Source organism: Arachis stenosperma, chromosome 9, assembly GCF_014773155.1.
Source record: "Arachis stenosperma cultivar V10309 chromosome 9, arast.V10309.gnm1.PFL2, whole genome shotgun sequence".
Taxonomy (NCBI): domain Eukaryota; kingdom Viridiplantae; phylum Streptophyta; class Magnoliopsida; order Fabales; family Fabaceae; genus Arachis; species Arachis stenosperma.
Window position 1 is genome coordinate 163,034,567 of NC_080385.1, and position 144,179 is coordinate 163,178,745.

Here is a 144,179-nt window from a genome sequence, read left to right on the forward strand (position 1 = left end):
TTCAAAAAGGTGTTTGTATAAATGTATTGCGAATAGACAATAATAGAAACCCTCTACATTGTTGTGGAGTAATGTCTTTAATTAATTCATTTGATACAATAATAAAGCATATTTAATAAAATTCAATGCGAGAGCCCTACGCAAACGACAATTTCTATGTCGAAAAAGGATTGGATATAGCATGGTTGTTATATCCGTAAACTTTGAATTTATAACATACATTTTTTCTTATTACTATATTTTAATTTCATGCACACAAGCTTAAGGCTCACGTAAAAAATTAAATAATAATGTAAAAAATGGTGGAACCCATTTGATGATTGATATATCATAGACAGTAATTTAATTTATATGCACAATAAGTTAAATAATTAAAACCATAAAAATGTGGTGGAAAAACTAATGGATCGGACCAATGGGATTAAGATTGCGACTTGAGAGTTGAGAGGCATGCATGAATGACGGAAACGATGACCCAATGCACGTTACAAAGTCTCAATATAATTCAATTATTTAGACCCCACACTAAAATGGCTATGGCTCATATTACTCCACCATATATAGATTTTTTTCTATATGAGATGGAATCAGTGGATAACAATATCACTACAAAATCATTAATTGCAAGTGTCGCATGCATCTCGTGTCGCATTTATAAAAAATATCAACTATATAATGATATGTCTTCTTAACTCATAGTAGCTGTGTTACTTTAAAACATTAATTAATTAATTATACGAACTAAATGAACGTGAGTGTTTTAATGAGTTCTTTAAACAAATATTATATTAAAATAAATTTAAAATGTTCATCAAATTGTCGAACGAGTTTAGCCAATATATTTAACTATAATAATCATTGAGAATGGGTTGGGGGAGAAATATTGTTTCCAGTTTCGCCTCATATATACACAAAAGAGCTTATAGTTGTCGTTGTTGATTGGTTCTTATGAGGACTTCAGATATTAAATATTAATGGTTACTAGCATGTGAGATTAGTCCTTATAATTAAGAAATTTTGGGTTGAAATTCTAAAAATATTGAAACAGTGTATGTTTCAGTGTTCTATTGAATTTATGAGTAATTATCGAAACAATTGTAAGTAAAAATATTTTAGTTACAACAAATTTTAATTATTAAATTATTTTTTTAATATTTTTATTTTGTTAGACAAATTATACCTCAGATTCTATTAAAAAATTTAGATAAATCATCACTACACTACATTATTACTTTTATGTAGACTAAAAATTTAATATGGAAATTAATTTGTTTACGAAATAGAAATTTAAGAATTAATTTAATAATTAAAATTTATTGTAGAATAATAGAATGTTAGAAAAAAATCTTTAAAATTGACTCATGATATTAATATGTACATATTTATTTTTAGACAATCAAATATGTTTATTTTTTATTATATTCATATATTGAGTAATGCTAAGCAATCAATATTATAGTTGTTATTAGAATATATTATGATTAATTAGTACTCATTATTCATTAAAATGATTTATTAGATCTGAATATTTATTATAAGATATTATATTTTTATTATTTCGACTCTCTTAGTACTTATAAATATTTTTTTTATATTGTATTATTTTGCACAATTTCAATACATACAAATCTTTTTTTTACTATTCTCTTTTACTATTTCTAACATTATATTAGAGACTTGGTATCTTCTTTGAAAATGATAGGTTATTTTTTCTTCTAGTAAAATTATCATTTTATTTTTACACTTTTTCTCTATGCCATTTTTCCTTGCTTTTGTCACTCTTTTGATGCTTTTTCACCTCATCGATTAGTCTATCATATCTGTCTTGTGTCTTTTCGAGTCTAATGAATCAAACACCACTATCATTCGCTGCTTACTTATTCTCCTGGAAAAATCATATATTTTTGGTCACCTTTTAGCAGTTCATCATCCTCTGCCATTTTACCATCTCATCGTAGTTTACCACTTTTCGGTAGTTTTTCGACAGTTTGCCATCCTTTTGGCAATTTCTTTTGCGCTTTTCTTGTGGCAGTTTCATTTGCGCTTCGTTACGGCAGCTTCATTTGTGTTTTTCTTCCGGCAACTTCGTCTGCGCTTTTCTTGCGACAGTTTCGTCTGCGCTTTTCTTGCAGCAATTCTGTCTGCGTTTTTCTTGCAGCAGTTCTGTCTGCGCTTTTTTACGGCAGTTTCGCCTGCGCTTCCTTGCGGCAGTTTCATCTGCGCTTTCTTGAAGTAGTTCTGTCTATACTTCCTTGCGGTAGTTCCGTCTGCGTTTCCTTGCAACAGTTTCGTCTGTGCTTCTTTCTAACAGTACCGTTAGCACCCATTTTATCAGTTTATGCAATTTTTTCATCTCATTGTTTTAAATAAGTTTCAAACTCAAATGATCACTTGAGTTTAGATGTTAAAATATATTATGATCAATTATCATTCATTAGAATTATTTAGTATATTTGAATATTTCTTATAAGATATTATATCTTTATTATTTCAAATTTTTTAGCATCTCTAAATACTTTTCTATATTATTTTATTCCATACAACTTAAATACGTACAAATATTCTATTTAAAAAAGTCTAGAGGCCAGCAATTTTTGTGTTTTGTGACCAGCACTTAACCATCAAAAGAAAAATGAGTGATCTTCTACCATTGGATGTAATATTACATTATTAAAAATATTATTGATAGCCAATTGATTATTATAAAACACAAAAATTACTGCCCCTAACACTCCTAATTTTATTTGCTGTTCTCTTTTATTTTTCTAACAATAGTAACTAATTTCAGGAAACACTATAGTTATAGAAGATTCCTAAACAAACTCGATATGCAGCACACTAAAAATAAAATTTTATTGAGTTTGATTTTTTAATTTTTTAATTGAATTTTAAATATTTTTATTTTAAGAGAGTCAAATATTTTTTTCTTCATATTCGAAGAGAGTTATTTTTTTTTTTGTTGTTGCAGCGACATCGACTCCTAAAATTTTTTATTATATATTTTATGTTTACGAATACTCATATACTAATTAATAATCAAGCGTGATGAAATAGACTATTATTATTATTATTTCTAAATAGAAGAAATAAGTGTAAATCCAATAATGTGATATTGATAGATTAATAATGATTTGTGATGGGAGTTTTCTATAAAAAGGGAAGCAGCTCTCAAAATATTCATCAACCACATACAATAATTTTCTATCTTCACTCTCACTCTCTCTTTCAACTTTCAAAAATGTTTGGAGCAGCGTCTAAACTCGCTTCTGCCGCTGCCAACACTGTCACCGATGCAGCACAAGCCGTTGGCCACGCCGGATATGAAGTTGGAGCCGATGCTTCAGGCGTCGTCTCCGGCGCAGCAAAAACCGTAGGTCATGCCGGATACGAACTCGGAGCCGATGCTTCCGGCGTCGTGGCCGGAGGTGCAAAAGCTGTGGGCAACGCCGGATACGAAGTCGGAGCAGATGTCTCAGGCGTGGTCGCCGGCGGAGCTAAAACCGTAGGCAACGCAGGATATGAAGCCGGAAAAGTAGTGTCAGGCGTGGTGGCCGGCGGGGCAAAAGCGGTAGGGCACGCTGGATACGAAGTGGGAGCGGATGTTTCGGGCGTGGTGGCCGGCGGAGCCAAAGCTGTAGGGCATGCGGGATATGAAGTTGGAAGAACAGTGACAGACGCGGTTACCGGCGGTGACAAAACCGATTAATTATTTGATTAAGCATGGATATGGATTTCGATAATAATCCTACTATGTTTGGTGGAAAATTTCAGTATTGTGTTAATTATTATTAAGTGTGTGCTTATCTCTGTATTAAGTTTGCTCTATGTTCATCCATAATTAATAAGATCCTATTCAATGGCTTTATTATTATGATGATGATGACGACCACAATGAAACTGTCACGTATGTATGTAATTGCTACGTTGTTCTTCTACATCTTTCTCTCTCTCTTCTTCTTTTCTTCCATTTTAGGCTTTCTATATAAGTTTAAAACTTTGGATAGGTGAGTTTAATTATTTTTTTTCCCTTTTTAACATGTAATAGTATATGAGCCCGTGCTAACCACGGAAAAATTTATAAAAGTAAAAAAAAATTATATGCTTCGATATTTAAAATAAAAATACAAAATAATTATTATTTTAAGAAATTTATAAAATTATTATCAAAATTAAAGTTTAACTTAAAAGTGAGTAATAATTATTTTATATTTTTAAGGTAAAATAATTCTCTATTGATATAGAATTTAAAATAAAATTAAAATATTTATATTAGAATACTATTTTTTCATAGACTTCTCTATAAACAACATTGATGGTTAAATTTGCAGACATTTTTACGTGATTCATAAGTAAAATTTTTAAACCTCTCTTACTCTTAACTCTTAAAAGTGCCACATATAGTTGGCCATGTATAAAAACTGGTTTGGCCAAGTACAATCTAACATGAGATAGAATTTGTCCTTGAGACTTATTAATTGTCATGGAAAACGATACTATTATGGGAAACTGTCTTCGTTGGAATCTAACTATGACGGTTTCATTTGTTGGTACCATATTCATTCTTGGAATCAAAGCAATATGACCAACATCTTTACCCGTTAAGACTTCACATTCTATGACATGATTTCTAAACTTCCTAACTTGTAGCCTTGTACCATTATAAAGACCACTGGATTGGTCAATATTTCTCAGTAACATCACCGGAACACCAACCTTGAGTATAAATTTACGTGGAGGCAAACCAGTGCAATTTATGCTATTTAGTAATTCAGGACCATAGAGATCTAGTTGACTCTCCATATTTCCTTCATCCATACGAATGGAATCTGAACTAAGATATAATTTTTTCCCTCCAGGAATGATAGCCATCAGATGGTTGTTGATCTCTTCAACGATGTCTAGCGTGAGAGCCAGTATAGTTCTTGCTTTGAAAAAATCATTTGAGGACATGTTTTCTAAAATATTTGGATAAGAAAAACGAACCAACTCATCAAATGCTTGGTCCGAAGAAGGAATAACAATATCTCCTGAAAGACATATCTTAGATTCACCATCCATATTGTCACTATTAGACCATCACCAACTTTCAATAACCACTCACCAAATTGCTCTGTCTCATCTTGATCTGAAGCAGTCGTCCCTATAGAGAGTCTCATGTTTTTTGTTAGTTTGAGCACCTGACAAAACTTCCAAAGGTAAGACGAATTCATGGTTGAATGAACGATATCTTGTCTCGATCCTCGTGAAATGACAGGAAGAATTTGTCTAAAGTTTCCACCTAGTACAATCACTTTTCCTCCAAAGGGCAAATCTTTGCTATATGTTGGAGAACACCTCATTATATCACCCAAGCATTTATCAAGTGCTTCATAATAGTACCTACTAACCATTGGAGCCTCATCCCAAATTATAAGTTTGGCTTTCAACAGTAACATTGCTTGAGGGGAACCATGTTTGATGTTACATACAGAATTCTCAGTTATATTCAGCGGTATTTTGAACCTTGAATATGCCGTTCTTCCATTGGGAAGAAGTAAAGATGCAATACTACTCGAAGCAACGTTTAACACTATATCACCCCTTGAGCGAATCTCAACAGACATAAGGTTCAAAAGAAATGTTTTTTCAGTACCTCCATGACCAAAGAAAAAACCCCCTTCCTCACAATACACAGCTGTAACAATTTTATCGAATGCATATCTCTGCTCAGGTGTTGCGTTAGCTAACATGTCTGAGGCATTTTTCTTTAAATCATCCCTGTTAAAGTTTAGCTCTTCCCTAATAACCCTTTCGCTTAACAAAGAACTATCAACTTCAGTTGCTAAAGGCATAGGAGGATAGTCTTTCAAGGTTTTACCATAGGAATGTAAGATCTTGTCTATATCCACTAAGCACAACTGCTTAATCTCATCATCTGACATTGTTAACTCTGTATATTATACGATACTGTAAAAATTCAATCAAACTAAAAATGATCAATAAGAAAACTTTTATCATTGTAATTAATATAAACTCACCCCTCATGTCATCACGACTCTTTATCGATACAAAATATCATCTGAGAGTTCATGCCAACATCTATCACAGACATGTTCTGGTCTTGAGATATTGTTGGATGTTAATAGAATGACAAATAACCTCCTAACATATGATCCTGAGGCCCATGAGCTTGCTTCCTTAATTGCATCAACGAATTCTTTGTCATTTTGCAAGAGTCCAAGGGCAAGGCATGCATCTCTATACGTAGCATAAATTGTTCCTCCTACTGTTCTTATATCGCGAAAACTCATACATCCTCTTTGAGTATTCAAGAGAAGTCGTTGGTAATATTCTTCGATATTTGCTGCAAAAAACTTTTAAGTTGTTAAATGGATTAAGCTACACTATTTTAATTATTATAGCTACACATCTGCATAAGAATAATTTTCTTAAAAAATATAAAAAAATAAAAAATTTTATAATCTACAAATTATAACTGTTGAAAGTTATTTGAACATTTATTTCTAGTGTAGATAAATCGAATAAAATGGACGTGTAGAACAGGCTGTTAAGATTTTAAATTTAAATCATTAAAGATCAAAATTGAATATAAACTCGTCATTACCTGTAGGTACATGAGTCAACATTCCAATTGCGAAGCCTTTCTTTCGAGAAAACCACTTTGAAGAATCGTCCTTCCAAACAAACTTGGTTGGAAACTCAGCATAAGTCAGACTTCGAGTATAAGGATATGACATGTTCACCGCTATCCATCCCAAAAATATGGACTTATGAGATATTGCTCTTTCGACGATATCATTCACATTAGAAGTTTCACCATAAACTATAAGTTGATCATCCTCCAAATGGAATGGAAGTCTAATCACAAATGGTTATTTCTTTTGGATTCGTATCAAAATAGACGCCAGACTGCCTCACATGCCGAAATGTAAAAATGATCAATAAGAAAACTTTTATCATTGTAATTAATATAAACTCACCCCTCATGTCATCACGACTCTTTATCGATACAAAATATCATCTGAGAGTTCATGCCAACATCTATCACAAACATGTTCTGGTCTTGAGATATTGTTGGATGTTAATAGAATGACAAATAACCTCCTAACATATGATCCTGAGGCCCATGAGCTTGCTTCCTTAATTGCATCAACGAATTCTTTGTCATTTTGCAAGAGTCCAAGGGCAAGGCATGCATCTCTATACGTAGCATAAATTGTTCCTCCTACTGTTCTTATATCGCGAAAACTCATACATCCTCTTTGAGTATTCAAGAGAAGTCGTTGGTAATATTCTTCGATATTTGCTGCAAAAAACTTTTAAGTTGTTAAATGGATTAAGCTACACTATTTTAATTATTATAGCTACACATCTGCATAAGAATAATTTTCTTAAAAAATATAGAAAAATAAAAAATTTTATAATCTACAAATTATAACTGTTGAAAGTTATTTGAACATTTATTTCTAGTGTAGATAAATCGAATAAAATGGACGTGTAGAACAGGCTGTTAAGATTTTAAATTTAAATCATTAAAGATCAAAATTGAATATAAACTCGTCATTACCTGTAGGTACATGAGTCAACATTCCAATTGCGAAGCCTTTCTTTCGAGGAAACCACTTTGAAGAATCGTCCTTCCAAACAAACTTGGTTGGAAACTCAGCATAAGTCAGACTTCGAGTATAAGGATATGACATGTTCACCGCTATCCATCCCAAAAATATGGACTTATGAGATATTGCTCTTTCGACGATATCATTCACATTAGAAGTTTCACCATAAACCACAAGTTGATCATCCTCCAAATGGAATGGAAGTCTAATCACAAATGGTTATTTCTTTTGGATTCGTATCAAAATAGACGCCAGACTGCCTCACATGCCGAAATGTACCTACAATCATAGTAATTCCTAATTTCGTCAACAACTTGTGTGGCTTCTGACGGATCACCAGTATTGTATAGAGTAGCTGTTACGCAGTCATTATCCTTGTGTACATACTTAAACAGATACTTAATAGAACTCGTTTGGCATGTGTATTCCATATTTATGTGGCACCCGAACTTGAGCAACAATTCTGGATTATACGAAACAATGAACTTATTGTCTAGTACACATTCCCTTTTCTTCACTATTCGACCATTATCAGTACGTCTATATTTGGAAAATCCGGCCTCATCAATGAGTGTTTGCTGTCTAAACTCTTTAGGATAGAACTTTAAACAAGATTCATTCTTCATGCAAGGTGAATTCTTGTTGTACGGACCACATGGACCATGTACCATGTAATTTTGAAAAGCTCCATGTAGATTTGGCCTTTCATTTTCATAAGGAATCTCAGCTGTTATATGTTTGTATATGTCATCTGGTGTTTGTGGCTTGAACTCGTTACTCATGAATAAAAGGATATGTGCATGCGAAAGCCCTTTCTTTTGAAACTCTACAGTGCAAACTGAAAATTGAAAAAGACAAATGAGTAAAGAATTACAACATAAGATTTTAATAAAGCATTGCATAAATACAAACTTACATCCTAAAATTTTGTCAAAGATTTTTCTCTCTTTTAGGTCATCAATCAAACTATCAAACCTGATCTTGAAAACTCGACATAATATATCAGGATGGTCTTCTGCCTTCAATCCAATGGGAGTCACTTCTCTTTTTATCTCATCCCATTCAGAGTTACAGGTCATGGTGATAAAATAGCTAGGATATTCTGCATATCTGCAAATTGAAAATGCATCTTTACAATTATTCATCATATACCTAGGTCCACTGGTAAAAGTACTGGAAATAATGATTCTTTTGCCAAGCCTTACAGCATCTATATCCCCGTTTATAAGATTTTTATGCAGACATTTGTATTTATCAATCCTCAACTGTGGTTGTTTACACCTAAAAAATTTTAACCTCTCTGATTCCACCATTGTGTAGGCATCTACCAGAAACTGTTGGAATAATCTCTTTGATCTCAGAATTAGCGGAGATTCACCTATCCTTTTCTATAGTCGAAAAGCAAAGAATTGTTGCAAAGTGATTGTTTTGTTTTTCTTTGTAGGCCTAGCAGAGATATAATCTGATATTGCAATACCCAAACGAAATCCATCCTCTCCATACGGAAACAACAATGGATATTGCAAGGTTAAATAAGATGGATGAAAAATATCAATCCGCTGGAGCTTTCTAGATTGACTCTATATAAAAATATCTCTATCTTTGCTAAGTTGTTCGACATCACCAACAATCAACGCAGCCATTTCAGATATAGATGGCAAGTTGTATGTCCTGCCATCTGTAGTCCTTTTACTAATTAACTTAAACTTTATGTTTGTGCAATTTTTCTGTTGGTACGTATCTCTTGCATAGTGAAAACTCTTTTCCAAACTATTATATTTGTCTAGTATGTTTCTTAATATTGCCACAATTTTTCTATCCCGCTCATTTATAGCTTCATTGGAACTACAAAAAAAAATTATGTTATTTTCTCTCACAGATAAGAAATAACTAAAAAGTTTGACTGGTTGCATAAAAATTACCGAAGTGTGCCTATTCAATTATCAATATCATTTTCTGTTTCATAGATATATAGTTGGGCAAATGTTGGTCGCAAACTATCAGGAGGAAGTAAGCTACCAATGCTATGGTAGTTTTGACCTCCAAACTTAAAAATTGGAGGAGCAGTCCCATTGTTCACCCCACGGTCAATTTTTCCGGCCATTGATGTAAAACAAAATATTGAATTAAATGTCCTTAAATTTTTTAGAAAATGAATACTTCTTTGATCTCCTCCAGTATAAAGCTGAATGAGCTCATCAGGAGGCACAGAAAGTAGAGGAAGCTCGATCTTTCCTTCCATACAACATAATAAAAACTTTGGTTGGGGCGACTGTTTGGATTTAGCAAGCCTTTAATTTTTCCATACCACATCCATGCTTTACAGTGTTGACATTGATAAATAGGATTTCCTATATCCCAGACATCTGCCGATTGAACTCTCTTTAGATACCCAGTTGTCATACCGATGCAATTTAGTCCATGATGTACACAAAGATACAAATAAACATACAGATAAAATTTTTACATACCGTCTAAGGTTTCTGAGGATGGTATAAAATTATCTTCCATATTCCATCCAACATTGAATCATCATAACCATTCAAAACTATAATAAATAAAAATTATAAAAAATACAAATATATATGTTGATGTATTATTAATAATTCATATCTCTTGCAAACTACAAACCTAATTTCTTGATATAATGAGAAATTACCTTCATCATCAATAAAAAGGTCAACATTTTGGCCACTTTGTGTGTCACCGCTTGGTGGGTGAGTCTTAACAGTCAATAAATTTACATCTTTATAAAGTTGTTAATAGCCACCGAAGCAATAATAGAGGAAGATTGTCTTTTTTGCACCCCAATTATAGAAGAACTTTTTTACAAAATGTTCAATTTTATTCAATTAAACGTTAGACACTATAAGAAAGAAAAGAATATAATAATGATGATCATCTTTTCTAAATTACTTTTTTGTTAGGCACGATCTGTGGAAACCGTAGTGTGATGGAAGCTGATTTTGCGGAACGACTTCCGTTAGATTATTGGCGAGTCCTTGTACACTGGAGTATGCTAGAATTGTAATAAATCTATGTTATATAAATGATTTCCGATTAAGTATATTTTTTGTTAAATATTGGTGTATGAATCATTTGGCAATCATTAATTATACGTACTATTTGTTAGCGCGGACAGTGGAGTTCTTGTCAATGAGGGATCCGTCCGTAGAGTTAAAGATTTAGATCTTATCTCTGATGTAGAAGGTCTTACATAATTAGGAGGAGTATTTTTCTATCTAATTTCATGCGAGGCACAGTGTACACCATACATAGATAGTTGCGTCCCTATGATTGAGTAATGAGAAATATATAGAAAATTTTCGTCATTAAACTGATATAAATTAAATTTAGATAAATATGAGTCGATTACAGTGAGAAAAATGTCACCTTTATCTTCACTGGATTGTAAACTGAGAATATTAGATTAGGTACCAGTTTCTCGACACACTGTTCTTTGACATGTAGTAATATGATGTACATTTTTATGTACGTCAAAATTTGTATTACTGTTGTTCTTCGACACTGTTAAGTCAAGAAAAATAAATGAAACACAAATAATAATTATTCAATTAACTAATCTTATATTTGATTTTATACAATTTTAGTAGTATACTTTCGTAGTTAAAATTATTTTTGTATTGATTTAGTTTTATTGAATTATTTTTTAAATTATTAAACTAAATCAATGAGTATTTATATCATATTATTTAAAATATACCGAGTCATGACTTAAAAATAAATACAATTTAATTTAAATAATAAATAAAAGTCTAAATTTAAATATAATTTTAAAATTTTAATTTATTTAAATCGAGTTAAATAGATCTACACAAAAACATCAAATTTTATATTTTCCCAATTAGTATAGAGTTTTATGTATTAATTTAGATTAAATAGTATATTATTTTAAATTATGACAAAATATATCTTAAATAATATTAAATAATTAATTAACCTAAATAGTACATAAAAATTTGAAGATTGCACAGTTTTTATGTAATTTATAGCTTATTAAATATGAATTTAAAAAAATATAAAGATGAATAGTTATTTACAATTTTTCAATCACTAAATTAAAATATTTAAAAAATTATGTATAGTACAAACTATTTCGCTAATATTCTCAACAATGATGATAGTTTAAACTGTATTTCATTCTTATAAAAAAAATTAAAAAAGTTTCACAAGAACATTTACCAGAAGCACAAAAAAAAATCATACTCATTATCATTAAATTTTTTTCGTTTTTTTACCAAAATTATCCTTCGACTTAACCTTGCAACCTTGGATTGTGTGACTAAAGTGGGATACATTATCGTTGTTAAGTCACTTATCTACAATGTACTTCTCCCGCAACAATAAGTTATGAATACAAATTTTTAAATTTTAATACTTATTTTAAAATTAAATTTTAAATATCCATTAACTTACAATACTGATTATTTATTGATTAATTTATAAGGTATCATTTTTTACTTAAAAAATAAAAAAACTTAATTTTTAAATATGTAAAAATATATTAATAGTGATTTTTAATTCATAAATTAATAATCTAATTAAAAGGGGTATATATATATATATATATAAAAGCTAAACCAATTTAAATATATCTGTCTTAAGCAAACTAATTTTTATATTATATATTATTAAATAATTAATTAAAAATACACACTCATGCACAATAATTTTTAAATTTTAATTTAGAAGTGATTAATAAATCACATTTTTTAAATCAATGTATAACAAAAAAAATTAGTTAAAGACAAAATATTCAACATATAATAATTTTAGTCATTTAAAATTTAAATATTAAAAATTGGATTACGTATTAAAAATTAAATACAATTTTGTGTATGTTTCAATAATAATAATAATAATAATAATAATAATAATAATAAACTTTTATAAGGTAGTACTGCATATTTTCGTGACATGTAATTTTTAAATTTTATTTTATAAATAATAAAATATTTTTTTTGGATAATTAGATTAAGTGAATAATAAAAATTAGTATCCAAATTAATAAACTTTAATCTATCTGATAAAAAAAAATAAAATTTACATAAAAAAAAATTGTTGGAGATTTAGTTTTTTTTTAAGTCAAAATGATATTGTTTAGAGGAGTTATTAATAAACTGGAAATCCTTTAAAAAAAGGGACCAATTTTAACGGTTCATCGATTAATCACATATTTGATCAATTTTGTAATCAATTTTTTTGTCAGACGGTTTATTCATAACATCTTTTAAGCCATTTTTAAATTTTATAAAATTATTTATAATAATTACAAAATGTGCTCATAAAAAAATTTTAAAATTTTATAAAAATATTTTATTTAAAATTGTTAGTAAAATCTTAGTTATACCCAGTTTCAAAATAAATAATTATAATGATATTAATATTTTATATAACAGTCCATACAAAAAAAATTAAATTTCATACAATTATTTTTCGTTCATTTTTAATAGCTCATAAATACAAAAGAATATTGTACGAAATTTAAATTATTTTTGTATTAATTTTTATATAAAATACCCATATCATTATAATTATTTAAAAGTTGCATATAATTTGAACCTTATGAATTCAATTTACTACGTATTTACCTAAATCGAATTTATTCAATTCAATTTATATCGAAATGCAAATTTGATTTATTTAATTTAATTTATTTTTGTATACGATATGATTTAATTGAAAGAGTAACAATTTATACTGCTTCGTAAATTCTTCTATAATTTTATCTAGCATCAATAAAATTCCACTATCACTGATTTTAAAAAAAATTAAAATCTAAAACGATGGTTAAAAATAAATAAAGAGGATAGATTTAATTTTTCTATAATTGTATGCTTTTTTTTTCTATTTGCATTTTTATCACAGTCCACAAGTTCTATGTTTTATAAATTAACGTTAATTCATATATAATATATAAATAAATTTAATTAGAATAAATAATAATTTATTTATTTTATTTTAGACTTTATAAATAAAAAAAACTAATTCACTAATATAATGAATTATAATTAATGTAGTATAATTAATTAAGTAATATAAATTATAATAAATTATATTAAAATTTAAATATGTAATCAAATTAATTAGTTGATACAATTAAATTAGTGCAATAAAATGTATTGAATGAGTTAAAACAATTAAATTGAAAAACACTTTTCGAAACATGCCACGTCAGTTTCATCATTAAGTATAGACATCCGATTTTTATATAATAAAATAAATTATTTATCAATTATGTCAACCCTATATTAAAATCAGCTATTAAAATAGTTATTAGAATAAAATACATATTAAAATTAAAATATATTATACATTTATTTATACAAAATAAATTATGAGTAATTTTAATAACTAATTTTAAAAGTGTAAAATAATTTTTTTTTATCATTTATATCATATTTATCAAATATAATCCATTCCGACTTAATCGATTAGACCAAAAATTCAATCACCAGCTCATTAGTTTGGGTTGAGTAATCATTTGAATCAGTTAAATAATTAATCTAATTAAACATAATCAAACTCAATAAAATTCAATAAAATTCATTCAAATTGGTTTAAACTAATCTGGTCAAACTTACTCAAACCTAGTTGAGCTAAAAAAAAATAATTTTTATACATATTTTTCATCGATTTTGATCGGTTTATGACAATTTTCAATTTTAAATAGTTTGATATCAAACCAGTTAATTTGATTCGATTTTTATAATTATAATATAATTTATTCTAATTTTTTCATATAAAAAATTTAAAAAATATATACTAATAAAATATAAGTATAAAAATTAATAAAAATAATAAAAAAATTATGTTGTTCATTAATATTTTTATAAAAAAAATATAAAATATATTAATTTAATATTTCTAAATATAATATCTATATTTATATTTCACCTGCTAAACATAATTTTATTTTTGTCTATCTCGATATTCTATATTTATAAACAAACACAATGGTACCATCTTAGATACGTAGTTAATCTTCACCGCACCGATTCTGCTTAAGTCCTCATCATATCTTTGATTGAGCGATTTAAAGATGTGTCTCCATATAGTGGTTCACCAAACAATAAATTTTGTATAAATACTTAAATAGTTTGACTTATTTGAGTATGTCTAAAATGAACATAATAATTTTGTGTATATTAGATATATCATATTTATATAAATGATCAAATTTTATTAAATAAAAATAAAAAATTAATATAAAAGAAAAGTATTGATAGATTTCAAAAAATATATAATATCCTAATATATAAATAAATATCTTTTAATATACAATACTTTAAATAATAATATAATCTTTTGTTTTTAAATAAATAAATGTAAAACACATAAATACAAAAAATATGAATATTTTTTATTTCATTAAGATTAATTATTATGTAATAAAATTTTATAATATTAAAATAATATTTTAAATGGTAACATAAAAATATAAAATAATTAAATTTTATTTTATATTACTTAATAAATAATTAGATTACTATATTTAAAGACAAGATTTTTTTTAAAGATCTTTTTTTAGACGCATCAAACTCACAATATATTCTCACTACTCATAACCAATTTAAAAGAAGTAATATTTTATGAAACTGATTTAATTCATCACTATAACTCTCTTTTTTCATGAAAAATTTCACATTTATTATCGTTCAAATCATTTTAAAAACCATTATACTTTATAAATCTATCTTTATAATTTCCTAATTCTTCAATGGGTACTACAGCCTCATCTTCCTATATCAGTGATCATTATACTCACTCAAATGGTAATATTGTGGAAGTGCAAATTTTTGACAAGATATTTATTAGAGATTTTATTTGCATGTAAATATTCATTTTACATACAAAAGGAATGATTGTTCTTGTTGCAAATTCATTATTATATTTTATTTTACATACAAAAAGGATGGATGTTCATTTTACATATAAAAAGGATAATTATTCTTGTTGCAAATTTAGTGAGAGACTGTTGGGGCAACAATGGTACTAATAGAATTTTCAAGAAAGGCAGCAGTGGATGGTTAAAAATTTGACAAGTGGTATGGAAGTTTGATAAAGAAGACGTTTATACTACTTACTCATTTGTGCAAGTTTTGCAGGAATAGACTATGACGGATAACGTCCTTAGCTACAATTTCACAAATGGTATCTGAAAATGACTAGTACTCCCTAGAGTTGAGTTGTTTAATTGGTTTGTTCTAGTAGGTCGAGTTAATACAAAGGATATCGTTTGAGTAGATTCGGCATCATTGCTCAGAATGATAATGTTTGTGTGATGTGCAACAAGGAAGTTGAATCTGTCCAACACTTGTTTGTTACGTGTGAGTTTGCTTGGCAGGTATGGTGCGCATGAATTGCTCATGTGGGTTGGGTCTGGTGCATCCTAGGATCCATAAGAGAACATTTTGAGAGATGGAGGACGATGCCTATGAGAAAAAATGAGCGTAAAACATGGTTAGTGGGGTTCTTCTCAGTTATATGAAATATCCGAATATGTGAAAATGAATTCATTTTTCAGAATAAGACAATGGTCGTGGTGGAATGCATTGCTAGAACATTTTATAGCTCCGATAAATGGTGTGAAACTAACTTATGTTGTTAATGAGTATGCCGAAAATGACATAGGAGTTGCTTGGTATCTATTATTTGTTTTGTATGTTCTATAGAGTGTGTTAAGCTTGTTTTGACTTTCAAAAAAAAATTGTCAATTAAAAAAAATAAAAAAATAATAAAAGTTTTGATAAAATTATATATAATGACAGAATAATTAAATTTTAAAAAAATTACTTCAAATATAATAACGAGTTATTTTATTTTTATGTAAAACGTAATGTTAAATAATGAATTTTTTTCTAGCTTACATTGACCAATTATTTTAAAATTATATTTTTCTCTTAAATATAGACCCTAAATCATAAATTATTAATTCTGAATCTTAAATTATAAATTTAAATTGATTAATGTTGATTAACTAATAATTAATTCTTTATACTTTTTCTTTTATCAAATATGGTCGAATAATTCTAAAATACTAAAATTTATGTCATTTAATATTGACTTTTACTTAATAATATAATTATTGACTTGATGTACGTGCTAAAAATTATATTTTATTAATCTTTGTTATATTATATTTTAATTTATTTTGTATTTAATTTAATTTTATCTTATAAAATTTTTAATTCCACCACTATTTAGTGCAGTTGTGCAGGACAAAAAAATTTGTTTACTTATAACTTATAAGAGATGGGATTAGTGGGTTACATCCCAAAAACAACAAAAATTAAAGAATAAATAATTATTTTAGCACCTAAAAAATTTTAAATTTTGACTACAAATTTTAACTTTTATTTCGATTTTTCTGTTTGACAAAGCATATCAGCACCTGATGATGGCCATTATTGGCAAGCATATCAACATAGAAATGGTTGATCTTCACCGCCGATTCTGCTCATCATATCTTTGATTGAGCGAATTAAAGAGGCGCCTCCATAGTAGTTCACCAAACATTAAATTTATTTGTATTTTTGTATAAATAGTTTGGGTCTAATCTTACCAAACAAAAAATCTATACTCACTGTATTTGCATCTTTGATAGAGACACCTACTAACCAAATTTTTTATGGTGGCGGTATGCCTCCTAATAAAAGCACTAGCTCGATCACAAAAGCTGGAACACTACTAAGTTTGGGCATTAAATAATCCCCCTTTTATTGAAAAAACTATATATGAAAATAACTCCGCCTATATTACACTTGTGATATTTAACCGGTCTCAAATTCGGATAAAGAAGGAGAATTGTGTTAAGTTTTTGACAACCAACATAAAAACATAGTCGAATACTCATGACATAAATAAAAGACATTATTGCGCTAAAGTTAGGTTGTTGCCCGGAAGTAACACGCTGTATGGCTCGAGTACGGTATCAAATGAGTAAGAGCCGCTGCATCGGTGTCTGGATGTAGTGTTAAATGAGTAAGGGTTCTCGCGTTTTCGTGAACGAACGAGGGTAAATAAGCTAGTTCACAAAGTAAAAGGTAAATGTCGGAGCGACAGAAAGTTGAGATTTGGGACATGAAACATCGGTACTCTAACAGGAAAATCCATGGAGGTGGTGGACACCATGACAAGGAAGAAGATTAACATTAAGTGCCTACAAGAAACAAAATGGATTGGTGCGAAGGCTAAGGAGTTAGATACTTCTGGTTTCAAACTTTGGTATACAGGAAAGGTGAATAATAGGAATGGGGTTGGTATTATTGTGAATAAGCAGTGGAAGAAGGACGTAGTGGATGTCAAGAGAGTGCGAGATCGGATCATCTCTATCAACTTATGATGGAGGGAGGTGCTTTACATGTGATTAGCGCCTATGCACCGCAAGTGGGTTCGGACGAACAATACAAGATAAGGTTTTGGGAGGATCTAGAGAGTTTGGTCCAAGACATACCTTCGAAAGATAAGATTTTCTTAAGAGGATATTTAAATGGCCATGTTGAAAGAGAAGTGACTGGGTATGGAAGTATTCACGGAGGCCATGGTTTCGGGGTGATCAATGCCGAGGGTAAAACTATTTTGGACTTTTCCTCAACCTTTGACATTCTCATCGCAAATATATGTTTTAAAAAGGGAGACGGACATCTTATAACCTATAAGAGTGGCATGACAAGCTTTCAAATTGACTTCTTCTTGTTGAGGAGAGTTGGCCAAAAATTTTGCATTAAATGTAAAATTATCCCGAGAGAGAGTTTGACAACACAACATAGGATGCTCGTCATGAATTTTCGCGTTGAGCAAAAGTTGAAGAAAAGATATCATACGAAGAACCCAAAGACGAGGTGGTGGCGGATGAAAGATGAGGAACAAAGAAGCTTCCTAAGATGGGTAGGAAAAGAGGCAAAGTGGGATGGGAATGGAAGCGCCGAAAAGATGTAGAGGGAGATGACAGAAGTTTTTAGAAGAACAACAAAATAAAATTTTGGTGAATCTAAAGAAATAGGACCAAGAGCCAAGGAGTCCTGGTGGTGGAATGCAAGTGTATAAGAAAAGATAAAGATAAAAGAAAATACTTTAAAGAGTGGTATTTATGCCGCAATGTAGATAATTGAAAAAAATATAAGACGGATAAGAAAGAGACAAAAATGGCTGTAAGTGAAGTAAGAACAAGAGCATATGAGAGTATCTACCAGTCTTTGGGTATGAAATAAAGAGAAAAATGTATATATAGAATCGCAAAGAGCCGTGAAAGAAGAACGAGAAATTTGGATAAGGTTAAGTGCATAAAGGATAAGGATGAAGAAGTGCTGACTCAAGAGGAGAAGATTAATGAAAGGTGGAAGAGCTATTTCTACGAGTTATTTAATGAAGAACATGAGACTCTTCTGAGCCTTGGTCGGTTATGCACTAGGGAAGAAGATCAAAATTTTGACTACTATCAAATGATTCGAGACTTCTAAGTAAAAGAGGCTCTAAAGCAGATGAAAAATGGCAGGGCAATAAGACTTGATAATATCCCGATTGAGGTTTGGAAGGGTCTTGGAGGAAAAAGTATCAACTGGTTAACCAAGCTTTTTAATGAGATTTTAAGGTTAAAGAAGATGCCTGATAAGTGGAGAAAGAGCACTTTGGTACCTATCTACAAGAATATGGGGGATATACAAAGTTGCAGAAACTATAGAGGGATCAAACTCATGAGCCATACTAAGAAGTTATGGAAAATTGTGAAAGATCGAAGGTTGAGAAAAGAGACACAAGTAACAGAAAATAAATTTAGATTTATGCCAGGCAGATCCACCACCGAAGCAATCTATCTGCTAAAAAGGATGATGGAGAGGTATTGTAGTAATAAAAGGGATCTACATATGTTGTTTATTGATTTGGAAAAAGCGTATGATAGGGTGCCAAGGGAGGTCTTATGGAAGGTTTTAGAAAAGAAAAGAGTAAGGATCGTATATATTCGTGCAATTAAAGACATGTATAATGGGGCCACAACTAGTGTGAATACTCAAGGTGGTGTGACAGAGAAATTTCCTATTGGTATATGATTACAGCAGGGATAATCCTTAAGTCCATACCTTTTCACATTAGTTTTGGAAGTACTCACAGAGAACATCCAAGAGCCTGTGCCATGGTGCATGATTTTTGTCGATGATATCGTCCTTATGGGAGAGTCAATGGAAGACCTAAATAAGAAGTTGGACTTATGGAGAGAAGCTCTAGAAGTGTATAGTCTGCGCATAAGTCGTAGCAAGACGGAATATATGGAATGTAAGTTCGGTCTAATAAGGGAAAATCCTAATATAGAGGTGAAGATTGGAGAAAATATCCTACGAAAAGTTAAAAGTTTTAAGTATTTTGGGTGTATCATACAGGATAATTGAGAGATTGAATATGATGTAAATCATAGGATCCAAACAGGTTGGTCAAAATGGCGGAGTGCATCTGGTTTTATATGCGATAAAAAAGTGCTTTTAAAACTTAAAGGTAAATTCTATCGCACTGCTATAAGACCGGCTATGTTATATGGTACGGAGTGTTGGGCGGCCAAAGGGAAACACGAACATAAGTTGAGTGTGACAGAGATGAAGATGTTGAGATGGATGAGTGGTTATACGTGATTAGATAAAATAAGGAACGAAGATATAAAGAAGAGAGTTGGATGAGCACCCATTGTGGAAAAGATGGTAGAATTGTGTCTCAGGTGGTTTGGACATGTGAGAAGAAGACCGACAGAACACGCAATTAGGAGGGTGGATGAGATGGAAGATGGGTAAGGGGTGAAAGGTAGAGGAAGACCTAAGAAGACAATTCATGAGGTGGTCAAATAAGATCTACATATAAACAGTTTTTCTGTAGACATAATATTTAATAGAACTCAATACGTGTTGTTAGATTCATGTAACCGACCCCACCTAATGAGACAAGACTTTGTTGTTGTTGAATTTTGGCATATAAGTTTTTAGGTTTTTATTAAATTTATATTAATTTTCAATTTCATGAATAACTTTGTCGAGATTATTACCAAAAAAAAATTGTAAATTATCAGTTGATAGGGATAAATAAAAAAATTAATGCAAATATTATTTATGTAATTATGGTTTAAATCTAATTTTTTTAATAACAACATAACAAGACACTCTAGAAATCTACTTTGCATTGTTTTGTAAAATTTAATTAATATTATTTTATAAAAATAATAAAAATAATTCTACTTCTATATAAAAAAATTACGACTAATTTTTTTTTTTAAAAGTGAGATAAGTAATATACTTTCAATATTATAATTTTTCATATTTTTTAAAATTGTGAGAAGAATCAAAATTAGACGATATAATTTTTGTATTTTAAACTTTTTAATCTTTGTAAAATAGAAATCAAAATATTCAATTTTTATCTCTTAAAAATTAGAGAGTTTAATTTTGTACCATAAATAATACTACATTTGAAATTAACACTTCAGTAGTCAATAATCTTAAAAAAATTATTGTCAACTCAATATAAAAAATAAAAAATTACTTATATAATTGTCAAGTCTACTTTTTCTAATTCTAATAAAAAACATTCTATAAATATATTCAAATATTTTATATTATTTTATTTTATTTTTGATTTTGATAAATTTTTAAAACATAGTTACTTTCGTTTAAGTGATAATATATAATAATTAGATGCGCATATATAATATTTTTAACAAAAATATTAGAGAATCAATAGAATTTATTATTTTTAACTAACAGTTAATTAATAATATTTAAAAATTTAAATTAAAAATATATTATTAAATTATTAAACTAATAACTAAAAATATCCGCTAAAAACAATAAATCCTACATGCGTTTTTCTCTATTTTTAAATTGATAATCCGTAAAAGCACAAATTAATGGCAAAACAAAGAATAGATAGATAAATCTTTCTCAAAGATAAAAAGAAAAAGGATAGAGAATATCTTTTGAGTTAAATATATAGAACCCAAAAACACACAGCACTTCAGTTTCAGTATTGAGTGAATGAGTGATGAGCTGTGTGTTTGGGTCAAACCACCATCTCCAATTCATCGCTACATAACTCACTCTCAACTCTCAATCCCACTCCCACTCCCACTCCGTTCTTCTTTCTCTTAACCATATCATCATTCAATTCTCACACAGGTTCTCTTCTCATCTTCTTCTCTTTCGTTGTTTCATTGCACTTCCATAACGATATCAATTATGTTTATTCCGTTGACTTTAATTGCCTAATTCGCTCTCTAATAATCGGTCTGATTTGGATTTGGAGATAAATATGTGAATGGGATCAAGTTAGTAGTTTTTTCCCTTCTATTTATCAGTTTATGTTGTCCGGGGTTCAGAATTATTCACTTGTTTTTAGTTTGTTCAATTTTATAGTCCTATTCCTATAGAACGATGTTACATTATCGGTTGTTTAAAAGACTTGTTTTTTCTTGTGGTTTTGCTCAATTTGTGAACCCCAATTGAGAACTATTAATTGATCAATGAATTGCTGGTATTGGTTATATGCCATTATAGTTTTCTATGTTGGTAGATTTTATATTGTAGCATTGCACTGATCATTTTTGTACATGTCTTGCACGAACTTGAGCAGCTAATTGTCACTAGATTCGCTCGAAATGCGGCAGAGGCGCGAAACAGCTTCAGCTGCATCTAAAGGGTCAAGCAGTGGTGAAGCAAGTGAAAAGCCTAGTGATGGTGTTGAAATCCGCACAAATGTTCGGCTCGGGAATCCAAGGAGGTCTTCATATGTGTGGCTGGCTTTGTTATTGATAATCACTTATAGCTGTTCATCCATTTATAATTACCAGTTTCAGAACATGCCTATGCCTCTTACCTCAGAACAGGCTGGCAAAAGAGGTTTCTCAGAGATTGAGGCATTCAAGCATGTCAAGGCCTTGACTGAGTTCGGCCCTCATCCTGTTGGTTCTGATGCTCTACATAGCGCCCTGCAGGTTGGATCCTTGACTTTGTTGGTGTTTCCTTTTTTAGTATTGCTGTTGAAGTCAGTGAAAGAACTTACTGGTACTGTATTGCGAGTAAGAAAATAATTTGCGGGATCATAATGTGAATAGGAAAAGAACAATCTATTTAAATTCAGTGTGGTCTTGATAGTCCAGTCTCTGTTAATTGTGCAATTCATTTAACATGCTTCATCTTGCAGTATGTTTTGACAGCATCTCAAACCATCAAGAAAACAGCTCACTGGGAGGTGGATGTCGAAGTGGATCTTTTTCATGCGAAGTCTGGTGCAAATCGCCTGGTCAGTGGCTTATTTATGGGGAAAACACTTGTTTATTCAGATCTGAGTCATGTCGTAGTAAGAATCTTGCCAAAATATGTATCTGAAGCAAGAGAGCATTCTATTCTGGTCTCTTCTCATATTGATACTGTTTTTTCAACGTATGTTTTCTTCATCTATCTACTCCCATACTTCTTTTTATAACAATGTTTATTTATAAAATTTCCAATATAATGCTAACAGTTTTGGGATGTACTCATGTTTGGAACTGCAATTTACTGACGAATATGTTATGAACCGGGGGAGGGTAATATTGTTGGATCCCCTATATGCAAGGAGAAAGATTTGATGTTATACAAATATGTTTGTGTTTTGCTGAATTGTTAACACATTAATCACTTTAAACAGTGGAAAATGTAGTTCTTTGATCTATAACTGTGAAACATTAATATATCACTTCCTGCTATCATAATGATTTGAAACTAATGTACAGGAGTAGGACAATTAGAAGATTAATGATGAAATACTAGTACTTTTATAGGAAGATCACTTTATTAGAATATTATTCAACTGCCATTCATTGTTTTACTTGGAGCTTTGTTTCTGAAATTCTACAAAAACCTGTGAAGGGTCAGCTTTGAGTATATGACATATGAGATAGTTAATGATTTTTTCCAATCTTATCATTTGCCACTAAATATATAGCATTGATTTTACAGGGAAGGGGCTGGAGATTGTAGTTCATGTGTCGGTGTCATGCTGGAACTTGCTCGTGGAATTTCTCAGTGGGCTCATGGATTGAAGAGAGGTGTTATATTTTTATTCAATACTGGCGAGGAGGAGGGTCTCGATGGTGCTCACAGCTTCATAACCCAGGTTTGGAATTCTACTTTCAACGTATTCTTAAATTGTTACCTGAATTTTTAATTTATTATAAAATAATCCTTGCTGGAAAAGTAAATAAATTTGTTGATGCAGCATCCTTGGAGTAGTACTGTTCGTATGGCAATTGATCTGGAGGCCATGGGCATTGGAGGGAAGTCCAGTATTTTTCAGGTCTGGTTATTGATACTCATAGTGCTATTTCTTTTGGTTCCGCTATTTGCAAGTTGCCTCTCTTCTTTGCTAATTGAAACAGATAGAATGTACACAGTAATGGTGTCATAGTTGTGTCTTTTGAATCATAGTGAAATTAATATTTTCACTCCAAGCCTTTTTTATAACCTACAAATGTTCATGCCTCAAGTTTGAAAACTGAATTTCCCATTAAAAAAAAAGTAGTTAAATCAATTTTCGAAAGTAGCATGGTGATTTAGCTATTTTGACATCCATATCTGATTCTTCCTGGAATTTGTCTGTGAATACTGATAATAAATTTATGGGTCTACATTCTTATTATTGCCTTTGCATTTAGTAGGCTGGTCCCAATCCATGGGCTATTGAGAACTTTGCTTTGGCAGCGAAGTACCCATCTGGCCAGACTATTGCACAGGTTTGTAGATTCCTTTATTTAACCTTTTTCTTTTTTGGTACCGCTTTTTGTCAATGATTTTATTTTTAATGTCTTTAAAATATCCCTTATATTAGCTAACATTAATGCTGCAGGATCTTTTTGCTTCAGGAGCCATAAAATCTGCGACAGATTTCCAAGTATACAAAGAAGTTGCTGGCCTTTCTGGGCTTGATTTTGCATATGTAGATAACACCGCCGTATATCATACCAAGGTCTCCTTCTGTTCTTGCAGTTTTTTCAAAATAATGCGACTGCTTTTTAGTACTTTATTGCCAAACATTGAAATACATAGTGTTGTTGATGTGCTGAAATAAGTCATTGAGAATATATATTAACATTAACTTGTTTTAGTTAAAGAAGAACATAAGAATAAGAATTAACCACTTGATAAGTGAAGGTATAGTTATTACAAAGAACTGATCAGATGAAGAATGTGTGTTCAATATAATTTTGTCACTATGGATATTTTAGGCTTGACTAATGTACTGTACCCTACAATTTATTGATGAGTAGCATTTATGAATAAAAAGCGGTGGTGGCAGAATTGGGAGATGTCCGGGGTAAAAACGGCTTCAAATGTTTGCATGTCTCATGTATCTTTTCCCTGATGCAGAATGACAAATTAGAGCTTCTGAAGAAAGGTTCTCTTCAACATCTGGGGGAAAATATGCTTGCTTTCCTGCTTCATATTGGTGCAGCTGCCGACTTTCCAGTCGGCAATGCAACAGAGTCAGAGGATGATATAAGCAACAACAATGCCATCTATTTTGACATTTTGGTACTATAATGCCATGTTTTATTTATTTTTTTTGTTTTAAAAAATTTTCAGAGTCATGGCAACTGTATTTCCATTCCCTGCTTTATTATGTATGTGGTGCATTGTTTTCTGTATGAGGATGATTATAAATTTCTTTGACGCCTTTGATCTTTTCAGGGGACATATATGGTTGTTTACCGTCAAAAGCTTGCAAATATGCTCCACAACTCGGTGATAATGCAATCACTTCTAATATGGACTACATCGTTGGTTATGGGTGGTAAACCAGCTATGGCTTCACTGGCCTTGTCGTGCTTGAGCATTTTCCTGATGATGTTTTTTTCCCTAAGTTTCGTCTTCCTTGTTGCGTTTATTCTCCCTTTGATATGTTCATCACCTGTACCATATGTTTCAAGCCCATGGTTGGTGATTGGATTATTTGGTGCACCGGCTTTTCTTGGAGCATTTACTGGTCAACATTTCGGTTATCTTCTACTCAAAATTTATCTTTTAAATGTACACTCAAAGAGAAGGCAACTGCCAGTCATTATTCAAGCTGATATCGCCAAGTTGGAGGCCGAAAGATGGCTCTATAAAGCTGGATCCTTTGTGTGGCTTATTCTTCTCACTTTGGGAAACTACTTTAAAATTGGGTCTTCCTACTTGGCTCTTGTTTGGTTAGTCTCTCCGACATTTGCATGTAACTATCACAACCTCTTCTCTCTACTTGTTAGAACAACTTTTTTGTTCTCCCTCTCTCCTAGTGCTAAATTTCGATTGAAATATTCAGATGGATTTTTTGAAGCAACGTTAACCCCTGCCAGGTTACCAAAACCACTCAAGCTGGTAACCTTGCTCATAGGATTGGCCATACCAATTTTATTTTCTGCTGGAACTTTTGTTCGGCTTGCTGCCACAGTTGTTGGGGGTATGGTTCGCCTTGATAGGTAAATGTTATGTTTTTTTCCCCCTCTTTCTATTCTTTGTTTACTGATAGATACAAGAAACAATCTTTATACGAGCCATGCCTATTGCTTATAAGTTTGTCATAAAAAGATTTAGTTTTGTAGTCAGGTTCTTATCTACTTTTCATTACTATGCAGGAATCCTGGTGGCACTCCTGAGTGGCTTGGAAATTTTTTGATTGGTGCATTCATTGCTGTTGTCTTGTGTCTGACATTGGTGTATCTCCTTTCATATGTCCATCTATCAGGTTTTGTTTACTATCTAATCCGAAGTAATATTGAAAACTTATTAGTAATAATCGGATGGCTACTTTGCTTGGCTTTTGATGTTGCCGAGTTATCAAAGAAATTCAATTATCACAGCACATGTTTACTGAAACTAACTAAAATTTTATCGTCAATGATTTTACTAAGTAAACCATTAGCTTTCAAAATTAAATTAATGATTAAAATGTATGTATACTTAAATCACAATTTTTGGAAATGACAGCAAAAGCATAAAAATAAATGCAATAAGAATAAACTTTACTTATTTTCAGAATATTTTAATTATCGTTTGTGATTGAGGAATTGTCAAAGTATAAGTTACGAAGTATAGCAACTGATTTTCTGATATAAAGGAATATGTAATGATTAAAAATCCTAATTCATCCTCCTAGTACCTAAATAGTTAAATGGGAAAGAATTTGAATGTATATCAAAATGATAAAGTCTAGAATTAGGAGGATAGTTTAAGACTTCCAATCATATATATATATAGCTCTAAAGCATCTGATGTTTATCTTAATGTTAAATTGGTGTGCAGGTGCAAAAAGGGCAATCATCTTAGCTACTTTGGTGTTGTTTGGTTTATCACTTGCAATTGTATCCTCAGGTGTTGTTCCACCATTTTCTGAAGACACTGCTAGAGCTGTGAATGTAAGTTTCAATCGGCGTGTATATTATTCCATCCTTTTTGGTTCTGGATTGACGATCACTTCAGAGTAAATATACAAAAGTACTCACGGAAGAGTGTAGAGGGGACAAAAGTACTCCCAAAAGATTAGAAAATAGTCTGATATGCTCTCCCAAGATTGTTTTTACAATTCAAGATTGCCTCCCATTGTGTATACAAACTGGAAATGGTTTCTTTAGATGTTGTTTAGCGATTTGAGAGATTATACAAACTGGATTTGGATTCTCTAAATTTTGAATTTCAATTTAGAGGGTAAAGTGTGATCTTTTACCCTTAAATAGTTTCTCTTTCATTTTTTCTCTTGGTCTCACCTATAAAATAAATGGTGAGAGATCACACTTTACCCTCTAAAATGAGAATTCAAAATTTAGAGAATCTAAATTCATACAAAACTAGTAGAAAGTTAGATAATGGAAGAGCAGTTTTGACTTGTGGAAATAATCTTTGGGGTATATCGGATTATTTTATAATCATTTGAATGCACTTTTGCTCCTTCTATACTCTTTCCTGTGTACTTTTTCCATTTATGCTAAAAATAAAATTGAACTGCATTTGATGAATTTAAGTTGATTAGCCAACATAAACAAGTATAATTCAGTCCTTGTTTCTGTACTTTTAGGTTGTACATGTTGTGGATGCGACTGGAAGAAAACCTTATGCAAGCCAGAATCCTGAGTCACATGTATCTTTATTTTCTACTACTCCTGGAAAATTGAACAAGGAGGCAGAACAGATTGATGAAGGTTTTGCATGTGGGAGAGACCAAACAGTTGATTTTGTAACCTTCTTGGTCAAATATGGTTGTCGGACTGATAACGATGCTTCAAGCGGCTGGAATGAATCAGATATTCCTACAATGAATGTCGAAAGTGATACGAAAGGAAATCGAAGAACTTCACGAGTTTCAATTAATACAAAGGGTTCCATCCGGTGGGTTCTTGCGATCAACACCAACGAAATAGAAGATTTCGAATTAAAAGGTACTTATTTTTCTCTTGTAGTTGTTCATATGTTTATACTTCTATTTGTTTTCCAATCCTTTTTATGATACCCTCTTAAGTCTGAAGTAATGTTTGTTTTTCACTCCTCAGATGCAGAGAATTCAGAAGAATTGATTTCAGTTGACAAAAAGACTAATGTGGATGGTTGGCACATTATTCAGTTTTCCGGAGGAAAGAATGCGCCAACAATATTCGATCTGAATCTTTATTGGAGATCGGATTCGACTCGGACAACTCATGAAACTGACAGTCCTCTGCTGAAACTCAGGACTGATGTTGACAGAATAACGCCAATAACCGAACGAGTTCTTTCGAAGCTTCCGCGATGGTGTTCTTTATTTGGAAAGTCTACCTCTCCACATACCTTGGCTTTCTTGAAAAATCTCCCTGTTCAGTTTTAGGTGCTTGAAATGTATCCTTGATGTCTGGTTACTATAGCCCAAAGTAAGACATGTTAGAATCTTCAATTTTCCACTCATATTATGGGGGTTCTAACTTCTAATCTATTCTTTCAAGACCATTTTTTGTTCTGCTACTTGTAAAAATGAAATTAGATTTAATTGTTGACGAAGATTTGTCTAATTAATGCCTTTATTTTATTTTTCTTTCGGTATTGTGAATTTCTTTTTCATAACTAACATTAAATTTTCTCCCTAAAATTGCACACGTTTATATGTACAATGCAAAAGCCAGTTAGTAGGTTAAATGAGTTGGTTTAGTAGTATTTGTCCGTTTAAATAAGTGTCAGAAGTTCGAATTTTATTTTGTGCATACAGCAATCTATTAGTGACAGACTCTTAAATAGAGTTCAAATTCGTAACAAATTAGTCTTTGACCTATCGGATTGAAAATTATCGTGGACAAAAAAAATGTTAAATTAACAATTATCTTTCTATTTTATTTTTTTTCAATCGGCTTATAATTTGTAGGGTAACTATTTTTTGTTTTAAGAATATATTTAAAAAATATAATAATAAAATCTTATAATTTTTTTATGTATTTAATGCATTAATATAAATAATTTTGTGAATATTTTTTTATAATGATCCTAAGTGCTTCTTTAGAATATATAACAAGACCTTAATTTATAGTATGAATTCGTGATGCACGTGCACATGCAATGCAGTAACTTGGTAACCATTCAAATCAGGTAAGAATTGCAAGGTTGTTCTATTTACACGCTGCATGAGTTTTATTAGTTTCACATAAATGTCTTTCATAATTTCTTACAAGTGAAAAAAGTTCTGATTGTTGGAACTAATATGAAATTTTCATCTTGATTTTTTTTTGGGGGATAAGATTTTTCAACTAAGCTATAGTTATAAAATCAGATTTACACTGAATCTAATAACAGCCTGATAGGAACATGAAATAACACATATAAATAATAATAAAAAAATCCGAAGACATGGATAGAGATGCAAGGTGAGTGGACCCCACAAGTTTGGAAAATCAGTGGAGACAACCAATCTTGTAAGTTAAGCAGTCCAATTTGGCAGCTTAGTAGTTATGATTTTATTTTATTTTGCTTTTTTGATGTTGTTCTTGTTCATGACTTCTCATCACTCTCCTTACAGTAACCATAAACAGAATCTTAGGATTCTTCTGAGACCAATACAAGAACACCCTTCTACGAAATGCGGTCTATTCTTCTTCCTCTTGGAACCTCACTCTCTCTAACTCCTATTACACTAAACACCTCAAAAATCTCACCTTTCAATCTTAATCTCAAGAGACCAACCACTATCCCATCTTGGTCTTCTTCTTCATCTTCACCTCATCAATTCTCACTTCTTTCTCTCTCCCAATCAGGTACCTTCCCTTTCTTTGTGGCTTAATTTCTTCAAGAGTTGGTTACAGTGATTGCTGGGTCATGCATGTTCTTTGAGTTCTTCCTCTTTTTATGTTGAAGTTATTTTCTTTTTCAGAAATTAAGTTGATGGGGTGATTAAAGCAACCATTTTTAGCTGTGTACAAGATGAAGAGGGTCAATTAATGGGGTGGCTATTTGGAATTCATTCAATTTTTGGAAACTGATGGGGTTGGTCAACTTGGCTTATTAGGAACACTAGCATAGCAGCAAAATTGGGCAAATGAGGGAAAGATGATTTGATTGGTGCAGAATTTAACTAGATTGTTGATGGGAAAGCATGATTGTGCAAATGAATCTTTTAAAGAACCAATTTTGAGTTTGTGAGAATGGTATTTAGCAAACAGTAGCACATAATTTAGTTCATAAAATTTAAAACTTCGTGAAATGCTACCTTAGTAAACTACATTTAGCAATGTAGCACAGTATACTAGATTATCCAACAATTTTCCAGTTTCATACTTCAGGTTTTGATTTGATCTAGTACAGAAGCACACTGGTTTCTTGGCCTCTTTGATTTATTCATGGAAGTCAGTGAGTGAATTATGAATATGTGGGGTAAAGCAATATTACCCTTCCTTTGTTTCGAATAATAACTCATTACAATGAATATGAATGTTGTCCTATTCAAAGAGAGCTTCTCTTAAGTGGTATAAAGGCTTTAGTGTTTGAATGTAGGATTATGCAGGGCAAGTCAAGTGGTTGACTTGTTCCCAACTGTGTCTCCTGAAATCATAGTCCGCGAGGCGAGGTTAGAGGACTGTTGGGAAGTTGCAGAAACTCACTGCAGCTCCTTCTTCCCTGAATATTCTTTCCCATTGGATTTCGTTCTGAGGATGGACAGATTGGTTGCTATGTTAGCCGGAGTCTCCATACCGAGTGGCTGCAAAAGGACCTGTTTGGTTGCTGTTATCGGCAGCTCACTCGATCAAACTTTCTTGTTTGGAAGTGATGATTTCAAGATTGGTGGATTTGATGGCAAATTCAGCCTCAATAAAGGTTATGTGGCTGGTATATTGACCGTAGATACTGTTGCAGACTTTCTACCTAGAAAGGGACCATTGAGACAGAGAAGGTAAGTTAAAGCTTGCTTTTTTTTGGAACTTGGATTAGTGAGGATTTGTGTGTCTTTTAAGATTTTTTAGTTAAATCTGGCCTATGTTCTTGTCAACTTTTGGCTTTGGTTTCTTCCTTAAGAATTTGGCTTTCTAGATTATGTGTTCTTTTCTTTTCTGTCGTTGTTCTGGTTTTTGTATATATATATATATATATATATATTTTTTTTTTTTACTTTGGTAGCTTTGTCTATATTCTTCATAAAAAGGAAAACTTGTTTAAAAATGTATGCATATATTGGTTGTTGCACCTAACAGAAATTTATTTTATAGAAAGTTATTTTATGTTAAAACCTACAGACCAAAATCTAATGCTAAAAAAATTAACTGTATTATATCCCTGTATATTATATCATACAAGTTACCTTTCAATTGTATTATGAGTTTAATTTTGACATATTGACAGTTTAAAAGCGTTTTATACAGTTGTCCAATCATATTTGTTCTTTTAAATGGCCATTCACACCGTCAATATAAAAGGTAGTTATTTTTTCTAATGTGTCATTATGTAATTAGATGTATATGAAAAAACTGCTTTACACTTACGATGCATCAAAACTAAATTCTTGTAATATATTGTAAACTTTTGCTTGTTTGAAACTGAAGGTTAGATCTCTTCAGACTGATCACTATGAAAAGTATACTTGCCCTTAAACAAAAAACGCCAAAAAATATTGTCTTTTAAGACTTATATTCACCTGGAATCTTTTCTTTTTAATACATGAAATCTTTTAAACCCTCCAACCCTTGAAAATAGCTAACTTTTAATCTTTACACATGGTTTACATTTCATTTTAATGGTGAACCCTTTCTTGTAGGACTGGAATTGCATACATATCAAATGTGGCAGTGAGGGAAAAGTTTAGGCGAAAAGGAATAGCTAAACTATTGGTAGCAAAGGCAGAATCACAGGCCAGAAATTGGGGTTGCCGCGCAATTGCATTGCACTGTGATTTGAAAAATCCGGTGGCCACCAAGTTATATCAAGGCCAAGGTTTCAAATGCATTAAGGTTCCAGAAGGAGCAACCTGGCCTCAGCCAAAAACATCACCTGATATTCAGTTCAACTTCATGATGAAGCTTCTCAACAATTCACCTGCTTCTGTATCTAATTAGATACATAAGAGGAAGAAATATCTATGTTGTGATATATATTTAATGGGGAGGAAAGGTGCTAGATGTGAATGGCTTGTAATTGGAGTGTGTATATAAGTAAACCAAAGATAAATCAAAATCACTTTGGAGCATTTTTTAGTTTGCTTCAGTGTCAAGCAAATTTATAGCTATTACAGAATTGAGAATTGTCCAGCCATTCTAAATTTCTCTTTTGAAACAAACGTTTAACTGAATCCAACATCCAATAGAAATTTGCACATTGAAAATCTTAATAAAAAATGTTTGCTAATTAAGGAAACAAATTAAGTAATGAACATTCAAATTAGCTGCTCTTGTATTGAACTTCCAGAGCAGTGGGACTCTGCTTTTTTCTTTTAATTCTTTTCCTTCAAACTGTATCTTTCTTATGTCTATATTTTTCTTTCATTGTAAACATAGAAAAATAATAACCTGGAGATGGATTCAGAACTAATATTAGCACATGCAAAGTACAACAAAATTAGGAATTTAGGATGCTGCTCTCAAAATAGTACCTCGCACTGCAAATTTTATCACAGATATGTCGTATATTTCTAACCCTGGGACACTGAACGTACCCTTCACATCCATACAACTGAGCATCTCTGATATGTTCATTCACACTCACATTTGCAGTTGCTAAGAAATATAAAGCAAACGCTTTTCCAGCACAAAACTCATCAATTCTACCATGAAGCATTTAACTTGCTTCTCTCAAATATTTGTCCAAAGCCGATATGTCTAAACCTGCAAAGTCCTTCACAGCCGCTAGCACAGCAAGTGCAAGCTTCACAGCGTCACCCTTAGTTGGTGCCTACAATTCATTTTTGAATTAGTTGCAGACTTGCAGCATATTAATATTGCGTATAAAAGCTCAAGCATAAGCCGTGAGAACGTTTTACCTCAATGTTAAGGGGAAGTACAGGATCATGGAGTGAAAGTCTAAGAAGAAACCACCCACCATAGCCAGAAACTCGAACCTGATTGAAAATTAGATCAGAAGATACATTCTACAAATTATTGCAGAAAATTCGAATACTGGTTTTGTATGGTTCGAATGCCCAAAAATATAGCCTTTATAACTTCTTGGATAATAACTTTTCTCAAATGCTAATCAAACATTAAAAATCTAGCATTAAGAAGGGACAGACATACCCCTTCATAATTTACAGGAGCCTTTCGTAGGTTTGGATCAGAGCCAATTGATTTCTCCAACTGCTTCAGCACAGTTTCCCCATATTCCCGGAAGGATCTAAAAGCTCTTGGATGTCAGTGAATTCATAACACATTTTTTCTAGTGGAGGAAGAATGTGGTTTCAAACAGAGAATCTCTATGCACAGACTTACCCTCCTTTAAGATCTGGGTGGTTTTGGTTTATCTTTAATCTCAGTTCTAATGATAAAGCCGGTTCGTGGAGTCCTTCTATTAAGTCAGTCAAAACCTTGCTTCCACCATCCATTCCTGAAGCTCTCACTGAGGCAAGTTTGTTTAAGATCTTGACCTGGACATGATTACATACAGAACTTGAAACTAATCTTGACACGAACTTAACTTACGCTTTTAGGTTGACTGGTTGAGCAGTTCTTTACATAATACCATAGTCTCTTTAACCAAGTAAACTACATTCCATGTTCAGTTTTGCAAAAAGACACCAAAAATAAAATGAGAAGAGAGAGAGAGAGAGAGAGAGAGAGGAGGCGTGGGGGTAGGAAGAAAGTATTCATATGAATGGAGTAATAAGAGATGATTAATTTGGCAATGAGTTGTCTGGCCAATACAATTAAAAATTTAAAACATACCATTAGGTATGCACCATCATCAAGCCAATGGTTCTCCTTGAGAGCTCCATGTCCACTAGTTTCAATCGCCAGATGTGACTCCTCACCAACAGAGTTCTGGCAACAAGATTGCTTCCATAAGTCAAATAGCTTATATTGTTTGAAATAAAATAACAAAGAAGCTATTTGATAATGGTTACAGTCAAGCACTCAGATGAAGGGCCTTTCCTTGACTAACTACAATGATTTGTATAATTTATTTATTGAATAACAGGCAAAGCATTCATCATACCAAACGAATAGCTTCATCAATCACATTTTTGTAGCCTCTTTTGAACCGATGGTGTTTCCCGCCTGATACAAAATAGCATTAGTAAATTATTAACCGTTTCTGAATACAAGAAATTCACAATTCAAATTGAATTATTGAAATGAATAAGGTTATAATAAACCCTTAAAGTGAGGTGGGAGAGGGAGACTATTATTAGATCATGTCAGCTTAGATTCTGTTATACCAAGTTTATTCTCAATAAATGTGGTAAGGCCATCAGAAGTGACACTGTCCGTGACAATAGTTGTACCCGGATGCTAGAAAAAAAAGATGATATAACGAAATAATTAGTAATATTAACTATTCAGTGAATAAGGATTATAAAGCAAAGGCCAGATAAAGCAAAAATTAAGAGCCTTACTTCCTCAAGAACAATTGCTGCCATTAAGGCAATTAAACGATTCCGATTGAATTCACGGCCTTGAAAATCCACAGCAGCAGATCTAGCGAAGGTGATAGATCTTTAACAAACTTAAAACAGTATGCATGTGGCAAGACCAATAAGGAATAAGATCCTTACCTGTCCACATCAGTATCAAAGATAATTCCAAGATCAGCTCTGCTTTGAAGGACTGCCTTGGTTATAGCTCTCATAGCTGTTTTGTCCTCTGGATTGGGGATATGATTTGGAAATAAGCCTGTATACAGGAACGATTATTAATGAAGTCCAAGAACTAAACCTAGCTGAAATAATTCCTTTAGAGAGAGAGAGAGAGAAGGAAAAAGAAGGGGGGGGGGGGGGGGAGGAGATAATTACCATCAGGCTCCAAAAATTGACTACCGGTAGTAAATGCTCCGAGTGGTTCCAGAACCTTTTTCTGATTAATTATCAAAACGAAACATCAAATATTAAGTTTGGAGAAAGAGTCAAATGCACATTGCACTTCAGCATTAGGCCTATTGAAGGCTTATAAATCATACATTTGTTGCTCTGCTAAGCTCATCCCTTTTGATGGATTTTTCAAGGAAAAAATCATTTTACAAACAATTTTTATTTTTTTTTTTGATAAAAGGTTTTACAAAAAGGTTATTTTAGAAAAACAATTAAAACTAAAGATTACAAAGGCTACTTACAACAAAGAAACCTCCTGCTCCATTGCCTGCATCAACAACTATATGGAAACCACCCAATGGCTTCTCTGTCAGTAGACAATGCAATATAAAAGATTAGAAAATAGGATCAGAACATTCAAAAAAACGACAGAGGAAAAACTGTAAATGCTACAATAAAAATAATAACACATAATGTCTCCCAATAAGAACTCCATTATTAACCACTTCATTTACCAAACAACTATTTATTATCATACCAATATCAAGCCATACCTATGCTTCCCGCTGCTTTGCGAACTGCCTTTACTAGGTCAGATGTATATACATTCATGTAATCAACTTGCTTAATAGATGATGAAGCCTTTCTCTCAGAATTTGCTAAACTTTCAGCTGTAAATTGATTGTATATATCAGCAGCTCGCTCTAATACGTCTTTGATATCAGTCTTTCCAAGTCCACCAGCATTTGTGAAAAATTTGAATCCATTCCGGTTGAAGGGCAGATGACTCGCTGTTCACATATAGAGATGTTTCATAAACAATTGGTGAGTTAAATATTCAAAATTTCATTTTATCCATGAGAAATTATTTTTCAATTACCAAAACCAAACTAAACTAACATAAAAGTGTCTGTCAAAACCCATGGATGTTAATTATTAACAAACAGGAAATAGTAAAAACAATTCATGACCACCAATACAATAACAAGCTAGTAAGGAAAACCACTCAGTCTAACAGCTAAGGGTTAAGGCATAAATAGTAGTTCCTTGACATAGTATATCAGGTTTCATGGCTAAGTGATTTTGTTTGAACCCTCCTTTCAACATTCTCCAAGATTCATTATAGTTTCACAAGAAGAAGCATGTGCAATACCAATCTCTACAGATAACTCAAAAGGGCTTTTGCATTGAAGAGCATGTTACAAACAAAATCTAAAGCTTTCAAACAACTATGATGTCTTACAGTTAGAATAGTGACATTCAGCTACAACCTCATCATGTACCTGTTATCATAATGGATCCATCAACAGGACACAAGAATGCTTCATCCTTTGTGAGTGTGCTATTGAACATGGCTGGTGTTGATGCTAATCTGAAAATGAGCAAACAATGGTATTAACTGACTAGGCCATTAGAATGGTCTTATCCATGGTGAAAACTACTAAATTAGGCAAACAAAAGAAAGACAACCAATTAGTATCATGTCTGACCCAATGAACAAATAAGGAGAAAAAAAACACACACACACACACACACTCACTCATTTGCAGATAGCTATCCATGATAGGTTCAAGAGACTACTAAACGTCAATATTATCAATAATTTTATGGTGTAAAAAAAACACTAGACATTTGATTATGGGGTTGTGGCTCAGGAACTCAGGTTGGTTTCATCTGAAGGTTATTAAACGCTGATAAGACATAGTTAGGGTCAATTTAACAAGAGATCTCTTTGGCCAGATGCTTACTATCATTAGGGTTTAAACATGATTTCACCTGTCCTCATTATCAAATCAATAACATAAGGTATAAAAAGTAATGCAAAAAATAAAAATATCACCCACCCATATTGGACAACTTCTAGGCCAGCACCAGCAAGACCACGAGAAATTGCATTCTGAAATTTAGCAAGTTCATAAGCAAATAGTCAGTTCTAGCCAAGTATTTGTTATTTAGATACATGCATGCTCTAACAATAGGAAGCCTGTAAAGAAAGACCCCTTTCATAATTATACATTTCAAGTTATTCATGACTTCAAATCACAATCCAAAAGCAAACTCAAATATTAAGTTTCTGTATTATGGAGAATTTCCAAAGGAAATAAAAGGAAATGAAGCGTAGAATATATTCCTACTCAAAACATTGACAAGAAGTCAAGAACAATATAAAGCAATAGATTTTCAAGGTTATATTGTTCGTTCCAACCTAATTTGAGACAGTAGACTTATGTTAAATTATATGTAGTTTCTAACTTCTAAGTCATAAAATTTTTTTAACATAAACAACAAAACCTTCTATATTAGATGTATTAAACAAATATTTCCACCAAACGATATAAGGAAAAAAAAAATCTAAAGTCTAACCTGTAGTAATTTAGCTGATATTCGGGAATCATGGCCAATAGAAACTCTCAAATTCTGAGAAGCGGCTGCTTTCTTTCTCTCAAATAACCATGCTGCAAAACCAGCGGCAATTGCTTCAGCAACCGGTTCAGTGAGGCTAATTGGCTCTCCCTCAACACCATCAACAGCCACACCACGTATGTCACTGTTTAAATTATTGTTATTTATATGTAAAAACCACAACAACAACAGGATGTAAGATCTAAGAAATGTTGGTCATCTAAACAAAGAGGAAGAAAAAATTGGGCTTCTACAGCAGGAAGCTGCCCAAGAAATACTCTAGTACTCTACTATGCAGTTGCAGTTAAAGTGAAATTAAGAAGATTGAATGATCAATGAATTATTCATGACACATTTAAACAGATCACAGGGCAGTGATCCTGACCTGCCATTTTGAAGCCTTAGAAAATCAGTCTTGTCCAGATACGGAACAGCAGTAGCAGATGCAGATGCAGATGCGGAAGCTGTAACCATGTTCCAAATGGAAGGAACAAACATCCATCAGAAAATTAACTTTTTTCATTTTAAAAAAAATCCTAAAGGTAAGATACAAAACAAATTCTGTAATAATACAAATGAAATGCATGCTCATATACAGATGCTGATATATCAGTACATTTTGTACATATAAAAAGCCTAGGAAGGAAGAGACAAAGAGATCAATATTCTACTAAATGTGTTCAAACTAAATGATTTTCCAGTTATATTAACCTGTATAATGAGAGTCTAGAACAGACCATTGCAGTGAATGTTTCTCTGGATAATAAAATCATTGTTGGGTTTGGACAAATTGCGCAATTGCATGGATGGGTTGGAAGTCCATGCCAACTTCCCCGGTGGTGAGGGAAGCGAGTTGCGCATATAAGGGGCAAAATAGGCCCTCTGACTCTGTGAATGGAACTGCCTATTCTGTTGGTAGTAGCAATGTGACTGTGACACAAAAACATTTTGGACAATCTTCCCTGATGTTGCTGCATATAAACACATTGACACACCTTTATCAGATTTCATATATTCCAGGTTCATAAAATGCCTTTTGCTCTTTCATTCCCTCACCTATCTAATAATTTCCAATCAAATGTGAAGTTTTTTATTTCTTTTATTTTTTTTTTAAATTATTTTCTGACTATCATCATGTCAAGTTAGTACTCAATCACTCTCTTGCTCCTACATAATCGTAAAATTATAGACGATGAGAATTCTGTGAATCTTGTTACGAAACACTATCAATTTCAACCATTCTTCAATCAAACTCGATTTCATTTTATCCCTTTATTTAACAATTCTTAGAGTAATTATTCTCCTCATAACATAATGGAAAAAAGGAACAGTGATTCAAAGGTTGTACTGCAGAAGAAAACAGTCCATTCCGAGATAGAAAAATATTAAAGATAGAACACAAATTCAAGAGGATGTTTTTCCGCACAATCAGAGTACGTATAATGTTATTCAATGATTTGAATCCATTATTACATTAAGAAAGTTCGAGAAAGAAAAAAATGATTGAAATGGAAGGGAAAATAGAATAGAGATTGAAAGCGGAACGGGGTAAGGAGAGGAATATGACCTGCCATGTTGAGACTGGATTGAATTGCTTCACAGAGAGTGAGAGAGAGAGAGACAGAGAGAGAGAGAGAGATGGTGAGTGTAGGAAAGAAGAACAAACTAGTTGGTGAAGAAGCTCGATGAATATATTGCTGCTTCGTTTTTCACTTTTTTTTTTTTTTTTTCTGTAACCTTCCACCAACTCTCTACTACACTTGCACGTGTATCGCACGTGACAGAGAGCTTCAAGCCTACAAAATAGTTCGTTGGTAGAATCACAACTCGGTCTAAATTACGGTTTTTTCCGATAGGAATGTGTGTTATATATTCTTCGTTTAATTAATAAGTAATGTTAGAGGGAAAAAAAAAACAGTAAAACTTATTTTATTTAGTATTTATAATAATTAATAAATATTAAGTAAAATAAATTCTAGTTGTCCGGAGAGGATTGCTCCAACCCCCAATCCAAGCTGGCAATTGTTGTCTCCATATTTAGTAGTTATCAAGTTAGAGAGAATAATAGCAAGTCCCTTTCTTCAACACAAGACAAAATCATTGCTTATTGGCTGCTCTCGCACTAAGGATAAAACATGGACCTATTCTTTTGCATGGAATGGATTAAGGTATATCCCACCATATACTTAGAGCATATGCTATATGATTAAAGACATTACCCAAGCAATAATACAATGAGATAATAATGTAATATTAAACTTTAGAATAAATTAGCCTTTTGTATCATCAAGCAATTAATGGAGTTTTTCTCAGTTTATCAAGTTTCAATGCAAAATGTATGGCAGTATTTTCCATCCCTTCGTAAATTAGAGCTTGCTTAAAGGAACTAAACAATTGTGCAGGAGGGCGAATCCCCATATCCAGCATTTCCTGAAAGTACCTACAAGCTTCATCTACCTTGCTTTCATTACACAAGGAACCGATCAAACTCGAGAACATATGCATTCCAGGAAGGATTCCCTTGGATTTCATCTGATCCCAAACTTCCATTGCCATCTCCAATCTCCCTTCATTGCAGAACATCCTCACCATGATCTCATATGTGCTCACACTCGGCTCACACCCAAACTCGCTACTCATTCGCCGGAAAATCGAATAAGCTTCTTGGTTTCTCTGAGCCTTTATCAGGTGATGCAGTATTATGTCATATGTTCTCGAAGTTGGACCAATCTTCAATTCTTTCATCTCCCCAACCACCCGATAGGCATCCTCCATCTTTGTCGACCAGCAATAAGCCCCGACAACAGCGTTGTAAGTCGGCCCCTCCGGGGGGAAACCACTGGCCTTGGACATCTCAAAGAACTGAAGAGCTTCATTCAATCTCTTATCAGAACCTAACCCATTAATCAAAGTGCAATATATGTGTGGACTAGGCCTAACACCCTTCTCCACCATCTCATGGTAGAACCCGACAGCACTATCATACTTCTTTGCCTTGCAATATGCGTTCATGACAATGCCATATGTGACTACATCAGGCTCAAAACCTTCACTCTCCATCTCTCTACGAATCTCATCCACCCTCAACAAGTTCCCTTGGGTACCCCAACCTTCCAACAAAATAGTGTATGTCTTCAAATCAGGCACAATTTTTCTCTGCCGCATTTTATCAAACACCTCGTGTGCTTTCTCAACACTCTTGGACTTGCATAGAACATCGATCAAACGGTTAAAATCCGAGACCTGTGGCTTCATCCCATACTGTTCCATCTTCTCGAATGCCTCCACTGCTTCCTTGACCTTCCTTGCCCTCGCGTACCTTCGAGAAACGAGCGAAAATGTTTCTCTGGTCAGCAATTTTTTGCGGTTCATTTCAGCCAGCAAAGTCCAAATCATCTTGAACTGTCTGATCTTACCAAGTGACTCGATCAACTCGTGGAAGCTCTCAGTGGTGTGCTTGAACCCTTGTTGCTTCTCGACCCAACGAAAGAACGAGAGGGCAAGTACACCGGCGTTGCTGAGCTTCTTCAGGACATCAACCGCGAGCTCTGGCGACATTTGCACGGGAATGTTGGCAAGGGAGGCGTCGACGGTGGAAGTTGGATTGGCGGATAGGATTCTGCAGATGGTTTCGGCATTGAAGGGTTGTGGTGTGCTGGAAGAACAGGTTCGCCTTTGAAGAAGGTTGAAGGAGAAGAAGAATGTTTTGGAAGATCGTGTGAATGCCATTGTTCTGCTGCTCCAAATTGCAGGCTTTCTCACTGTGTCAGGGTCTCATGAAATTTAGATGAGAACTGAACAAAGAGAACAAAAAGAGGCATTAGAATACCAAATAACATTAGACTAATTAATTATTTAATTATCTCAATATTATAACAATTAATTAGTCTATTATACTACTGTGAATACATAATCATCACTCTTTGGAATACTGCTCACCATCATCATTTTTTTTTTTTTTTGCATTTGTTTCTTCACCCCCTACCGGAAGATTTGAAATCTTAAATTCAATTTTTGTTTAATCGTTAATCATTAATTTCGGATCGTTTTTCTATCTTCTCCAACCCAGTTGTGAAGCCATTCTTTTATCTTCATGAGAACGTTACAAGTTAGAAAATTAGATAAGGAAAAGAAAATAATTGAAATCATATTTCCCCACTTAAAACATATTGGAGTAAGCATGAAAAGGCTAGTTAGAAAAACCACCTATGGCGCTAAAAGAAACATGGCTGCAAATATAATGACCAAAGTGCAAACCTGCTCTTGTTTGTCATGAAGTTGTTCAATTAGGGAATGTTTCTGCAGGGCAAAGTGTAAGTAGATAACTCGTGCTGCTTTCTTGCAAAGATGCCACTTGATCTGAGCAAAACAAATACTTGTTAGGTAAACATTAGCTTTAACTGCATTAAGATGTCACTAATTATGTTCAAAAGATTATCGACAATATAGACATTCTTAAAAGAACCTTAATGAGCAAGTATAGGCATAGAGACAGAAAACCATACATGTTAAAATCAACACTGATCCATAGATAGTAAGTCGCGAACCATAATCCACTAATATTAATACAAAAATTATACCAAAGTCATTGTACAAAATATTTGAATAGGAAAAAGAATCAATACCTTATCTTTTCCTATTTTAGTCCTCTCAAGTCATGCTAACATATTTAAATTCTTAGTTAATAAAGCAACCATTCCCACAAATTCTACTTGTACAATCACTATATATAACACATTAACGCCAAACTCCATGTATTCTCCTGAGGAATTTTGCCCAACAATGTCATGCTGGAAAAATCAAGCTTAGGAAATTATTTATATAGATCACAAAATTGACAAATGACATCTTCTTAACACCAAATTCAATTTCAGAGTAGTGTGAGTTGTGTGTGTGCAAGTAAAGCACCACACTTCACTCCTCTTTTCCCTCTTTCCCTCACATCTCTTGGAAGCTCAAAGCGACGTACTATTCACCATTCAGCAATCACTTACTAGCTTTCGTAGACACACCCATTTGTTTCAAACACTTTTCTGCTCCCCATTGAATCAAGCACTAACAACCAATGCTCATATACCATGAATAGCCAAACTACATATTATAACACACAAACACTGTTTCTTATTAATTACTAACTTACATTGTGATTATCAATTTCATCCATCCAAATCATATTAAGTGAGCAAAGTGGCTACACTAACATAAATATATTTTTCAATATATCTAAAGATGCAAAAGGACACTCATTATGAAACATCAACTGAAATGTTCTATTCAGTAATGTAAGAGGCTAAATGATGTGAATTAGTAGCCAAAATTCAAAAACATGGAATTAGTAGAACAATAGACATTTAGCAATAGCAGGAATCAACAGTTCATTGAAAATTTAGTGTATCATTAAATCAATGCATATACATTCTATATGAAATTTGTTTCAATTAAACTTTATAATGTATCATCGTGTAATTGGTTTAATTTTATAAACGATACATCATTACAATCTATGGACCTAAATCTCCACTTTGTTTTTTAATATGTTTATTTATACATATTGATTTTAAACTAAACCTAAGTTTGTGGCATATTAAAAGAAAAAAGGAAACATTGCAGAGAGAATACAAGTTAATACTTAAAACTCAATTTGGTCCCTAAGCTTGCACGCAAATTTCAATTTAGTTCTGAAATTTCAATAGCCTCTATTTAGCAAGGTTCTGAGAACCGGACCGGTCATCAACCGCTCTAGTCACTGGTTCACTAGTCCAACCGGCGGTTCAACCGGAAAAACTATTTTAGAATAAAATAATAAATAAATTATAAACAACCATCCTAAAATATAATTATAATCTAATATAAATCTTAAAATATCTTCCAAATTTAAAACACTACATAAAATATTATCAACCAAATCCATATGATCTTATCAAAATACAAACTCAAAACTATGAATGGTTTTGAATAATTATTATTCCTACAACGGTCAAACACAATATTTTCATAAAAATCCTTAAGATCGAAAAACCATAACACTACTACTTTTTTGGTTGGTTTTAGAAAACAAAACTTTAATCCTCTCAATACAGTAATTCCACATCAGATTCAAAGCAAGTAAAACCAAAAAATTCTAAACGTATATTCCAAGAAATGATGAAAAACCAAACGTGAGCGGTTTTCACATAAACCAAAAGTTAGTTGACAGAGTTACATAATATAAAGCTGTCAAAATTATTATAACTAACTACATATATCAACTAATAAGTAAGAACTTTAACCCTTTAGCCCCCAAAACAATCACTTAAATATAATTTACAGTTCAATGAAGCCCTATTTGCATTACAATTATTTACAAATGTTGAGTAATAATAACATGAAAAGGTAGCTACTAGCTAGTGAAGTCGAACAGAGAAGGCATGGTAGTAGTATCACTGTAAATGTTTTAGTACATCCAGTGGCCACAAAATCTTACTGGAAATCTGGAATATGATGAGAAATTATATAATTTAACAGCATGAGAAGAGGATTGCCACAAAAACTTAATTTCAACTTCAAATAGTAGAACTCCCCAAAAGAGTTGTTACTGACAAATTTCGTACAATTTTATGTACCGATTCATCGCCAAACCCCAATTTTTCCTCTCTCCCAATTCAATCCCTTTCCAACTCTCACATACCCACAAACCAAAGGTTCCAAAAGTTTCATCTTTTTCATCCAATCCTTCATTGCCCTAAGCTCTAAGCGCTAACCTCATTTTTCCCTTTTCTTTTGTTGCAGAAATTCAGTGGGTTTCGTCTGTTCTCAATGGCTTTGGAACCGAAGGAGTTACCAACTAACAACCCTGGTCTTACTGCTACCCCTGACCCAGCTACTAAGGGTTACTTCATGCAGCAAACTGTGAGTATTTTTTTCTAAGTTTCTAAATTTCAGTTTTTTAAATCGCTTATTGTTTTAATCAGGTGTTTGGATTTTGTTTTATGTGGTGTTCCAATGGCAGATGTTTAGAATCAAAGACCCCATATATAAAATGGATTTGAACAGCTAGAACTAGAAGAAGTGAAGTGCCACTAACCTTCGACGGAGACACGGACGGCGACCGGCGAGACGACGGCGACCGGAGACACGGCGGCGAGCAGCTCCAAGCCTCGAACAGAGAAACCAGGGAGGACGGGAACAGGGGGAAGGAGGACGCCGAGCTACAAGACAGGGCCTGGGCTCGGGACAGCGGGAAGGAGGAAGCCGCGGAGGCGCCGACAGCACGGACGGCGGCGGCAGAACCGTTGCAGGGATAGGGTTTAGGTTTGGTGATTTTGAACTTTGCTTCAGGGTTCAGAGGGATAGTGATTTTCATTACCAGTTTTCGGTTGAATCAGTTCGACCGACTGGTCTGATTCAATTTTTAGAATCATACTATTTAGTTTCTAAACTTTATAAACATGAATGGCATTAGTCTTAGAACAATTTTTCTGGCAACTTCCAACGCATAAACATTTTTGTTTTTTGACTATTTGAAACCAAAATGTGGTTTTACTTAATGCATCTGACTATCCGCGTTTTAGGATATGAGTATGTTCACAAAGTTTAGAAATTAAAACTTTAAGATCAAATTAAGACTCGTCTATAGGGTTGGCAATATATACTTTACCTGTGAATATTCACTCTAAACCAAACCGTTCGGATAGGGTTATCTACTCTATCCGTTACGGATAAAGTAAAATAGGTCACAAATTTGCCTGCGGATAGGGTAGGGTACGAGTTTAGGGTATATCCTACTCTATCCTACCCTACAATACCTGTACTTTTAATATATTATATAATATATATGTAAAAATTATGCATGTAGTGAAAAGAGTAAGTTTTGTACTCATAATTTTCTTTTTATAAAAATTTGAAATAATCACTAAACTAGTTGATAATTATATTATTTGTAATTTTATATTAGATTTCTTTAAGATTTTATTATTTTTAATTTTAATTTGAATTTAGTTTTTTTATTTTTTATTTTATTAATATGTATGAAATTTAGAATGGTTGAATTTTATATTTATTTAAAAAAAATTATTTTGACGATGAGTAGGGTTAGATAGAATAGAATTTAGAATTTTAAGGTACGGACAGACAGCATAGAATTTAGGGATAAGAAGGGTTATAGTAGAGTTGGATTCTTTAAATGCAATCATGTACATTAAGAGATACCTTAGTGACAACTATGGCCATAGGCCACAACCATATAATCTGAAAGATAGCAGAGTAGATGAAATGGGAGATTATATTTAGACATGTTTATAAGGAGGCAAATTGATGTACAGACTGGTTAGCTAAAAATATTTAGAGTCAATTACCAAGTTATAGTTTTATAGACTTGTCTCTTTTAGATCTTCAGAGCTTGCTTATTGATAACTTAAAGGAAGGCTCTATCTCTGGTACTGTTTTTGTATAATCCTTTTGTTTTTGGACTATTGCTCCATATTATTACAAAAAAAAAAAAGAGTTATCAACCTACGAATAGAATAGGCTAAAATTTAAAAAAAAATTTTAACCCACAAATAAAGTTAAGGTAAACTCTATCCTACTATACCTATTGCAAGTTCTATTTGTCCAAATTCAAGACCAAATTGAATATCAGAAAATACTCACTAAATCGATTAGAAAGAAAGCAACCATTAGAAGAGAGAGGATGATATAACAGTTCACAGAAAAATAGAACCAAGAACGGTTGTCCAAAAACTGCCGGCAAAAGTCTCAGCAGATAATAGATTTTTTTTTTTTTTGGACGTTGGTAATAGGGTAATTGATCACGGATTCACGGTAATAGGAAATTTTTGAGTGTTTTCTGTTTTGGTATGAATTTTTTCGTTTCTTGTAGTGATGGAAATGAGACAAAATAGCTTTCTGGGTTTTGAGAATTGGATCTGATACATGGATAATTGAGGCCCATTATATTAACTATGTTCATGATCTAGGACTACATATCCGTAATCCGCTACCATTAGTAGACTTGAAAATGCTTCACCAAACTCAAAAGAGATATCACTCTCCCTTTTGGGCTTAGCCCGGCCCAATGGCTAACTCCAATAAAAATAATTAGAATCACACATTACTCTATCCTAAAAAAAAAGTAAAACAGAAGAACTAGAGATTTTAATAGAACAAATCTCTCGTCCAATTCAATATGTTGAAATTGATCTTACTTGGAAACTGGCATTGAAGTTATTCTGGGAGAAATGACAACCTAGACCAAATTCACCACATCACATCCATATGTCTGAGAAGTAATAGTTCCATTGACTTTAATTCTGAGGGTACCGACTTTGACTCAACAATCAATTTGAACACTGAAGAGCCAGTTCATTATTTCAACATGTCCCATGTTAATACTAATTAAATATGGAATTGATATTTTTGACAATCCCCATGTGTGAAACTGAAACCTGATAGTTACATGATTCATCAGTTGACTTGTGAAAGATGTCCTCTATCTTAACACAAAAAAGACCTAATTGGGATCTGTGCTTGATCCCAAAAATATTATATTTAATTGACATGGCTGGTTCAGCCAACCAATTCCAGCCCTTATAATAATTAATAAATCCAGCATTAAACATTCACATGCAACCACTAAGCCTATCTAGCTAGTAGCTTAATTCATACAATACAAGTAGTATTATAATAAACAAGTGTATGTTTATGTGTATGCACATAATCTTTGTCCAACATAAAAACACAACTTGTGCCGATGTTGGGGGCATGAAGTAGTTGAATTGAGCTGTGTTTCTTGACCTTTGCATATCTTTGTTTGCCTTATTTCATTAAAAATTCATCTTCTTATATATTATAATAACAACGTTATACATACCATTTATTTATATTTATAAGGGAAAAATATTAAATTGGTCTTTTTACGTTTGGTCGTAATCCTATTTTAATTTTTAAAGTTTAAAATGTTCTATTTGAATCCAAAAAAGTTTCATTTAGCTTCAATATAGTCACATCGTGAAGTCAGCAATACAAGAACAAGGTCGATAATCTGGAGAAAAGTACAAGTTCCAAAGACACAAAATTAACCGTGGATGCATCAATATATTTATTTATCATTTTTCTTATAATTTAAATGAAATATTTTTTATAAAACTAAGGAGAATAATAAATAAATGTATTGATATATCTACGATTAATTTTGTGCCTCTAGAATTTATATTTATTCTCCAGATTATCGATATTGTTCTTGTATTATTGTTATGTAAGACATTTCATTAATTATTTAATTTTGACCTTATACTGAGACTACATTGAAACTAAATAAAACTTTTTTGGATTCAAATAAAATATTTTAAACCTTAAAAATCAATTAAGGAATCAATTTAATACTTTACCCTATTTATAAATATAAATATAAATATAGAAGATAACCACGGTTGAGTAAGTCATAATCTAAGGGTCTCAACTCTCATGTGAGCATAGAAACAATATTAATTATATATGACTGAGATCCCAAGGTATCATTTACTCTTTTTTCCTGTAACTGCGGCATACTTGGGGAATGGAATGTGGATTATTACATTACATAGAACTATTCCCTTTCGGCCATTTCTAAGGCGCATGAGTAGCACTTACTTGCATGCATGCCATTATTATTATTCATCTTTATGCTTCTTTTTTATTCACATTTTCTTTTAAATAAAGAGAAACGAAAATATTAATTGGTCAATGTTATTGGTAGCTACGAATATTAATCTTCACGACATTGTTGAGATAAATTAAAAAGAAAGAAGATGGTAATGTTAATTAGTAGTTACCTTAATCAATAATCCCTAAAGTGAATTAAAGTTTTCATTAACTGAAGCCCAGGGTCGTTAAATTAAAAAGTCAAATTGTTGTTAATACCACCTAAAAGCACACGTCAAGCTAAGCCAGCTTTAAAATATATATGCATGAGTGCATCGTTAATTAATTAATGAGAGATTATTTAAGCTAGTTTTATAAACATATACGTGAGTAGGATAACTTTAATTTGTATATATTTTTAGCATTAATCGATGTTTAATTAAACTAACCCTGCTTGAGATTATGAGTTTACCGTTAGATAGGTCAATCATAAAGTTGACTTCTTCCATTATATTTGTTAAATTAGTTTCTTTTATGAAACCAAATTAAATAAGATAATTATAGATTCAAAATCCTTAGTAATGGTGTTACATGATTATGAGGTATAGAAAATCTCATATAATATGTAAAATGGTATCAATCTTAAGCAGTAAATTAACGATAAATGGAGAAAGAATTGTTGTCGGCCACTGAAATGGTTGCAGTAGAATGAGGAAGAACAAGAAGAAAAGAATGATTGAGAAGAAACCGAGAGAGAGGAGTGTTGTGATAATGAATTTTCTGATTGCAATTGAATAATACATCATAAGAACTTCACGTTATGCTATATAGTTTATATAGCTGTACAAAAGGTGTAAAAAGAAAAAAAAAACAAATTATATATTAGCTAGCCCTAACAAACTAGTCAGCTGAACAATCTAACAAACAAATAAAAATATACTAATAAATCTTTTACATTTGAAAATATTATTTTAGCATCTATATTAACTAACATCCCCTACAAGTTGGTATTACTTGACTTGTGTAGATCAAGTAATCCCAGGATAGCAAGTAGGAGAAGGGTCCCAATGCAAGAGGCTTTGTAAATAGATCAGCCAGCTGTTCACTAGAGATAATATGTTGAAAATTTGAAACTCCTTCTTTATATTTGTTACGAGCTACATGCATGGCAGTCAATTTCAACATGCTTTATCCGTTCATGAAAAATCGGATTTAAGGCAATATACATAGCAGATTATTGTCACAAAATATATCAACGGCCAGGGGAGGAGAAATCTTGAATTCTTTTAGAATTTTTAGCAACCATACAAGTTCACAAGTTCTATTTGTTAAAGCTCGATATTCAGCTTCAGAAGAGGATCTAGAGACTGTTATTTGCTTCTTGTTTTTTCAAGATATAAGAGTTTGGTCAAGAAAGAAGCAACAACCAGTAATAGATTTTCTAGTATCCTTACAATCCCCCCAATCAGAATCAGTATATCCAGAGAGAATAAAAGAATTAGAGACCAAAAAAAAAAGACTTGCTGCTGGTGATTGTTTCAAGTATCGAATCACTCTATAAACTGCCTTGAGATGAACATCAGTGGGAAAATCCATGAATTGAGCAAGACAACCTACAGGGTAGCTCAAGTCAGGTATGATATTGGTGAGATAAAGAAGGTGACCAACTAGCTTTCTATAAAGAGCAGCATCGGGTAAAGAAGAGCCACAATTTCTTGACAAAGATGTAGGATAATCCATAGGTGTAGTGGCAGGTTTGGCTCCAAGTAAGCCACAATCATTGATCAAATCTAAAGCGTATTTTCTTTGATAAAGAACAATCCTTGTTTTGCTTCCTGCTAATTCCATGCCAATGAAGAATTTTAAAATACCAAGATCCTTTATCATGAATTTGCTGTCCAAAAAGCGTTTGATAGCTTCAATTTCTGAGAGATCATTACTAGCTAACACAAGATTGTCGACATAGACCAAAAGAGCAATGAAGCTAACATTAGTGGACTTGGTGAATAAAGAGTGATAATTTTCAGACTGAATATATCCCAATTTAATTAGAGCATTGGATAGTTTGATGTTCTATTAACAGCTCGCCTGTTTCAAACCATAAAGATATCTTTCTAATTTACAAACTAACTTGGAATTATCACACTTCAGCCCTTTTGGCAACTTCATATAAACATCTTCATGGAGATCCCCATAAAGGAAAGCAGTATTGACATTAAGTTGATGAAGATACCAATTCTTGGATGCTACAATTGCTAAGAGAACTCTCACTGTGCTCATTTTAACAACCGGGCTAAAGGTGTCAATATAATCAACGCCCGAAATTTGAGTGAACTCCTGAGAAACTAACTGAGTGTCTATCAATTGTTCCATCTGGGTTGAATTTCGTGCGAAAAATCCATTTACAACCTATTACATTCTTTCCAGGAGGAAGAGAAGTGACGATCCAGGTCTTGTTTTGTTTAAGAGCAGCAAGTTCTGCATCAATAGCTTTTCTCCAGCAATCATGCATAACAGCCTCAGAGTAGTGCCTTGAGTCAAGGTTATTTATAAGTGCAAAAGTGAAGGCTAGGTGTTTTGGAGAGAAAGACGCATATGATAAATGATGTTATAAAGGGTATTTACAGTTTAAAGAAGAACGAACAGCATTGATAGGATCCTCATGTGATGCCATACTGAAACAATGAAAGTCCTTAAGGTATGAAGGTAGTTTTCTATCCCTCTCAAACCTTCTCAGGACAGGATGAGTTGGTTCAGGTTGAATGTGATCAACATGAGATATAAGTGCAGCAGCATTATCACCATTTTCATGAATGTATGATGCAAATACAGATGATGTAGAATTTTTACTAATGTTATTATTCAAAGATGAAAGAGAGCTATTGTTATTAGAGACATCAACAGTGATTCTAAGATGCGATGATGTATGAATAATATCCTCATAATGTGATGTGGTAGGGAATTGCAAATCAGGAAAAAGATCAAAATCTGTTGGATTATAACAGTATTGTGGGTGAGAATTTGAGTTTGCATGAGTCCTACTCTGAAAGGAAAAATATGTTCAAAAAAGTCTGCATTTTGTGAGATAAAAATTTCTTTTGTGTTTAAATCAAACAAAATAGAACCTTTGGTTCCTGATTTGGATCCTAAGAAAATACACTTTCGAGCTCTAGGATCTAGTTTTGTCCTACTAGCTGTAAGTGTTGAAGCAAATGATGCGTGAACATATTTTCTATCTTTTCCTAGTGAATTTGTATTTAAATTGTTGAGTTTAATCAAGAATTGATTATCTTTTAGCCACTATGGATGCTACTTTGAGTCTTGTGTAATTATGTTTATTTTAGGTAGTATTTGGCTGGATTTGATAGAGTTTCCGCAGAAAAAGAGAAGAAGGCGAATGATGCTGTCAACCCTGACCTCTCTGCACTCAAACCTGAATAACTCGAGCTATAGAGATTCAATGGATGTGATTTTAGTGGCGTTGGAAAGCTAACTTCCAGAGCTTTCCAACGATATATAATAATTCATACTTCTCTTCCATCAACTCTGCCAAGGCTACACCTAACTTGAGATTTCTCAAGTTAGGCGCAAGAAACAACAACAACACGCAACATTTGCTCTTTAATCCAAGTAAGGTGCAACAATGAAGGGCAAGATCAAGTTAGGCGTGGCCCCCATGAACCATTCAAGTAAGGCGTGGTCCACCCATGAATCAAGCAAGTAAGGCGTGCTCTTCAGTTCAAGTTAGGCGCCTTGTGTGGTGAACAGCATGAAGTTAGGCGTGATCCTAGTGAAATCAAGTGGTCCCCACGTTACAAGAGGCAGATTATTTAATTAATTCTGATTTAAACTTTATTTTTATTTTAAAATAGAAAATGATATTATTTTACTTTTAGAAAATAGATTTTAAATTAATTAGGATTAGATATAAAAGAGAAAAGAAACTTCTCTTCCATGATTCTATTTTTCATTCTGTAAATTACAGTTTACCTAAATCCTAGTTTTTCTCTTTGAGCCATGAGCAACTAAACCTCCACTGTTAAGGTTAGGAGCTCTGTTTATTTGTATGGATTGATTCTATTATTTTTGTATTTTAATTCATGTACTGATTTATAATTCAAGAATTGTTTTCATTCTTTATCTTATGAATTTGGGTGGAATGGAAGTATGACCCTCTTTCTAATTGAGTTCTTGTATAACTTGAAAAAGCTCTTTACTTGAACAACAGCTTGAAAATAATTTCTCCTAAATTTTAATTATCTGGACTTAACGGGATACGTGACATATAATCCTCTTATATTTGGATAGTTAGAATTTTTGTGGCATATAAACTAGAATTGAACTTCACCCTCTAATTGGAATTAATTGACCAAGGAATTGGCGGTTGATAAATTTTAGAGGAGGTTAAAAAGGTCTAAGGAATTAGAGTTTAGTCATATATAGTTTGCCAGGAATTAAATCTTGCATGATTAAAATAAATTAATAAGAAAAGTCAATCCGAAAAATAGATAACTCTGAAGCCTTAACTGCCTTCTCCATATTATTTTTCCAACTTATTTATTGCCCGTCTTCTGATATTCTGAAGTTCTTGTTTAATACTTTTTGAACTCTCAAACACCATTTTCTACTTGTCTAACTAAGTAAATTAATCAACCATTGTTGTTTAGTCCATCAATCCTCGTGGGATCGACCCTCACTCATCTGAAGTATTACTTGGTACGACCCGGTGCACTTGCCGGTTAATTTGTGGGTTATAAATTTCGCACCAGCAAACACAAGACAACCAAAAACTTTAAGCTCATTTATATCAAGTTTTAAAGGAAATAAAGCATCATATGAAGTTATATTGTTAAAAAATGTACTAGGTAACCTATTAATTAAATGAACTGAATATTGCATAGCATAATGCCAAAAATATTTGGAAACATTTGAATGAAACAATAATACTCTTGCAACTATTAGTAGGTATTGATGTTTTCTTTCCACAACACCATTTTGTTGTGGAGTTTTAACACAAAAAGTTTGGTGTTCTATGCCTTTTGAACTATAAAATGAGTCTATTTTGAATTTCATACCATTATCAGTTCAAATTCGCTTAATTCTTTTGTTGAATTGTGTTTGCACAAGTTGGACAAAGTCTTGAACCAATTTTCTAGTTTCAAATTTCCATTTCATGCAATAAATTCATGTGAACCGAGTTTTATCCTCAACTATAGTTAGAAAATATTTATGACCTAAAATTGATTGAATAGAAAGAGGTTCTCAAATATCAATATGCAATAAATTAAAAGCATTTTCAGAATTTGTATTCCTAGTTGTGAAAGGTAATTTTCTTTGTCTAATATATTGACAAGAATCACAAACATGTGAAGAAGTAATGCAATCAATAAAAAAAAAAACTATTTTTCATGGTAATCATTCTGCTGTAAGATAAATGACCTAGTCTAGCATGCTAAAGAGCTCCTAGGTCTTGCTGTACACTAAGAGCTACAGATTGTATCCTAAAATCTAATGAAGGCAGTTTCATAGGTTCAACATTCATCACATATAAGCTTGTCCAATCATCTTCAATGAAAGAAGTGCCTGTATCTCACAGTAAGAATTAGTGAATTTAAATTCACAATGTAATGATTTAGTAAACTTAGAAACAGAAATTAAATTATATTTAAAGTGATGTATGAATAAAATATTGGTAAAGATTAAAGAGGTTGACAATTGCACAGTTTCACAAATATTTGTAGAGGTCTTAGATCCATCAGGTAAATTGACCAAAATAGGCTTTTGTACTTCCATAGAATTTGTAATTATCTTTGTATCTAAGAAATCTGAACTTAGTTTCCTCTCTTGTTGAGTTAGCATTGTCAAAACAGCATTGATATCAGACAAAAGTTTTAGTAACATAATCTAAGATTTTATAGTAGAGCATTGCTCATTCAGACCTCTGAAAAATTTCACAACGTATTCTTCAGAAGCATAATCCTTAATAATTTTTAATCCACAGTTGCATCCATTAACACAAGTTATACAGCTAGGAATTGTACGAAAGTTCTCTAATTCTTCCCAAACAGACTTCGATTTGGTAAAGTAGAAAGTAACAGTTAAATCACTTTGCCTGATAGTGTAGAATTCCTCTTCCAATTCTCCAACTCTGAAGACATCTCCATGAGTAATGATTCTTCAAATCCTTCCACAAATTTGAAGCATTGCTAATCCGCATCACACTCTTAGCAATTTTTGGGAAGAGCAAGAAATTGAGCCATGAAAACAAGATGTTATTGCAGTGATCCCAAGTTTCAAACAAAGGTTGATTCTCAACTGGTTTTGGAATCATCCAAGAATTTCACCTTGTTCTTCGATCTGAATGCTCTCCACATATTGTGTGACCATTGGTAGTAGTTTTGAGAAGTAAGTTGAAGCGAAATCAAAGCCGTACCTGGCCTTTCACTCAAATGTAGGTACTATGGGCTGATGGGGTCAGAGATTGGAGAAGAAAAGTTTGATCTGTTGAGCTAAGCTTGAAATTGCGAGAACTGACGTATAAACGTTGTGAATCATTCGAAATCTGTAACAAAATCTACTTAAGTGTTGGCATTTGAGTTGTTTTCTTCATTTGTCGCTATTGATGTAACTTAGCTTTGATACCATATAAAATAGTATCAATCTTGAGCAGCAAATTAACAATAAATGAAAAAAGAGTTGCTGTGAACCAGTGAAATAGTTGTAGCAGAATGAAAAAGAAAAGAAAAAAAGGAATGATTGAGATGAAATCGAAAGAGAGAAGTATTGTGATGATAAATTTTCTAATTGTAATTGAATAATACATCATAAAAATTTCATACTATGCTATATAGTTTATATAGTTGTACAAAAAATGTAAAAAAAAATAACAAACTATATATTAACTAATCCTAACAAACTAATCAATAGAATAATCTAACAAACAAACAAAAATATACTAACAAATTTTTTATATTTAAAAATATTATTTTCAGCATCTATATTAACTAACATATAATAGACTGTAGAACATGTTCTTCACTTTTCTTTTTTCCCTCTCCCCGTGTCAATGAGCAATTAATTTCATCCTAAGAGACAAATGCCTTTCTTTGTAATTACGTGATTCCCTTTTAGTATATTAGTGTATGTATGTCATAATTATTAGAATTTTTCTATATATTTAACCATCCGCATAGAATAAATATTAAAATATAAAATATAATAATTATTAAAAATAAATTAAATAATATATATTTATATATAAATATAAAATAACTAATTTAATGATTAAATTTTTGTGTGAACTCATAATATTTTTAAAAAAATAATATTGTATTTATAAAACATTTTATTATTATATTTTATAAAATACAAGAATATTAATCATACTTTACTTAGAAAATATCAACATTTGTTTGAAAGAAAAAAGAAAATATTTAGTTCAATTATACCAAATTTTAGAGAAGAAAAATCTAATTTGCCCAAAATTTCATGGAGATTAGATTCTCTTACTAAGGTGTATATATATATATATATATATATATATATATATACTCTTGTAAGTTATAACAAATTAAAAGCACACGGTTTTATTGTCCAATTGTGGTGCAAAGGAGAAAAACGGCCAACGGAGTTTACAACAAGAAATTAAAGGTGTTGTTAGTTGTTAGCCACTTCAAACTCCAAACCCTAATAGTTTGATACAGGAAAGAAAAAGTATGAGAAATTAATGGAATATTTGTACAATATGTACAATAGAGGTTTAAAAAGTATTAGAGATATAATCATTAATTTTATCTTTTTCTATCAGATGAAGTTTTTGGAATGAATGGTATCATGACATGGTATTAAAGTTCTAGATCCGAAAGGTCAAGAGTTTGATTATTGGTAAACCCCAAAATCAGTTTAAGCTTTTGGGATGAATGATTTCATGACCTGAGATTCTAGTACTCGAATGGTTATTTTAGATAGTATAAGTAATGTTTATTTTGTAACTCAATAACCCATTATATACATTGTATAAATAGTCCATTACTCCATAGCAGGACTCTTTGATATATTAATACTTAAGAACTAAATTGGCTCATTAGTGTTGCCTCCTGCATAGTGATTATCATCAACTCCAATTTAATGTAACAGTATTATTATATTCAATTGTTAGGTATATATAATTCATCCAATCTATACATTGGTGTTTGTCTTCACTCTTTTATGATCCAATGTCCCATGAAAACTTTGTTTGCAGTGAGATCACCATAATTTGTGGGCCATACCCCCCACAGTGAAAATAGAAGATGAAGAAACTGAAAAAAGAAACAAGTACTTTTGTTTGATTTGGGACAACACTACCTTATTAGTTTATTGTCTCCCAAAGTAAGGACAAGGATGAGATTAATTGACCTTTTTCTTGTTCCTTCATAGTTAAATAATAACCAAATATTAAAAAGTAACATAAATAGTACCTAGTAAAAGTAAATGTTATTTACATAGTAATTGCCAATATTACCTTACCTAGCTAGACCAAAGAACAATGTATAGCCTTCAATAATATGATGCTATTTCTTGCAATCTTTTGTGGTTGTAAAGTTATCAACAACCACAATCACATGTCTTCAATTTATTTGAATGCAGTTCAATTGCATGTTTTTACTAGCTACAACTTTCAGTTAATAATATTGGGCATTTATGTTCTTGTCAGAGTGGGGACCTTTAACATTCAAATTACTGTGTGAGAAATGAGAATACCATCCTTAATTAATAAACATGGTAAATAAATCAGTCATGAAATAAATTAAAGGAATACACGCCTTTTTTTTCCTAATATTGAGAGTTTAATTTTGTTAATTTATAGTGTAAAATAAAATATTTTATATAATTATCTAATTACATTATTTTTAATAACATAACATTTATATAAATGAATGAATGTATAAACCACTCAATATCCAGAATATAGTAATGAGATTGAAACTTGAACATTGAGTCAAAGAAATAAAGATCTTAAGATAACAAACATTCTTGATTCTTTCATAGAAATTCAAGAGGTACATTGTGCCATAACTTCCTCATTTCTTTGAACAAATCTAGCTGAAAATTAAAACAAGTTAGGTGCAAGTTAACCAAAATATTACTCCTCATGATAATTCATTTTTTTTGCAGCACAAAGCAATTATTATTTTTTAAGTTAAAACTAAATAAAGAATATTTTGGTTAACTTGCACCTTAATAGAATCATACCAAGAAAAAAAATTCAAAACTATACAACAGAAAGGAAATCAAATGAAAACTGCTAAGGCTTATTGGCCAACCGAAAATGGGAAGAAAATACTCAAGAACTTATCACTGTTGATTCTGTTATAAGGCCATACACAATATGTTAATGTTTTCAGTTCCAACAAGATCATTATTCTTATGCTGATTTTTGAACCAGAGAGACCCTCCATCATCATCAGAAGAGTTTTCAATTGATGTCTTGAGTGATGAATTAGTTCCTTCATAAACACTATTTGAACTGTTTGATGAATGGTTCTGCTGATCAGTGTGAATGAGCTTCCCAAACAACAAAATGTGTGGTGCTTTTGTTTCATTGGAACAAGACTCCTCCTTAATGAAACTCTGGCCAGGATTTCCCACACTCAACAAGCAAGATATCTCAAGATTGTTATTGTTCTTGGTGGTGGCAGAGTTGTTCTTGTTGTAGATTCCAAAACTAGGCCTATGAGGCTGTTGTGCTGCATGATCAAGCCTTGGAAATCCATCAAGAATGTGGAAATCTTGCGGAGCGAGCCCAAATTGATGGGCATGCCTGGCTCCCTGTATGCCTTGATGGTCTTGAATGGTGGAGAATGATGATGGAATTGGAATCTGGTTGATGAGTTGAAAATCTGGTTGGTCTTGTAGGAACCTTTGTTTCTTCCTTGGTGGTGAGAATGGAGAGAGATGAAAGTTTGGCACATTTGAGACTAGTTCAACTAACCAAGGATTCACACACTTCACATTTTGGAGTAGATCTGGTTCATCCCATACCACCTGAAATTCCCATCATAATTAACAACTTATTAATAATTCAAATTACTAGAAAAATCAAGAATTGTCAGCACAGTAATTTAACTGGTGATACTGTACTAGTACTGTTAACTCTAACCATAAAAAAAGATCCATTTATAGCAACACATGTTGTTGCATAAAAGTTCACAAAGCTCAATATGAAGTAACTATATTTAATAGGATGAAAGTAGAGATCTAAGAGTGAATGGGACCTGAAGAAGACGCCAAGGAGAATGAGGCCAATGAAGAGGATCTGAAAGCTGGACAGAAGAAATAGTCCCCATGAACCAACTGATTCTGGAAGAGTCTTCAGTCTCAAAGGGCATCTTGAATCTCATACCAGAACACCATTGAATCTGCATTGAAGCTCTCACTGAAGAAGCCTTCACACAAAACTCTGGTGAGCTTCCTCTTGGATAATACACCACCTCAAATGGCCTTCCATTCACAGCACAATTCACAGCCTCACCAACACAACATTCACCAACATTATTATTCGTAGTAATATTAGTATTTGTGGCGGTTCCAGCAGCAATGCCACCCTTCTTGGCCCTCCTAATCCCGACACAAAGGTCACCATTTTGGGCTCGGAGGAAAACAATGGAGTCACCGGCAACAAGCTTCTTGTGGTTAACGAAGTTGCTCCAACCAGTAGTCAAAAGGTGCCTCCTTGGCGTGCCTCTATAAATGTGTCTGAACTTCCAACACTGCCCATGCACGTCTTTTGCGATTATGGTCTGAACCGGAGGCTCTGCGGAGTAATCAAGCCTTGGGAAAATGGTTTCGGCGCAGTAACGAGGCACAGAGAAACCGCCGCCATTGTTGGCATCGGATTGTGTTAGAGTCTTTGCAAAAGAAGCAGGCTTTTCACCATTGTTGTCCAAGAAACTATTATGATTACTACTACAATGATGATCGTGTTCTTCTGGGTCTGAGAGGAGAGGGGTGAGGGTGATCTTGACATAGACCTCGTCGGTTTCAGGTTCTGCCATGTATTTGATGGCGGTGAGTGTGCAAGGGAAGAAGGGTGGAATGGGGGTTTTCATGGCAGGGGCAAAATGGGGTTTTCGACCATGGGCATGGGCTTGTTGGTGTTCAGCATGGCCTTGTGGGAAGTACAAGACTTTGGTGTTGAGAGGTGGCATTTGAACCATGGGGCCTGCACAGGCGTGCCACAGTTGAGAATCTAAGCATGTTTGTATTGGTGTTCTGGTTCTGTCCATGGAAGAAGAAGAAGAAGAAGAGGAGAGAAGAGAATAGAAGAGAGTGAATAGTGTGTTGTTGTTGTTGTTGTTGTGTGTGTGAGAGAGAGAGTATGTGAAGTGGAAGATAAATATAAAAGGAAAAGTATAAGGAACCAAAAGCTTATCAGCCAAAAACTAAACAAAACTATATTAATTTATATTAATAATTAATTAATTTTAAACTTTTTAAATTTAAAATTTAAAAAATTTTAAATTAATTAACTAAACCTAATTAAAACCTATAAAAACCTTCCTCTTTTCTCTCACATTAACTTATCCACCTCCAACAATCACAAATTCAAAAAATATATAAAAGAACATCCATTTAATATGAAAAAGAAACATTCTGATATTTAGTAGAAGAAACATCCATATATATTAATTCGTAGAGATTTTGAATTCATCCAAAAATATTTGGCTGGGTTTTGGCTGATATGCTTTTGGTTCCCTAGCTTTACTCTAAAAGGAAAGGGAAGAGAGAGAGAGAGACTCACGCGTTAAAGTGTCTCACTTGCCGACCAAAGACCAAATATATGTGACACTTTCATTCACATCAATGAGCAAATGCTGTTTCTACTTATTTTTTGTTTTAGATAATTGCTTCAATGTGCTTTTTTTTTGGAAGATTAGGGATAAAATATTATTTCAGTATATACTTGTATCATAAATTTATGAATTTTGTTAGGCAAATAATGATTTTTGTGAACGACGTGAATAATAGACTATAAAATTGGTTTAATAAAATAAAAATACACTATACTTTTAAATTATCCATTTAAATCTTAATATTAAGATAACTATTCACACACCTACTGAATTGAACATCTGATATATCTATTGTTCACATTGTTTAGTATTTTCGTTGTTTACATATCTATATTTTTCCTAAATTTATTATGCATATTTTTAATATACAAAATCATCATATCTTTATTTAATTTTATTTATATATAGTTAAAATTTGAATAAAAATAAATTTTAGAGTATACATTAAATATATTCAAGAATTATATAAGTTAAAAAGTAAGAAAATAATTATTTTTATAGTATAAAAGATGAATTTTTATTTTTTATCAATTATTTTTAATATCTAAAATAAACTTGTCTAATAAAGGTATACACAAAAATTTATAATATATATATAATTCTTTTAAATTAAAAATATTGTTTTACCTTAACAAATTTAAGAGCTAATAATTCTAACAAAAAGAAATAAAAATTGAGATAATCTCACAAATTATTAAATACTTAGAACATAAAAAGTTCTACATTGTTATCTTTTTTTATCCTTTATATTATTCATGAGGTCATAAGGCCCAACAATATATAATGACATCCAAAACTCAAAATGTATTATCCAATTATTTTATGGACTTACAAGAATATCAAATTTAGACATTTAACTTGGTTTTTCAAAGAAAAAAATTAATAATTAATAAAAGCTTATCATAAAAAATTCTAACAAAAAGTAAGTTAATATAAAGATAAAGAGATAAAGAAACTAATATAGATAATTTTTTCTTTCTACTTAAAACTGTTTTATGTATGTTTTTAAAATAAAAAAAAATTCTATTTTTATTATTATCTCTATAATAATCAATTATTATAACTTTAGGGCATATTTGTTTCTGGAAATAGAAAAAGACAAGACACTGAAAATAAGACATAAAGGATAGAGACACCAAATTTTGTATTCTTGTATCCTATTTGGTAATAAACTAGAACAAATTATAAAAGTCTAATTTATTCTCTTTTTTCTTTTTATTCAAACAATTTAAGACGAAAATTATAATAATAAAAAATATAATTATAAAAAATTAACAAGAATAATAAAAAAAATGAAAAATAAGTTGTATCCTTTATTAGTGTCTGTGTGTTCTTCCTATTAAGATGGACATAAAATATAGTAATTCAGTGTCTCTAGACACATTGTTTCTGTCCATGTCTCTTCTATCAAACACAATTTTGTATTTCTGTATCCCTATTTTTATATCCTATCTTATAAACAAACACAGTCTAGATGTACACACTTTTTTTTCTTTGTGATTTCCAAACTCACCCATTTTTTTGGCTCCATTTTACACTTGTTTATGGAAATATAATATTTTGCTTATTACGTCCCAACAAATGTTAACAAAGTAACAAACTAATTAACACATAAAAACATAATAATTTGATAGATGAGCAATGGTAGTTAGTCACATTTGCCTATCATTTTTTAAAGTATAAATAAATTCTGCGATTCACATAGCAAGGTCCTACCACGAAAGGATGCCACATGCAAAACCTATAATTTGGAACTTAAAAATATGGATACTGGCTCTACCATTTAATAATACAAACACTAATTAAATCAATTAATGAAACTTTCAGTGCGTGTGTTCAGATCAATGAAATAAATAAAAGTGGAAATTTGAAAGTGTAATAATAATATTAATGGGGTCAAAAGAGAAACAGCTCCTCCCGGGACACAAGTAGGGAGTAAATTAAATAGTACATGAACTAAATTAAGATTATTTTCGGAGAACAGAAGCGTCGAAGAATTTGTGTACTAAACTTTCTTTTTTGGGTGCATTGTATTATAAACCTTTAATATACCACTAAAGGTTAGATAGCAGCAATTAGTAGCTAGAAGCTAGTGATGATTACAGCTAATATTATTAATTATTACTAATTGCACATTAATTAATTAATATATCTAAAGTTATTAAAAAATAAGTTTTAATTATAAAAAATATTTTTTTTATAAAAAAAGTGAATTTATTTAATTTGTATTTTATATCATTAAAACTAAAAAAAAATTGAGAGTCAACAAATTTTAATAATTTTAACAAATAATTAATTAATATAATTATTAAATTATTTTTAATAAATAAGTTTTATTAATTTATATATGTAAATTTTAATAAATATAAGTATAAATTATATTAACTCATATATATAAATTTTAGTAAATATTAATATAAATTATGTGTTTTATGTGTATAAATTTTTATGAATTTATATACAAAATATTACTAATTAAATATTAATTTAAAATAATCATATTTATTAATTATGTAGTATTGTGGTTTAAAAAAAAAAAGATAAATGTTATCGTGTCTAAAAAGTAATGTTTATTTATTAAAAAATAGTTAAAAATTAATATTTAATTTAAAAAATATAAAAATAAATTATTTTTAAAAATTTAAAACTTACCATAAAAAATAAATTAAACAAAAATTAGACCATAATTGATAGATATCGTAGAATTGGTCTAAAAAAAATATCTTTTATATAAAACATTTTTATTGTAATAATCTTAAAAATCCTAGAAATAATGAGGGTTTATGGTGATGCATAGCATAGTGCTGAAATCAAGGCAAAAGAAAAGAGATGGGATATTAAGCATAGTAAACACTAAAATTTAATGGTGGCCGGTCTGCCCGAGGCTCTAACTCTTTGTTTCCCAGAGGCATAAGATGAGGAAAACCACTTAATTATCTTAAGAATAGTCAACACCATTGCTATTGGTTCTTGCGCGTATGGATAACCTCCCTACATTATTTTAGTGCAACCCTAGATTTTACTCCTATCATCATACTTTTTTAGCATCTAAGCGTTTTATAATAAAATTTGTTTAAAGACTTATATTTAAAAGTTTATTAAAAATGATATAAAAATAATGCTTAAATATTTTACAGTAATAAAAATTAATTGAAAGTTAAAATATTTAATTTATAATCTGTTGAAAACAATTTATTAACACTTTATTTGGATGTAGAAAAGAAAATAAAAAGAAAAAAAATAAGAAGAAAGAAAATAAAATGAAAGAAAATAAAAGATAAAGTAGAATTATTTATATGTTGTTTGGATAAATAAAAAATAGATTAAAAAAATACAGAAAAAATTTTTTTGTTTAGTGAAAAGAAAAGTAAAAAGAAAAAAATCATAATAGTATAAAATTATATTAATATCCTTATCATAAAATAAAGTATAAATATTTTTCTTTATTTATATTTTTATTTACTTTTATTATTATTATATGTTTAATTATTTTTATTAAATAATTAATATAATATTTTTGTAATATGGTACATGGTGAGGTCTTCTTTCATTTTTATATGGCTTAAGAGTGTAGATCAAGAGAAAAAATTTAAGTGGAGTTAAATTTATTATTTGAGTGGGGGGTAAACATTTTTTTTTCGATACACTACATAAAAGTGTAAGAAAATTCAATGGGTGCACTTGCCTCCCCCTTTTAATTTAAAGGAAAAGTATATGAACCAACTCTAAATTAGTCAAAAATAAAAGAATTTAATTAATTATAAATATAATAATTAATTTTATTTATTTATGATTTAAAATATTGATTAATAAATATTTTACTATATTTAAATTAGGAAGAGATACGTTCAATATCATTGCAATGTGAATTACAGAAATTGATTTAATTAGCTTCCGTCTCTTCACCCTCTTTCCTTCTCCAAATACCTAAAACATGATAAATCAGAAAATAGATTCAGAACCATCCAATTTACAAAAAAAAAATCCTAATACTTAGCATAAGCACCATCTACATAAAAATTTTGAATTTATCCAAAAAAATTTAACTGATTTTTTGCTAAAACCATCTTAATTCCTAACATTATTGGTAAAGGAAAATACCCTCCCACCTTTGAATGTAAATCCGTCTCCACACACATTATTCTATTATAAACTCTATGCAATACATTACAAAACATTTCCATGAAATCATATATATTTTTCTGTTGTTTGAGTTCATGAGTTGTAATGTTGGATAAGGCTACTTGGGTGGCAAAATAACTTTTAACGCGCGCCCAATTTTATTTTTTTCGCAATTGCATTTCTATAAGGAAACAAATTGAACCCTAGACCATTATAAATTAACAAAAGAATTTGAAGTTGTAAATACAATTAATAATTTATTGGTTATAATCGAAGAAAAACTGATCTGAGCAAACATGTTGAGAATTTTGATGAACTGAAAAAAAGAAATTAAAGATGAAAAATAAGATTGAGAGAGAAAGTGACTTTTTCTCATTTTTAAAAAATTATCGAGTAGTGAAATACTGAACTTTCAGTTAGGTTATTACACTTTATATATTTTTTTTATAATTAATTACATCCACATATTAAATAACTAACAAGTTAATTTCTATTCTAATTGTTGTATGCTGAAATGACTAACTAATTGTAATTAAGCCTAGACATATTGTTAATGAAAAATAATCTAAGTGATATCCTCCTGCAAGCTAAAATTATATAAATCTAACAATTATAACTTAAAATTAGCAGAAAATAGACTCGTGGCAAAACTTTAGTAAGAAAATCAATTGGTTGGTCTTTGGAGCGAATCACTATAAGATGAATGAGATCAGATAAGTATTTTTCACGAACAATGTGGCAGTCTAATTCAATGTGACAGTCCACTTCAATGTGTTTGATTCTTTCATGGAAGATGAAATTATTGGTAATGTGAATGACTGATTGCTTGTTACGAAATAGAATAGAATAGAATAGAGTGATGTATGATTTGAAGTGGCATGCCAATGAAATCCATTAAGTAAGACAACCATCTTGCTTCATAGGTAGCAATAACAAGAGACCTATCTGTAAAAGATTTGGCAATAGTGGTTTACTTCTTGCTCTACTAGCTCACTAGAGAATTCTCAAGTATGAAGCAATAACCTGAAACGAATCGGCGAGTATCAGCGCAGGTAGCCCAATCAGCGTCGGCAAAGTCAATGAGATGCAAATTAGAAGTATATGAGAATAATAGACCAATTACAGGTCTGCTTTTCAAGTATCAAAGCACACAAAAAGCTTCTTGTAGGTGAGAGGTGGATGCATAGTCCAAAAACTGGTTTAAACATCCCATAGCATAAGAGATTTCAAGTCTTGTGTTTGCGAGGTAGAAGAGTTGTCCGATGAGTTGCCTGAAAGTACTGTTGTCTGGTAAAATGGTTTCTAATTCTTTCAAGAATTTTTTACTATAATCAAATGAGTGGAGATAGACTTGCAATCTAGATAACTCAAAATCCTTGAGAAGGTCCATGTCATACTTCCTCTGACAAATGTGAATTCTGAAGTTAGGACGCGCTACTTCCATTTTCAAGAAGTACTTAAGATCATCAAAATTTTTTATTTTAAATTTGTCATTCAAAATTTGCTTGATTGAATCAATTTCGCCAATGTCATTCATGGTTAAAACCAAATCATCCACATATACTAGAATATGAGTGAAATCCTTCGATTTTCTCTTGATGAAGAGATGATGATCATAAAAAACTGCTAATAATCAGCATCAGCAAAAGTCTAAGTGAGTTTAATGTTCTATCACTTGCTAATTTGCTTAAGTCCATAGAGAGACTTTTACAATTTGCATACCAAACCTAGTTGTGGCACATTCAAATCGGGTGGTCTCCTCATATAAACTTTCTTATCCAAATCTCCATGAAAGAAGACAATACTGACATTCAACTATTTTAAATTCCATTTTTTTCGCTACTAAGGCCAACATTACTTATAGAGTAGTCATTTTGACAATCGGACTAAAAGTATCATCATAATTCACTTCCAATACTTGAATAAATCCTTTTGCAACTAGCCTGAATTTATGCATCTCTATGGTACCATTCGAATTAAAATTTACCTGAAAAATTCACTTGTAACCCACAACCTTCTTGTCTTTTGAGAGTTCAGTGAGATACCAAGTTTTGTTCTAATCTAGACATGCCAATTTAGCTTGTGTTAGTTTTTTCCAATATTCATGCACAATCGCTTCTTTATAGGTTCTAGGTTCTGGATTTGAAGTGATGGCTAGAGAAAGGAACTTCTATTTTAGGATTAATTTATGATATGATAAGTACTGTGATATAGGATACAATGTACTAGAATTGACAGAGTTGCTAAAGTGCGCTTTGTGGGTTATCATATAATGGTAGTACTTCAAATAGACATGCAATCTTTTGATTTTTTCAATTTTTGATACTGTAATCATGTATGATACGACTGTTTTGTAATGCAGGTATAATGTTAATGTATGGTGTACTAATAGGTGCAATGGTGTATAAAAAAAGTAGTGAATGCATTGAGTTTGAGAAATATTCATTTGAATATGTAAATTTGGTGTATGCAAGTGATTGCAAATAATGAGTGGATGATGTATCATACTGAAAGAGGTCAATCTAGTATAGAGTGAGAGTGGGTATCGCAGTGATATTAATACCTGTGGAATATAAAAATGAAAACTGATACCCATAGAAAGTTATATTTCTAGATAAAAAATTTTTTTTGGATTTTAAGTTAATAAGTCAAAAACATTTTGTTCCCATTTTAAAACCTAAAAATGTTGTCTTCCTGGCTCTTAGATCCAATTTTATTCTTGAGTTTGTTAATATAGAAGCATATGCAAGAAAATCAAATACCTCCTTAAATCTAAAAAGTTGGATAACTTACCATAACAAATTTTACAAGGACCAGCATTGTTCAATTTAGTATTGAGTAGCCTATTAATTAAGTAAATAGCGTGAGCAACTACATATTACAAAAAATAATGTGAAACTATTAATTGAAATAACAGTACTCTAGTAATATCTAAAATATATTAGTATTTTCTCTCTACAACTCCAATTTTTTCTCTAGTATTTCTATACAAAAAATTTTATTGTAGAATGCCACTTAATGCTCTAATCATAGTAATGCTCTAGCAATATGATGAATTTAATTGGTGTAGAATGCCATTTGATATAGTAATGTTCTAATATGTTCAACATCATTAGTCTTAGATTTTCTTACGATTCTGTTGATAAATTTCAGTTTATTCTTCGAACTCAACGTTCTAATTATAGCATGACTCCAACTACTATCATTTTTAAGTGTTAACACGATTGAAATAATCGGTGTACTTAAATTTTTTTTGTATGAAAAAAATAACAATTTGATTGATCTTGAGTTAGGATTGTGTTGCTCTTCGAAATTTGGGCTAAATATTCATGAGCTGATTTAGGAGATTTGCTAAAGCATGTACGTCCATCTGTATTGTGTTATTATCGAAGATCTATTCACCATGTCTACTATTGTTGAGAAATCAATGAATCATAAGTAATGAGAATTTAGATTTTTTTCTTTTTAACTTGTTGTTCAGAACAACTATATTCACTCAAAAAAATCTTATGAAATAGTCTCTCATAAAACTCTACTGATGAGTTTGAAAGAAGAGGAAAAAAATTAAAAGTAAAAAAAAATATCAAATAGAAGAGTGGGAGAAGAAAAAAATGGTGACAATTAAATCTTAATTCATAGCTTCTTCAATTCCATTAACACTTGATTGTTTTTCATGTTTATTGCACTATAAAAAAAATCTCATGCTCTAAACTGTTTTAAATTGTGATGTTAAGGGTTTTAATCAATTGAAGAAGAAATTAGATGAAGAATAAGGTTGAGAAAGAAAGTAAACTCTTCTTATTTCTAAAAAAATTACAAATAGTGAAAATTGAACTATTAATTAGGTGGTTACACCTTATATACTTCTTCTATAATTAATTATAGCCACACGCTAAATAATTAACAAGCTAATTAATTTTTGGGTTATGCTACGTGTATACTAAAATCAGCCATCAATATAAAATATATGTTGAAATATAAATATACATTAAAAATAAATTAAACTACACATGTATTTATACATAAATATATTGATGACTGATTTTAGTAACTGATTTTAATGTATAAATAGCATTTTTCTTAATTTTTATTGGTGTATGCTAAAATGACTAACTAATCGCAATTAAACTAATAAAAAATGATATAGGTGACAATAATGACACTCAAAATGTATTTTATTTTTTACTTTACATGGTATGAATTTAACTAATTATAGATATTGGTCAAGAGAATGAAAATAAATCATTTTAATTTGTCAATGCATTTATTTAGTTAAATTATATTTTCTATTAAAAGGTTTCAACTTGTAGTGTACTTAATTAATAACTGTATATTTATTAGAAAAATCCTTATATTATTTGTTAGACCATGTATTATTATTATTATTATTATTATTATTATTATTTGGATCTCAAACAATAAAAAAACAATTTTTAACAGCTAAGTATTCCATCACTTTTAGAAGTTAGCGACGCAAGTGTAAAATGAAAATGGGTAAAAAATAAAAATAATAAAAAAAGGATGAAATGGATCCCATGCATGAAAACGATTTAGGTCGTTTTCTGTGAATTGCAGGCATTGATTATTGTAATTAAGTGTGTCGTTTGTATAATAGGGGTACTGGTTCTGAGGTAGGGTAAGAGGACATTGATATATTGAAAGCAAATTAAAACTAATAAGACACCAATAACAATTGCATGGAAAAGCCAAACTATACGGTGAGTTAACTTAATTATGAGGGGGGTCTGTTTTTTAAACACAACAATCTTGCATTGAAATTGTTACACCCTCACACGCTCAATGATTATTATATATTAAGAAATATTTTATATATCAGATTCTTATACCATATAAGAAATTAAATAATTGGTGAACCGAATCCTTAACCGAATCTTAAAATATACTAATAATTTAATAAATAAATATTGTATAGCACTTTAAAGATTACCAAATAATATTTTTATTTTAGACAATATATGAAAGTAATAAAAAAAATACGGTAGTAATGTGTTTTTTTTAAAGAGTTTAATTTTAAAATACAAATAATATAAATTAGCTAAATAATTATTATTATATCTATGTTTTTATTATTATTTATACGGCCAATATAAAAAATAATTATTTTTATTGATATAATATTACATAATTAGATGTATAAATAAAATTATTTTATGTTAAGAGTGTATCAAAATTAAATTTAAAAAAATTATTTGATTTGAAACATATACAACGCTATTATTGATTTATATATATATATATATATATATATATATATATATATATATATATAGTGCAATATGTCTAAGGGTAACAGATTATATATGATGGATAATTGGTACAAGTTGCATGCTATGTTAATTACTAGTAGAGCATGTATGTCTCAGAATTTTACCAACCCATGCATGTGATTATTTGCCATGACTTGTACGTCAAAACATTACACATTGCATTTTGGTCCATATTTGTTATTGGATGTTGTTCTAACTTCAAATGTCGAATTACTAAGAATTTTGAACACAAATAAAATATTTTATAATAACAAGTATTCAAAATATTGTCCCATACAATTTTATGATTAGAGACCGAATTTCTCTATCATATATACTTGGAAAATCAATTACAGGTAGACACCAACTTCATATAAAGACGAAAAAGAAAAGAAGTCGGTAGGGTAGGAGTCAGCCAATTAAATTATATAATTTAAAAGTCTTTCATTGGCATAAACCAATGTCTGTAGGGTCCTGAAAGTGAAATGCATAATTTCTTAGTCTTTTCAATGTCTTCTAAGTTCTAACTACAAGTCTCATCGATATATATATATATAGCTAGGATACATCTAATCTTATTGTATGCCCTTCAGATTCAGATCATCAGATATTTATTTTTAAGTTTTTAGTGTGACAAATGTATCTTTCAAATTAAATATTTTTTCTTCGTAATTCTATTTTAATTTATTCTGAATTTTGTTAGAAAGTTTCAGCTTGTACGTACTCTTATTCTTATTTTTTAAAAATTTATTTTATATATTATTAATTTTATAATTAAAATGTGTTATATATATTATTTTTTTATTATAATTAAAATTAAATATTTTTTTTAAATTAAAGAATTTTTTTCCTTTTTCTCTCTCTTTCTTTATTTCTTTATTTCTTTTGTTCATCTATTTTATTTCTCTTATATATATTATTATTAATGATTAATTATAAATTTAACAATTAAAATATACAATATGCATGACATTCTCTAATTATAATTATAATTAAATTGAAAATAAAATATTAGAATTAAAATATAACTATATTATATTATTAGTTTAATAACTAAAATGTGTCATATAATATTCATTAAAATTAAGATAAAATATTTCTCTCCAAAATTAATAAACTCTTTCATCCATCATCTTATCTTATCTCTTTTTCTTTCTCTATTTCTCTATGTCATTCCCAAAATCTATATAGAACTTATAATTTATATTTTATATTACTAATTTGACAAATAAAAAAGTATCACAAAATATCCTTTTATTATAATTAAAATAATTTTTTTTTTCAAAATTAAAAAACTCTATCTCTCCTGGCCTTCTTTTTCTTTATTATATTTCTCTCTTTTTTTTCTCTCATTTTCTGTCTCTCTTTATTTTTTTGTTCTATAAAAAATAAAATTAATAAAATAATATATTTTGAATAAATTCATAAAATTATAAAAATATATTAAATTTATAATTAAATATAATTAAAAAATAATTTTGTGATATTATTTATATAAAAAATATATTATTATTATATACATATTTTTTAAATTCTTTATTTAGTTTCAAATTTTTAGTTCTTATTTTTTTATTTATATTTTAATTTCTCCTTCCCAAACTGTACAAGCTTCTTCCAAAGTATTCTCTTCTTTCAAATATATTATATATAATTTTAAAAAATATTAATATTGTAATTAATAATTAGAATCAAGATATAATTATTTTTAAAAAAAATAATTTTGAGTTAATATTATAACTATCAATATAAAATTTTTTATACTAATATCTAGTTATATTTTTATACATATAGAAAAAAAATATTATTTTTAAATAACAAACATAAAAATTAATTATTTATATTTGTATAATAGACTTAATATCTAATTAAATATAAAAGTATACACATTAAATTCTTTTAAATTTTAGAAAATAAATATTAAAATTAATCATTAGTAAAAAATTAAATTCTTTCACATGAACTAAAAAGCTTATTATTTAAATTTTTTAATTTATGGAGATCTTGGTCTTCTTAGTCGACGAAAATTTTTATCTACTACAATTTTTTTGTAAAAATAGTTTGATTCTATAATTTTTTTGTACCATAATCTATAGTGTTAGACTGTCAAAATAAAGCAGATATAGTTTTAAAATATTTATATTCCTACAAATGTTATTAAAAAAAAAAAACACTGATAAAAATATTATCTTCTGTCCATAACCTAGAAAATTCAGCAAGCGCTTACAAAAAGACTTCTAAGTTCTTTATCAAAAAGTTTCTCACAGAAACAAAAATTATTCGAAAAAGAAAATATTTGCAATTAATCAACAAAGATCTTGCTAATTATTCTAAAAGATGAGACGATGATATGCTGGAGTAGTTCTGTGCACCAAACCCCTTTATATATAGACATATTGTACAATCTAAATATAGATGAGAATAAAATACTGCTTTTTAAAAGAAAAAAAATTGTAGAAAACTTATATATTGATAACCTTAGTAAGTTTTTTTTAAGTAAAACTTATATTATCAATTTATCATTATTAGTACCTGTATTTTTATATTTTTATTTGATTTTGTGGTCTCCTTTTTAATTCTCATCCAAGTATCTGGTGGCAGGTGGCAGGTGGCAGGTGGCAATAATATTGTTTTTGGTCCGGAATATTTTCGTTTAAAGTGGGATTGCAGTTCCATCAATTGGTTAAAAAAACATTGTGGGCTATCTCTGGAATCTGGAGCATATTTCTTAAGAAATAACATAAGTATAATAGCCCAAAAGAACTATACACTCAAAAGGGCAAATTCTAGTATTACAATAGCCAAAAGACAAAAAAGCCCAAAAAACCACCAAAAAAGCCCAGATTTGCTTCTTTATATTTTCCATTTATTATTTTTTTGCCCTCAACATAGTTACACAAATATGTTAAGATAAACACAATTAATCCGGAGAAGGAAAAGGAGAACAGCTCAACACAATCACAATTAATAAGTGAAATTTTTTTTTACAGATTGCGGGAAGCAAATTAAAAACTTGATCTATCTCTGTTTTCCTATGATCTTATTACTTGCTAAGAACAAGGCTTAAACTCATTGCCATTGTTAAAAATATCAATAGAAAAAAAAATCAATAGGACACTGAGAGTGATTAACTATTTGTGGTTGTGGCTAGGTTTTCTTTGTTTTGGTGAATCCTTTTTAACCAGTAAATTGCAAGCACAAAAGTTAATTTAGCATCATTGCTTACCAAACATAACAATTAGCAGGAGCTGTTAAGTAGGGTCTATTATATAGATAAAATATTATTAGAAAAAAGCAAGGACAAAGAGAGTTTATTATTTTTTGTTAGCACTTTTAGTCCTCAATCTAATTTTTTTAGTTTAGTAATCAAATAATATATTTTTAACTCACACTTTTAAATATTATTGGTTAACTGCAGTAAAAAATAATAAATTTTATTGGCTCTCTAACATTCCTGGTATTATTATGATATCTTGTGATAATACCTATGATTAATCACCCTTGATGCTAAATTCATTATTAGTCATGTGAAATAAATTAAGGCAAAAACCTGGTAAATTCTATAGTTTCGGCTAGAAATGTGAAGCATATGCATAAAGCATTTAATAAATGGACTGTTTTGTGGTCATTTTCTGTTCAAAAGGGTTGGAAGAAGTTGCCCTCACTCTTCCCAGACCAACCCAAGTTTGATAGAGAACTTCAAACAGATTCACATTGTAATAGATTGGTTAGACCTAAGAGGTTGTTGATGAAATTGACCCAATTTCTTTCACATAATAAAATGGCCTCTGTTCAGTAGCCCAGAGCAGTCATGGGTTCAATGTGGCCGGAAACCAAAATTTGTTGATATTATAATTTTAAATAAATTAATAAATTTTATAAGACTTTTATTAAGTCATTTGATTTTATGATTTAAGTTTTGTTACAATTTTATATTTTACATATTTAATTTATATTTTTTATTTTACCAATAATAAATTAATAATTAGAGGCATAACTTAAAGAAGGGGGGTTGTAGATATTTGAAAGAAATATCATATCGGTTGGAGAAGTTTAAGTGAGTGATTAATTTGAGCAATCAATTGGGTTTACCAGCAAGGTATCATTTAATTTAATGTTGGTTGTAAAGTAGTGTGACAGATCATGACATGTTGCCAAATCCCTTTAGAAAGAGCCTCAAACCCATAATTAGATCTGTTTATATATAAGCATTGTTCTTGCCTTTCAAGGCATGAATGAATGAGTCTTACCAATAAGACTCATCATTTCCCTTCTCTCCATCTCTACCTTTTCCTTTTGGTTTGGTACAACTCCACCATTGTAAGTAATTAACATAAATGTTCAAGGTTACACTAATACCCTTTTAACCTTTTTCTTAACACCCCATTCCTTAGCTTAAGCAAGGTCAAATATTTCTTTTCTACTCCATTCTGATTTTGACATTCAATCTTGCATTCATAAAATCACTACAAATATTAATAATTAACCATGTTAGATGTATGTCAAAATCAGTCACTAGTATAAAATACACAAATAAAAGTATATATATATATATATATATATAATGACTGATTTTGGTAATTGATTTTAGTGTTCAAATAATATTTTTAACTAGTCATACATACTGAATTAGCAGAGAATTCTTCAACCTCATAACTCTTAACAACTTAGTTGAAAAAGAAGCTATTCTTTATGGTCCTCACATAACTAACCAAAAAGACAAAGGTGGTTCCAACAGCAAATGTTTATAGTACGTTTATGCATTTTACAGCACTGAAATAAAGGCAATTTTCCAAGAATCTAATACTGCCATGAGTAAAATAAAAGTATGATACACTTCAACTTTTACTTGAGAGTGTGTGTATATATATTATATAGAGCATATGATATATGTAAGGTGAAATGAGCAGATCAATAGAGAGATTTAGAGAGAGCAAATGGGGAAATAACAAATTTAAAAGTTTCTTACTCAACTCAGAATTTTTGCTACAAATGAACTGCAAAAAGAATTCCCACAACAGGGATATTTAAAAAGAGAGAAGAAAAAATGAAAAGAATGCCAAAAGAAAAAAAAGACAACGGAGACACCAACTCCTAATATAACCTTAAGGGACCTACCAATTACTAGACCTAAAGCCCTACCCTTTTGACTTCCATAACCCCTCTTTTCTTCTTAAGTCCTCATTACAATCTTACCCTAACTGCTAAAATATGATCATCATAATCTATTGTTCCTATTCCCCCATTCCAACCCTGTACAAAAACCAATTAAAAGAAATGAAATATCAATAAGAAATAGCATATGACCATGACTCTCTAAGAGGAAGGTAATGTAAAGAGAAACAATCTCTCCAATTAGGATCACTTCCCCTGCCCTCAAATGTACTCCAGGGTAAGGCTGCTGTTAGTGTTTGGAATGAGTTCTGGTGAGGCATCTGCATGATGATTTGCAAAACCGGATTTTTCAATGCCCTTGCATCTCATTTCAAGGACCTTCTTGTGGGAATTGGAGTGCAAGGATGGGCAGAAAGTTGGACTCGCGGCTGGCCGGTACTCGGGGAAAAGCCGGCCGGACTTGTAGCGAACGCCGCATGCATTGCAGAGTGTTTTTGGCCCCATTGGCCCTGCCCTCCACTGAGGTGTCTTGGTGATCTCACAATGCATGCATTTCCTAACTGGCTGTGAAGCATTCTGGTTTGAATCATCAGCTTGGCCTAGTGATGGAGAAGTCACCTTGATTTTCTTCTTCTTCTTGGGCTCCCCGGGAACTTGCTTCGGCATCTTCATGACCGGTTGAGACTCGGCAACATTCTCGGAATCCGAGTAGGCCTTGGTGGCCGAGATGACATTTGGCTGCATGTTTTCCCCAACAAAGGATGAGGCAGGGGAGATGAGCTGCATGGCCGGACGAGGATTGAATGTCGCCGGGCGTGGACGCTTGCTGCGTGCACGCCCACACGGCACAGGGATGTAAACCTCCGGGCTGCGAGGCGGCACCTTGCTGCCCGAGCATGAGCTGCTGCTCTCCAGGACAGAAACCGGGCTGGATGTTTGGAATTGGTTGTGAGCAGAGTCATCCTTGGTGGTGCAGGATGGCTGCTCCACCTTCTTCATGGTGAGGCTCCCACCGGAGAAAGAGTCCTCCACAAAATTGGACAGCCATTCCAATTGGACAATGTCCTCGTACTGAAACAAATTCACAAACACATTGATCAAAACCATATCCAATCACATAACATATTTAATTTTAATTCTAATACATTCACAATTGACAATTCAACTAATGCATAAACAACCAAGTAAGGAGCACTTTAGTTGTCTTCATTTCTTTTTTAATTTTTCAATAGTAATAAGCTCTCCTACAAGTGTTAAGCTCTTTCTTTAAAAAAAGAAAAACCAAGTATGGAATCAAATCATAGGCCTAGGCCATACCAAAAAAGAATGTCACATGCTAAGCTATTCAAATTGAATTTGAAGAATATGAATTTGTGCTTATGTACCAAAAAAGCATAATCATCAAGCATGGGGTGCTAGTTGCTACAACTAGCCAGAGCAACTCAGCAACCACTCTCTTCCAATCTTTATTATTTATTTATTGTGATTATTATTCGTCACATCACGTGATCGCCACATGCTAAATCACGTGATACTCAATAATGATGACCCAAATAATTTAGACAAAGCAACCGCAACGGAGGGTAGAGACGATGTGACATGCCACATGTCACCGACAAAACCAAGTGTCCGTTTAAAATGTCAAAAATGTCCTCCTCTGATAATATTTAAAATTTTTTAAATTAGTAGCGATAATAATTTTTAAATTTTAAAAACTTCATCTATGGACCAGCTTTAACGAAATAAACAAAAACTATTTTGTTCCCATCACAACAATATTTGGAAGTACCTGTTTCAGTGTCACCAAATTCCAATTTAATTCAAAACACGAAACAAAATAAAAAATTGAACTACTCAAACGAAGATATTAAACCGGGAGCGTTTGATATAATTACTTGCCAGGTCATGGAATTCATGTGAAAAGCGACAATTTTATTTTATTTTATTTTTAATTTAAAATAAAAAGAAATATTCAAACGCAGATAAAACTACGTCGTTTAGGGCAACTCACCGGAACTGAAAGCTCCGCCGAGAGGTCTGAGGCGCTGTTGCGGGAAAACACCGAGTCGGAGCCGGGGAACGAGTCGGTCTCCGGAGGCCATATACTGGCGAGCGAGTTGCAGTTCCCGGCGGCTGCGGCGGCGGGAAATGCGGCGGCTCCGGCACCGTCGACGTCTTCGACGGGGAAGTCGAGGAGGTCGTCGATGTGATCGAAGAAGTTGCCGCAGTCTAGCTCGTCCATGAAGTTTGGTCCAACCATTTTCTCTGCAACGGAGAGATTTTTTTTCCTGAGAAAATTTGAGAGAAAAAGAAAAGGAAAAGAAAAATCGGGTGAGAACTGAGAAGACGAGTAAGAGTATATTGTTATTATAGAAGCAATTGTTGAATGGAGAAGCTTATTAATGGGGGCGCATGTTAGCAATTTGCTGTGACTGTGAATCATTTATTGCATTATTTCGAGAATCAAATAAATAATTTTCCTTGTTTAGGAAAATCATTGGAAAGAGACAGAAGGAGATATAAAAAAAAGCTTATAAAGAGAAAGCGGGTTTAATATTTTTATCATTTTTAATTATATATTTTTCCTTTTGTTTGCGAAATGAGAAAAGCCGAAATTGAAGATTTTGCAGCATCTGGATATGAATACAACTTTGAAAAGTTTCAAGTTTGAGAGTGGCGCACGTTAGTGGCAGCTGGTCCCAAAAGTAATAATAACCCACACCAGCTTCAATTTGGTTCCATTTTATCCCAAAAATCACTTTTATTTTATATAACTTTCTTGAGGATAATGAACTCCATTTTCTGCCTCCACAATTATCGAGCATGAAGTAGAATTAAACCTCAAAATTCAAAAAGGGAAAACAAAAGTGTAGGTTTAAGAAACCACTCATTCCAATTGTTTGATGAAATGCATGGGTTAAGGTAAAAAATGAAAAGTTTGTGAATGGGGAGAATAATAATAATAAGGCATAGAGCCAAACCTGAAGCTACAAAAGGAAACTCCTTTGCTTGTGAATGTTAGCTCAAACTGAAAGGTGAAAGGAGAGAGAGTGAGGAGGAGGAGAGAGGTAGTTTTAGTCTTAGTTGTAGAAAGAGAAGAGAATGAGAGAGGGAGGAGAGAAGGAGGGGTTTTTGAAAGAAGAGAGAGGAGAATGAAGGAGGCTTAAAAGGGAACAAATGAAGGAAAGGGGGGTTATGAAGGCACAACACAAGACAAGACAAGAGAAAAGAAGAGAAAGAGGGTGGAGGAGCACTGGTAGGTGAGGCTCCTCCTTCATTGCTAGCTGTCTTTTACTATCCCTTCACTGTCTTGATGTTGAAGTCTTCTCTCTCTCTCTCTCTCTCTCTTCATATTACCCTCTTTGGCCCCACTTCTCTCTATTTCCTCCATTCACGGATATTCAATTCTTCCCATTCACTTGTCTTAACATTATAACTATTATTATTAACAAAGAGTTAATTAATTTGGATTAATCAATTAATTAGTTGATTAGTTATAGAAGGTTCAAATTTTGTACCATACTTGTTATATGTAATCTATTGATAGACCATAAATACTATTACCACGTTAAAGTATAATACTAATTCTACTTTCATATCCAAAATTTTTAGTCAAATTTAGCATTACAAAGCCAAAAAAAAAATAGGGGCTGGCTTTTTACTTATTCATTGTTTGCGGAGAGTGCAACCACTGATTTGAGTTTGAGTTTGAACTTTGAAGATTATTATTGGTGGGATAAAAACAAGGTAAAAAAAAAAAAAGCTTTGCATAAATAGGAAGAAGAAATCTGTGCCCACATTGGATGTGTCAGGCCTTTAACCGCCGTTGTTTCAGACACACTGTTTCTTTCTTTCTTTTTCATTAACCTCAAAAACATAGTACTACTATTACTATAATTATACAGTAACTGCATTTTTTTCATTTTCATAATTAATTATTGTCTTATTTACCACTGCATAGGGAGCAGTAATCGTAAAATGTCCAAAAAGTCAGAGTTTCTGACTTCGCTTGAAGCGCGTGACTACACGCAAAGTGTGCTACTTAAGGGTCCAGAATTCGATGATTCCTCTGTCCACTATTCTACTCTACGTGGTAATTTTGGATAGGGTATTTTATTAATTAAATATTTACGCGCTTGCCACCCCAAAATTATAATAATAATATTAAATATTTACGTGTGTTAGCCAAAGTTTACGCGCTCGCCAGTGTTATCTTTGATTTTGCAAATTACAGCTTTCATTTTTCTTTAAATTATTGACTTTTCCGAATTATGGAAAAATCCTTTCTTTTACTATGTTACGAAATTGAAGGTAGTGACAATTATGAAAATTAGTAACCGTACAAATTTGAATGCAAAAGAGAAAATTCAATCGAGAATTTTGGATATATGTCCAAATTAAAAATTCCGTGTTTTCAGCCATATACGCCCAAAAAAGAGTTCTAGATACTCTTTTTCTGTCATTTTATATCAATTTGAATACTTCGGCAGTTTCTCTTTTCAGCACCCTGGTTTTCTATTTTCGAAACACTCATTTTTTCTATTATCAAATGCTTATTTTGGTTACATTATATTGGATTTTTAAAAGATTAATTAATTAAATTATATGTTTATACTTAAGAAATTACAAAAATTGAAATAATTTAAAAAAATATATAAATATGAATATAGAATTTAATTTATTTGCTATAAAAATCTCATTGTATTTGTTATGGCACATTTTTTTAGTGTCATTTCTATGTTACACCTCGTGCGTGCAATTCTTAATTATGAATATTGTGATTTTTAACATCAAAATTTATAGCATACAGGAATTAAGACAATTTTATTTATATAGAATATATATATGGGAAAAGAAGATAATATATATTCTTACGAAAAAAGATAAATGCCATACAAATGTGATTAATTAGTTCAACGGGTCTCATTTTTTCAGTCACCGTATATTTACTTCTAAGATAATATAATAGGCAAATTGTTTCAAACTTATCTTCATAGCTTTGACTACAAATTTAAGAGCTTTAATTGCAAAATGTATAATTCCAATAAATGCTGCTGTATATTTGTGTAATGATACAAATATTGAAATATATTTTAGTTGGCTCTAGATAATTTGGCATGTTCAGCTTCAACGCGTGAAGTTATATTTTCAGGAAAATATTTTTTAGGCATATTATATGTATAATTGTTGGATGTGTTGTAAAACTTGTTTGTCGAATATTAAGAAAACTTAATAATTTTTTTTAGATTTTAAGGAATAAAATAAAGACCTGTTTAATGTAATATATATTTTTTCTATTTTAATCATGCTTCTCTAAATTCTTGGTATTACCCATAATAAGGAGGTATAAATATTGTGACAATTTTACTACTTATTTTTTACTCTTTAAAAAATTATTTTAACAAGTTTGGTTCTAGCAATATATTGATAATAAGTACAATATTAAACATGACACCCTAAATGAGTCAAACACATTTTTATTATTAGTTCCATGCATGAAGGACTCAATTGGTTCTCAAATCTCAACCCGGCTTTCTTATTATTATATAGCTATATTTTATTCAACTATCTAACATAATCTCCACACTACAAAAAAAAGGTTGAATAATATTAAATTTATCAAAAAATTTTATTAATAATATGTTTATCGTCGAAATTATTGACAACATTTTTTGTGTACTATTAATTATTGTCAAAAAATTTTACTAATAATTTTTATTGTCGAATTTATCTGACAATAAATCTGACGATAATATATTATTAATTAATAATTAAATTAATATTTATTGGTAAATTTATCCAACAATAAATTTGATGGTAAACTTAAATTTTAAATTTTAAAAAAATTGTTTAAAAATTTATATATAATTTTAAATATTTAAATTCAATAATTTCTAAACTAATAAATAAAAAAATACAATACTAATTAACTCACAAAACAATTAACTCAGATAATAACAAACTTAAAAATTTGACAACAATAAACAATATGTCAATAAAATGTTTAATCGCCTTAATTAATAATAAATCAGACAATTAACTAATTAACTCATAAAATTTAGAGGATATGTTAATATTTAACCATCAAATGATAAGAATAATACAACTACCAAGCCTTATTTCACTAAGAGAGATCAGCTATATAAATCAAATGCTATCATAATATCTTATCATAAACCATGTCTAAAGTTAAAATACTAAAATCTCAAGCTATAAACACAATATTAATAACTAAGTTCAATATTTTAAGAAATAAACAAAGACTGCAAATTAGATGGGTAAATTAAAAGTTGTTACTTATAACTCGGTCACCAATATTATATTGATTGTGCTTGTCGTGTGCATTGGTTATCCACTTTGTGGCGGAATAGCCTGTCCACTATCACTACCACACTAACTTCTGCATCTTATTAGAAGCCACCATTTCTATGACTTGTTTCATCGTTCTAACTCAACCTACACAATCTCTAAGTCAGATTTCGATATACAACAACTACAACACAATAAAAAACAAAAAAATATAAATAATAAATGTTAAAATTACATTTCGAGAATAATAACTAAGGATAGAAATTTTAGTAAATCAGGACATATTTTCATTACAATTACCACCCCAATTTTTATAGCATAGTAATTTTATTTATGCCTAAAATTCAAAATTATTGAATTTATTCAGTTCAAATAACACAAGAATCTCAGCACATATATATACTCCATAGCAAATAAGTAAACGGCACATTAATAATATGATAGCAAATAGGCATTGACTGCACATAATAACTTAACAAAGAAGAATATGAATAAAGCAATATAAATTTCTAAGTATTCAGCTCATCAATTGACGCATTTTAACAAACAGGTAAAGGGCGAGATTGTGACGAAAACAATCTCACTTATTTTGTTACGTGATTCTTACAAATCTCATCATGTTAAGTACATTTTAGAATTACATAAAATTAACTTATACTTTTTAAACATTCAATACATCAACAATATTTTTAATACAAACTCAAGTAATAAATCGTTAATAATGCAGAAAAAATTACTTTTTCATGATATCAGAACAATAAACAGAAATATATAATAAACAAGATTTTAAACATAGAATCATCAAAATAGAATTAAAAAATTCCTAAATCAAAACAGAATTAAAAAAATTATAAATCTAAACTAATATGTGAACTAAATCTGAAAAAAATAGAAAAAAGGAGGAGGACAACATGTCTGGAGGGAGGAAATAGGCAACTCTGGTGAAGTGGTGATGGCGGTGACCAACCGACAAGATTGCATTATTAGGATTTTTTTAAATAAATTAAAAAATAATAGGAAGAAGGAGGAAGTCAACATAGCTGGAGGGAGGTAGGAGGCATCTCTGGCGACACAAGGAGCAACAATGAAAGTGGTATAACAGTGGTGGCGGCAACAATGGCGAGAGCGACGAAAACGGCGGCAATAGAGCGATCAACACGACTCAAAGATTCCATGCAGTCTTTGAACATTGTTGGTGGTGGCCGAAAATGAGGGAAGAGAGGGTTCACGATTTGAATTTAGGACAAGATTATCTTCGAATTTACCGGCGGATAAATCCGACAATAATACTTTGCAAATGACCAAAATGCAACATTGCACTGATTCGGATAACCTTGATGAATTTATCTGTCAGTAAATCCGACATTAATGATCGCGCCATTCTTTTTCTTTTTTTTTCCTCCAATTATTACTGACGAATTTATCGAATCCGATGGTAATCTTTTTATCGGACGAATTTATTACCAAATTTATCGATAAATTCGCTGCTAATGTCTGACGCTATATCCACTTATTTTCAAATTTTTTCTTATAGTGCCAGTTCAACCCATTCAAATTTATTAGCAAAATTTGAAAGTTTTAATTTATAAGGTATTTCTACGTAGTAAGCCTATCGATAGTATAACTCGTCCTATTCAATGATTGATTTCTCTTTCGTCTGAAGTGAAATAGGTATATATTGATTTCAAGAGGAATTAAGTTGCGTCAGTATACCTACAAAGACATTCTAACACTAAAGTAAATAAGAACAAAAGATAAATATAATATTATTCAAGGTGAATAACATATTTTTCTTGTTTTAGTTTTTTTTTTTTTGTAGTGTTTGAATTCGAATATACTATATTGTAGTTACTAAGTTGACCTATTACTGTGGAGATGTTGAAGATATTAACCTAATTTTATGATAATCAAATGTTATTTGAGTTTATACTAAAATATCCGTTAAAAAAATACATATATTAATTTAACACATTTTATTTATGTAATTTCGATTTATAAATAATGTAGGTTGAGACATTAATAATATATAAAAAATAAGATATAAAAATATATGAATAATTTATGACACCGAATCAAAATAAGTATATTGAATTATATGGTCACATGCAACCTACCTAAAGATTGAACTTATGTCCTAAAAATAGTTAGAACCAAACCCACTTGATGATAGATAATTTTAATCTCCAATCAAAGCTTAGCTTATGCTTATTTGGCCTGACACTACACAGTGTTCTTGAAATCCCAAGCTCATCATAGTCAATTAAAAATTCATAATGAAATCTCATCCCTATAAAATGTGTTAGCTAGCCAGTTAAGTCAACCAATGAAAATAACAAGCCATAATAATAATTAGTATTAAAAATAAATAAATAAAACTTGTTACTTTTAATCTGCGTAAGAATTATTTTTACATGTAAAAATTTTGCATTTGATTTTTTAGTATAAAAAAGGCAAAAGAAAATAAAAGTTAAAAAATAAGAAAAGAAAAATAAAGGTTAACAAAAGTGACTGCATAACTGAAGTGTGTGTTTGGTTTGGGCCAAATAGAAATGATGAGTTCACATACACTCACATTCCATCTTCAACTTTAATTTCATCTCTATCTTTAACGTATTATTTTATTTTTATTTTTGGCCCTTAACTACCTTCAGTTACACTCTTTGAATCAATCCCTTAAAAAATACTCACCCTTTTAAAAAAAAAAAAAACTGTTAATAAAAAAGGGGAAGTAGAACTGATCAAGGGGACACTGTGTGTGTGGTAGTGCAGTGGTGCTGTTTCCATATTCATCCTTTAATTTCTTTAACTAACTTGAGTTGCACTCTATGAATCTCTTTCTTCTAAAAGACTTCAAAAAAATAAGGGAAAATAATTATTGGTTCAAAACCCAATTTAGATTTTCAGAGTCAAGAGTTAGGCTTATTAGCAATCAATATAATCAATCATCCCTAAACTAATAATAATATAGCAGCCCTTAATGTTTGTTGAAAAAACAACTTTGATATATATGTATTTTATAAAATTTGGTAAAGTTAAATGAGTGCAATCTAAGGTATTAATCTAAAAATATATAAAATAAATATCAGTCCGATTACACTAACACCATAACAGTGCACCTTACCCCACCTTGCTTTTGGAATTGACAATTTTGACATAACAATTTTGTTTCTTATTAACTGTTGGTTATGATGATTTGAGAATGATAAAGAAACAAATCAAAATTATTAACATACTCTTTAATAATTTTTAAATTATTAAATTGTGATTTTATCAAAATTTTTGTTAACAATTATTTTTATATTTTATTATTAATTTTTTATATCAATATATATTATTTTGACATTAAATAAAAAATCTTGATAAGATTATTTTTCGATATCAATATATATTAATTGTTATATATATTAATAGTGGTAAGATTTTTTTATTTAATGTTAAAATAATATATATTTGTATCAAAAAATTAATAGTAAAATATAAAAATAATTATTAACAAAAATAAAAAAAATTTGATAAAAATACAATTTAATTAATAAAAATTAATTTATAAAAGAATATTTTTGTAAAAAAAAATTTTAAAAAATCTAATGTTAAAATAAATTAAAAATAATATTATTTCAATATCTTTCAAGAGTAAAATTTTTTCTAATAATAATAATAATAATAATAATAGTTCAATCAAGATTACCGAGATAGAGAAAGAGAAAAAAAATGGTTTTGTTTGTTTTGGTATATTTCAACACGCTTATACGCTAAAATACAACTATTGTACACTTTTGACTTCACATTGTAAAATATGATTCATGTTATATATATGTTTAATTATTTATTTGAAGTTTATCCTTTCCCTTCTTTCTCTTATTAAAATATCGAGTAGTTTTTGGTAATAAAAAATGGAATTAATTATTAAACCATGGAAAGGTTAATCTATTTTTCTTTAGGAAAAAAAAAATAGAATACATGTGATGAAGGTCTAAACCTTAAAGTTGCACCGACGCTCTTATCGGTTATATATCACTCCATCACAAGTTGAGGTTCATAATTAATAAGGTCACATCTCTCTGTCCAAAAATTTAACAAATTTGAACAATGCTTATACCTTCTTTTTTTTTTTTTATCGGACTAATATATAGTAATAATAAAAAATAAAAAATAAAAATAATTATGTGTGTGTCGGTAGAAGGAGCATAATGTGATCTAATATGTACTTGTACGAATTTGAATGGCACATGGGTTCATATTCTCTAATAATATGTACCCTTATTATTGTGTGAGCATGCATCATATACTATATGATAAACAAAGAATTAATGCTAATGATTTCCTAAAAAAAGGAAAAATGTTCAGCACATATGTGACCCCTTATATTTTGTTTATTTTGTGCATGCTAATTAATTAACAAATTGCTAATGTAATAGCTATATATATACTATTTATCCAATTTCATGAACGAAGCAAATTCACATGTGCATGTGACGTACTGACCCTCCCAAATAGTAAATACTAATAAGTACAAAATTTTACACTTCAATCATTTGGAATTTTTATTAACTTATGCATCAATTGTTTATTGGTCGCTATCTATATGAAATAATTGAGTTCAATTGCTTGGTTTCTCTGTAATACATTAAGTCTTATTGTATTCCACAAGTTTTTTTTTTTTTTTTTTTGAGGAATTAATTGGCTTATGTTGTAGAACAAATGAATTTGCAAATGTTAATCTCGAAGAGCCAGCACATTATATTTACAACAATAATTAGGTCATTTGCGTTTCTTTTCTTTTGACAATGATTTAGTTTGCACAATTTTACATATATTACATTTATATATTATAGTTAACAAAAATGCTATAAAAAAAAGTACAGAAAACGATGAAAATACTAAATAATTTGAATAATAGATATATCAGATGTTTAATTTACTAAATATTCGAATTATTATTATAATATTAAGATTTAGATAGATAATTTAGAGTGTAGTGTGTTTTTATTTTATTAGACTAATTTTAGAGTCTATTGTTCACACAAATTATTGTTTATCTAACAAAATTTTTAAAATCAACCACCAATATATTTATGTATAAATATATGTGTAGTTTAATTTATTTTTAATATGTATTTATATTCTAATATATATTTTATATTAATAGTTGATTTTAGTATACACGTAATAATATAACTCATAATTACCTTCTTATCTTATTAATAACAAGTTGACAATAAACTACTTATGTGAAAATATAATTAAATGTCTTAAATTCGAAACTTGTTTTGTTTTATGTATATAGCAATTTATTGATATTCTTAATGAAGCTCAAATTAGTGCCGTAGTAATTAAGGGATACGGGAGAAATAAAAAAATCACGAACTTAATTTTATTTATTGAAAATACTATAGGAATTTTACTAATCTAATTCAATTTGGCTAATTCTTGTATATTAAGTCTTGGCCAACTAACAAAGTTTTTTACATCTTAAAAATTTCAAATTTTTAACTACTAATTTAAGGAATAACATATATAATTACTCCCGTGACCAGTAATCTATAGTTTAGTTGGTATTACATATACACTCATAGACTTTTATCAAATTTATTTAAACTTTTTTGTGAAATATTTATTAAGTCAAATGACTTATAGTTATAAGAAATGTAATTAAATTTATTAGTCTAAGGCAAAAATATTTAAATTTTTTACTGATAAATAAATATTATGCATAAAATTTTCCCACACAAAAAAGAAAAGAAAAGTGATGAGGTGGCATTTTCCGGCGAGATGAGCGGGCAGAGCGTGCAAGCAAGTAGTAGAAAGAAAGAAGGCTTTTTAATTACATTACTTAACCTTAGCCCCTTCCTTAAGCACCCATCTTCATTCTCGTGGGTGGGTCCCACGCTGCATGTTCCACACGTTCATCAACGTGGCGTTCAGGGACCCACCCCTATCTTCTGTGGACCCCACCCATGGAACCCTACCCTCCTTCCAGCTGAGCTGGCTTGTGTGTGCGCGCAAGTGTCTTTGTTCCTCTCCCGCACGTGACTCCCGGACCTACTCACGTGACCCTGCTCTCCACATTTTTCTACTTTCATTCGTCACTCTTGCGTATCACCTACTGCCACGTGTTCTTTGACTTTTGCGTCAAACCATGTAACCAAGTACCATATCTTCTTTCTTTCTTGGGCCATATTTCGGCTTTCTTCTCCTCTTTTGCTTCCAGAAGAAAAAGGAGGAGTGCTACTATGATTTTTTCCCCTCTTATGAATTCAAAGTTTAGTGAAAATTGTTAATTACTAAGTTTATAACAAGTGCTGTTATGTTAATCATTAACAAAATTAAACCATTCTTTATGTGGTGATTATTAGAATATTTAGAATAAAACATACATAAATTAACCTAATCTAAATATCTAATATATGGTATTGTCACTATTTTTTTGATAAATATTGAATTTATGAATTTTCCTCATATGGGATATCCTAATTATTCATATACAACTCTAAACCATATTTTATAAATATTTAAACAATTTTTTACGTTAATTAGTCATTCATATTTTCAAAGAATCTTGTGTAAATTTGGTTAACGAGTATTATTAATAAAATTTAAGACTAGGGCGAGCTGAGTCGAGCAAGATTAAACTCAAGCTCGACTCACAAAAATTAAACTTGGCTCACGGCTTGTTTCATTGACAATTGAGCCTGTTTCGTAAACTCAAATTTGATTTAACGAAAACTCAAGAGTTGGTCCAAATAATAGAATCATAATCTATAATTTTATATCAATAAATTATAATTTATGTATTAAAAATATTTTAAAAATTTAATATATTGTCTATGTATCAATTATAAATTTTTTATTTATCTCCTACATCAAAATTATATATAAAAAATATTATAAAATTTTAAATAATTAAAAATATTAATATATATATAAAATTATATATATATATAATTATTAATATGCATATTCTATATGTATTTAATCTATACTTTTAATATTATATATATTATCGAATCAGTTTACAAGTTAATAAACTAAAGGTATTCAAAGTCAAATTTAGCTCATTTAATTTATAAGTTCAAATTCAAAGTTAAACTCGATTTATCAATTCACAAATTTAACTTATCTAATTATTAATAAATTTTTTGACTCACTTTCACCTTTACTTAAGACATACATTTGAAGTCGTAGCCTGACTTGTAACTTTGCAATATGTATAATATATACGAAATTTTAAATTTGTAAATAAAAGAATAACAGATGTGACTTTTTTTTTGGATGACTAAATAAGATAGGTGATTTGTTAACAAAATTTGAGTTATTAATAAGCAAATTTTATTTTATTTTGTATGGTACAGTTGAAAGATATTTGGGTGCATAATCATGTGGTGGTAGGACCCACGCCGTACCTAAACAAGGTTTGAGACAATGTGATATCTCAGGGACTTTTGTGGGTCATGACGCGTACGATGCTGCCCCACAAATCAATCCTTAATTTAGGACAATCATCATAACTTAAAATCATTCTTAATTAATTAATTTGTTTAGCAAACATATGGAAATGGAACAAACAAAATGAACAAGAGGGCAATTAGTTGTCCTCTGAATGATACTTCATACTTGCAAGTATTGACTATCTTCAACATCAATTTCTTAATTTAATCATAAAACATGTGACAAGTTTAATTTACCACAAGCTTTAAGTTATTAACAAATTCATTGCGAAAAATATAACCTTTTTAAAATATATACTAACATATAGTATAAAAGATTTTTTTTTTACATATATTTTATATTGTATCCATCATCATTTAGCCAAAAAGGTTGGGTTGATTTAAGTGATTCAACATATTTGTTTCTTTACCAGACCCACAAATAAAAAATATTTGTTTATTTCAAATAATGTTTTCCATTTTGACCACTTACTACATATAACAAACAGAAAAATGATAAAATTAAAGGATTTAACAAAAAAAAATACTATTTGAAAATTTAGTCTAGATAAAAAATATTTTAAAAAAATTTAAGCAATAAAAAGAACTAATATAGAATAAACTCATTTCTGTATATTTTCACACCGGGATACTTTGTCATCTTTTAAATTTTTTAAAAATATTTTTGTTGTTTTCAATTTTTTAAAATATTTTTATTGGTGGCTAAATTTTTTAACATTATTTTTGACAACTTACTCTTTATGCAGTTAAAATCGGTGATTATAAATAAACAAATAATGATTATTACTGCATAAATATTAAGGGAGTCACTCAGATAAAGACGCTGAAAACGTTTTTTTATAAAGATATTTTTTAATAATTAAAATTTAACACATATAATCAATTAAATCGTGTTATTTTTGTCAAAATTAGGCTAGACAAATTGATTTGACCGAAAAATGGTGAATCAAATCTTGAACTGGTCTAAATTAATATTATTTTTTATAAAAAATGACAACAATATTCTATTATAAAAAATGACTAAAATACTTCTATTATATATATTAATTTTGAAAATCTTAAATTTTAGTCTTTTATTTTTCTATCGTATGGTTAGGATTTAGAATTTTTAAAATATATATATGTAATAAGAGTATTTTAATTATTCTCTATAATAAGGGTATTGTAGTCATTTTTATAAAAAAATAATATTAATTTAGACCAGTTCAAGATTTTATTCACTTTTTTTTGTTAAATCAATTTATCTAGCCTAATTTTGACAAAAATAACATGATTTAATTGATTATATATGTTAAAATTTAATTACTGAATTTTTTTAAAAAAAAATATTTTAAGCGTCTTTATTTTAAGTAACTCCCAAATATTAAATATTATGTATGGTATGATTTATTCAAAAATTATAGCGGGTCAATGCTCCTAACTACAGTGACACACGATGTTTAACTTTTTTTTCCATATGAAATAAACTTAGGAATATGCTCAATTGTTCAAGTAGGCTTAACGAGTCATGTGCCATATTATTCTATACAACAAAAAATTCAAAACAGCATATAAATAATACTTTCTCAATCATCGGTCTCTAGATTAAAAAAGAGGACAATGGAAGGTGCTTGGTTACGAGAAAAGCACAAGAAGATAAGAATGTCTGAGCCATTGCAGATATTACAGCTCACGAGCTCGTTGCATTGAACTCAAACTTTGAATCAAATAGCATGATAATGGAGAAGCAACGAGGAGAGTTGAGTAGTATGCATGTTTTTTTAGAGTATTTGACTAATGAGATCGAATTGATACTATATATAATAATATTCCTAACATTATTAAATGTATGTAGCTATATAGTTAGTATAAGAATATTTATTTAATAGTGTTTTGGAAACCAGTTGTCAGGATCCCAATAACACAGATTTTCCACTTCTACCACTCTTTTTAATTCAATTTATTCTTACCCTCTTTTATCTGAATAAAATTTCTAGCCTAGTATGGCTAGTGGACAATCATTAGTTGTCACTTTCATGTAATATTATCCAACGCTTTTCTTTTCTTTTTATTTTTATTTTTTGGTGGGGTGACAATGCTCTTTGTCCCTTTTCTAGTTGGACCAGATTAAATTTTCTAAGATTACACATTTATGCACATATATACAATATAATTTATGTTCCTTAATTAGAGAATTAAGGGATTTTTTTAAATACATACCTCTAATCAAGATTATTTATTTAAATTTTTTTAAAAGATTTTTTGCACGCAATAAATGTTTTAAAAATTTAATTATAAACAAGTCATTATTGACTATATTCATTCTTAGACACTCCTTATAAAACAAGATACTTGATCTTTGTAAATTGAAAATATATAGATCTCTCTAACAATATGTAGTTTGAATTCAATTCAGAGAAACTATTTATATATGTATTACTGTGTATAAAATTAATAATTTATTTATAACTAAATTTTGTAAAAATCTTATTAATTGTAACAAATGTTAGATGAATTATAACTAAATTTTGTAAAAATCTTATTAATAATTTATAAATTGCACTGCAACAGCTTTAGAAGTACTGAATCAGTGCTAGCACAGATTAGTATGTTAGATGAATTATTTTTCAGTGTGCAGTGTTTACTTTCATTTTTTATTGTTCTTTCTATTTATTTTTTATCCCACTTATAGAATTAAAGATGAATAATCACATTTTATTCTCTCAAATATTAAAAAAATGAAAAGAATCCATTTCATGAAATGAATGAATCAATATCGTATAAAAATATGGAATAATAAATAGCCCTTATCTATCAGTGAAAGTTACGGTAATTTAATATCTAGTGATCATATGAATCTAAACATGTTTTATGAGAGAGAGAATTGATCATTAAATATAGAATTAGTTATAAATATATATAGTTTATTTTAGTTTTACTTTTACTTTTTCTCTCTTTCTCCTAAACTTCCAATTCACAGACACATCTTTAGAAAAGAAATAGTTATTTATTACTAATTTTTAGTAGCGTTACATTTGAATTTTAAAGATAAAAAATTACCAATAAAAAATAAAATTCTTTTATAGGACTTCAATCAACTCATATTAAGATGCCACTTCACGTTTATATAAAACAAATTTTAGATACTTTATCTTTTAAAACTATGATCATACATATTTATATTTTACAGTCACAGTTAAAAAAAAAAAAAAAACAATGATCAAAGATTTTTTTTAAGGTTAGGGTTAAAAACCGTCGGTGTGACAAAAAATATTTAAAAGCTATGATTATAGTTGTGAAAAAAAAAATAATTTATAAGAAAAAAACTCCGTACGTACTCGCACTAGTGTAGTTAGGGGTGGAAAAAGGCCAGGCGACTTGCCAGGGGCCTGCAGCCTAGTTTGGCCGGTTATAAAATAGGTATAGGTTTAGACTCTTTTAAAAGCCTTAATACATTAATAGGTTAGGCCCAAACTTATTAATTAGTTTTATAGGCCTGTCAAGCCTGCCTGGGCCTGTTAAAATATAATTAAATATATAAATAATTTTTTATTATTAATAAAATTATGAGATATTTTAAATTTATTATATTTTATTATAAATATTTTTGTATATTTTAAATACGTTAAAAGTTTAAAATTTTTTATAAATATTAAATATATGACATATTACATATAACTATTTTTATTAAAAAATAATTTTTTTAAATAATATTTTTTTTTATAAAAAAAAAATTATCAGGCCTTTTAACAGGCTTCAAGCCAGGCTAGGCTGAATAATAGGCTAGGCCTAGTAATTTATAAAGAGCCTATAACAAGCTGCAGGTTAGGCTCAGGCCAATTAACTGTATGACAGATCAGACCTGTTAAGAGCAAAGCCTGACTTGACCTGACCTGTTTCGACCCCTAAGTGTAGTAGTGTAGACTTACATAGTTGCATGTTCAAATAATAAGTAGCGAATAATAGACACTAGTGTTTTAATTCAATCACGTACGTTAGCTAAAAGTTTAACCATGCATATATCATAAACTAACCCTAAACCCTATTATATACTCCATTGCTACTCTTAATTATTTTCTATTAAATGGTTGTTATAAACACTTTCCTCTTCAACTAGAAGAGCAAATTCTCCTTCAACCGATGTCCAAACTCCAAACTTAGCTTGTTCGTGATGAGTTCCTAATTATGCCCAATTATTATAGGCCCATCTCATTATTGACCATTGGCAAACGTTATTAGTAGAAAATGAAAATTAAAGTCGAAAGTAATAATTAACTAGGGAAAATTAAACCCTCCCTAGCTAAAAATAGCAAATATAATTTCAAATCCTAGCGTTATAAATAAAGTTAAAGCTTGCCCATTTCTAGGTTTACTTCCACCATAACCATGACATTTTTTACCACTTACCACTTTTTCTTGTCTTTTCTAATAATTTCCCATGTAATCTACCTAGTAATGCTCATAAACACTAAGAGTGAATATAATTCTTGCAAATTTTAATGAAGTAATTAAAAATTTAAAATTTTAATCATCCTTGACTAATAGGCGTATGGAGCAACACTATAACTATTGTGAAATTATTTATTCTAAAATTTAAACAGATAAAAAAATAATATATAAATTTAAAAAATATTATTCATACACTAAACATTTTTTATATTTATATAATATGGAGAATGTTTGAGAATCAGCTGAATTTATTATTTTTAATAACCAATTATTTAATAATGTTTAAAAGTGTAGGTTAAAAAAATATTATTAAATTGCTAAATAAAAAAAAAATCACACTGATAACTAAATGAATTAACCAAAAAATAATAATTTTTACTGATCTTTAAATTGTTTATATAAAAATGTAAATACTGCTAATTAATTATGTATTTAAATTATTTTTTAATTAACAAAACAAAAAAAATGTGCTTACTTATTAAAAATACTGGTGTCAAATATAAAAGCTCTGCACGTAGCGAAATTGTATAAATTTTGGGTAGTGCTAGAGAGCCAATGACTTAAATGTACAATGTGTACAATGGACTAAATCTTTGGTCCATGAATAAAATGAACATCACCATACTATCTAGAATAACCATCCGATACCAAGGATAACCATCCGGATACCAAGGATAATAAACATCTCAATAAAAAATTAAACTAATTTTGGGGTTCACCAAGGATCGAACTCTTGACCTTTCGAATCTAGGCTCTAATACCATATCTGAAACCACTCATCCCAAAAGCGTAACCTGACAGGACAATGTACACAACTAGAAAATAGATTAATACAGACAGATTTATAGACGGATTCGGTCTTTATTACAGACGGATTTTTGGTTACCGACGAAATTACCGACGGATTTTGTCCCTCTGTAAAAGCCCCGTCGGAAATTATTTACCGACGGATTTATTTTCCGTCGGAAAATTACAGACAGATTTTTACCAGTTACCGACGGATTTTCCCTCTGTAAATTTTCTATCCATTTCCCAAAAGTGACGAACTTTCCGACGGATTTTCCGTCTGTAATTACAGACGGATTTTCAGACGGATTTTCCGTCTGTAATTACAGACGAATTTTCCGACGGGTTTTCTGTCTGTAATTACAGACGGATTTTCAGACGGATTTTCCGTCTGTAATTACAGACAGATTTTCCGACGGATTTTCCGTCTGTAATTTGAACTTTGGAAAATCATCCCACATTCTGATTACAGACAGAAAATCCGTCTGTAAATCCGTCAATAAGGTAAAATATAATTTTTTTATTTTTCTAATTGCAAAATAAACTTGTTTTCATATAAAATAAATATAAAAAAACTCAACTCAACTCAAATAAATTATATATTTTTTTTTTCTTTGAGATATATGAAAAATAGATTATCTATATAATATTTTTTTGCATATAACTCTACTTATTCAATAATATACACTTGTACATCCATATGGAGTGAAAATTACATTCATGTCTCACAAACATTAGTAGAGTAGTATCCTTAGAATTTTCTAAAATTTCTTGAACAATGCAAGCTAAGCTAGAGACCACTCATATGGTAAGTGTAGAACTTTATGGCAGCTATGTACACTTTCTTATGGCTGCTATGTACACTCTATTGGTTCTACAATGTACACTCTATTGAAGCTGCAATGGCCGCAACGGCAGCAACTATGCCTTCCACGGATACTGCAGCATGCAACTGAGCATTATGAGTCCTAATTTCCTGCTTTTTCCTCTCCTTTTGATCCTTCAGCCGTTACTTTGTCAAAATTTTTCTCAGCAAAGGCACATGCTAGAATTGCCTGTCACCCAACCAAACTTATTATTAGATACTCCTTTCAATTTTTTGTAAATATATATGTGCTTTAAGTTTCTATAATAAGTAACTAATAATAATATATGGTATATTGGCAGTACCTGTACAGCAACAGCTAAACCATCAGCTAGAAGGGAGGATATCCCACCACAGTAACAGAATCCTACAAGTTACAAGACAAGTATACAGAAATTTCAGTTGATCAGCATGCAAATAGAAATATATTCTATTACAAATTATATGGTATATATTCTTTTAACATTTTCCATTGAAACACTGAGAATTTTCAAATTAAAAAAAAAGGGAAAAAAATAAAAAGAAAGCTATTTCAAACCTGAAGATGCGACAATCGTCCTAATCTGAGAGGTTCCACATCTCTCCAGAATTCATCACTTTCTACTGAAAGCAAAGCTATATCACAATCAACACCTCTGGCTAAAACCTATACAGTTCATTCACTGAGAGTAAAGTAACTATATGAACATGTCATGAGTTAGAAGCTATATATCCTTCTAAGCAAACATGCAAAACTTGCACTTTACAATGAATTCACTCCAAGTTTAAAAGCAAGGTATAGCTTACAAGTAAACCTCAGATATATCAAATTTTACCTGCAATAATACAATTTTAGTGACTTATTCACTAATACTTCTTAATATCCTTACTCACTACTATATGAGATATTTAAGCAAACTGCTCTTCACATAATACTCATTTTTTAATGAAAAAAGGACAAGACCTTCATAGAGACACACTTTAGCCACGTATTTTGTATCATCCCCTCTTCTCTTAACTTTAACCTGCAATAAACCACAACAATAAAAAGTTGGTAGCTATTTATAACCTTTCGGCAACTAATTCTAAGATCTATGAACATAATATAATTTATTAATAAAATTTATATTGTAGGATCTACATCCTGGAGAAAATAGGACCCTTAAGGAAATTACTTGTGTATCATGTTCCACACAATGTTGCAAAGGAAACTCACAGTCAGAACAAGAAGGAAACAGAATAGAAGAAGGTCAATGTTAGAACAGAGGCGCAAGACTTTGAGAAGCCAAGCAAAGTAGTTCTCTGCAACAAACGCATAGATTAGCAATTTGGTCTTGGAAAAGATTGGACATAGAGATGTTGAAGTGAAAGAATACCGATGAGTTGGGCAATAATCAAAGCAGTTCTCTGTCAGAATTGGGTTCTTTCCAAACCCTGGTTGAGTATAACTATGCTGTCTGAGTATTCTGTTGATTTGCTTCTGTTATTCTGTCTCCCAGTAACTATTTCTAAGACTAACACTCCCAATAAAACATGAAAGACAAGTATACCATGAATTGAATTCTCTAATCCCTTCGCATGCATACAGACTAACTTATCAATATTTCTAAGACTAAGTTTGAAGATTGAAATTTCTCCTTCAAATTCAAGCATTTTATTTCAGAAAAACAACCTTTACTTTCTTCAAAACTTTTGCAACTAATCAAAAGAAACAGCTGAAAATCCACATTCAGTACACTCCAAGATTCACCAAATAGACAAAATGCATATTCCATATGGGATGGATTCCACTTTTACAGTTAGTGTAGAAATAATCAGCATCAATTTCATAATATAGCAATGCACCACACATATTCTACTCAATCCTTTTTATATCTCTACTCAATCCTTCTCAACAGTAAATAAGAATTGTGCTGAATTGATTATTCAGTCAAACAAGGCAAACTAAACGGATAAACCCTAAACCTTAAAAACAAAAAGACTTCAAATCAGATCCAGTAGCAAACTATGTACCTGCTCAGTAAGCATGATAACAGGATGCCCTGCCCTTTGTAAACGTTCAAACATGCTGCACTCGTAAAGATATTTACTCGCAACATTTGAGAGGACAGTTGCAGGAAGTTGCTTTGGGTCACCAACCTTAGATAATTTGCAAATATCAGTATAACCTCTTACCTTATAGCAGAAGTTCAAAAGCCTTTTTAAGTACACTTACCATTATGCATTTGGTTCCACTTGACTTTAAAAGCTGAAGAGGAACAAGAGTAGCAGGTTCTAGAGCCTGAAATAGAAAAATAGATCAGGAAAAAAAAAAGAAACAAGATGATTGCAGATAAATAAACCATGGGCAAGCCACTAACCTTTGATGCATGAGTAACTCCATACGGCAATGCTTTGCTGCAGAAGTTCAAACAAATGTGCAAACTATATAGTTCAAAATTGCCTTATATATATATATATATATATATATATATATATATATATATATATATATATATATATATATATTTAAAAAATGTTTTAACATTTAACGAAATATCATGCAACTTTAATTTATTCATTATTAGTCACATTCTCTTTATTTGAACTTGACTATCACAGTGTCTTCAATCAAGCTTTTCTGCTTCCATTAATTTTGTATACTTTTTGTTTTGCTTTATATAATAGTTGGAACCATTAAACAATTGAGCCAAGCAAAGTATGATAAACCTAGCTAAAACTGGCGTAGAAAAATTGAGCCCTAAGGTTTATCGGCGTAATTTAAACAATGCATACCTGAATCGGCGTAATTTAAACAACTGCTGGTAGATGCTCTGGTTCTCTTTGGAGCAGGAACCGATTGGGATCGGTTCGAATTCCACCGATTCGCTTGCGACAGAGCGCGATAGAGCAGCGACGGTGACAGAGCAGCGACGGAAACAGAGCGCGACGACCTTGAGTCTGAAACGCCCGCGAGAGAAGCGATATACCGGAGAGCTAGAGAGAGGTCGACGGCGAGACCAGCCGCGAGAGAGGTGAGACTCAGTGAGCTTGAGGGTGAGAGTGGCGAGAGAAGAGCGAAGAAACTCAAAGGAGGGTTAGGGGTTCTTCATCGCGGTTAGGGGTTCTTCGACGGAGGCATTGCGAGCGCCGGCGACCGGCGACGTTCTTGCAGAGTGCTGTTAGGGGCTCTTCGTCGCGGTTAGGGTACAGTGAGGCACAATGAAGAGAGAGTTAGGGTACAGTGAGGCATAATGAAGACAGGGAGGGTTATGGTTAGCTAGGGTTAATTGTTCATCTTCATGGAGTGCTTTGTGAATTGAGTCAAAAGTTATTTGTGAATGGAGCTAGAGCTGGAGCTCGAGACAAAGACGGGGTAGTTAGGTTTAGTTTTTTTTTCCGGCGGAAAATTTTAAATTACAGACGGATTTTCGGTCTGTAATATTTTAATAAAGCACAGTATTTTTGTTTATTTAATTACAGACGGATTTTCCGTCTGTAACTATTTTTCACGGAAAAAAATTAATTTTTCCGACAAAATTATAGACGGATTTTCTTTTCCGTCTGTAATTTATGCTAATTCATTTTTTTAGTTTTTCGACAAAAAAATCTCTCTGAAATTCCGTCTGTATTTCCGTGGGATAAAATCCGTCGGAAATATCCGTCTGTAATAACTAGTTTTCTAGTAGTGGTAACACTAATGATCATATCTCTAATACTTCTTAAACCTCCATTGTACACATTGTACGCTTAGGCCATTAGCTCCCTATACTTTCTCATAAATTTTATATATCCTTTTAACATGCTCCTCATAAAAGAGTCATGCCCCTTTTTCTTTCATTTTAGTTTGCCTTAATTTATGACGAACTGCTTTCTTTTACAAATAGTAAGAATTAAATATTAGATTATTTGGTTATAATAATTTAATTTAATATATATTATGTTATGAAATTATTTATCTAAAAAATTCAAACAGATAATTAAAAAATACATACGAATGATTATATCACTTACATTAATCAACAACTGTACTATTATTCTTGAAGTATTTTTGGTTACTGTTGTTAGAGATATATTTTCTAAAAAAATTGAATAAATAGAAACAAGAAAATATTTAGCGTCCCAATGACTTGACATTTTCTTTACAAAACCTATCATTATTGCTGTGGTTTTGACGTACCGATAGAAGAAGTACCAAGCGGAATTAAATTATAATGAATATGAAATTATGTACATAAATGTTAAGGAAATTGCGTAATTATCCTTTTTCTTCACCGGAAACGAAAATGAAATGGCAACAACAAACAACTCGAAGACACGAGTAACCAAATGGAAAAAGACACTGCATGTCCTAAACTTGAGGACATGATTCTTAAACACAAACCGGTAGCAACTAAACAAAGATAGCAAACTAACACAAAACGAAGGTCACGATATAAGTGCATGCTACGTTCTCTAGTTACTTATAAAGTTACAATTTTGTGGCTCATAATAATATTGCATTTTTTTTTATTATAATCTAACCAAATAAACCTGCTTAATAATAGATCTTAAAAATATTGTTCTAACTTTTCAAAGAAAATTATAAATACGGTGTTCATTTTTTTGTTTAGAGTCTGGGAGTAATTATTGAGGTTGATACTTAGCAAAATTTAGTTGTTAGCCACGTGCGTCCATGATCTGCTACTTCTCACCCACGGAAGTGCACTTCTCATTATGGGCCCCACTTAACTATACAAATATCAAATTATCCATCACTATTCTCTAACCCCTATTCGATTTTTTTTTTTTTTTTAATATTGGCGACTGGTTAGTGTAATACGTGATAGTGTATTTTATTGTAATATTAATTAAAAGTTAGTAGTAATTGTTTTCGGTAATTTGTAGATAACAAACAAAAAAAAAAATAGTAAAAAGGAAGAATATGATGGGACGACTAAAGATTCGATAGAGGCAATTTGATATTAAAAAAAATATAGATAGATAATAAAAATATTAAATAATGTGAATAATAGATATATCAGATGTTTATTTTATTAGGTGTATGGATAGTTATTTTAATATTAAAATTTAGATGATTAATTTGGAAGTATAATATATTTTTATTTAATTAGTAGTTGTTCATATTGTTCAAGATAATCATTGTTTACTCAACACTCCTTTTTGATATATGGTAGAAACAATTTATGAGAAAGATAAAAAAAAGTTGAACTTCAATTATTATAAATCTCAAATTTTATTATTTCTCTCAAAAATTATTTTTATTATACATCAAATCGTCTCACCATATTTTTAGTCATCTTTTCTTTTTTTTTTTCTGCTAATTCTTTAATCTTTTTATTATTGTTTACAGATTATAAAAAATGAATTTTACTAATCTCTAATATCGCAATAAAATACATAATTGCATCATAATCACACATTATTTTAAATATCATCCAATATTAAAAAATAATTAACCCTATTCTCTAACATATATCCCATTTAATTTCAGTCCACACTCGTTACCATGCTGCCCACCGCACCCTAGTACATTCCCACGTGACAAGTAGTGCCACGTCATCCGGTATTAAAGAAAAAATAATAAAATCTCCTACGATAGTGATAGCACGTAAAAAGAAACAAAGTGCACCGCTTCAAATATTATACTATACACTTCTTCAGTTCTTTGGATTATAAAAATATTAAAAAGGCATAGGAAAATAAGGAAAATGAAAAAAAAAAACCGGGAATGAATCTGGCGTGTCGGTGCCGACAGTTAAGGCACCGACAGGGTGACCGGAAGTAAAGGGTTGATTACCGGTTAATGAATAAAAGTGGAGCTCAATCCCATGCACATCGTCGGTGCGTATTATTTTGACTTTCTTGTGATCTCTAACATTTTTTCCCAACGGTTTTCCGTTACTCTTTCTATTTTCTCACTCACCCTCTTCATATCGTTAAAAAACAAAATTAATAATATGAAAGAAATGTGTATTACAACTCATAAGCCCTGGATTGCAAAGAAATTATTGTATTTAACTAATATTTTTAAATGAATCCTATGATATATTAGTAAAGTATCTTATAAGTTTGTGTAATTTGATTTTAATAATATATGTAGGTCAAAGAGTAAATGGATTTAAAAATGAACATACTTTCCATTGCGGTTTTCTCTCAAGTTAGACAGGAAAATCAATAACGCCAAGAACAATTTATTTCACTTTGGTACACTCCAACTACTTATGTTTAGAAAACAAACACTGAAATTGTCCTTGCTTCTATAATAATATCCAGGCAGAATACACTATGGCAACGGTTAGATTTGTCGCTACGTTTTATTTATGTAATCACAAACTAGTACGTAAGCTATCATTTTTTTTTAAATTTCAAGATGATTATAAAAGTGAATATTATGCATGAATGATATAATTTTGTTATTTATATGGGTTAGATATGATTAATCTGAGAATTTAATAGAGTGAATTTTACCCTACCAATTTGTCCTAACAAATTGTTGCTTTAAAAAGCTTTATAATAAAAAAAATTTTCAATTTTCTTTAGACGAATTGCATTTAAAAAAATAAAAATTTGAAAGGTAAATTTGCGGGAGGAATTGTACATTTAAAATATTGAAAATGTTTACCCATTAACTAACGATATTAAATTTTTTTTTTTTGCCTGTAAGCTTCTTTTTCTATTTTGTAAAAACAATGTTTTTAAAGGAATATTGAAAAGAAGAAAGATATGAAATAACTGTGTTGGCACTGATATATTATAAAACTTTGTAGACAAAAATTTTCTTAACTTCTCAGCGTTCTTATGAGTTAACATGTGTAGTGTGCTGGATTGGAAAGCAGAATAAATGGGGCACGTGATTTTGCCACGTAGGACAAAATATTTTTCTTTGAAATAATGTATGAGTTAAATTTTGATACACATTTATTAACGCAAATTAACACATATAGATAAGAGTTTGTGGCTATATACTTTTTGGATTTGTATTTTTTAAATTTTAAATTTTATTTAAAAAATAAAATATGATATCATTATTTATTTTATAGACGAAACTAAGAAAAATATAAAGAAAACTATTTAAAAATAAAATATTACACTTTATCTTTTAAAATAAAAATTTAAAATTTAAAAAATTTAAATTTAAATTTTTTAATTAATTTTTTTCAGATTTGATATTCACAGTATTTGAAAGATTAATCATTAAATTTTCATTCTGATAGATATTTTAATACAAATAATTTTTTTTTAATACACACATAATATAAAATATTTTATATAATTATACAATTATATATATATATTAGATAATTATTTATACTATTAATCTAAAAATAATTATTTTTATTAATATAATTATATAATTAAATATAAATATAAAATTATTTTATATTAATAATATATTAAAATTAAATTCAAAATATATAATATATATTAAACATAAAGATATTATCGATCCCCGAATTGAACGCCGAGAATAGGGAATTGAAAGTGATGCGTACATGTGAGCTTAGGACCAAGAAGGCTTTTTTTGAACTTTTTAATTATAAACTTTCAAAGTTTAGCTGAAAAAAGGTCATAACAAAAAAGAGTTTAACCGAAAGAAATTGCAATTATTGAGATATATGTGTGTTTTAATGCAAATAATAAAGAAGTTAGATGCAAAAGAATTGTTGATAAAGGTGGCAAATTTCAAAGTATATGGATTTGAGTTATTTCTATCATAAATATTTATTTGATAGACAATTTGTAAGAATTTTTGTATGAATTTTATCAGAGAGACAATGAAAAATCTTGACAATATATATAATGAATTTTGAATTTAATCTAATACAAAGAAAAAAATTCAAACAGTTATTTTAAAAAATTAATCATCTCAATTCTATTTTACTAAAAAAATTTATTAAAACATCCTCTTCTCTTCCCCCTCCAATCATCTGCCACTCTGCTCTCATCATTTCATCTCGCCAGCATTAGAAGCTTGTTTACCGGCCAACAAATAACCATCTACATAATTATTAAAATAATCATCTAACTACTTGGTGAAATGATAATCCAACATTTGTTAATTGTATATAGTTAAACCAAATCAAATAAAATAACCACCTAAAAAAATCTCGTCACATGCGAAAAAAAAGATTTACAGTATATATAACTACTGTAATTGCAAATCTTTTTTTTTATTTTAAAATTTAAAATTATTTAAAATTAATTAACTTAATTACCATTTAAATTAAATTTCTCTTTTACTCTTATTATACACATTGTACACTGATATCATTATCTTTTCGTAGTTTCTCTTTTCGGTATATATACATATATGTTTGTTGAATATCTAAAGTATGTCTAATTTAATTGAGCCGTTCGATATTGAATTTACCTAATCCTCTATTAGTAAAATAGTTTAGAGTTCAAACAATTTAATCAAAAAAAGGAAGAAGTTGAATTAAACAAAAAAGGATAGCGTGTATCTTTTTTCTTAAAAAAAAAAAGAAAAGACAACAGCAAACATCTTTGAATGTAGGCACGTGCCACGTGAGTGCCACAATACAGTGACACAACGTGGGGACGACGTTGCAAATTTTAAAACTTTTATGTGCAAACGCAATTATCTAATCGTCCTCGGAACACATTGATTTTGTGTATATAAAACAAGGACATTTTGGAGAATAAGAAAATAAGAGAGACATTAGTGTGCATCCCATTCAAGGGAACAAATAAATAGAATGTAGGAATAAAAATAAAAATAAATTAACGTTATAGAGTGGCAACCCACTCCTCATCAAAGAGACATTGTGCGACACAGCTACAGAGGGCTCAAAACATTGTATCTATCAATCACAATCTAATTTAATTATAATAGTGGTAGAGTAATCTCGAAGTATAGAATACACAATTTTGATGTGATCATTTCTTAGATCAACTAATTTTCTCTTTAAAAAAAATTAGTAATTTTGAGCTATTAATGGGTTCAACACTTGCTATAATATCTATACTATGAATATTTTTTTAAAATATTTTTATTATATCTGATTTATAAAATGAATATACTATTTTCGAGACTTGAATCAAATTTTTTAATTAAATTATAAATTATTTGTCTTCTCAACTAATTATATTTTTATTATTTGTATACATTTTTAATATATAAAAAGTGAGTTAATATGTACCTTAGTGAATAATAATAATAATAATATGATGTATTGGTAGTATAAAACGTTTTACACAGTTGTACAATTAGATGATCATTCATGCAGTCAATATAAAAGAATGTTATTTTTACTGATATGGCGTTATGTAATTAGATGCACGTGTAAAATTAAAATTAAATTCATACTATATTATTTTAATATGATTTTTTTTTAGCTTGTAATTAAAATTATGAGGTTGTTTTTGTTGAGAAAGTAACACATTTAACTTTTGTGGGCCAACTCAAAATCCTACAACTAGAGGCAGCATTGTCCCAAAGCCCAAACCATGCTTGGAGCTATGTACAAAACAATAATGGAGAAACCAACAGAGGCCCACCACACAAGAATATATATAAAAAAACAACACCAATTGGAAAAAAGGAAGAGAAGTTAGAAGAAATTTGAGAAGGAAAGGCACCACCTAAAAAACAAAGCAATAAAAATGGTGATGCTTAAATCAACATCAATGAAACTATTTGACTCATGTCACCGACATCTTCCACTTAATCATTTATATTTTTGTCTCTCTCTTTGTTCAAAATTTAAATTTAAACATGGCTTCACAAATTTATTTGAGAAGAATGTGTTTCAACAATAATCATATATTATTTCATTCACTCAGAAATGTGACATATTTGAGGAAATTATAGCCACACTTTCACATGGGTTAAAACTCAAGATTCATTTGGATTTTGACTTCTATGGTGTTCCTCTTTGAAAGGAATCTCATAAAGACCATTAATTTGCAATGATATTGATAACCCTCCTACACATTTTTTCAATATTAATTTATTTTTTTTTTAAATAATTAAAAAAATAAGAAAGGGAGATGAAAACAATGTTTTACATAGGTAGCACCATCCATCTCCTTGTCAATGAAATTTCACATGTATAATGCAATGCATGAAATATAGGGGTAGATTGAAGCATGCTAAGGTGAATAAAATGCACACTATGTTGATGGATTTGCAAATAGTATGGTGCACCATCACATGATATTATTGTTTGTTATTATTCATTATTTGAAAAAAGAAAAAGAAAAAGAAAAAGTTTTGACGTGTATTTCCAATCAATAATTCATTGATTCATGCATGGTTGTTTCACAATAATGACAAGTAGATAATGAAGAGTGGTGAGCTCACCAAACCATGTGATTTGTCTTCAGAGTGGGAAAAGCTGCTTTTTTTTTTTCCCTCCTGTGAGTTTGGATAAGGTAGGCACTAAAAACAAATTAACAATAGAATCAATTTACGGTGATTGGTGGCTCAGGTTGGGCCAGCCCTTGTTTAATTATTTGGGCCGTAAGAATAGTGTCATTAGCACAAAAGCGGCCTTGGGCCTGGCTTGTAATCGGCCTAGGCTGGGCTGGTCTTATAAAAAGAATTTCAGACCCAAGCTTATTCTGTCCAAAAAAGGACTCAAGTTTATAATAAACTTGGTCTAATTTAGTTGTTAGCTTACTAGTCCGCTTAAGTAAGTGTCGAAAGTTCGAATTTCGCATTATTCATGCAGTAACCCATTAATCAGTAATAAATTCTTAAATAGAGTTTTAATCCGCGACGGATTAGTCCTTAAACTGTCGGATAATAGATACCGTAGAAAATAAAAAAAATTATAGCTAAAAATACTACCCAAAAAAAAATTGTAGCTAAGGGATGAGGCTTTATTTTAAGTGGTAAATCATGTATATTTTAATATGCTGTATCCGAATTTAAAAATTAGAAGTCATCTAATTCATCTAAAAAAATTATAATAAAGTCTTTATTTTAAAAAATCAGGTTTAGACTCACTAAAAAAGTCTACAAAATCAATTTAAATATATTATTACGTATATATGCTATTTTTTCAAAGTGTTATAAATGAGGTTTGAACTATAAACTTTTAATTTAAAAACTTTATTATTTACCATTAGTTTACCAAATTTTTTTAATAAATGTAAAAAAAAAATTGTTTCTATCTTATTAGATCTTAGATTCATTTAAAATTTTAATCCAATTAAAACTTTTTATTTATTAATAGACTTGTTAATAGGTTTCAAACCATGCCAACCTTTTGAACATGTTAGACTTAGGTATCTAAATAAACTTTTATCACGCCATAGGCTAAATAACTAAAATACTAATATGATATTTTAACGACAAAATCTAGTTTGGCCTTACTTGTTTTTGTCTTACCATTGCCCCAAAAAAAAAGCCTAAAATGTTATGTTGTAATTACAAAATGAGAATATTACTCTAATTTTTTTTATTTAAATTGCGAAATAATTTTGAGAACAAGAAGATTCAATTTTTTAGTACAATTTTTATCCATGATATTTTCATATAATAATTTTATTTATAGGTGACAATGAATAAGGTAGAATAGAATTTAGACCTAACCTTAATTCAATTTAAAGATTAGTTTTTTTATTAATATTCAATCTTATTCTATTTGCAGATTTATAACATACCAACCTTAATTCCACTAGCCCTCAATTTGTAAGTATCCGACACTACTCACATGTTATTTAAAAAATATAATATTAAATAATCTAATAAGATTTTAAGGCTATAATTTGGTATTTATATATCACTAAATAGATTTAGGTTTTATATAAGTAAAAATATTAAATTTTTAATTAAAATCTTAATTTAGTGGTTATAATTTTTTTTTATACGCATAAAAAGTTATATACATATAGGGTGTGAGTCGGTAGGAATAAATCTTAATTCGTAGATTAATTTATTCGAATTGGTAATCCTATTCGATCGAATTGAATATATGTGGATAGAATTTGTGTTGCCACCCCTAATTCCATGAAGATAGATTGAAAAAAGAAAAAGAAAAAAATTGTTACATTACCTCTTCGAAGTTATATGCTAGTTTTGATTGTTATGACTTACGAACCGCACTTGTGAAACGCGAAGCATCAGTACAATTGAATTTATAGTTTACTAACCCTAACCAATTGTGTCATGTCATGAGTTAGTATAAGTAGTAATTGTGAGAGATAAAACATGAAATTGTGAAAGGTGAACAATAATTATCAAGAAATAAATAAGAATAAAATATTATTTTGATTTTTAAGATTTATGTTAAAAATAAAAATTCTCTCCATTTTTTTTTGTTAAAAACATTCCTATCAATATATAAAATTTTTAAAAGGTTTAATTATTCTGTTAGTCCTTATAGTTTCGCAAAATTTTTAATTAGGTCTCTATACTTTTTTTTCCTTTTAATTGAGTCCTTGCGCCAAAATTTTTTTTAATTGGATTCCTATACTTTTTTTTTCCTTTTATTTAGGTTTCTAAACTAATTTTTTTTTTAGTTGGATCCCTATAAAATTAACTCAATTACTACTAAGAGGGACTTAATTAAAAAAAAATTAGTACAGGGACCCAATTAAAAAAAAAGTATAGGGACCTAATTGAAAATTTCACGAAATTATAGGGACCAACAGAGTAATTAAACCTTTTTAAAATGGTCCTTCAATTAAGTAGCATTAATTTTTGGACAAATTCATCTCTCGTGATAATTAGTCGTGTAGAAAAAAAAAAAAAAAACTAGACAAATAAATTAAATAAAAACAAATAAAAGTCACAAAACAAAACATCACCACAGTGATCATATTCTCTTATTCATTGGCTCATACTTTATTACCCTTTTTTCCTTTCTTCTGTTATTCTTGCTTCACACTTTACACTAATTCATGGAATCAATCAAAGAATAAGTGTTTGTGCAACACAGATATAAATACATATATCAATACAAGTATCAGATTTTGAATAAATTGACAACATATGAAGCAAGCTCTTGATCCTCAACTTAATTACATCAATACAAATGCTTTTGATGCATCCATATGATTGACTCTGCATGTTCCAAGCAGGATTTCTGGGAGCTCATCTTGTGTGTTGCCCTGCCCACTCACAATTGTCACCAATATTGCGGCCGCAATTTAAAACTAGGTAAAGACTCATATGTAGTTTGTCTTCACGTGAAGTTGATAGTTAAAAACTGTTAGATGTCAAATCATCAAACGGTTCTCAAATATCAAATTCACACGAAGACAACTGCAAGTGAGTTTTCACCTTAGAACGATAAGCATTGATCACATTGATATATAACTTTACCTGTATCAAAAATGCCATTTCTATGACCAAGTTGTTAAGGTATCCAAGAACTAGGCTAGCAACCCCCCTTGCAACCGTTGAAGATCCAACATCAATATCAAGCTGATATATATATACATACATACAAGTTAGATTCTTTAAAACTATATATAAAGTAATCACTAGTAATGTTATTGTTACCTCAAGGTAGTTCTTCCCTCGAATGTAACGGATTTCTAGAGCTTGACCTACCAAACATGCTTTCCTTCCAACACTTTGTTTTACAATCCATGATCCCTGATAGAAAACAAAGATCACATTGTATACTGAATAGGATCTTGTATGATGTGTGGTAGTTTAATAAGAAAAGTTTAAGAGATGCAGATTAACCTTAGAAATATATGGTATGAGCTTAAATCTTGAGTTCCTGTAAGTATCATCTCCATCAACAAAGCTCTGCAGTAAGGGATAGTCTTCCAAGGGAGTTTTCATCATGTAATACAGTGCCATGGAGTACATGGGGTTTCCTGGCATCTGATCCATCACAATTGAATCAATATCAGGTAAACAAATCAATGCTTGCTAATCATAATTAATTATTTGGATATGATAATCTATCTAGAGTGGTCAAACTCACCTGAATGTTAATCACAAAAAAGAATTCTGGACCACCTTTTGCTGCATATTCCTGAATGAATCCAAAAGGACTTATGGTTAAGATTTTTGAGCAGTGTAATTGTCTCAAGACAGTTACCAAATGGGACCTAAGAAAACCATACATGAGCAGCAACACGCGAAGAAAGGAGAACAGACCTGAACTATGGAGTCTAGACGACTACTTAGATTATCTTCGCGCTGATTGGATCGAAGCCAATCAGCACCAACCAGTTCCATTAAGGTTCTTTTTGCCTTGACCTGCAAAACAAAAATTTGTTGTTGTTGCAGTAAAAAAAGGTAAAAAGTATTCAACAAACTGTTAAGTATAGTTGGAAAAATGAGCAAAAATTTCATTGAATATACTAATATAGACCATTAAACTTTTACAAAGTGCTATAGTGTTTTATAACTTTGGGAAATTAATACCTTTTGATTATCTGTTAAGTAAGTTTCGCCTCGAATCAAGAACAAAGATGGATCAGAAGCAGCCCAGGAGCATGGTAATGCACACTTTGGATCTTTTTGGAGTGTGGTTCCATAATAGCATCTTCCACTTCCCTCCTTGTCTACATCAAACTCCAACCCCTTCTTTGGAACTGCCACATTTAATTTCTCTCACAATATCACATCTATTTTCATATTTTAAACAAATGAAGAATATGATGCACACAAGAACACTAACTTGCAAGGTCTTGTAATTTTTTGACCAATGAAGAAGGGCTTGCTTTGGTGTGAGTCAAAGGCTGCACATCCCATTAGCATCATTATCAATTCATAATTATATGAGGACATAGTTATCTTAACTAATCAAATTCAATCTGATGTTATCATTAATCATATTCTAAATGGTAATGTACCATTTTTTCTGACTCCAGTTCAGAGTTCCAATCATTTGGTGTGTCATAATAATCTGATGTATAGTCTGGAACATCAAAGAACTCATCTTTAGAATCATTGAATCCCATTAAGCCTGTTTGACTAGAAGCAGCAACTTTCTGAACCTCATCTTCCACAACAGAACCTTCCTCAATATTCTTGCTGCTGTTCTTTTCTTCAACTTCATCCTTTTGGTCCTCATCAAGTGGTGGCAACCCAACAATATCTTTTGTTCCTGCAATTGATTCAGTGTGGAAACTTCCTCCTTTTGTTTTAAACAGTTCTCTTAGTGCTGCAAAAGGGTCAAAATCAATTTAAGGACTTGGTACATTTCATCCATAACAAGCTGCAAACTCTACAATCTAAAAGCCTCAATTGGCAACTATCTCAGGATATGAATACAGAAACTTTCAGTCTTGTATGGTATCAGTGTTTCTGTATTTACTGTCTTGAGATACTTACCGAACAAACATAGTCTAACATACCAGCAACTCTCTCAAGCATGCGAACAGTTATGGCCCTTGCATTCGCAGGGCGCAAATACAGTTTCCAATACTTCCAATCAACAGCAAGCATGTGTTTCACAACTGATTGTGTTCCACTGTTAACAGGAGTAACTACATATCCTCCACCTGCCCAACAATTTACACAATTGTTACAGAAAGTAAAATAAGCATCCTTGTTTATACTCCCTCCATTCTCTCTTGTTTCTATGTGATCAATACATGGATAACATGTAGATTTAGAAGAAGAAGAAACATAGAAAACATCATTTCAGGAAAATCCTACTTGAACTTTCATCCAACCTACATATTTGTTTTCTCATTTCTGTCAAAAATTTCTTGTAGAGTAACATTCCATTGAGTTTCTTGTTATGGAATCAGTGAAATGTTAAACAATGATATCGAGATTTAAAGCGTACGTTACTTTTAAGGCAAGCTCGGACATAGCCTCTCTGTGGTGGACACTTCTTATGATACACAGACTGATATAGTATCACTGTTAAGAAAAACAACCAAACAGAACACAAATTATAACTAACAAAATAACTGTGTATGCACTTTGCTTCACAAAAAACACAGAAAAGTACCATATGTGCCATCATCCTCTCTTCTCCAATATCTTTGTAACAGAAAATCTCTTTTTTTCATTCCCCTTCAAAGGAAGAATATACATCTTAATATTAGCAACATGGTTGATATTCTTTATGTCTGAATTGTAACTTGTATACAAGGTACCAATATCTACCATGGCAGCCAATCATTGTAAAGTTCAAGGTGAATAAGATCTGTGTGACCATCAAAGTGTTCAACCACACTTCCTCTATTAACACAAAAGTCCCATCTGCAACAACACACTTGCTAATTTAGCTTATATGGAAACTCCAAGAACAAATTAGATGGAATTTGTTCCTCAATACATTCGAAAAAAGACGGCTGATTAGTCCTTCGAGACTTACTCTGATCTTGAAGGATCAAGACACATAAGGGTGTTAAAAATGTCCTCTGAAGTTCCATCAACCACACCAACTGCCATTATTGCTTGACTATCACCCCACTGTTGAATGCAGAAACAGAATGTTCACTTTTCAAAAAAAGAAAAAAAAAAAAAAAAGAACCAAAATGTTATTAGACTTACCCTTCCAAGAGCATCCCATTCTTTTGCTTCTTTGAACATCCTTAGTCCTGCAAAACAGGCATTGAACTATGTGAAATAAGAACCAAGTCACTATTTAATTTGTATTGGACAATGAGCTAATAATAAATCTTTTACCATTTTGGCAACCAAATATCTTCCATGTTGAAGGTGCAATAACATCAGATGTCATTGCTTCTGAGTATATGTATCCATTTAAATCCAATTCAGAGTGTTTCCAATCTATTGATTTTGTGCCTCCATTTCTGCTTTAAACAACAATTTTGAGACATCAAGCAGACATAGCTTGTATATATGCAATGACTAGTACAAAATAATAATAAAAACAAAAGCTCATAATATTAAAATAATCTGACTTATAAAATAAAATTTATGTCATTGATGCACCTCAAAGATGAACGTCTTCTTCTCCGGTGGGAAGTCACATATTTCCTTGTTGGACTTGGGCAATCCTGAAATATATTATGAAAGAAACTTAAGCTTCTTAATTATGATGAGACAAACAAGCATTCTAACTCATTTAATTAAGGTGCAGAGTGGAACCTTCAATGCAGCTTCTTGCAATGATTTTATCCATTTTGCAGCTTCTTCTGGACTAGTTGCTCCCAACTATAAAAAAATTGAAATTTAAACAACCACCATGCATCAACCCAATATATAATGAAAATAAACTGTCATATATGCATTTACCTTAAGCTTATCCCTTTGATTTGAAGTATGATATGCAGTGAAAGTGAATAACACCTACAGAAAACAGATATCAATACGACCACTTGATTTGTTTAAAGCACTGAAAATCTAATAGGAAATATATTCAAATAATTTGTTGTTTTTTTTTTTAAATCTTAATTAATATTCTTACCTTTTTGTTAATATTTTCCCTTCCATTGTCAGTAACACGGATGGAGGAATCTATTATTGCACTTCTAATTGGCTCCTGAAAATATACAGCAGCTTGTTCATTAATTTACAACTATGAATTAGTTATAATATATAATAAATTAATAATTATAAAAGTAATTGGTTATTGACTTAAATTATGTGAAAGCTAAACTAACCCTTCTGGAAATTCTATTGTTGTTGTCATCTAATTAGAGCAACGAAACGTATTATTTAAATTAATTGTGAAATTAAACCAATAGTAATTAATTGAAGGAATAGCTTTTTTTTCCAATGTGAAGAACAAAGCAGAATACCAAAGACTACAAGTGACATTTTTTCAATGTTTCAGATTCAAAGTGTCAAAACACATAACAATGATAATAATAATAATAAATAACAATCATTATTTGTAAAAGATCAGCAATTATTAGAAATTGAGTATAAAATTAAAAATCATCAGCAACATACAACACCTGTAATGAAGCATCATTAAATCCTACTAATTAAAGGGAAAAAAGAAAAGGAAGAAGGATGATATAATTAAAAATGCACCTCCATTTGAGAAACAGGTTTGGTTTTGAAGCTTCTAAGGACATTGTCTTTGATGATGAAGTACCTCTTACGCGAGCTATGTTGACCAAACCTGTTATGGCGAAGAAGATAGAGAAAACCCTCCATTTTTTCCCCATTACTACTCTGAGAAGGAACACCCATTATTATTGTTATTCGTTATTTACATTCACAACATTGATTGGCGCTTCGTCTTCAACAATGATCGTCAAAAAGGCATCTTTATTGTCGCTGAACCCCAAAGAAAAAGAAAGGAAGAAACTTTTTTGAAGGGGCATGGAAGAAGCGTTGAAACGCGGTGGAGCAGCAGAAGAAGAAGAAGGTGTTGGTGGTTGATCCTCTGAAACCGCCAATGAAGGAAGGATAACAGAGAATCGGAATTGAGATGGCAGTGAAGATGACAACGAACAACGATCAACGTTGGTGTTTGGTTTTGTGTTCCTATTTTCCCGCTTCAACGATAACTACTTCTGCATGTTTTTTGTTGGGAAACGTGAACTCCATATCACAAACATATGTCAATCTTTCTTTTCTTTTCTTTATTTATTTATTTATTTATTTATTTTATTCTTCTAACAATGTCAAACTTATTTGCATTATTCATTTTCTCTTTCTATAATGTAATACTCCACTTTCCTGTATATGTTTAGAAGAAGATTGGACTTTAGAGGATATACTTAAATAAGATTTTAAAAAATTTTGCATCAGATATTTTTATTTTTAAAGAAATTGTGTTACGTTAAAGTTTTTAAATTTTATAAAAATAAGGTATATAAATTATTTCATCACACTTTTAAGAATATATTTGTCCAAATAAAATAATAAATTTTATTAAAATAGAGACTTATATATTTTATTTTGTTAAAATTCAGAGACTTTAATATAAGAGATCAGAGATAAATTTGGTAAAAGAATGAGAAAGAGAGAAAAAGGAGAGAGAAAAAGGAGAAAAATATTTAATTTAAAAAAAAAATTTAATTTTAATTATAATAAAAAAGAAATATGATATATTTTGATTGTAAAATTAATAATAAATAATATATTTAATTATATTTTAATTTTAATTTTAGTTATAATTAAAGAATGTAATATTACATATTTTGATTGTTAAATTTATAATCAATTATTAATAATGATATATGAAGAAAAGAGAGTAGGAGAATAAATGATATATATATATATATATATATATATATATATATATATAGAGAGAGAGAGAGAGAGAGAGAGAGAGAGAGAGAGAGAGAGAGAGAGAGAGAGAGAGAGAGAGAGAGAGAGAGAGAGAGAGAGAGAGAGAGAGAGATCAGAAATCTTTAATTTAAAAAAAATGTTTGATTTTAATTATAATAAAATTATAAGAGGTGACATATGATATAATTTAATTATAAAATTAATAATATATATATTAGATAGATAACAAATATAATAGATTCTTTAGAAAAGTAGTACGTAGTATATTTAATTTTTCATATAGGTTTATCTAATTACTCTTTGATAATAATGCTTAAAGTTTTCCATGTGAATGGTGAAGTAATTGATAGTTCTTTTGTTTTCATCACCATATATCTTGACCAAATATTAACGATATATAGGTATAGATAAATAAATAAATTATTACATGGTCTATATCCTATTTACTAGGGTTTTAGAGTATGTGGAGTTGTGTAAGATAGAGTTTAAATATACCAGTAAATTATTAAAATGATATTTAAAAGTTTGTATTGTTGATAAAATAAATTTTAAAAGACGTTAACGATATATAAATTTTCGAAAGATTTAAAAATACGATAAATCGAATTAAATATTAAATGTAACTTTAAAAAATTATTTTAAAGATCAAATTTTGATGTAAATTTTTGTAAATATTATTAAAAAAATAAGATCTTTTCATCTTTAAAATTTGGTATTTTTTTCAAGTGAATTTTTTAAAAATTATTGTGAATAATCACATTTTTTTGAAAAAAAAATCTAGAGATAAAATTTTACTCCAAATTCTTTTGTGCACTTTTTAAATATTACCAAAAAATTAATGAATAAACCATTTACTAAATATAAAAGTTATTTTGTTACTTATAAAAAGTATAATAATTATTGATTCTTTTTGTCGTATTTTCAAATTATTTAGAGGTTGTTTTGTCTATAACATTTTTTACGGTTATTTTTGTCAGAAACTGAATTTTTTGGATATCGAATTAGTAATTTAGACATGTATGTTACATTTGTTTAAAAATAAATTTATTAATTTTTTTATGGATTGAACAGATTTAATTGGGTGAAAAAAAATTCTATTAGTTGGATCGAATAAAAAGATTCTAAACTTCTATGGTTTACACTTATTTAGGACGAGTGATCAGCTCATTCGTCCGCTTAAGTAAGTGTCGGGGTTTGAATTCTGCGTTGTACATGTAGCAACCCATTAGCGACAAACCCTTAAATAGAGCTCAAATCCGCGACAAATTAGTCCTTGATCTATTGAGTTGGAAGATACGTAGACAACCAAAAAAACAAATATATATATATATATATATATATATATATATAAAAACTCTATCCTATCTTATATTTCTAAAATACTACCTAATTATCTACTAAAATTAATTCAATCTCATTTATAAGGCTATTACATTGTAATTGCCGTGAAGGTGGGGCCAAGTATTAAGGAATGAGGGTACCTTTTTTTTTATTAGTTTCCCTTGATTTGCAGAAAAGAAACAATGACCATATTATGAATGAAGTTATTTTCTTTTGTTTCTTACTTTCTTTCTTTAATCAGTTATTAACCAATCAATGTTTTCTACAGAGAATAGACTGAGTACTTATTCTATCACTATTAAGTATTAATAGTTTTTGTTTATTTTTAGTGTTTGAATAGATTTTTTTTTTCTTTTTACGTTTCATTTTGATAATTAATCACAAGGCTTAGGCTGATGGAAACTATAATACAGATTAGAATTCACAGGCTAATAATATAGAAAATGAAGAAAGTATCCACCAACTTCTTTAGCTTCAAGATAATTCAATTTGTCAACTACGGGAAGATACATTTTTCTTCAAATCATGACAAGAATTCTAAACAAATTGCCTTGAAATGTTCATTTTAGCCAACCAAGACCACATGTTTTCTATCTCAACAATGATTAGTAAAGAAAAATAAATAAATAAATCAAAATCCTTGTTGTAAGCGAGAATTAACTTGTTTAATCTATGTAATATGAGACATTCAAAACCACATTTTCAAACTTGAAATGTTTCTCAATACATAAGAAGAAAGATCCTCTAAGTTTGTTAACCATTATGTAGTGCCTTTAAGATCTAACTAACATACCCTATAATTTTCTCAAAGGGAGGTTGAATGCTAGTTTTGGATGAATGGCATGTGATCAAACTTTCAGGGGAAGATCGTACAAACAAGTAAATCTATAGTTGCAATTAGTTCTCTTAATGCATACAATAATGGTATATGACCTTCTCATACTCCCCAAAAAATTTGGATCTCCTCAGTCACTGCAATAAGAAAGACATAATAATGGTTGATAAGTGAGAGCTCAGAGAAGAGAAAATGTTTTGAATACAATTTTTCTTTTCTTTTACGAAGAAGACAACGAAAGAAAGTTATTGAAGCGAGATTTAACACATGCCTTTCTGAAACTAGCGAGATGTTCATCATTTTCGTATGGAAAGATCGGCGTGTAGGTATGACACCGAGGCCACGAAAAACAAGAAAATTGCAATCGACAGCATCAATGGCTCGGCAAGCATGAATATAGGGTTGAAAGTGTAGTATACCTGCGAAAAGAATAACAGAAGACAAGGTTAGACAGAGAATAAAGCACAACGTTATTTAAGTGGAACGAAACCAACAGCATACTAGAGTAGGCAAGGACACAACTTCTATGTTGTACTATGTGTTAAGACTCAACGAAGTACGCCCAAAGATAAAATGAAATATTTTATGCTTCGGTCTTTGTGCTGCGAACAGCCAAGTATTGAAAGTGTCATGGTTTTCATTTTCAAAGTCTATGAAGGTTAGAAAAAAGCAAGTCCTAAGTAATCTTTGTCCCAAGCTTGTTGACGGGAAAGAACTACAAATGTAATCTTCGAATCTTAATCATGATTGTGGTTGCCGTGGACAGGTTTATCGCCTGTAATACCTGGAAAGGAACGTTATGCTCAGGAACTACATTACTCTTTTCTAGAACAACAACAGTCCTTCCGATCACATCAAGATATGAATATTTGATCTGCAAAATTCAAAAGCAAAACTGTTTCAGCTGCAGGAAAACAAATGCTTCATTAAGCTATAGTAATACAAGTGAAAACAGAAATTCATAACCACCACAACTAAAACATGAAGAAAAGCAATATATTAATTAGACAACTTCGTAAATTGTTTCTTAGATAATGCAGAAATTCCATTGACACAATTATTCTGTCATAACAGTACACATTGCTCCATCTATGTTTTAAGCAATCTCTCTGAAAACACTTTTTTTTTTTCATTTTAGTTTATCTTTGGCAGTTAAACTTGGATGAAGCTGTCACTATCCAGCTGTGTGTAATTGTAAACAACGCAATGCGGCGTAACAGCGTATGCAGCATTATCCAAAGAGAATATTACCTCTAGATGTTGGTCCACTTGGAAAGGAATCACGGCTGTGGGATCTTTGGATCCCTCTGGCAGTACAACCTGAAATTTAATCGTTTAAGAAGGGTAAATTAAACCTCCATTATTGTATACACAAGCCGTCAAAGCAAAGGTCACAGATTTCAGTAAAAAATATCAATCACAAGTCGCAAAACAAAAGAACAAGCTCAAACCCACTTTTAAAATCAACTTGTCAACCACTGTCTGAGTAAGTGGACATCCAAAAGTAAAATTTAGGTATCTTCTACCATCTGGTGACTCAAAAAGGAAGTCTTGCAATGGTAGCCCATAACCGATAACAAAGGTTGATTTCCAGCCTCCAAACAGGGGATACCGAGGTTGAAATTCAAGTTCTGACTGCAAATGATAAGCATGTAAATAAGTATAAGATTGGAAATCATGACATCAATGAAATGGTATGCTTCATTTAAAACTCAATCATATGTCGTACCTTCCGATAATCTGTACGTAAGTTTGAAGTGGAAACATTTCCTATTTCATCTCTGTAGTACACAGAGTGAACCTTGGGGGGCAGTTTTGCTAGAAGATGTTTGAATGAAGATACACCAGTAGCATCTGGTCTAGTTTGATATTCAACCCTGTCCACAGAAAACCACTTTTTAAGTTCATGCATAATAAAAGAAACTTAAAGATTGCATGCAAACAAAATTATTGCTCCCACCCTTCCTAAATGATAGTCTTTCAAGGCAATGCATGGAAATTAAGAATAGTTTTAAATGACTAAAATACCTTTTTATTCACTCATTTGAATATCACCCCTTACTAATGCAATAACTACCATTATTTAATAACCCCCCCTGGGCGGGGGTTGTTTCAAAGTGGTTAAAAATTGGATTCCTTTATCGAAGTTCAACATGAAATGACATCTAATCCAAGATTTTGAACTTTGAAGAGAGCATTCTGAGATACATAACTACTTATGTTGTTCTCCAAAGAACAAAGACAAGATCTTGAGCTTTACAAAGAACTAAGTGATGGAAAACATACCTCGAAAAAGCGCCTTTATGTCGAGCACCTGCATGGACCAGCCTATATCGCTCTGTGACCTGTACATTTCCCCAGTGAGAAATTTCAATTTCACGTTCTAGCTCCTCAACTACCGCGAAGGGATTGTTATTTTCAAAATGGACCAGAACAGGAGAATATGAATATGGGGGTTGATCTTCATAAGGTCCATATTTCAGCTCTGTACCAGCACGTTTAGCGGGATCGACCACAGTGAATGATTCTACCCGAGTGCTTGGTGTCTTAATGAAAGTTGTCTGTTCCTTGACATGATAGGGAGACAACAATATAGCACTATCACGGAAATAGACCAGCTGTGACTCTGATTGAGTTATTTCTACAGGGAAAGGTTCCAGAGAATGTGTCAATATGTAAAGCACCTCTAGTGTTGCAGTTTCACCTTTATTTAGTGAAGTTAACAAAGTTACGGTGAAGAATTTAGTTCCATTAGGTCCATCTGGTAGCTCTGCAGATTTAACATCAAGGGGGATGTAAGTCTTCTTCTTCCGTTTCCCAGAAGTTGCTGCAGCTTTGACTATTGCAAGATGTTCCGCTTCAGCAGGTGAAAAAGCAAGATGTACTTCTGAAGCAGGGGATGTTCCCAAATTTTCAACCTGAAAGAGAAAATGTGCAAAAATAAATGATCTGTCAATCCCTTCAAGGTTCAAAAATTACACGAATAAATTCTAGTCTAGAACAGAATACAATTCACGATTTGATAACTGTTATCAAATGTAAGTCAGCATACATAGTCACACATTACATCTAGACATAATAAAATGATCCAGCGACTATAGTCGATAACTCGACGTAAAAGAATACTCAGTCAAAGCAGAATATGGAACCCAATTTATACAAGAAACAGGATAGAGGAGTTACCTTCAATGTCAAGTACACCTTAATGATGTGAGAAGTCAAATCAATCTGCAAGGATCATGGGAATACTGTCAGTCAAAGAATGTCTAAAACAGACTATGTGAACGTCACCGGACAAAACATGATCGAAGTGTCAAAGACATACAGCATTTTCTAAAATAAGTTAACATCAGGCTCAAATATCAGCTTCAACAAATGATATGGAAATAATCAAAGTACTATAATAACACTAATCTTCCAAACTTACTTCACAGACAATCATATTCCTCAATATCACACTCACAGAGAGAGAATATGTTAATAGCCAAACTTAGATAACAAACAAATCCAAATCGAACCTCCAAACTATAATTGGCCCTCTAACGAACTAAAGTGGCATCAAAAGAGACAAATGAAACGTTTCCACAAAACAAGGTATACATATATAATATCTATGCAGCGAATTTATCATATATTATGATAGCCATCTCGCAAGTTTAGATTTTTCACACAGTCCCTTGAACCCCCAAACCAATTCATCTCATTTCCACCAACAGATCGTCAGATGAAACCGGAGGAACGAAGAACTACTTAAGGAGAAGAATAAAAAATACAGAATTTGGAATGAGAATTAAGAATTGGGGTAAAAAGAGATCGATGAATTTTCATTTGACGAAATAAGAGAGAGATGAATGAAGGAGAGCATACTCTGCGTTCGGCATTGAGGATCTGAAGGTCGTGCGTAGAAGAGAAGGAAGTTGGAAGAAGGAAGAGAGAGAGGAAGAGGAGAAGAGAGAGTGGAACTCTGAAGTGAGGTTGTTCTTCCATTGGCATTGAGAGCAGTTGCAGTTGACGAAGCTGAGGGAACGAGACTCCAAGAGAGATTGGAGAACGCTGTTTTTCTTTTCTTTTCTTTTCTTTTTTTCTGGGCTTTTTGGTCTCATTCGGTTTTGGTCATTGTTTTGCGGACCTTTTTTCTGGTCATTGTTTTGGGCTTTATCTTAAAGCCCAAAATCAGTTTAATTTTTTTCCGTATTATTTTATTGAATTCGGCCTAATACCAAAGTAGCCATCTCTTCTTTTAACAAAAACTATCAATGTAATACCAAAAACAAAAACTTTCAATGTTTTCTGACCAAAAAAAACATCTGTCAAATAAAAAACTAATTCATTATAAATTTGAATTTTATTGCATATAAAAAAATTATAAATTTTATTTAATAATTTATTACTGTCTAATGAATTATTATATATACTAAAATATAATTTAAACCTTCAATATTTATTTAAACAAATAAATAAGTTGACCACTCAATCAAGTTAAGTTAATTATCAAATCAGTTAATTCTATCAATATATTAAATTCTAAAAAATACTAAAGAATCAATAGAATTTATTATTTTTGGCCATTAGTTAGCTAATAATATTTAAAAATATAAACTAAAAATATATTTGTTAGATTTTTAGACTAAAAAAATTAGACTAATGACTCAAAATATTGGTAAAAAATAATAAATTTTATTGATTCCTGAATTTTTTTCTTAAATTCTCAGTTCATTGAGTGAAGTGTATTATCTGGCTATAAATAAATAAATAAATATCAAGTCTAAAATAAATAAATAAATAAATAAATATGTGAATAGAGATAAGAGTTTATATACAAAATAAATATAAAAAAATATTAAACTTAACCTTTGTGAATTTGAAAATATTAATTTGTTTGTATGTCATTATGTTGTTAAAATTTATTTTTCAATGAAAACATTATTTTTAAATTTTTCAGTGTATTTAACAAAAATTGTAGTAATAAAAATAAAAAAATAAAAAATATATTTTTTAAAAGCTACTATTTATATTTTTTATTTAAAATTTTTTTAACATAATAAATAAATAATATTTTTATATTATTGTACTTAAATATAATTGTTAGATAAAAAATATGTTTTTATATAAAATATCTAAATACGAAATTACTTTTATTTTTTAAAAATATTTTTTTGTTAAAATATTCCCCCAAACAGAGGTTAAGAAACTAACATTTTTAGTAAAAAAAATTACTAGTATTAAGTCAAATATAAAAATAGATATAAAGAAAAATATGTTGATTTATGTGACATTATAATCTGGATTATATTTTAAATCAATTATATTATTACATGTTTGTCAATCTGTCTCTTACTTATTTAATTTACAATATGCCTATTTTAGTCATTCTATTTATAGTTATGTTATTGTATTGTAACATAGTCATTTTTATTAATTATATATAATGTAATTCAAATTTATATTATTTTTATAACTATTAAAAAATATTTATACAAAAAATCATAATATATATATTGGGTAATTATTTAAGAATACCTATACAATAAAATAGAATGTATACATATTTAATAAATTATGTATAAATTGAATATAAATTATATGGACATATATCCTAGAATATATTACCTAAATTAGAATAATGTCATATATACATGTTATAGATTCTTCTACAATATATTATTCTTTTTAAAATTTATCATCAAAATATTGTTGTTTTCAAAATTTTTTGGTAATAATACATAAATTTAATTTTGATAAATATAAAAATATTTTATAAGTATATTCAATTATGTATTATTAATAATTTTTAACAATTATGTCAGGAAGACTATAAAATTATTTAGAAAGATGCATATTATGTTACATAGGTTGGGAAGCATTCCAGAAATGAGATAATATTGTAACAAATTTAATAGATAATCACTCCAAAACAATGCACCTATTGGCACACTTAACAGTTGCTACCTATTCTTCTTCCTAGATTTAATTCCCTCCTTTAGACTCGGTATAATCAAATAACTCACACTCACGTGTGTACTCTTTCTAGACTCACATACACAACTGAAAAATCTTGAGACTCAAAACAGAAAAAACAAAATAAAAAACTTAAAAGCTTTTTATTGCACTGCATATAGTTATTTATGATACTACCACTAACACTATTACCTTTTCATTTCTCTATTATCACTTTGTAAGAGAGACTCTTTTCTTTTTTTTACGTTGAAGTATTGAATGACAGACATGGCATGCATGAAGCTTGGATCAAAATCCGATGTGTTTTATCTTGATCGGCAAAATTGGTTAGTACACACTTATTAACTTCTTTTTCTTCCTAATTGTTGTTTGGTTCTTCTTTCACTTCTTGCAATTTATTTTTTCAAACGTGTTCCTAACACCCTATCTGAAATTATTGGTATGTGAATCATAAAATTGTTCATGGTGTTTGATTAGGCTTTGCTCAACTGGGCTTCCAAGTGATGTCATTGTTGAAATTGGTGAAACATCCTTTCATCTTCACAAGGTTTGTGTTTTCAATCCTCACCCCAAGATTCTGTTTTCATCATTTTACTACTTATTATTATGACTAATTTACAGAAATGTCTCTTAAAATGAATATGAAATTGATTAAAAAAGCATATAACAAATGGAGGTTGTGTCCATTTTTAATTCAACCAGCTAATTTTGTTCTAATTCCAAAATTTAGCTTATAATTAGTTGAATTTAATCGTTATACACGAACAATGTAAAATAGTTTTATACAAATATCCAATCAGATATTTATATTTATATGAAACAGAACATAAATGTTTCTCTTGTCTGTAATAAATAAATCAGTAGAAGTATCTGTTAGCTTGTTCTTGTTACTTTTCATATTTAGATTCTTAAAAAACCATTTTTTTTTTTTTTTGTGTACACCAGTTTCCACTTATATCAAGAAGTGAATTGCTAGAAACAATTATGAAAGAAGACAATGAAAAATCAGTGATTGAACTTCATGAACTACCAGGAGGAGGCAATGCGTTTCTACTTATAGCAAAGTTCTGTTATGGTGTCAAAATGGAGCTAACACCATCAAATGTGGTTAGTCTCCGGTGTGCCGCCGAGTACCTCCAAATGACAGAGGACTATGGAGAGGGAAATCTCATCATACAGACTGAGAATTTCCTAAACCACATCTTCACTTATTGGACAGACACTCTTAGAGCTCTAAGAACATGTGAAGAAGATGTTTTGCCTTTTGCTGAAGAGCTTCATATAACTTCAAGGTGCATACAATCTTTGGTATTGAAAGCTGCAGATCCAAGCTTGGTTACTTCTCAAAGTGTTGTTCAAAGTCCAGAGAACAGAATAGGAGGACTCGTATCGAAGATAACATGCGAAGATTGGTGGTATGAGGATGTTTCTTCACTTAGCTTGCCATTATACAAAAGATTCATGCATGGTGCTAGTGGAAGGCACATGAAGGCTGAGAAGATTTCTGGTTCCCTTGTTTACTATGCTAAAAAGAATGTTCCTTTATTGGGAAGCCAATTCAGTGGAAACAATTCTAACAAGTCATCATCAATTTCTTGTTGTACTCCTTCTGAAGCAGATCAAAGGAACATGATAGAAGAGATTGTGGAAATGCTTCCAAATGTAAAGGGCATCACACCAACCAAGTTCTTGTTAAGGGTTCTTAGAACAGCAATGGCATTGTATGCTAGCTCATCTTGTTGTGCAAGTTTGGAGAAAAAGATTGGTGCTCAGTTAGATGAAGCTGATCTTGATGATCTTCTGATCCCAAACATTGGATACTCAATGGAAACCCTTTATGATATTGATTGTGTTCAGAGGATGCTTGATCATTTCATGATTGTGGAGCATGATGTTATTGATTCCACAACATCTTCTAATGACATAGAGGAAGAAAGAGAGAAGGGATTGGTTGAAGGCTCTCATCAAACTCCAATGATAAAAGTGGCTAATCTTGTTGATAGCTATCTTGCTGAGGTTGCACCTGATTCCAATGTGAAGCTTCAAAAGTTTCAGGCACTTGCTGCTGTCATTCCTGATTATGCTAGGACCCTTGATGATGCTTTATATCGTGCCATTGATATATATCTCAAGGTACTAACAATCAAATCATAGTTCTTCTTTCTTTGAATCCTTAAAAGTTTGCTAGCATTAGCTTGAGTCTTGATATTCTTAAGAGTGAATATCTCACCCGGTCTTTGACAATTATCTCGAAAGGACAACGAAGCTCCCAACAAAAAAAAAACACACCCAATCCGCCCCAATATTTTTTTTGGGGACTGATTAGCCCCTGTGCCAAAAAAAACAACATTAACTTTTTTTGGCGTAGGGACTTCGTTGTCCTTTCGAAGTAATTGTCAGCGGTCGGGTTGGATTTTTTTTGTTAAGGGTCTCGTTGTCTTTCGAAATAATTGTCAGGGCTATTTTAGGTTTTATTTTATTCTTTTAAAAGTGAAAATAACATCTTTAACGCTCAAATATTGCACCATTATAAATGCTCTTAAAATAAGCCACCATTACCAACAAATCAGATCAGACTCAGGCCAATTAACTACTTTACAGGCCTGGACTGTTGAGGACGAAGCATGGTGTGTCCTGGCCTGTTTCCACCCCTATAGTTGCTAGCTAGAAGTTGATGTCACATTCACATTAATAATTTACTAACAAATTCATTGTGAACTTGACAGGCTCATCCATGGCTAACAGACTCAGAGAAGGAACAAATTTGCAAGCTCATGAACTGCCAGAAGCTGTCCCTGGAAGCCAGCACACACGCGGCGCAAAATGAGAGGCTTCCACTCCGAGTTGTGGTCCAAGTCCTGTTCTTTGAGCAGCTCAAACTCAGAACCTCAGTTGCTGGTTGGTTCTTTTCATCTGATAACAACAACAACAACAGCAGCAGCCTTGAGAATTCAGAGAAACAACAGCATAACTTAGCACTGATAGGAAATGACCAAACTAACCCCTTCATGGCCTTTGAGAATGTGAGGGAGCGTGTGAATGAGCTTGAGAAAGAGTACCTGCACATGAAGAAAGAGCTTGAGAAGATGATGGTTAAGTCCAAGATTAGTTGGAACGTGATCCTCAAGAAATTGGGGTGTAGGTTAATACCTAAGCCCCCTAATAACAACAAGGTCACAAAGTCATGTAGGAAAACCAAGATAACACCAACATCAACCACCATCACCACCACTACTACCACCATGGAAGATCAAAAGGCCATGACTGAAGTGAATTGATCTCAACTGAAAGATTTTGAAGTTGAAAGAATATTCTCAACTTTGCTTTCACTTTTGGTTGTTTTAGTTTGGTTTTGATGGAGATTTCCCTTGTTGCTCTTAATCTTATGCTGATAATAATGTATCTAAATAATTATCACTTTCTTACGTTATGTTGCAACTTAATTAGACATTATAAAGTTGGGAAATATGACATGCTATTTTGGTATCTAAAGTTTGCAATTAATTACTCAAAGTGTTATGTTTAGTTTCTTAGTTAGACATTTTATTGTACTTGTCAAATTGTTCTAAGTTTTGGGTCACATAGAATGTCAATATTTGGACTAAGTTTTAGAAAAATTCGACATGAAAATTAATTGATATATGGTTGAGAAAATCATAATAAAGAGAATACACTTCTGATTAGGAATATGTTTTTGACATTTTCAAATTATAAATTTAAGTGGATTTTTTAAATTTTTTGGTAAACATTAAAATAAGTGCAAATACAATCTAGTCTAGGGTGGATAGCAATTGTTCATTTTAGATATGAATTTTCTTAGTTTGATTGAACTTTTTTTTCCCTTCTAAATTTTTGGTATGATTTTTACTTAAACTTCGAATATGGTAACTGTTCCTACTCTGACCCAACAGTATGGCCCAGGTCCAAATACACCAAAAGGCCCAATCCAAAGATTGGCCTTCGTTATTCACCGACCTCTTTAGAAGAGGTCGGACTCAACACAGACTTCTTTCCAAAGAAGTCGGGTTCAAGAGATAGCTGGCAGATAACACTTATTCAAATAAGTAACTGTCCCTAAAATCTCTCTAACCACTTCTAGAAGCCATATCCCAACAATCCCTAGATAAAAGGGACGGTTATCCACCTAAAAAGGTGGCACTACTCCAACGGTGGTTATTGGATCACCACTATAAATACCCTGACACCCCTCAGGTATCTCTAAGTTCCAATACATTCTAAACCTGCTTAACCCCATGCTGACTTAGGCATCGGAGTGTCTTTGCAGGTACCACCCCCCATCTCTTGGAACACACAATTCGGAGGCGGCTCCCAGACGTAAACCAAGTCGGAGACCACACTCCCCCAGCGCTTGGGCCTCAAACAAGTCCAACCACCGTCCGGTTCTAGGTAAGTCCCGGAACATTGGCGCCGTTGCCGGGGACCTGGAGCTCAACTCTTGATAATGGCGGATGATCAATAACATAGTCAGACAACCACTCGACATGAATAAGATGCAAGCATGTTAAAAAGAAGCTGGAATACAGTTTCTATGGATACCAGAAATCCCGTAAAAACTTCTCCCAATGGGCAGAGGATATCAAATAGGGATGATAATTCTACTTCTACAGTTAAATTGGATTAAAAGAGAAGAAAGTACCGTCCCAAGGCCATTGTAGAAAGCAAACCAGGACGAATTCGAAAGCCAATTGAATAAAAGAATTTTCAATTCAGAAAATTCAATTGGCAAAAGAAGTTACGTGAAAAAAAAAAAAAGACGAACTCGAAAGCCAATTGAATAAAAGAATTTTCAATTCAGAAAATTCAATTGGCAAAAGAAGTTACGTAAACCTCGAAAGCCAATTGAATAAAAGAATTTTCAATTCAGAAAATTCAATTGGCAAAAGAAGTTACATGAAAAAGAAAAAAAAAAGACGAATTCGAAAGCCAATTGAATAAAAGAATTTTCAATTCAGAAAATTCAATTGGCAAAAGAAGTTACTTGAAAAAAAAATGAACTCGAAAGCCAATTGAATAAAAGAATTTTCAATTCAGAAAATTCAATTGGCGAAAGAAGTTACGTATAAAAAAAAAAAAAGAGGGGGAGAAAAGGGAACGTGACTAATCCCAACCTCTTCGTGAAATTGGATGGACAATGACATCTGTGCCGACTTACAATCCCGAAAAAATCCATGATACCCACTCATGAAATGGAACAGTTGCATGTTCCAAATACACAGCATCAACCAATTTGAACGCAACCCAATCCGACAACGGAGTGATGAATCCAGTTTTTTCTTCAGTGGATTCACCTGTCAATTACAACAGTGAATAACACAAAGAATTCTCATGGTACATCTTTCGTTGGTTGCTCACAAATTACATCACTGCCAATGAATATGGAAAGAAATATTCCTGTGGTAGAATTTGATGTTGTTTGCACACCAATAAAGATGGATGTCTTCCAGGAAGAAAACTGGAATCCGATCCAAAGAAAAAAGAAAGTCGGATGAGTTGGGAGCCCACCAAAGAAAATCCGACCTCTTTTAGAGAGCTCATGAATAAAAGTCCGACCTCTTTTTAAGGTCAGACTTTACAATAAAGTCGGATGACTTGGGAGCTCACCAAAGAAAATCCGACCTCTTTTAGAGAGCTCATGAATAAAAGTCCGACCTCTTTTTAAGGTCAGACTTTACAATAAAGTCGGATGAGTTGGGAGCTCACCAAAGAAAATCCGACCTCTTTTAGAAAGTTCAGGAAGAAAAGTCCGACCTCTTTTAAAGGTCAGACTTTACAATAAGGTCGGATGAGTTGGGAGCTCACAAAGAAAATCCGACCTCTTTTAGATCCCACGAAGAAAGTCCGATCTCTTTTAAAGGTTAGACTCTACAATGAGGTCTAAAACATCATTGTTCAGAAGAATCCGACCTCTTTAGATCCGACAAGGAAAAAATCCGACCTCGTTATGGAGTCTGTAAAAAATCCGACCTCTTTCACGATCAACTCTACAATGAGGTCAAAAACCTCGAAGAATATCAGAAAGAGATTCTGACTTCTTTTAAAGATCAGAGTCTACAATGAGGTCGAAAACCTCCAAGCTTAGAAAGAAAGTCCGACCTCTTTCCAAGTTTAGAAAGAAAAATCCGACCTCTTCTAAAGATCCAAGCTTATGAAGATAATTTGACCTCCTCTGAGGATTCAAGTCTACAAACAAAAATCCGACTTCCTTTAAGAGCTTACAAAGAAAAGTTCAACTTCTTTCTTGAGGTACAACTTCGAGAACCAGATCCCAAGCATAAATGGCCATGAGAAGGTCATACGAAGAAATTTCTCAACTGACAACCTCGTCTTGATCCAAAATGACATCGGACCAAAAGCGGACGAAGAAAAGCCAACACCAAAATGAAAAGATCCAACAAAGTCACTTAAGACTTGAAAAAGAACTACTACAACATACTCAACTTACTCGAAAACAATCTACCTAGATTGTGCCATGTTTACAACAAAAGGGATACTACAGCTAGAAAGTGCACCTTACTCCTTAATACACACTTTTTCTGACTTGAAGTGATGAGATCCAAAGTGGCGTAAGAAGTTATAAATGCAAATCGTGGTCCGACCTCATTAAGCCACTTGTACTAAATCAAACTGGCAAGGGGCAAAGCCTAAAACGAATTGCACAAATAACTTAAGGACAACATGATCATAATCAAACATCAACACGAAGAGGATGTAAACCCGACGTCACAACAATTTGTATAAAACAAATTGAGAAAGGATGGCGATTTATAAGAATGCCTCCTCAAGCCAAGAGATAAGTATCCAACCTTACTAAGTTGACACAACAAGTATAAAACAAGTTATCCGACCTCCCAAAAAGAGAGTCCAAAATAACTTGTAAAAGTCACATAGCAACAAATAGTAAGATTCAAGAATGGCATGACTGAATACTCGAGTCCGACTTTATGAAGCTCGACCTCGAGTAGGGGCACTGGCTTATCATGAAAGCTAAGTCCAAAATTATTAAAAACTAAAGACAACATTCTACAATGATGCTAGAGCACGAAAGAAGAACGTGACCCCCTTCCGAAACCTGAGAGCAAACTCAGATAAGGAAAGAGCTCTTGAGACAAAGGATGGCTACGAGATTCGCCGCAAAAGACCTCATCTTGATAAGAAAAAATATCAGGCTACTGAGTTCGGGCGAATGAAAGCTGACAACAAAAAGGATAGGACCCTACAAGATTACTGAGATCTTAGGAAAAGGTTATTACAAGGTGACTGACTTAAACAGCACCGAGCTACCAAGGTCGTGGCATGCTTGTAACATGAAAAGGTACTAAAAACGAACTCTACTCCCTGATGTACTCTTTTTCCAACTTCATGATTTTTTCCCAAAAATTAAAGGATTTTTTCTGAAGAAGGGTTTTTAACGAGGCATCGTAGTAGAGACTAAGGGATCATAGATAGTGAAAAACCCTTAGTAGCAATAAAAGTACCTTCGCAAATAAATAAAGATCTTTTATCTCTTATAAATTCCTTCTCGTTTTTCTTTCTTTCTACGAAACGCGCCGACTTAAGCTCGACAAAGCGTGAAAATCCTATGAACCGACCTAGATGGTCGTCAGGATAAAACGACGAGGTACAAGTCGGTGTAAAGAGGTTATAAAAGTCGATCGTAATAAACTCGGAAATTATCTGACTTACAAGTCGGAAAAACCGAGAAAAAAGGAAACGCATCGCAAAAATAACCTAAATCATAAGAGCTCAATAAATCAAAAATTGAGTATAAGGAATACCAAAAAGAGATCAGGAAACCTATTGAAAGCACTAAGGCAAAAGGCTGTCCCGAGTTGTTAAGGAAAACTTAACTTAAAGAAAGGGACAGTCAGCCAAGAAAAAGGTTTTTCAAAACAAAGATCAAAAAGGTTTTTTCTAAGATTACTGAAATCTTAGAAAAGGGCTACTACAAAGTGTCTAACTTCGAGGGTGAAAAACTACCCAAGTCGCAACACACCTCCAACATAAGGAGATACAACAATTCCTTATGAAAATTGATTTTCTACAATTAACACACACCAATTGAAGCTCGATAAACCGCAAAAATCACGGGCCGATCATATAGAAATCGCCTAGATGAAGCGACGAAGAACCAATTGGTGGAAAGAAGTTACATATGCGAATTGGAAAGAAAACACCTCGAAACAGCTCGGGCCAAACGGGTTGAAAAAGTTGTGTTTAGAACAAGTCGCAAAAGTAACTTAACTAAATATGCCCCTTAAGGCATAAATACGATCTAACAACTCGATCCACACGGATAACAAATGGATCGTACAAAATCTCAAGCCCACAATCTCATCTCTACAAGTTCTAAAAATAAACGACCTAGTCGTATAAAATGGAACACTTTCACAAAAACAAGTTGTTCCAAGAAAACTCGTTCTAGCATTCACAACAACATAAGGATAACTTGGATTAAACGAGTTATGCCAGTCAACCATATTTTCAACGAAATTGTGTCAAGCACAAGTCGTGTCTATCTAAAAGTAAAGCTTTAAAAGTGATTTGTATCAAAATGAATCACTTCAAACGACTCGTATAGAAACGAGTTAAAAAGGAAGGATTGTAAACGTTTTTGAACAAAATCGAAACGTAAAAACTATCCTCCAAAACAACTTGGATAAAACAAGTTGTATCATACAAAAGGACGACAACCTTGTAAAAACTAGAAAGGGGAGGGAATAAGCATATAATCCCTACACATAAGGCGCCAATTTATGCTCGACAAAGTGCAAAAATCACGAGCTGGCCTTTTCAATGGTCGCTCGGATAAAGCGACGAGGTATAAATTGGTGTCCAATGGTTATAATACGGCTTGATGATTTAAAACAACTCAAGCCCATGAGTTGAACAAAATCGAGTAAAAAATAACCATATGATCTAAGTAATTTAAATTGCGCAAAACAACTTGATATATAACGAGTTGTGCTTCAAAAAAGTGACTTGTATAAAAAACAAGTCATCTAGAAATCTCAGAATGAATGAGTTCAACAAAAAAAGGCTTCATTCGAAAATCCTTTCTGCTTGAGTGCTCGAGTCCGACTTCATAAAGCTCGACCTCGAGCAGGGGCATAATGGATAAAGCAACGAAGTCCGATGGTTATAAAGATGATCTGATAGTTTAAAAGGACTCAAAATAAACAATTTGTACTTGAAACAAGTTGTGAAGTCCTAAAAAACAGCTCGAATTTAAATGGGTTGTATGAAATTAGATCAAGAAATAGCCACGTTTTAAATAAACGATTTGTATCAAAACAAGTCGTAAGAAATCAGAATAAGTTTCAGAAAGGTGATTTGTATTAAAACAAGTCATGCATCCTCAAAACAGCTCGAACTGAACGAGTTGTACAAAATTAGGATAAGAAATGTTTTCTGGTTAAGCACGATATGCTAAAACCAGTCATACAAAGCCTACAAGCCTTAAATAACTCAGAAAGAACGAGTTGTACCAATCAGTCTTAGAAAAAAGACTTGGCCAAAAACAAGTCATTTAAAGAGGGAAAAGTATTTATAGCACGCCAGGGGCATAAGGGTAAATTGACGCGATCATTAAAGAAACGCGCTGTTACCAATGTAACTGCTCCCACGCGTAAATGCGAACACCCCAACAGACGCGACGTTTGATTAGACTTGGCGGTTAAGAAATTTAAAATCACGTCAGTTCTAAAAGTCACGTCAGCTACAGACCAAGTTCAATACTCGAATCCAACTCATAAGCAAAAGAGATTGGACTCGAGTAGGGGCACTGTTCCTACCCTGACCCAACAGTATGGCCCAGGTCCAAATACACCAAAAGGCCCAATCCAAAGATTGGCCTTCGTTATTCACCGACCTCTTTAGAAGAGGTCGGACTCAACACAGACTTCTTTCCAAAGAAGTCGGGTTCAAGAGATAGCTGGCAGATAACACTTATTCAAATAAGTAACTGTCCCTAAAATCTCTCTAACCACTTCTAGAAGCCATATCCCAACAATCCCTAGATAAAAGGGACGGTTATCCACCTAAAAAGGTGGCACTACTCCAACGGTGGTTATTGGATCACCACTATAAATACCCTGACACCCCTCAGGTATCTCTAAGTTCCAATACATTCTAAACCTGCTTAACCCCATGCTGACTTAGGCATCGGAGTGTCTTTGCAGGTACCACCCCCCATCTCTTGGAACACACAACTCGGAGGCGGCTCCCAGACGTAAACCAAGTCGGAGACCACACTCCCCCAGCGCTTGGGCCTCAAACAAGTCCAACCACCGTCCGGTTCTAGGTAAGCCCCGGAACAGTAACTTTTATGAGATTTACAGGTTTGACATTTATATGTTTACAATCATATTAGGTATATACAAAAAACTAATCATCTATATAAAATACATATTGCAATATGAAATATATATTGAAAATGAATTAAACACCACATATATTTATAAATAAATAGATAATACTAAATTGTCAATGAGTTATAGTTCAAATAACATAGTTTTCTCATATTTATTTAAGAAGTCGCAGGTTCAAGTTCCTCTATCTTTAGTATAAAAAAAATTGATAATGCTAAATTAGTGTTAATTTTTTGTATATATATAATATTTTTTATATGCTTAAAAATAAATAAATAATATAGCTTTTGTATTGAACCATTGGATGAATTAAGGAGATTGAATGAAGGTCTCTTTTAATACTTAATAATTATTTCCAAATTAAAAAAAAAAAAAACAAAACAGATACCTCTCTTTCAATGAAATATTTAACATAACAAAAGTAGAGATAAGTAACCAATTAGAACAGGGTATATAGCCCATTATATCAAAATATAGAGCCCAGTGTACAAAAAAGAAAATAGCCCAATTTACGGCCCACAGGCCTTAATTCTCTGACGTTGTGTCATTCACTGAGGTTCTCTCTCTCTCTCTCTCTCTCTCTCTCCCCTGTTCTGTGTGTTGCAAGCTGCAACAAAACTTAAAGAGACATTCTCGGAGGAAGTGGATCTTCACCTTTGCAGCAGCAAGTGACAAGGAAAACAATCATTTGCCTTTTCCTTAAAAACAACATAATCCAGGTTTGGTATTTACCTCAAAAGATTTAATATTAATTTGTGCCTACCAAATGTTTGATACAATGTCTCAATGAATGATATTAGCCTCAACACACAGTCCATTGAACCCAACATCACTGAATTGTAACTAACTAAATAACTAACTGATTTTTAGTTAAGACAATATAAAAAATAAAAATATAGAAATTAGAATTCATTCTCAAATCTAAAACCATGTCATGATGGTGTGCTATTCAAAGTTTAGGAGAATTACTACTCCCAGTGTGGTGTTGAGTTGTTTGGATATCAATGAGTACAATTCACACAGCAAAAGCAAAAGAAGAAAATGGGAAGCAAAGTGCGACAGCTAAGAATCCAGGTTCTTCTGGTTCCTTCAAGAGATGGGGCAGGAAAAGCCCCTTTCTGAGATATGGCCTTCCCATGATATCTCTTACTGTTCTTGGTGCTCTTGGCCTTGGTCATCTCTTGCAAGGCAGGTATGTTGATCTCTCTAAAATCCAAATCTTTTAGGTGTGAATAGTGAAAATCTATTCTTGTGTTATGTGAAGAAGTGAAGGTGTTGGGTCTATAAAACCAAAGATATATATGGCTACACAACGGGAAACATGTGAATATTGCATTATCAATTAGGCTTATCTTGGAAGGCACAGAAAACTCATGCTTCTTCCGGTTTTTGAAGCTCTCATTCCAAATCTATTATCTCACTTATTGAAGGCATTCAAGGTTCAAAGATTTATGTTATTTTATAATATTGATCAACATTATTCAATAGAATCCAATGCATGGAGAACACTGTTCACATTCTTAATTTCTTAACCATGTTTTCAAGACTGGTATGCATATATATAAACATATTTATGGTGGTTTTCTAGTAATGTCACTTGTTCCTAAATGCAACTAAGAAAACAGGATAAAGCCCTAGATTTTAGTTAGTTATGTTATCTACTTAGATGTTCCTTTTTTATTTGTTCTCTTATGCTTGCAGCAAGGATATTGCAAAGGTGAAGGATGACCAGGAATGGGAAATAACTGAAGCAAGAAAAGCATTGTCTAGACTTGGACCAGTAGATGCATACAATCCAAAAACCATCTCATTGGAGGATGAGCTCAAGGTGTGTTTTTCCCCCTAAATACATGAAAAAATATATATATATATCTCAACACATTGTATCTACTTACATGAATTTTTTCAAAAAGCACTGTATTTAATATTAAACTTAAACGTGTGTTGAAAAATATGGGACTGGCATGAAGAATTCACCATTATAGATAATGCTTTGGTGTACATTTTGACTATTGAATATAGTGCTTTGAGAGATAATCTAGTTGCAAGGCCTAAGAAATTTTCTTCCCTTCCATTAGAAATTTCAGGGTAAACATTCTTACTGTAAACATGATACATAATAAAATACAATAGTATTGTTTGTTCTATGTAGCCGACTCCACTTAGTGGAATAAGGCTTTGTTGTTGTTGTCTTCATTAGTAATTTCAGGTAATAATGACTATCCAAAGGTTCACTTTTATTTGTTTTGTTGTGTAGGCCTTGCAACAAAAGGTGAACATTGACGATTACGAGTACAAGAAAATTCCTAAACCGAATGAGGGCAAGTGAGATTAGATTATAGCTGTGAACTTTAAACAACTTCCAAACTTCTCTTGTATCAAGCACAGAACCAATTTTATGGGGTCAAAGAGTCGGTTCTTACATACAAGTAGGGAAGCTGTTATTGCCACTTATTGTGTTTGACTATGGAAGATGAAGTTGAGATTAATTGTACGAATCTCTTTTTTTAATGGGATTTTTAAGTACAGAATTTAAAGCACATCCTAAGTGTGTGTTACTGTGTTAGATTCTACTTTAATAATAGTGTATATATGTCTTTTCATATTTTGGTTGGTCAATATTAATCATTTCTTCAATTTATGCGCATTGGCCATTCCATTTTTGCAGTCATAACTTCAACTTTGGTTCAACCTTTTTGGTATATTTATAATTTAATGCTTTATGGGTCCATCATTAAATACCATAGACAGTAAATAAAGAAGTAATAATCCTTCACCATGCAACAGTTGAACAATATCCCACAAATGACCAAGCATGGGGTTGAATGGACCACACTACTGAGTAGTGAGTACTCACAAGCAACTCGTTCGTCTGTGACCTGTGACTCTCTCACATGTGACTCGGTACAAAAGATTACTTACACCAAATCGGACAGCGACCTACTCCACTTCTCTTTTCATGAGTGTGTGTAACTGTGTTACTATTATAATGAGTTGTGTATTTGAATTTGATCATTACTCTAATAGTTTTCTTGTATATTATAGTTTTTTTTTTCTCTACTTTATTTCATCCAATGATACATATCAGCATATTGTTGTTTCAAAAAAAAAAGGGATGCTGTAATTCATATACTTGCGCATTAGCCATTTAGGCGTGTGAATTTAAACCCAAATAAATAAGAACATTAGATTTTTAGGTGAAACTTCTTCACTTACAAAAAAAGTTTACTACCTTTACAAGTGAAAAAAAATGTACCACAACACACAGATGCATTTGATTAAAGGTGAGTACTTTTGAATTCTGGGAATCATCAGTGCTCATAAGAATTAGATAAGGTTATTAATACTCAACCATTTGTGTTGTCAAGGGGTGGAATCAAATGAAAACATAAAGAATTGAAAACATATTATATTATACTGATGAGATCCCCAACCATTTGCACATTTGCACAATTACAAACTTTATACCCCAAGGTGTCCCAGAAAATAAAAAACCATTCTTCTCTATGTACACCAAAACCACATAATCAGAGGAAAGTAAAACCTTAAACCCCCCCAAAATAGAAGAAACATAATGTAGTAAATTGCTATCTACTCCCCTTTTCTCCATTGAATGTAAAATTTGTAACCCCTCCACCCTTAACCCTTTCCTCATCTTTTATTCATTTATACATTATATTAAACAGCAAAATCACGGCTCAAAGAAATTCTTCTGTTTCTCTCCTGTTTACCACCCTCCCCAGATCTTTTATAAGCAAAAAAAAAAGGGAAAATCATTGCCAAGGCTGATATTCAAGATGATTTTCACAAATTCTCTGTTGGATTTTATTTACCTTGGGCTCGGTTGTGATCGGAACGACAGCAGAGGCTGAAGAAGCCTCTGGCCTGATGGACTACCTAGCAACATGGCCTGAGATCGAGTAAGCATCTGGGTCATTGATGGGGTCTGGTATGCCCGAACAAGACTTGAACTATCAGTAGAATCACCTCTTGCTGTTGCTCGTTGCCATGAGTGTGAACTCAATCCGGAAAGGATGTATGCTCTCCCAGACGCTTCGTACACATGCCTACTCGCCATCCTCTCTTGCATTTCCTTGAGTTCAGCATCCAATGCAACGCAGAGGCGGTCATGTGACTTAGCAGAAATGGTCTCCGCAAGCATCTTTCGACAGTTTTCGAGGATTAGCCCTGCGCCGGAAAGGTCTCCCTGTTCAGCTGCAAGCCGTGCCTGGGCCATTGCCTCGGCTGCTTGGAGCCTGTTTCGCTGTCTATCTACCTCAAGTGACATCACAACCTGCCCAGCTTGCTCAGGCCTTTCGATTTTAACTTCTTCGCTTTCCAGTGTCATTGTTTCCTGAGTTAAGGGATCCTTGTAAACACATTTGACCTTAAGCAATGATGTTTCATTGCTGGATGTAGCTGGGACATCAACTGAAACTAGAAAGTCCCTCTCTTCATCAGCATATAGGTCTCCAACATCAATAAAACCTTTGCGTCCATCGGCCCCGACACGGCTTGGGTAGCTCCCTGCCTTTAGGGAAGAAAGACTAAGATTTGGATGTATACACTCAATTTCCACCTGCAGCTCCTGAACAACAACACTCAAAAGTCCTCCAATGCATTGAGCAAAGGCGTCCTGTAACACAGCTTCTGTCTCGATGAAAGAAAATGTACCACCAGACATCTCCGAAATTGAGTGCATTGATAAAGCATCATGGTCTGTGCCAAATCCAAAAGCATGCACGGGAATCTGAAAGCCCAAATTATCACGACCACTGAGAGAAGTAGGCAAAAGCAACTGGTAATTTGGTTGAGGTTGGTTAGTTCCAGGGCCATTGACGGTGTAATTATCTTGTCCATCAGATAGTAGTATAATACTGGCAACTGGATTCTTCTCTTTTCGGTCTTCCATTATCTTAGCACCTTTTCTTAACCCTTCGGCAATATTAGTGCCCCCATTTGCAACCAAAGAATTAACAGCTAGCAAAGCCTGTTGCCGCCCGGAATCCGTCATCCTTGACAGCGGAAAGAGACGGCGGGCTGTGGAAGAGAAAGCAATAACGGAAAGGCGGTCATTAGAGCCAAGGTTCTGTATAACAAATCCCATAGCTCTTTTCAGTAGTGCCAGCTTGGTTCCAGCCATGCTACCACTGATGTCAAGCACTGTGACCAGGTCAACAGGGGCACGAGGAGTCTGAGAAATCTGTGTCAAGCTAGGCTGGTTTCTACTGACATTTTGACTCCCGGCTTCAGCAGCTGTTGTAGAAGCAGTAGCAGCTTTGAGATGAACCAGAACTGTGAAATTAGAATAACTATTGGACCCAGGAGCAGCAGAAACTTCCGGATATGTTTTAATCTCCAATTCTCTAACAGAATCGTTATCTTCAGTACTCTTATTGCAAGGACTTCTCTCAGAAACTACGGTTTCATGATTCAATGATTCGTCATCATTAAATATGCCTGGCTCTTGGTAAAGGGGAACAATATGCCGCCTACTCAGGTCTCGTCGAGGAGGATGAGGTAGAGGTAGAGGTAATGGATGGACCAAGGCCATCAAAGCATCATTCTGGTGCCAATTTATTGGACTAGGTGACATTCTTCCCTGTATAGGATCCAAACTCGGACCCGAGAAAGGTATTTCTTTCCATTTTGCTCTGCACACTGGACATATTTGGTTTCCATGTTTCACATTCGAAGCAATACAGTGGAAATGGAAGGAATGTGAACATTCGGCAGTGAATATAGCCTGACCAGATCCTTGTTTCATTTTGGTTAAGCATATTGCGCAAGTTTGCTGGAAAATTGAAAATTAAAAAGCTTGTGAGAATATAGAAACTTCCAAGAAAATTACTAAAAACAGAAAAAAAGTATATGTGCAAAATATTGCTTCTTACAAAGATAATCTACAGATATATAGGTATTCTATTATCCACATGCTTTAATCATCTAGACCACTATGAAGGCCGCAATCAGATCGGATATACAAAACAGATTCATTCAAAGATTCTAAGAAAATATGATTTTCATTTTTCACGTGTTACTGGAAATCAGGAAAGGTTATTTTCCATTTAAAACACATCTCAATTTCAGAATAAGTTGCAGTAATACTTCATTAGCCATTGTTCAGGTATATTCAATTTCAAAAGAGTAAGTACACCATTGGAAATAATCTTAAAATAGTTTCGGATTATGAGAAAAGAGATGTCCTATCAGAACATTATGGAGAAGTTAATAATGCTTTTGCACCAAGCAATTGTGACAAAAGCAAAGGGCCAATATTAAGTTGCTTTAAGACATCCCTTCCAACTATTCAAATCCTTCTTTTTCATTTCTGGCATTTTGCCAAAAGAAGGCTTTACCATCAATCATACGAATCTCGAACAAACATGAAGCTGTCGACATTGTGAGATTATGAAAGAAGGATGGTAAAACATCTAATCTGAACAAATAAAATCAGTTCTAAACTTCCACCTTAGTCCTCAAAGACTGCTATTATGACTCGGACTAAAATGAACAAGCCAGCTAACAATATCATATCTTAATTTTTCTTTTCGCTTTTCTTTTTCATAAACATAGCTCAGTCAATAGAAAGGGGACAGGAAAATGGGGAAATACTGTAATCTTATCTAAAAGAAGTGACATTAAAGGTAGAAATAATAATGTTAGTTCAAGGCATTAAAATAAATAAATAAATAAAAATAAAAAACACAATTGATGACAACTTCATAGTTACAACTTGCAACTGAAATATGTATACAAGGTAAAAGGTCAACAAAACACAGCTCTATCAACAACCCACGTCATAGGGAAGTAGAAAGAGTCGAAGGCAACAAAATGAACAGAAGGTATCCAAAATTGATCAAAGCTAAAAAAAAGTCTTCTGGTCCCTGGCAATCAATGTATCTTTATTTAATACTATATGTATATGCATTCTATTTTGTCCATAAATACTATTTTGGCATCACATTCAATTAAATTCGGATAATTTGGGGCCTAAACACGCCTTAATTCAAATTAGAGGCTAAATTGTAGACGATGTATATTTTCGTGGACCCAAAAATGCTTGTTCACTCAAATCATAATAAACTCCCAAAAAAAAAGGACAACATAATAAGGGTCATCAGGGGTCTTGATAAAAGAACTATATGTTAATTTAACAAATTTCACAAATCCAAGAAAAAAATTATAAAAAAATTTTTCTTTAGCCTGAAAGCATATTTTTTTGGCGGAAATGTTATTTTTTTTTAACCATTTTTATTAATGACAAAATTTAATTTTGCTTAATCAGGGAGAGAAAAATGAAAAATCCCATTTTGCACATACCCTCTTGTAAGATTCTTCCTAAATGCATTTAATTTGTCCTAGCAACCTAACATTCAAAATCAAACAAAACATAAAAAGAAACAAAAAAGCATTTATTTTTCCCCAAAATAAAACGGAGAGAGAACTATCATATTCATAGTAGCAGTAACATTACCCAAAACAAGTGAATAATCATAATCAATTATTAATGTGTGTGTGTGTGAGAGAGAGAGAGAGAGACCAAAAAAAAACCCACCTTTGAAGACTTGCTGCTGCTGACACTTCTCGACAGCTTCAACGACGGAACCGGAGCTGTTGGCGTAGAAGAACCCATGTCCATGTTCTCCGCCGCCGGAAGCAGCGCTGCGTTCGACAGCCTCTCGGAAACCTCCGTGTGCGACGGAGATGAGTCACTGTCGTCTAAGGTCTTGGGAACAAACATGCAGAGGTTGAGCCCCAGAGCCACCTTCGCTTTCTTCCATTTGCTTCCCATTTCTTCACACCCCTTTGAGATCTCTCAACAACCACCGAAATGCTTGAAAACCCAGATCTCAAACGGCGAAAAGTTTCGAGCTTTGACAAGCTTAGCTCAGCTGAGAGCCCTCGTAACGAGAGAGGGTTAGAGAGAGAGAGAATGAAAGAGAAAGCAGAGAAGAGAGATAAATAGAGAGAGAGAAAATGGGGTTTTATGAAAAGTAGGAACGGGGCACGAAAACCGAGGAAGAAGTGTTCTTCATTGAACCAAGGCGTTGAGAAAAGAACGCAAAATTAATACAAGTGTGTTTTTTGAATGTTGAGGATATCAAAGGAGGGAACTTTGAAGGAAGAAACAAGTATTTGTAACATTCAATTTTGTTGTGTGTTTTGATTCATTCATATTCATTTATTCATGTGCAGATGTTGCTGTCTTTGACGATGTTGTGGCGGCCATGGACTAGTTTGTGTTAGCTGTGAGGGGTGCTAATGGAATAATAATGGAATGGGAATATGGGATGTGTATGGTGGTGAGGATTTTGACCTGTGTTTCCTTTTTCTTTTTATTTTCTTGTATTTCCTTTTTTACCCTTTTGATTGTTGTGGGGAAAAAGGAGTAATGGGTAAAAGGGCATTGAATTTCAATAGTAATAGAATAAAATAAAATAAAAGCACGTTTTGGGTTGAATGGGAAAAAAGTTAGATGCTTTATTATCCTCTTTACTTGGTATCATATCATCATGTCTCTGCATTCCTTTATTGCCCCTTTACCATCCTTTCCTTTCTTTGCATTCAGATTCACTTGCATTGTGCCCTTCAAATTATACTATTACTACTCACTTGGGGCCTTGCAGGTACACCATGTCAGTCTACTCTAGATACTCTACTCAAATTTTAGCAACACCTTGACCCCATCAAGTAAATTACTATCTAAAAGTTGTTTCAAGTAATTAATAGTTAAATACATGTTTTTTATTATTAGGGCTATTAATATATTAGAAGATGAAGAATTATGAGTTTATGATATCTGGTTTCATTCATATATTATATTGTGTGTATGTATGTGTGTGTGTGTCTTGCTGCCTATGACATATTTTTCCTTTTTGTATTGTCCACAAATTCCCTCTTTTAAAAAGGAATTAATTAACTTATTATGGATGAGTGCTATATCTAAACACTGATTATACTTTAGGCACAGTTTCATTTATTTATTGTAAAAGTCAACAATGGCTTTAAGAGTCTTAGTTAATTATTTGTTATATTAAACTCCTTGAAGAATATATTTTTCTTATCTAGGATAATTACCATCTATACTTGCTTTTGTCTCAATTTGTTTATATATTTCCACACTTAATTACACTTGATGAGTTCAATGAGCAATTAATAAATAAATAAATAGTATAGGTAGCCTAATACAGCTATATCTATCTCATATATTTCTACCTAATTGATAAAAACAACTCTGTCAATTATTGCAATCTTTGGTTTAAGATCAATTAACCTTTAAGCTCCTTTCACCTTTTGTGAAAAGGTTTAATTTTTAAGTGGGCATCCATGTGTATTAGTGGTTTATTATTTAATTATTTCTCTTTCTTCGTCCTCATCAATTAAGTGATAAAAATATTGATCATCACAAGTTGTTTAGTGGAAACATGCCATAATCCCTTCTAGAGGTGAGAGATCATGACCATAAATAAAATGTTGAAAAAGGGTATTTTGATTTGCCCCTATTGGTTTGTGTATATGACTCAGTTCCATGAATTGATATGGCCAACCAACTTGGCTTGGTCGAGTCGTCAACTCACTCATCCACTTAAACAAGTATCAGAAGTTTGAATCGTACTTTATACATGCAATAACTCATTGACCAGCGACTACTAATTTTTGCCCCGTTTTCAATTTATTTATTTATTTATTTTAACAAAGAAGTATACAAAGATTTGGCTTTAATCATATTAAATAAAATTTTCAAACATTTTGAGGTTGTATTTGATAATCAAGATAAATACAAGTTAAGACATAAGAAAATATTAAAATATTTTAGAATTAAAATGGTATATAATATTGTGATAAAATATATTAAAGATGATATACTTATTTTTTGTCATTTAAAAAGGATTTTGTTAATTATCAAAAAATAGAATTTTCAAAAATTTATTTTTAATATATATTATATATTTTACAAAAAACATTAAAAAATTAATTTGAATTTTTAATAATATTTTACATTATATTATATACCTTAAAAAATTAAGACCCTTAAAAAAATAATAACATTAGAAACATATTATATTTTTTTCCCTTATATATATTAACGTATTTATTTATCTATCATTTTATGAATCAGATGTATATAATAAGAACAAATAAATAAGTTAATTAAGACAGTAAATATCTGATATCTAATTAAGAGATTTTAAATTTAAATTTTTGAGATATTAAAAATATTTTTTATAAATTATATAATAAAAAATATTTTAAAAAAGAAATGTATACACTAAACTCATATTATATTTCCTTTGTCACCAAAAAAAATTATTATATTTTCTTTATATATTTAATAGATAATAGATAATATAAGAGAGTGGCACACGTGCACATTGTGGTGCCCATGTCAACCCCGTTAGTTGACATTAGTGCCACTCCATGGATCCCATCATCACATGTCTTGGATTTTTTATTCCCTTTAATTTCATCTTTCTCTCTTCTGACCCTTTTGCCCTTGTCATTATTTTTTACTTTTATTTCCTCAAATGAGATTATCGTCCTTTCTCCTTAAATATATCTTGTTGATTCAATAAGTGGTAAAAATGATTTAGGAGGTTGACTAATTGCTTCATTGTAATCAAACTAAAAATGTTGTGGCGTGCAAACTCTATAATTACCTAATATAATATAAATATAGTGTTCTTTCTTTTCTTTTCTCTTCCTTTTTTTTTTTGTAGTGAAAGTGCCCTAATTAAGGTATGTGAGAGGGAAATTAGTGTTTTGTTATGTGCGCATGTCATTAAATGTTTTGGCAAAAAGCAAATTAGGGTATATGGTCCACTTATTTCCTTTTACGGCGTTTGTTTTTTTGGAATTGAAACTAGAAATTGGGATTGAATAATATTTAATAAAATTGAAATTAAAATTTTAGTTTTGGAATATAAATTTTAATTTTTTAATATTTTCAAAAAATAAGAATATAGTATATTAAAATTTTTAAAAATAAAATTAAAATTTTAATAATATTTTTTTAAAAATATTTTTTTATGATATGTATTTTAAATATTTGTAATATAAAGAGTTCAAATATTATTTAAAAGTTATTAGTTTATATTTTTAGAATGTTCAATTTAATTTGATGTATTTTTATTTTATTTATTTAGTTACTAAATTAGTCTTTATATTTATAGATTTAGAATTTTTTTATTTTAATTTAATAAGAGATTATAAATATTTACTAAATTATTGTACTCGTTATATAGAGAGATTAGAGAAGGTCAAAATACTTTTTGATTTCGTGTGCTTTCGTCACGAAACTAAAAAGTGTTTTGCCACTCTTCTACCAAACCAAAAAGTATTTTGGCACTTTTCTAATCTCTTTATACAACTATTATAATAGTTTAAGAGGTATTTATAACATCTTATTATGTTAAAATAAAAAAAAAATCTAAGTCCACAAATATAAAACTTAATTTAATAACTAAATAAATAAAATTAAAATATATCAAATTAAATTAAACACTCTAAAAATATAAACTAATAATTTTTAAATAATATTTAAACTGTTCATATTACGAATATTTAAAACTCATATCAATTTGATTTTTTAAATTTTAAATTTATTCCTCAATTTTTATATTTATTTTAAACTAAATATAATAATAAAATATAATTTAATTATATATATTTTATACTAAATATAATACAAAAATTTAATTTAGTATATATTTCTCAATTTCAATATCTCTTGTAAACACGTGTGTGTCAAGAAAAATAAAATAGAAGATGAAATATTTGTTTGAAAATTATAGTTGACATATATCCCTATTTTGATTGAACCATTGATATTCTCTGAAATAATTATGCTTGGAGTATAATAAATGAGTCATTTATTAAATAAATAAGAAAGATTGTAATACGAAAATAAAAGGTGACTTGTAAATAAAAATAAAAAAATTGTTATTATATATCCTAAAAATACATATTGAAGTTATAATTAATAGAAAATTTTTAATTTTTTATTTTAATAAATATACAATAAATACATTTAAAACTCAATTTTACATTTTTTTTATAATTTTTTAATTGATAATTTTAACTTATATTTTATGTATATATTAGCTAAATCTAAAAAATAATAAGTTGTACCTCTCGCGGACAACAAAGTTTGAATTAAATTTTGAGGGGTAAAAAAATAAAAATAAAAAGTTATACTTTTGATAGCTAGGTCTTATATTAACTAGCTTAAGATCACACAATTTTTCAACATTTTATTATAATAAATTCCAAGATTTTAAATTAGGTTTATTTCTATATATTGATTTGATAGGTTAATTCAATTGTTGATTAATTC

General features: G+C 31.0%; 15 protein-coding genes across 20 annotated transcripts; 6 read left to right on the plus strand and 9 right to left on the minus strand.

Annotated features, from left to right (window-relative positions):
• The first annotated feature begins 3,238 nt into the window (after positions 1-3,238).
• LOC130950390 (glycine-rich protein DOT1-like) lies at positions 3,239-3,706 on the plus strand. The gene has a single exon (XM_057878885.1). It carries the CDS (start codon positions 3,239-3,241, stop codon positions 3,704-3,706), a length of 468 nt encoding a protein of 155 aa, XP_057734868.1.
• Positions 3,707-4,269: 563 nt separating this feature from the next.
• LOC130950391 (uncharacterized) lies at positions 4,270-5,921 on the minus strand. The gene is made up of 2 exons (XM_057878886.1): positions 5,102-5,921; positions 4,270-5,027 (listed from the first exon to the last, which is right to left on the minus strand). Exons 1-2 carry the CDS (start codon positions 5,919-5,921, stop codon positions 4,270-4,272), a joined length of 1,578 nt encoding a protein of 525 aa, XP_057734869.1.
• A 117-nt stretch (positions 5,922-6,038) lies between these two features.
• LOC130950392 (uncharacterized) lies at positions 6,039-8,929 on the minus strand. The gene is made up of 7 exons (XM_057878887.1): positions 8,769-8,929; positions 8,533-8,726; positions 7,886-8,454; positions 7,568-7,802; positions 7,102-7,306; positions 6,605-6,858; positions 6,039-6,343 (listed from the first exon to the last, which is right to left on the minus strand). Exons 1-7 carry the CDS (start codon positions 8,927-8,929, stop codon positions 6,039-6,041), a joined length of 1,923 nt encoding a protein of 640 aa, XP_057734870.1.
• A 12,682-nt stretch (positions 8,930-21,611) lies between these two features.
• Positions 21,612-28,686, plus strand: LOC130950647 (uncharacterized). 3 transcript variants are annotated; one of them, XM_057879202.1, is made up of 14 exons: positions 21,612-21,790; positions 22,245-22,605; positions 22,815-23,053; positions 23,612-23,768; positions 23,871-23,948; positions 24,310-24,384; positions 24,498-24,617; positions 25,019-25,183; positions 25,340-25,862; positions 25,953-26,109; positions 26,266-26,375; positions 26,933-27,045; positions 27,702-28,062; positions 28,174-28,686. In XM_057879202.1, the coding sequence occupies exons 2-14, from the start codon at positions 22,270-22,272 to the stop codon at positions 28,482-28,484; spliced, it is 2,745 nt and encodes a 914-aa protein (XP_057735185.1). In that variant the 5' UTR covers positions 21,612-21,790; positions 22,245-22,269; the 3' UTR covers positions 28,485-28,686. The 3 variants fall into 3 exon arrangements, with proteins under 3 accessions (XP_057735185.1, XP_057735186.1, XP_057735187.1); XM_057879203.1 differs by lacking the exon at positions 21,612-21,790 and having other exon boundaries at positions 22,384-22,605; positions 22,815-22,913; XM_057879204.1 differs by lacking the exons at positions 21,612-21,790; positions 22,245-22,605; positions 22,815-23,053; positions 23,612-23,768; positions 23,871-23,948 and having other exon boundaries at positions 24,345-24,384; positions 24,514-24,617.
• A 903-nt stretch (positions 28,687-29,589) lies between these two features.
• On the plus strand, positions 29,590-32,322 carry LOC130948269 (GCN5-related N-acetyltransferase 4, chloroplastic). Of its 2 annotated transcripts, none has more exons than XM_057876979.1 (3): positions 29,590-29,895; positions 30,632-31,028; positions 31,887-32,322. In XM_057876979.1, exons 1-3 carry the CDS (start codon positions 29,721-29,723, stop codon positions 32,182-32,184), a joined length of 870 nt encoding a protein of 289 aa, XP_057732962.1. In that variant the 5' UTR covers positions 29,590-29,720; the 3' UTR covers positions 32,185-32,322. The 2 variants fall into 2 exon arrangements, with proteins under 2 accessions (XP_057732962.1, XP_057732963.1); XM_057876980.1 differs by lacking the exon at positions 29,590-29,895 and adding an exon at positions 30,490-30,511.
• A 297-nt stretch (positions 32,323-32,619) lies between these two features.
• LOC130948267 (uncharacterized) lies at positions 32,620-39,236 on the minus strand. 2 transcript variants are annotated; one of them, XM_057876977.1, is made up of 18 exons: positions 39,055-39,236; positions 38,225-38,458; positions 37,873-37,951; positions 37,449-37,632; positions 36,929-36,981; positions 36,368-36,456; positions 35,639-35,875; positions 35,387-35,451; positions 35,070-35,130; positions 34,833-34,950; positions 34,674-34,755; positions 34,497-34,569; positions 34,274-34,335; positions 34,003-34,098; positions 33,550-33,704; positions 33,358-33,454; positions 33,105-33,182; positions 32,620-33,016 (listed from the first exon to the last, which is right to left on the minus strand). In XM_057876977.1, exons 1-18 carry the CDS (start codon positions 39,059-39,061, stop codon positions 32,903-32,905), a joined length of 1,884 nt encoding a protein of 627 aa, XP_057732960.1. In that variant the 5' UTR covers positions 39,062-39,236; the 3' UTR covers positions 32,620-32,902. The 2 variants fall into 2 exon arrangements, with proteins under 2 accessions (XP_057732960.1, XP_057732961.1); XM_057876978.1 differs by lacking the exon at positions 38,225-38,458 and having other exon boundaries at positions 39,055-39,185.
• Positions 39,237-39,714: 478 nt separating this feature from the next.
• LOC130951168 (pentatricopeptide repeat-containing protein At1g71060, mitochondrial) lies at positions 39,715-44,981 on the minus strand. Its single transcript, XM_057879795.1, has 3 exons — positions 44,551-44,981; positions 41,745-41,846; positions 39,715-41,281 (listed from the first exon to the last, which is right to left on the minus strand). The coding sequence occupies exon 3, from the start codon at positions 41,214-41,216 to the stop codon at positions 39,774-39,776; it is 1,443 nt and encodes a 480-aa protein (XP_057735778.1). The 5' UTR covers positions 41,217-41,281; positions 41,745-41,846; positions 44,551-44,981; the 3' UTR covers positions 39,715-39,773.
• On the plus strand, positions 44,028-44,697 carry LOC130951169 (lactoylglutathione lyase-like). Its single transcript, XM_057879796.1, has 3 exons — positions 44,028-44,167; positions 44,256-44,375; positions 44,476-44,697. Exons 1-3 carry the CDS (start codon positions 44,084-44,086, stop codon positions 44,521-44,523), a joined length of 252 nt encoding a protein of 83 aa, XP_057735779.1. The 5' UTR covers positions 44,028-44,083; the 3' UTR covers positions 44,524-44,697.
• A 12,160-nt stretch (positions 44,982-57,141) lies between the features above and the next one.
• Positions 57,142-59,405, minus strand: LOC130951105 (auxin response factor 16-like). The gene is made up of 2 exons (XM_057879719.1): positions 58,340-59,405; positions 57,142-58,109 (listed from the first exon to the last, which is right to left on the minus strand). Exons 1-2 carry the CDS (start codon positions 59,348-59,350, stop codon positions 57,435-57,437), a joined length of 1,686 nt encoding a protein of 561 aa, XP_057735702.1. The 5' UTR covers positions 59,351-59,405; the 3' UTR covers positions 57,142-57,434.
• Positions 59,406-74,249: 14,844 nt separating this feature from the next.
• On the minus strand, positions 74,250-77,652 carry LOC130948692 (GATA transcription factor 8-like). Its single transcript, XM_057877536.1, has 3 exons — positions 77,400-77,652; positions 76,430-76,706; positions 74,250-75,489 (listed from the first exon to the last, which is right to left on the minus strand). The coding sequence occupies exons 2-3, from the start codon at positions 76,676-76,678 to the stop codon at positions 74,680-74,682; spliced, it is 1,059 nt and encodes a 352-aa protein (XP_057733519.1). The 5' UTR covers positions 76,679-76,706; positions 77,400-77,652; the 3' UTR covers positions 74,250-74,679.
• A 29,403-nt stretch (positions 77,653-107,055) lies between these two features.
• On the minus strand, positions 107,056-112,273 carry LOC130950394 (protein ENHANCED DISEASE RESISTANCE 2-like). The gene is made up of 21 exons (XM_057878888.1): positions 112,112-112,273; positions 111,540-111,614; positions 111,368-111,421; positions 111,221-111,286; positions 111,065-111,129; positions 110,795-110,922; positions 110,660-110,706; positions 110,481-110,578; positions 110,270-110,365; positions 110,112-110,176; positions 109,949-110,020; positions 109,507-109,653; positions 109,003-109,313; positions 108,828-108,888; positions 108,572-108,741; positions 108,302-108,403; positions 108,126-108,176; positions 107,879-108,022; positions 107,690-107,785; positions 107,510-107,611; positions 107,056-107,295 (listed from the first exon to the last, which is right to left on the minus strand). Exons 1-21 carry the CDS (start codon positions 112,271-112,273, stop codon positions 107,206-107,208), a joined length of 2,202 nt encoding a protein of 733 aa, XP_057734871.1. The 3' UTR covers positions 107,056-107,205.
• Positions 112,274-115,284: 3,011 nt separating this feature from the next.
• LOC130947276 (dolichyl-diphosphooligosaccharide--protein glycosyltransferase subunit 1B) lies at positions 115,285-119,530 on the minus strand. The gene is made up of 9 exons (XM_057875937.1): positions 119,364-119,530; positions 118,680-118,724; positions 117,783-118,414; positions 117,226-117,373; positions 116,952-117,131; positions 116,748-116,816; positions 116,281-116,370; positions 115,768-115,915; positions 115,285-115,633 (listed from the first exon to the last, which is right to left on the minus strand). The coding sequence occupies exons 1-8, from the start codon at positions 119,487-119,489 to the stop codon at positions 115,793-115,795; spliced, it is 1,413 nt and encodes a 470-aa protein (XP_057731920.1). The 5' UTR covers positions 119,490-119,530; the 3' UTR covers positions 115,285-115,633; positions 115,768-115,792.
• Positions 119,531-121,721: 2,191 nt separating this feature from the next.
• On the plus strand, positions 121,722-124,732 carry LOC130950395 (putative BTB/POZ domain-containing protein At5g13600). The gene is made up of 4 exons (XM_057878889.1): positions 121,722-121,780; positions 121,932-122,001; positions 122,400-123,587; positions 124,181-124,732. The coding sequence occupies exons 1-4, from the start codon at positions 121,722-121,724 to the stop codon at positions 124,730-124,732; spliced, it is 1,869 nt and encodes a 622-aa protein (XP_057734872.1).
• A 7,628-nt stretch (positions 124,733-132,360) lies between these two features.
• LOC130951026 (uncharacterized) lies at positions 132,361-134,458 on the plus strand. 2 transcript variants are annotated; one of them, XM_057879640.1, is made up of 4 exons: positions 132,361-132,561; positions 132,803-133,034; positions 133,544-133,670; positions 134,100-134,458. In XM_057879640.1, exons 2-4 carry the CDS (start codon positions 132,847-132,849, stop codon positions 134,169-134,171), a joined length of 387 nt encoding a protein of 128 aa, XP_057735623.1. In that variant the 5' UTR covers positions 132,361-132,561; positions 132,803-132,846; the 3' UTR covers positions 134,172-134,458. The 2 variants fall into 2 exon arrangements, with proteins under 2 accessions (XP_057735623.1, XP_057735624.1); XM_057879641.1 differs by having other exon boundaries at positions 132,377-132,561; positions 132,798-133,034.
• A 773-nt stretch (positions 134,459-135,231) lies between these two features.
• Positions 135,232-140,062, minus strand: LOC130948307 (E3 ubiquitin-protein ligase WAV3-like). The gene is made up of 2 exons (XM_057877025.1): positions 139,401-140,062; positions 135,232-137,636 (listed from the first exon to the last, which is right to left on the minus strand). The coding sequence occupies exons 1-2, from the start codon at positions 139,635-139,637 to the stop codon at positions 135,672-135,674; spliced, it is 2,202 nt and encodes a 733-aa protein (XP_057733008.1). The 5' UTR covers positions 139,638-140,062; the 3' UTR covers positions 135,232-135,671.
• Positions 140,063-144,179: the final 4,117 nt, after the last annotated feature.

Excerpts from the sequence above, each read along its gene's own strand:
- LOC130950390 (XM_057878885.1), top strand. The coding sequence starts at position 3,239 with ATGTTTGGAGCAGCGTCTAAACTCGCTTCTGCCGCTGCCAACACTGTC.
- LOC130950391 (XM_057878886.1), bottom strand. The coding sequence starts at position 5,921 with ATGTCAGATGATGAGATTAAGCAGTTGTGCTTAGTGGATATAGACAAG. Across the intron at positions 5,028-5,101 it reads AGATGAGACAGAGCAATTTG|GAGATATTGTTATTCCTTCT; the intron begins GTGAGTGGTTAT and ends TATGTCTTTCAG.
- LOC130950392 (XM_057878887.1), bottom strand. The coding sequence starts at position 8,929 with ATGGTGGAATCAGAGAGGTTAAAATTTTTTAGGTGTAAACAACCACAG. Across the intron at positions 8,727-8,768 it reads ACTTTTACCAGTGGACCTAG|ATATGCAGAATATCCTAGCT; the intron begins GTATATGATGAA and ends TTCAATTTGCAG. Across the intron at positions 8,455-8,532 it reads CTTTGACAAAATTTTAGGAT|TTTGCACTGTAGAGTTTCAA; the intron begins GTAAGTTTGTAT and ends TTCAATTTTCAG.
- LOC130950647 (XM_057879202.1), top strand. The coding sequence starts at position 22,270 with ATGCGGCAGAGGCGCGAAACAGCTTCAGCTGCATCTAAAGGGTCAAGC. Across the intron at positions 23,949-24,309 it reads GGAAGTCCAGTATTTTTCAG|GCTGGTCCCAATCCATGGGC; the intron begins GTCTGGTTATTG and ends TGCATTTAGTAG. Across the intron at positions 26,376-26,932 it reads TTCATATGTCCATCTATCAG|GTGCAAAAAGGGCAATCATC; the intron begins GTTTTGTTTACT and ends ATTGGTGTGCAG.
- LOC130948269 (XM_057876979.1), top strand. The coding sequence starts at position 29,721 with ATGCGGTCTATTCTTCTTCCTCTTGGAACCTCACTCTCTCTAACTCCT. Across the intron at positions 29,896-30,631 it reads TCTTTCTCTCTCCCAATCAG|GATTATGCAGGGCAAGTCAA; the intron begins GTACCTTCCCTT and ends GTTTGAATGTAG. Across the intron at positions 31,029-31,886 it reads GGACCATTGAGACAGAGAAG|GACTGGAATTGCATACATAT; the intron begins GTAAGTTAAAGC and ends CCTTTCTTGTAG.
- LOC130948267 (XM_057876977.1), bottom strand. Across the intron at positions 33,705-34,002 it reads ATGATGGTGCATACCTAATG|GTCAAGATCTTAAACAAACT; the intron begins GTATGTTTTAAA and ends AATCATGTCCAG. Across the intron at positions 33,183-33,357 it reads CTCCTGTAAATTATGAAGGG|GTTCGAGTTTCTGGCTATGG; the intron begins GTATGTCTGTCC and ends ATTTTCAATCAG.
- LOC130951168 (XM_057879795.1), bottom strand. The coding sequence starts at position 41,216 with ATGGCATTCACACGATCTTCCAAAACATTCTTCTTCTCCTTCAACCTT.
- LOC130951169 (XM_057879796.1), top strand. The coding sequence starts at position 44,084 with ATGTACCGATTCATCGCCAAACCCCAATTTTTCCTCTCTCCCAATTCA. Across the intron at positions 44,168-44,255 it reads CACATACCCACAAACCAAAG|AAATTCAGTGGGTTTCGTCT; the intron begins GTTCCAAAAGTT and ends CTTTTGTTGCAG. Across the intron at positions 44,376-44,475 it reads GTTACTTCATGCAGCAAACT|ATGTTTAGAATCAAAGACCC; the intron begins GTGAGTATTTTT and ends TTCCAATGGCAG.
- LOC130951105 (XM_057879719.1), bottom strand. The coding sequence starts at position 59,350 with ATGGACAGAACCAGAACACCAATACAAACATGCTTAGATTCTCAACTG. Across the intron at positions 58,110-58,339 it reads CTCCTTGGCGTCTTCTTCAG|GTGGTATGGGATGAACCAGA; the intron begins GTCCCATTCACT and ends TGGGAATTTCAG.
- LOC130948692 (XM_057877536.1), bottom strand. The coding sequence starts at position 76,678 with ATGGTTGGACCAAACTTCATGGACGAGCTAGACTGCGGCAACTTCTTC. Across the intron at positions 75,490-76,429 it reads CGGCGGAGCTTTCAGTTCCG|TACGAGGACATTGTCCAATT; the intron begins GTGAGTTGCCCT and ends AATTTGTTTCAG.
- LOC130950394 (XM_057878888.1), bottom strand. The coding sequence starts at position 112,273 with ATGGGTGTTCCTTCTCAGAGTAGTAATGGGGAAAAAATGGAGGGTTTT. Across the intron at positions 108,889-109,002 it reads AACTGGAGTCAGAAAAAATG|CCTTTGACTCACACCAAAGC; the intron begins GTACATTACCAT and ends TGGGATGTGCAG. Across the intron at positions 108,177-108,301 it reads GTCTAGACTCCATAGTTCAG|GAATATGCAGCAAAAGGTGG; the intron begins GTCTGTTCTCCT and ends GGATTCATTCAG.
- LOC130947276 (XM_057875937.1), bottom strand. The coding sequence starts at position 119,489 with ATGCCAATGGAAGAACAACCTCACTTCAGAGTTCCACTCTCTCTTCTC. Across the intron at positions 116,371-116,747 it reads AAGTGGACCAACATCTAGAG|ATCAAATATTCATATCTTGA; the intron begins GTAATATTCTCT and ends TGAATTTTGCAG. Across the intron at positions 115,916-116,280 it reads AGCATAACGTTCCTTTCCAG|GTATACTACACTTTCAACCC; the intron begins GTATTACAGGCG and ends TTCTTTTCGCAG.
- LOC130950395 (XM_057878889.1), top strand. The coding sequence starts at position 121,722 with ATGGCATGCATGAAGCTTGGATCAAAATCCGATGTGTTTTATCTTGAT. Across the intron at positions 122,002-122,399 it reads CATCCTTTCATCTTCACAAG|TTTCCACTTATATCAAGAAG; the intron begins GTTTGTGTTTTC and ends TGTGTACACCAG. Across the intron at positions 123,588-124,180 it reads CCATTGATATATATCTCAAG|GCTCATCCATGGCTAACAGA; the intron begins GTACTAACAATC and ends TGAACTTGACAG.
- LOC130951026 (XM_057879640.1), top strand. The coding sequence starts at position 132,847 with ATGAGTACAATTCACACAGCAAAAGCAAAAGAAGAAAATGGGAAGCAA. Across the intron at positions 133,035-133,543 it reads GGTCATCTCTTGCAAGGCAG|CAAGGATATTGCAAAGGTGA; the intron begins GTATGTTGATCT and ends TTATGCTTGCAG. Across the intron at positions 133,671-134,099 it reads CATTGGAGGATGAGCTCAAG|GCCTTGCAACAAAAGGTGAA; the intron begins GTGTGTTTTTCC and ends TTTGTTGTGTAG.
- LOC130948307 (XM_057877025.1), bottom strand. The coding sequence starts at position 139,637 with ATGGGAAGCAAATGGAAGAAAGCGAAGGTGGCTCTGGGGCTCAACCTC. Across the intron at positions 137,637-139,400 it reads GCAGCAGCAAGTCTTCAAAG|CAAACTTGCGCAATATGCTT; the intron begins GTGGGTTTTTTT and ends TCAATTTTCCAG.